Source organism: Eumetopias jubatus, unplaced genomic scaffold (genome assembly GCF_037043125.1).
Source record: "Eumetopias jubatus isolate StellerSeaLion01/CBP00866 unplaced genomic scaffold, mEumJub1_p1.0 scaffold_4, whole genome shotgun sequence".
NCBI classification, from domain to species: domain Eukaryota; kingdom Metazoa; phylum Chordata; class Mammalia; order Carnivora; family Otariidae; genus Eumetopias; species Eumetopias jubatus.
This window is the reverse complement of record NW_028274810.1, coordinates 181,393,994-181,538,172: the sequence shown is the minus strand read 5'-3', so window position 1 is coordinate 181,538,172 and position 144,179 is coordinate 181,393,994. Positions and strand designations below refer to the sequence as shown.

The 144,179-nt window shown below is 42.9% G+C and overlaps 1 protein-coding gene across 4 annotated transcripts; it reads left to right on the top strand.

Annotated features, from left to right (window-relative positions):
- The first annotated feature begins 27,677 nt into the window (after window positions 1-27,677).
- Window positions 27,678-143,049, top strand: LYN (LYN proto-oncogene, Src family tyrosine kinase). 4 transcript variants are annotated; one of them, XM_028119010.2, is made up of 13 exons: window positions 27,678-27,915; window positions 82,587-82,723; window positions 85,584-85,629; window positions 86,448-86,553; window positions 88,121-88,219; window positions 88,342-88,445; window positions 88,611-88,760; window positions 89,613-89,765; window positions 104,401-104,583; window positions 106,534-106,610; window positions 131,974-132,127; window positions 135,284-135,415; window positions 141,600-143,049. In XM_028119010.2, the coding sequence occupies exons 2-13, from the start codon at window positions 82,592-82,594 to the stop codon at window positions 141,800-141,802; spliced, it is 1,539 nt and encodes a 512-aa protein (XP_027974811.1). In that variant the 5' UTR covers window positions 27,678-27,915; window positions 82,587-82,591; the 3' UTR covers window positions 141,803-143,049. The 4 variants fall into 4 exon arrangements, with proteins under 4 accessions (XP_027974811.1, XP_027974813.1, XP_027974812.1 ...); XM_028119012.2 differs by having other exon boundaries at window positions 27,679-27,915; window positions 82,587-82,660; XM_028119011.2 differs by lacking the exon at window positions 27,678-27,915 and adding an exon at window positions 60,551-60,648.
- The last annotated feature ends 1,130 nt before the right edge of the window (window positions 143,050-144,179 follow it).

Below are 144,179 nucleotides of genomic sequence, written 5' to 3'. Positions count from 1 at the left end.
TACTTACTGCTAAACAGGTGAGAGCCCCACTTTCCTGAGACGGTCTTTGCATCTGACCGTTTCCACCTGGAAAATCACAGATCTCATGGAAAAACCTTTCCTTTGACCAATGGAGGCTGTGGCTGGCCCAGCACCAGAGAGCTGAGGAAAAGAAACACGGACTCCAATAACCAGGTATCTTGGCTCGAATCTTGTCTAGATTTCTAAAGCTTCACATTCCTCTGGTGTGTATAAAAGAGGAAATTGACTTCACGTTGTTCTGATGCTTATAAAGAGTAATCCTCTTGCCCACAGGATAAGACTTTCCGTACCTTGTAGGGGTTACAATACCTGGTAAGTGATGAAAGACAGACGGAAATAACCAGATCTTAGGATGCATCCACATGATGCTGAACACCTGGATCCTGAGAACAATCCAAATGGTCATTGTTATTATGCCAAAAAAATCTGACGAACAGATGACATGTCTTAACTTTTCACTCAAAAGTACAGGCCTGCTATAAAGACAGATTATGCTATAGATTATGAACATGGTTGAGTTATCAGAGAAGGCCGGAGGATACTAGATTTACACCAACCACTGATAATGCAGCGCAGGCCGGGGGCAGTTCCTGATTACCGACGTTTGAGGAAATGGATGGCAACGCCCACATACAGACAGCTCCTGATAACTGGCCATCTCTCTTCCCAGTGGCCAGGACTGTTATTTCAGGAGCACAGCACAGAGCAAACCCTCTGTGGAGGTTTTGAGAGAAGCTTCAGCTGGTCATACACGGGAGAGCACAGCGAATTAGGCAGAATTCCAGCACTGCCATGGGACACACCAGAGGTCCCCGAACACCCCAAGCTGATGGCAAGGGAAGGGCTCAGAGCTCCAGGGAGTCTGGGCACCTCTGAGGGATGAACCCCAGGGGCCTCTCTGGTGGCAGATGTCTGCTGGGCCTCTGCCGGGCCTCCGTTGTCCCTGTGTCTGGGAAATTGGGACACGTTGCCTTTCTGTCTATTTTCAGGACCAGAGGACTGTATCTTTTCCCAAACAACTGTTTCAAGAAATAGTCTTGTATTAATCGTATGTGAGCAGACAGGCCCAGGAATGGTGGTTCAAGACGAACTGGACAAGAATGACATTGCATGGCAAGTAACTTGAATTTTCCAAAGGCTTAAAGAAAGCGAAGCTTTCAGATCTTTTCAAACTTTTCTCCCAAGTGGGAAGTTTTTATTCTAAATGCTTGAAAGGCCAGTTATTTTTGTAAACATAAGCCGTGCCTCACTAGGTCACACCAGTGGGGGTGGTCTGACCTCCGCCGACACTGGCCATGCCACGAAGGGCTCTGGCATTCACCTCCCCTTGTCTCTGTGTCCCTCCGCACCAAAAAGTTCAGCTCACATGTCATGTGTCATGCAAAACAACCAGGAGAGATAAAAAGCCATACAATACAAATACTTGTATGCTAAGACAAAATTGCATCTTTCTAAATTTCTCTATTGTCAAATTTGGAGTAATTTTCCCCTCCCTCCCCCCTTCCTCCGTCCCTCCCTCCCTTCCTTCCTTCCTCCCTATCTTCCTTCCTTCTTGACCCTGCCCCCGCTTTGTTGGTGCCCTGTGCACCCACATAGTCTACCTATTGAATAATCCAGCTTTGGTGTCACCTTCAAAGAATCACCCACCCCAAAACTCTAACTTCCTGCATATCTCATTAGAGTTTTATCTCCCACAAATGTACCTACACTGAGAACATCATCTGTTCATATCCCTCACCTCACATAAAAGGACACTGTGTTCCTTGGTTTCTGTCATCTCTGGTATCTCCAGAAGTGGCACTATGGTCCCCTATTAGCTCTCGTCGCCTCTGACTTCCAGCTCCCAAGCCATCATCATCTTTAAACTGTACTAGACTGGGAAGTGGGGTCCCGATCCGGTGGCTCCACGACCACAGGACTTTCCTTTCGTTTCTCCGCGTCTTGGAGAGTCTCTTCCTCCTTCTCCCCCTTCCCTCTGAGCCCTCAGCCGTCCTCAGGACCAGTGCAAAGGAAAGATGGCTGGCCTGGCACCAATCACCTTCCCTTCTGCCTTCTCTCAGCCTCACAGCATCCCTGACCCTCATGTCCCTTTCTCCACAGTGACTATTCTATAACTCATGCCAGAAAATTGTCTCCATCTCATGTAAATACAATGACCAGATTTTCCAGAAAGTTCTAATTTAAAACTTTCTGTTTGCCAAGACCTAACTCCCCTTTAAGAAAATACAACCACTTGTCTAGTACAGAAAATAATGGAAGCCTGTTGGTAGCACCTGTAAGAGTAATTCTGATTTTGCCCTTTTTATGGTCTAAGTAGATGTCAAGCAGAAAAAGAAGAAGAGAGTAACAAAGTTAAGGCGCAATGACTTTATGTTTGACTTCTCATACTTGCTTGAGAATCTTGAGAAAGTGGCAGACTTTGATTTTGGAGGAAAGCACAATCTATAACATCAAACTGCCCTCCACCTAAATGGAGGGGACAGATTCTTTAATGGGAAGCATCAGAGGAGGGAACACACAAAGGGAAGCAGCAAGACCTTTTTGTTTCATTCATTAGTGCATCTACTCTTGTTGACTACCTGCCAACTGCTAGAGTGTCATGGGCGCCTTGGGAATGCAAAGTGAATAAGGCATCCCTTTTGCCCTCCAGAAGTTCACTGTAGAGAAGGTGGACACATCTGTATATCATTCTCTATATCTCTCTCTCTCTTTTTTTTAATTTCAAAGTAATCAGAAACTTCAGAAATGTTGCAGGTACCATAGGAAGACATTTTTCTTCCATCGGTTTACACTAAGTTGCTGATCTGTTATCCCATATGTAATACCATGTATCTTATTTTCTATATTCTGATGCTTTTTTTAAAGAAAGAATTATTTTTTAAAGATTTTATTTATTTATTCATAAGAGAAAGAGAGAGAGAGAGAGGCAGGCTCCTCGCTGGAGCAGGGAGCCCAATGCAGGACTCCATCCCAGGGCCCTGGGATCATGACCTGAGCCGAAGGCAGATGCTTAACCATCTGAGCCACCCATGTGTCCTATTCTGATGCTCTCTTGACAGGTGGGGTCTTGCTGACCCTGGAGGGACTAACCCTATCAAGGTAGCCCCCTTCCTAAAGATAACAAACTCCTTGCCATCGAGCATGCTTTTCAATGCAAACTAACCAAGCCAGAGTCCACACCCACAACTCCTGCCCTCTGGGCCACTAAACACCTGCCCTGCTCACCCCCAGGCAGGTAGCAGATAAGCAAGGACAGCTCCTATGCCCTGAAGCCCACTGAAATAATTCAAAATAGCCAGTCCCACACCTGTTTGCCCAGCCCTGCCTGTTCTTCCCATGGAAACTACAATGAAAGTTCTTGTTGACATTTCCCCTTTGCTCCCTCCTTACAGCCTAGGGTGCTTCCCCTGTGGGCCTGTGTGATTCCCTTCCCTCCTAGAAACGGTAACAAACTATCTTTTCAATGGCTGTCATTTCCTGATCTGTTACTGTTACCATACTTAAATAATAATAATAAAACCTATTAAACCACAATCATCTGCGAATACTTCATGTATAATTCCTATATAACTACAAAATAACTCTGTTATTTAAAAAGATTTTATTTATTTATTTGAGAGAGAGAGAGAGAGCAAGTGAGAGAGAGAGAGAGAGAGAGAGAGAGAGCGCATGCGCGTGCGCACGAGTGGGGGGAGGGGCAGAGGAAGAGGGAGAAGGAGACTCCCTGCTGAGCAGGGAGCCCGATGTGGAACTTGATCCCAGGACCTTGGGATCATGACCTGAGCCAAAGGCAGACACGTAACTGACTGAGCCACCCAGGCACCCCCCAAAACAATTCTTAAAATTTGGAATTTAACATTAGTAACCTTACTACCATCTAATCTTCAGACTCCTTTTGAGTTTTGCCAGTTATCCCAACCATGTCCTTTACAGCCAAAGGATCCAGACCAGAATCAGACATCGCATTTAGTGATCGGGCCTCTTTAGTATCATTTAGACCAGAACAGTTCCTCATCTTTCCTTGGCTTTCATGACTTTGACCTTTTAGGAGATTACAGGCTAGTTATTTTGTAGGAAGTCCTTCCATTGGACCTATCAGCTGTTTGTTCCCATGATTAGACTCAGGTTCTGCTTCTTTGGTGAATTATCACAGAAGTGATGCTGTGTCCTCAGCGTGTCCCAGCAGGTCACAACAGCATCAGCTCGCCCAGTGACTTTCGTCACTTGATGAAATTGGTGTCTGCCAGGCTTTTCCCTGAAACAGTTACCCTTCTTCCCTTTATAATTAATCAGTATTTTGTGGAGAAAAAAACTTTGATACTATGTAAATATCCTGTTCCTCATCAAACTTCCCATTTATATATCCGCATAAACTCTTGCTTTCTATTTTACTCAATAGGTTATAATCTATACCTAGAGTCCATTATAATTTATGACTCTCATTATTCATTTTATATGCAGATTAGAGGTCAAAATCTAGGCACTGGATGTGTTCATTGTTATGGGGGTGGTGGCTCCCAGGCCTTCTTGGTGAGCAGAACGAGGAAGCATTGCTATGTACCTGTATGCACATGTACATCTATGCGCAGACACACACACAGACACTATGTTTATAAATTATTTCTCTATCCATATCTCTCTAACATGCAGTCCTATCTTTGGACAAGGATATGATAGGGTGGTTGCTGCCAATTTGGTTCTATCCTGGTTTTCGTTTGTTTATTGGTTGGTTGGTATATTAATCTGTTTGGGCTATCGTAACAAAATACCACAGACTGGGTGGTTTATACAACAGCAATTTATTTTCTCACAGTTGTAGAGGCTGAAGTCTAGATCAAGGTGTCGGCAGGGTTGGTTTCTCCCAAGACCTCTCTCCGAGGCTGGAAGATGGCCACCTTCTCCTGTGTCCTCACATGGTCTTCCCTCCATGCATGTCTGTGTCTTAATCTCCTCTTATAAAGACACCAGTCATACCAGATGAGGGCCCACCCGCATGACTTCATTTTTTAACTTAAATACCTCTTTAAAGGCCCTATCTCCAAATACAGTCACATTCTGAGGTAGTAAGGGTTTGGGCTTCAACATATGAATTGGGGAGGGAGGGGATACAATTTAGCCTATAATAGTTAATTTACCAGAAAAATCAGCATGCAACTTGGCAAAGCTCTATATGTTCTAAATCTAGAGAAGTCAAGCTTAAAACAAACAGTAATGAACATTAAAAAAAATCATAATTCCCCTTCTTTAGTGGAAAGACTGTCTTAAATTGCAATGGGCCACATCTGCCCTCAGTTAATGACCTTCCCTTCTAGGACCTTCCCATAGACCTGTGGGGATTCTATTCTCCATAATATCTGTAATGCCATTATATTCAATTTTTAATTTTAATTTTACTTGTAATGTCCTGAAAAAAATATCCTTTTAGAGTTTGCTAATTTGTTAAAAAGTCATTTTTTTAAGATTGACCTTCAAGCTAAGCAAAAACAACATCAAGACATTTCTATTTCTCAAAAATTCCATTCTTTGTTTTACAGTATCATCGGTTCTACATTTAGCCAAAAGATCCACTTTTGGGGGGGTGCCTGGGTGGCTCAGTCTGTTAAGCGGCTGCCTTCAGCTCAGGACATGATCCCAGGGTCCTGGGCCTGCTCAGCAGGGAGCCTGCTTCTCCCTCTCCCTCTGCCTGCCACTCTGCCTACTTGTGCTTTCGCTCTCTCTCTGACAAATAAATAAATAAAATCTTAAAAAAAAATCCACTTTTTTTCTTAACATCTAAACTGGATTAGAACAGAAACAGATTTCTTCTCTACTTATTTCCATCTTACTTTTTTTTTACAAATTAGTATTCATTAATCTGAAATGTGCCAGCAACCTCAAAGTCAACCAGAATGTGATTTTTAGGAAAAAATAATTTCATCTTACAATGAATTTAAAACTTGATTTTCTGGTTAACCACATCGTTTGTTCCTTTTCTTTCCCAGTCTCTTTTTCCCTTCATGTGGCATGATGTTTGAAAAAGACCAGAGAATATTCCCTCCCACTTGGGTTTCAGTTTTCTAACCAGACAACATTTTGGCACAGAGGGCGTGAAATAAAGGTGGCCGAGGGGGCTGATTGTCTGGACTGGTCCCTACACCCGCTGCATTTTATGCTGTATATCACAAGTGTGTTATCTGATTTTCCTCCTACCAACAGTAATGTACGTTTGTCACGAGAGATTTTCACAAAGCTTCTCTGAGTCAGGCTCCGTTGAACAAGCTTGGGGAGGATGAGTGTGCAGTGTTAGGGCTCAGGCAGCAGAGCTGAGCTCCACCACTTTCCAGTTGAGCCATTTGGGGCAAGACCCTCAATCTTGCTGAGAGTCAGTTTCCTCTGCCGTAAAATGGGATCATCACCACTATCAGTAGGGCTCCTCACACATGGAAAATGCTCAACAATAACAATGTTGAACAAATGTGAGAATTGAAAAGAGATAATGTGTGCAAAATCCTCTGCAACAGTACTTCTTAGCCCAAGAGAAGAATCGAGAAAAAAAAGCAGTAGACAAAGAGCAATAAATGGCAAGTTTAATTATTTCTATCGGTAGATCTATAGGATGGAGGATTAAGTACTTGGTGTGGAAGAGCATAAGTGAAAAATTAGGGGAACTGCAACTCATTTTATTTAGATAAACCCTCCTGTATCTTTATATTGATTTGGTAGATTACACAAACCATCACACTTTTCTTTTATCCTATTTTGCACCCTGGATGGACATCCAGTCTTCAGACCCAGCTCTCCGTCCTGGAGATGCATTTGCAGTTCCTCCTAAATCCACTGTGAGTCACATTTCCCCTGCCACCACAGTAAGAGGTAGATTGGGGGACACACTCCCCCAGGATGGCCATCGTGCACCTTCCCCCATGAATGAAAGTGCACCGAATTCCCCCCTGGCATGGTTCTCCTACCCTTCACCAGCAACTCGTATCTGAGTTATGTTGTAAGTTTTCCTCCCTGCGGTCTGGAAGCATTCATCCCTGGACTCTGAATTAGACACAACAGAAAGAGCTTGAAAGGTCAAAAACAGAATTGTTCCTCTTTCGATACCAAAATAAAACATTCCTTGCATTTCCCTGAAATTTCTTCTTCCTTTTGTACATCTTCTCCTTCTCTGTTGAGACCATCTATTGAGAATTTCCCATGAGCCAAGCTACGCCAAATCCTTTACAAGCTGAGTCTCATTGATGTCATAGTCTTCCCATTTTAAAAGTCGGAAACTGAAGTTTAGTGAGTTCCAAGGTTTCCAAGCTTGAATTCTGGCTGAGACATAACCAAGCCCCTGGCTCCCCCATGACGTGACCACTCAGATGTTGATGATCAGTGTCCACCTTCTTTCACTCAAGCTTCCCAACCCCGCCATCAAATTCCAACCCCTCAACCCACAAGAAGCAGCAGGACTGCAGCAATTCCCAAAGTAGCTTTACGTTATCCTTCCCTGCCTTCCTAGCAATGGTCAGTGACTCTCTACTGTCCACTAAATGAAGTCACAACTCCTTGCCTTAGTATTCAAGACAGTGCAATCAGACCTCAACCACCCCATCTTCTTTATTTTCCAAACTTCTCTCAACGCCTCCCCATGGCGGAACCACATTTCAAAATTTCTTCCCCAGACACAACACTACACACACACACACACCAAGCCTGTGTCTGCATGCACACAAATATATACACATGCAATATAACACACAATAAAAACACATCCCTGCATACCCACACTCCTGCATAAACATACACAGACACCCTTACAACACACTCCTACATACATGTCCTTACTCACACACCCCTGAGCACAAACACACATCCTACACACACAAATGTCATTACACATACTCACACCCTGCACACTCATCTATGTACATGCATACCCCTACACACACATATTTCCCTGCATTCACACACCCTTAAACACATACAAATAGCATTCCCATAAACACACTCCTAAATACATACTCTATAGACACACATACTTGCACACACGTGCACATCTGACACACACACATGCACTTGCCCACTATCTGAATCCGGATGAAAGTGGAAGTAACTAGGGCTACATGTTATCATTTTACATTTCCAATGACAGGACTAAGGGAAATTTTCTCCTTTGTTAAATTTTTTTGATAGTATTATTTGGCAATTAATATATACTGAGAGGAGAAAGATCATTTCAGGTCACGTAGTGAAGAGGTTTTTGTACAGAGGAGACATTTTAGACCACCTAAGTAAGATGGTGTAAAAAACTGCATTTTAAAAAAGAAGAAGAAGATACCTTTGTGTGTCTTCATCTTGTTTTGCATTTTTAAAAGATTATGGAGTTGAATTCTTTAACTTAAAATTTTATTTTGGTGTGCCTAGGTGACGCAGTCGGTTAAGCGTCTCACTCTTGATTTCGACTCAGGTCATGATCTCAGGGTCGTGGGATCAAGCCCTGTGTCGGGCTCCAGGCTTAGCACAGAGCCTGCTTGTCTCTCTTCTTCTGCTCCTCTCCCCACTCTCTTACCCTCTCTCAAATAAATTAATAAATAAAATCTTTAAAAAATTTTAATTTTATTTTATTATTTTTTTTTAATTTAAATTCTAGTTAGTTGACATACAGTTCAGTATTGGTTTCAGGAGTAGAGGTCAGTGGTTCATCATTTACACCTAACCCCCAGCCCAGTGCTCATCATCACAGGTGCCCTTCTTAATGCCCATCCCCCATCTAGCCCATCTCCCCATCCACCTCCCCTCCAGCAACCCCCAGTTTGTTCTCTATAGTTAAGAGTCTCCCATTATTTGTTTCCCTCTCTCTCTTTCCCCCCCTCCTGAATGTTCATCCATTTTGTTTCTTAAATTCCACATATGAGTGAAATCACATGGTATTTTGTCTTTCTCTGACTGACTTATTTCACTTAGATTAATACTCTCTAGCTCCATCCACGTCATTGCCAATGACAAGATTTCATTCTTTTTGATGGCTGAGTAGTATATGGAATTTTTTCTGCTTCATTACAATGAGAAAGTGTTGCCATCCCTTATGATGTGAGGCTGCCCTTCTTCTTACTTGATTACTGGTGAGTTTTTGCAATATGTCACTTTTGTATGGTTCCAGGACCAGGAAGTTTTTTAGTAGAGCAAGTGCTATTCTAGCTTTGCAAAGCAATGAGAAACACAGAGATTCCATCAAGAGATATCTTCCTTAGACCATTTACTACCTAACCACTCACAGAGGTAGACTACGAGAGCTTTGGAGAGTTCAGATGGAAGGTTTGACTTCATGCTGTTTGTACATTCTGGGTCCGCATCAACTATATGTCTGAGGTTCAATTTCTTTCATTTGTAAAAGATTAGAGTAGATACTTCTATATTAAGACAAGTATACTTCGTTATCTTCAAATCTATGTGTTAATATTTATGAGGAGAAAAGTACTCTGTGCAATAAAACCATTTCCGATGTGTCAAGTTTTATAGTGAGTCATGGGTTTGTCTAACCAGATAAATGTAACAGGACATCCTCTAGGCACCATGCAGTTTTTCCAATGCTTCTAAGTTTTTCTTTTTTTCTTTTCTTTCCTTTTTTTTTCTGCCTCTGCATGAGACAAAAGGCAACCCAAATTTAACCAAATACTAAAACCTGTTATAATGATAGTTGCAATCGTGTACAAAAAAAAAGAATGGTAAGGATACTCTGGAAGGACTATTGTGTTTGATAACATCTCTGCAAAATAGATTTCTCTTTTAGAGCACAAATCCCCTTTATATTGGTGTTTATTAAATTGTAAATTTTCTACCCTTACTTCTACTCTTGCCATGTGCTTGGTAGCCAATAGGCTACTTTTTTTTTTCTTTTTCTTTTTTTTTTTGCTTTTACTGGGAAATAAGGGACTTCTCTGAAAGGCTAAAGGAGATATAATTTTGTTTTGGCAAACATGCTATTTTCTACAGAGTTCCCACATCTACTTTGAAATGATTTTACATTTCTTCCCAGTGGAATGGTGACAGAATCATCAGATCAAGTAGACAGTAGACCATGGGCCACCAATGAAAATGATTGAGGATTCACCAGAATAGAACAAAAGTCAGCTAATATGTATAAACAGGATGAACAATTAAGAAATTAATACATTATTATTTAGGTTTCACCTAAAGAATAAACTTTGGGGTTTCTTTAGTGAGAATGACGCTTAGTAAATATTAACAAGTTGAATTGTATTTGATTTTTACAAATGTCCTCCAATATCTTAAGCATTTTATTTCATATCAGAAAGTTATAATTATAAATCTAACCCAAAAGATAAACATGCAATTAGTTGAGCTTAATTAAACATTTAACTATAGATATTAACGTATTTACACAGAAGTACTGCATGATTGTGATAATTATTCTTTCTGCCATTTCCTGGCTGTGTGATAGTGGGCAAGTTACTTAGCTTCTCTGAGTCTTACTTTCCTCCTCTGCAACCTAGGGATTAAGAATACCAACAGCAAATCATTGTTACGAGAAGTAAATAAAACAACATCCAGCACGTGTCCTGCTTAGCACATAATGAAAACAAAGCAATCATGGGGAGATAGAATGACCAGCAAGCTCTGGAGCCAAAAAGCCTGTGTTCTGTCCCAGAACCACCAATTTACTAGTTTGATATTGGACAAGGATTTTCTCTTTTCTGCCTCTCAATTCTCTTATGGTCAGATGAACCAAAAATGAGCCTGTGAAGCCCCCTGCACACTGCTGGCCATCGGTAGGCAGCTACCGGATTCCCTTTCCTGATCGTTCCTGGCTCTCTGACTCTTTACTATAATATTCAAGGGGAAAATAGCAAAAAACTTGATAGATTTTTATCAGGGAGAGAAAATAAGTAGTGTCATCAGCATATATAAGTGATTTCAGCCTATAAGAAGAATGGCGATATTCCCTAAGACAGATCATAGTTTTATACAAACGAAGCATGTATGAAAAATAGGTGGCATCAAAGAGATGCCTGAGAGGATGTGTGTGGCAAATGCCGAACAATTACATGTAGCAAGAGTCAACAATAGTTCCGGCTTTCACGCCCACACCATCACTAATCCTATAGCTCGTCAACCTCACTTAGGTGAGCTGGGCCACTGTTCCCTGGTTAGTGCAATGCGAGGCGTGCAAGATGTATATACATTGATTGAAAAGCTGGTGAAAGGGGCGCCTGGGTGGCTCAGTTGGTTAAGCATCTGCCTTTGGGTCAGGTCATGATCTGAGAATCCTGGGATCAAACTCTGCATCAGGCTTCCTGCTCAGCAGGGAGTCTGCTTCTCCCTCTCTCTCTGTGCATGCACCCATGTTCTCACTCTCTCTCAAATAAATAAATAAAATCTTTAAAAAAAAGAAAAGAAAAGAAAGAAAGAAAAGCTGGAAACAGAATCCAGTTTTCAGCAATCTCATCACATCTTTGATTTTCCCACTTCCTGACAGAGTTGTGCCAATGAGGGTCTTGGACTTCAGACCTGCTGAATCTTCTGGCCATTTCCAAAGGAGCCTCCTCCTCCTTGATGTTGGGAGGAGGTAGGGAATGACACGTATGTCATAATACAGGCCATACACACACGTGTACATAGATACACAATTATGGTCTCTTCAACCTCATTTAATACATTGTCCTAAAATTTGACTTTTCCCCCCATCTGTCTGTTAGCTTAACGTATTTGATGGCTCTAGCTTGATTGGTTCTCAATCATTTCCTGAGCCCATTTCTTTGGAGCCCCCTTCTGTTAGGGCTGAAAGCCAGGCACTGCCGGAGGAATAAGTCAACCTTAAGCACGATGTCTTAGGGCCATTTGTGTTCTCTCAGGAATGTGCCCTAATCAACCGTGTACTTGAGCAGTGTTCTAAACTTTCAAGTTCAGATCACAAAAACATTCACATGTAAAGGAACTTTAGAAGATGCAGTCTTAGTTTTCCAGTCGCCCCATAAGGTTTTCTTTGTTTCCATTTAACAGAAGCATCTAGTTGGACAGGTTTATAAGAGTTCATAATAGTTGGTGAAGGTTTAATCTCCCTAATACAAGCAATCTTCTTACCACCTCTTTTGCATGCAGATGCCCCTCAAATGATTTTCCTTATTGAAACAAAAAGCTACTTCTGATTGGCGTAAGCAAAAATGGTGCTTTATACTGCTCACATAATTGCTCCAGGTCCCCTTGAATTATCTTCTCAGGTAAAATGCCCTGAGCAGGCAACAGAAGTCCTCCCACCATGTCAGAAGCATAGACTCTGAAACCTGAAAGTTCCTATAGATCCCACAGACCAGCCTCTAAGCTTAAGTGAAGAAACCACGGTTTCATAGCTGATGAATGGTGAAGCCAAACCTGAAACAGAGATCTTATAATTCCTATGCAATGTTCTTTCTATCAAAGAAAGATTATTTTTTTAAGATTTTTAAATTTATTTATGAGAGAGAAAGAGAGAGCGTGCAGGAGGGGTGGGTGGGGACAGAGGGAGAGAGAGAGAAGCAGACTCCCCGCTGAGCAGGGAGCCTGATGCGGGGCTAGATCCCAGGACCTCAGGATCACGACCTGAGCAGAAAGGCAGACCGGTTAATTGACTGAGCCACCCAGGTGCCCAAAGAAAGCTTATTTTGTATCACCAGCTTAAATCCAACAGAACTTAAGCTTTATTGATGCATAAAAGCATAAGATTATTTTGTTTAGAAAATAAATTTTTAATACACTGGAAAATTCACATCTAACAAATATTCACTGAGCAGCTTCACGTGTCTGGCATTGCACTAGGCACAGGGATAGAAAGTGGAAGACACTGTCCTCAACTGAAGGAAGCTCATGGTCCTCCTGGATGTACCTGTTGAACACAACTTGGGATGTTACCATGTCTATTTGTATTTGAGGCAGGGAATGGACAGGTAAGGTGGGTCATCACTGAAGACCAGTGGATCATGGAGAGCAATGGAATGTACCCTGGTTCTGGCTCAGAAGACCGGAGTTGAGTCCTAGCTTCCCATTCACAAGTTATGGGACTTGGAGCAAGTCTCTTAATTGTTCTGTGTCACACTTTCCTCATTTGTAGAATAAAGGTCAGAGTAGCCAGGGCGAATGTGAGGGCTAAATGATATAATACATACAATGTACCCTGAACTCAATAATTGTTACTTACCTTCCCCGTTGTTGAAAAGCAGAGGTAGAAATCACATCTAACCTCTGTAGCTCAAAGACTTTTTTTTTTTTAATTCAAGTTAGGTAACATATAGTGTATTATTAGTTTCAGAGGTAGAATTTAGTGATTCATCAGTTGCATATAACACTCAGTGCTCATTACATTAAGTGCCCTCCTTAATGCCCATCACCCACTTACCCTATTCCCCCACCCACCTCCGCCTCCAGCAACCCTCAGTTTGTTCCTCACAGTTAAGAGTCTTTTATGGTTTACCTCTCTTTCTGTTTTAGGTTGAATGATATAATGCATTCTAAAATAATTTGTAAAAAATATTATTATGTTTCTTTTACCCTAATATTATCATAACTATTAGCTTACTCCTTGTTTCTTTCCAGCTCAAGCATTACAACTACTTATACAAAATCTATCATCCACCTTCCAAAAACCACCAAGACCAGGATAAGGAGAGGATAATTTAAGGAAGAAGTTGTGTTTTTGTGTGCCTGACCCCATTGCTATTTGTTCAAAGTTATTTTTGCATTCACTAAGCTCCCAGAGAAGTTAGGTAGTAATTCCAGTCTTTGTATCAAGATTTTGTTTTTGTTTTTTGTTTTATCTCTGTGGAGTCTACTGAAAGACTAGTCTATATTTAAAGATATGAAGGATATTAAGATATTAAGGATTAATAAAGATATTAATACTTTTGTAGTATGTTGAACCATATAAAATTGCCAATATTCAATCATTTTTGGATCTGTAAAAATGGCAGCTTCATACGGTCAAACCCAAAATTTTATTCAAGAGCAGTGATCTTGGGCATATTAGAAAGATTCTCCCTTTTTTTGTTTTAAAGATTTTATTTATTTGACAGAGAGAGAGAGTATAAGCATGCAGAGTAGCAAGCAGAGGGAGAGGGAGAAGCAGGCTCTCCGCTGAGCAGGGATCCCAGATGCAGGACTCGATCCCAGGACCCTGGGATCGTGACCTGAGCTAAAGGCAGACGCTTAACCAACTGAGCTACCCAGGTGCACCAGACTCTCCCTTGATACACATTTAGCTATAAGATGGTTTCATAACACATACCTGAGGGCAGCCTATAGGGATGTCCCAAGCAATCCATTTGGGATGAAACTAAGCCCAGTATCTAGAGTGGAATGCTGAGTGGAATAATGGAGGTTGTACTGGTTGGGAATTAGGACATGCAGCTAGTTGAATTGATGCAGCAGAGTTGAATCCCTGAGGCATATCATGGAAGCTCTCTGAATCTCAGGGCCTCACACCCAGCAGAAGAAACCTGGAATACATGAATATGCCTATTCCTTGGAACTGGGCAAGAAGAGCCTGGCCTGATGCCCCACATGGTAGAGAACCTGCCCCTGGAATACCATGCCCCTCCAGAGAGGAGTCTGTGAGTTCATGCTTTCCTGGAGCCTGTGCCCTCTCCCAACCCATGTTCCAAGTACCACAAACCATGGAGTCCCTGTTCAGGTGTCCCTGGGCAGACCAGATGGTCAGGTCTCCTCCCCCAGAGAACAGAGCATGGTAGCATGCACCACCCTACGTGGAGAGGTGGCCAAGAGACCGCTATCTAGAGAGTTGCAGATGGCATGTGGATGTGTGGGTTAGGAGTGCCACACTCCTGCATGCAAAACTGCTCAGAGTGGGGGGCAGAGGGGAGAAGAGCAGGGGTGGGGGCAGCGCACAGGAAGGGGCTTCAGCCAACCCTGGTACTGCCACACTCTGATGCACGCCTTCTAGGGATCTGAGAATTCTAACTTCCTAAGTCTTTCTGAAGGTTGTGATGGTTAGTCTCATGTGTCAACTTGGCTAGGCCATGTACCCACATATCTGTTCAGACACCAGTGTAGATGTTGCTGTGAAGGCATTTTTAAGATGAAATGAAAATTTCAATCAGTGGACTTTGAGTAAAGCAGATTACCCTCCATGATGTGGGTGGTCCTCGTCCAAGCAGTTGAAGGCCTTATCAGCAAAGACTGTGGTCCCCTGAGAAAGGAGGAATTCTGCTCCTACACTGCCTTTGAACTTGAGCTGCAGCATCAACTCCTCCCTGGTCTCCAGCCTGCTGGCCAGCCCTGCAGATTTGGGACTTGCTATCCTCCATAACTGCATGAGCCAATTCCCTAAAATAAATTTCTCTCTCTCGTTCTCATATTATATGATATTGATTCTGTTTCTCTGAAGCATCCTAACACAAAGGTTTATTTTTCAAGGTAAAAGGATAGATCACATTTTATCTGGCACTGGATTTATACAGACTGGACATATTAGACACATATTATTTAGACTGCTCACAAATGGTCCCACAGATATTAGGGCTGAGCCTGGATGTGTCTGCAGTTCTCACATTGTGAATACAGAGGTCCTAAATATGTGTGCTTTAGCTGAGTGCGGCAAGCGCTGTATAGGTGCTCATTGCTACCAGATGGTCAAATCTTGACATTAAAGCTATAGAAGAATTTAGGAAGGAAGGAGATGGAAAGGGGCAGTAGGGTGCAGTGGGGAGGCCATAGGCTTGGCTAATTAAACCTAAAGTCAAATTTTGCTTCTATTATCCACAAGGTGCGAGTGAATGATCCACGTGATCTTGGAAAACTGCTTGTAACTCCTCTGCGACATCGTTCTCATCACATGTAAGACAGAGGAAACAGCATGGGTCTCAACATTGCTGTAAAAATAACATACGTGGTGTCTGTAGGGGACTTGCCCAGCTCCTAAAGCACAGTAGGGACCCAAGAATGAGATACTCTTGCCAGGACTGCTGTAACAAAGTCCCACGAACTAGTGGCTTAAACAACAGAAATCTGCTGTCTCACAGTTCTGGAGGCCAGAAGTCCAAGATCAAGGTGTTGGCAGGCTTGATTCCTTCTGAGGCTGTGAGGTAGACTCTGTGCGATGCCTCTCTCCTAGCTTCTGCTGGTTTCCTGGCAACGTCTGGGTGGCTTGGGTCCCTACTGTGCTTTAGGAGCTGGGCAAGTCCCCTACAGACACCACGTATGTTATTTTTACAGCAATGTTGAGACCCATGCTGTTTCCTCTGTCTTACATGTGATGAGAACGATGTCGCAGAGGAGTTACAAGCAGTTTTCCAAGATCACGTGGATCATTCACTCGCACCTTGTGGATAATAGAAGCAAAATTTGACTTTAGGTTTAATTAGCCAAGCCTATGGCCTCCCCACTGCACCCTACTGCCTCTTTCCATCTCCTTCCTTCCTAAATTCTTGGCTTCATTTTTACACGGCATTCCCTCTGTTTGCAGGCGTGGCTATCTGGGCTCACATTTCCCTTTTTGGCTAAGGACAGAGTCATATCGAATTAGGGCCCATGCTAATTACCTCTCTTAACTTGATTATCTGCAAAGATCCTGTTTCCAAGTAATGTCACACCCATGGGCATTGCAGATAAGGACTTCAACATCTTTTGGAGGACACAATTCAACCCAGAACAACTACTAGCTGGTGTTCTCTATGAACCAAACCAAAATACTGCTTCTCTGGGTTCCAACAGAGCAGTGGTAGCCTCTCCTGCCATATTAACTCTTCATTTGGCAAACTCACTCTCAGGACCTGCTGCTTCTATGCACCGTGCTTAGTGCTAAGAGTAACAGCACACAAAATCAAAACAGAAGAAACAGGCCTGGATCCTCCATCAGGAGCTCACCTTCTGGTGTAGGAGCTCCACGTAGATAAATAACAATATTAGAAGAAAGGTCTAAAGGGACAAGTGTCAACAGAGCTAGAGGTGACTTTTCATAGGATGCTAAGGGCTGAAGAGATGCAATGAATCTAAAGAAGGTTTAGTGAATTTTTGATGAGGTGGCATTTGAACTGGTCCTTGAAACATGGGTAAAAATTGGCCAGGTGAAGATGGAAGGAAAGGGAAACACATGAAAAGAAAGACATAAAGAAACTAAGCCACACAAAAATATTCTCATTATCTTGTGTACCTCAAGTATCAGTTGGGCTTCTGTTCCTCCTTCCCACCTCTTCCCCTCATACCATCACTTTATGCAGAGACTAGGAAAACTGGGTCACTCACCAGCCTTCACAGACCTGGATGAGCTAGATGTGACTCACTTTATAGATGAGCAAACAGAATCAAATTAAGTATAGTCTACCCAGTAATCACAAAGGACCTCTTCTGATATCCTTGGGTCATGTAAATGAGCAATTCAGGCTCAAAATCATACCTTTTAATTAAAACTCTCCCACTGGTGGTAAGACAAATACATATACTCTTAAATTCTAAATTAATGTGAATTTTTTTCTCTTATAACTTAGACTCTTATCTACAATCAGATCTGAAGAATCCTTAAGTAAGAACCAAATATTATATTTCATAGGACAGTGTATTTTTAGGATAGTGGTATTCTCAGAATTAACAATAGCAAATCAAAATAAACAGGACTTCGGAGGAACAGACACACATAAACTATTTAGATCAACAAAAAGACACACCCAACGTCAGAGAAACTCATAAACCCAACCTGGAATGAACTGTACTTTTAGAGGGTGGCTGAGATTTTACTGAGTGACCTGTAGGAATACTGTGCATTTTCTGGATATTTCTGAAGGTTGAGGTGAGTAACAGAAAATGACCACAGTGAGGCCATGAAGGTCCCCCCTTAGACTTCAGCTATCACCGGCTTGTTGGTCTGCACTGCTTTGTGAAGACAAGTCAATGGGGTTCATATTAAAGCACACCAACAGGGGCGTCTGGGTGGCTCAGTCAGTTAAGCATCTGCCTTCGGCTCAGGTCATGATCCTGGGATCCTGGGATTGAGCCCCACGTTGGGCTCCCTGCTCAGTGCGGAGACTGCTTCTCCCTCTCCCTCTGTGTGCTCTCTCTCAAATAAATAAATAAAATCATAAAAAAACCTCAAACAAACAAAAAAATAAAGCACACCAACACCTCTTTCCACATAGTTAGAATCTGTGGATTCCTTGAAATACTTCCCTTCTCATAGCAGTGCTAATAACCAAATCACCTTATCAGGCTGGCTCTCCAGAGAACTGAGAGAACTCAGCTGATGCCTCCTACCAGGGCAAAAATCAGAAGCAGACTTTGGAGCTAAATTCATTCAAAGGCAGCACAGACAGAGAGACAATATCCAAGGCGGTCGCCAAACTACATACATAACCTCCATAAAAATGACATAACATTAGTCAATGCAGATAAAGAATGTAACCAGAATGTAAAATTGTGATCAACTTGACACAAACATCCTCATCTGACTGTGTCTTCACACGACAGCTGTTTGGGGGGGGGGATTGTATTCAGCATGCCGTCTTCTTTCTGGTCCAAGTACTCAGTGAATAGAAACATGGGGGTACTGAAAGAGTGGGGGGGTGAATGAGAGGTGATGGCAATAGCTAGACCCCGGGGAACCGGCTCATCATGAAAGGTTCTGAGGGACAATTCTGTTGGGATGCACGCATACTCGGACCCCTTCCTAAAGACCCACAATGACATCACTGTGTTACTTGGAGCCTCTGAGGTTGGGTTCATCCAAGATCCCCCAAACAATTTAACCATGACAACTTTTTCCGTGTAACACCTATTAATATTTGATGAACAGTTTGAGAAATTCTGCTCTGTGGTAATTTATGCATAAATAATATTTTATGAAAAATTTTTGTAACCTGAAAGGGTTTTTATGATTTTTCTTTTTTCTTTATTAATTCCCTTCATTAATAAGCATTTGTGCTAAAGTCACTTTTTTTTTGCTGGTAACACAGGCTTGATTCTTTTTCTAAAGCTTACCATTTTACTCACCCATATGCATGTATACAAGAGATTCTCTTACAGATGGAGGTCCTGGGGTGAGGGGAGGCCCTGGGTGAGAGTGTTACTATTAGGACAGCCAGTTTCCAGGCGGTGGGGATGGATGACCCCACTACAAGAATAGAAGAGAACTTCTGGTATGTAGAGAAGAGACAAAGGGAGAAGGGATGGAATGGGCAGAGCCTTGTCTCCAGGAAGGAGGAAAATTCAGGTCCTGAGCCCGAAGAAGCAGGTGAGCCTGGACCAAAGCCTCCACCCATAGCTCTGGGGCCAGAATCCGGCCGACCGGGCAAGCCCTCTTCCAGCCATGCTCACATCATGGTGGTAACCCAACCGACGCAGGTAGCCTTTGCTTTCTGGATGAGGAGGAGAACTTGAAAGAAGATGGTGTAGAAACAATGGGAGAGCCTAGACGCACTGCAGCTGAGCATTGACTGCTGCACCTCATCTATATCCACGGCCCAAACCACTTGAGTTGGATGCTGCCCAGTTTCTGACAGTGGGCTTCCTGGCCTCTGCTCACCCTTTGAGACCGGCACCCCATCCACTGCCCCCTTTGGTAATGGCTTGTTTGTTACTGCGAACATTAAAGGTGATTAGTGGAGCTGCATCTTCCAGAGGAAATTAAGTTATACAACCAAGCTTTTAAGATCAGTGTCAGTACAATGAATCTCTGGACTTCCAAAGCAACAGGCCAAGTTTGCCCTGGGTCAGGGGGTGGGGGAGAACGAGTCTCTTTCTGTAGTCCTTTCCTACCCAGCACCTTCCCCAGGCTCCAGCCCTCCTTCTAGACTCTTACTTCCCTCAAAGCCCACCTCTTCCTGCATGATGTCCTGGGCACCACGTGACCCCTTACCATCATTCCTCTCACCACCACCTTCATCCAAACGGCCGGTCTTAATGCCAATAACATCCTAAGAAAGCTCTCTGATTCAACTACATCATGGGGCGCCCAGCTGGCTCAGTCCGTAGAGCATGAAACTCTTGATCTCAGGGTTGTGAGTCCGAGCCTCACACTGAGTGTAGAGCTTACTAAATAAATAAATAAATAAATAAATAAATAAATAAATAAATAAACTACATCATGAGGCTGCTCTGAAAATTAAGTGGTTTTTATGCTTTTTTTGTTTGATCCTTGCTACTTATTTTTCCAAAGCTCTCTACCTCCTTTGACTGACACAATCCAATTCCAGAAGGTTCTTTCTGTTCAAAAGCCATAAGATACATCATTTGGCAACCATCACAATAATTACTGACTCAGGCAAGAATCATCAATGGATGCTAAGCTAGGGGGTAAAAGTTTGATGAAGAATAGGAAACTTATACAGTTATCAAGGTATCTCCCTACAAGATATTGATTAATTATAATGGGGAAAATAGTGACTTTAGAGTGGGAAATCTAGACAGACACCACCTTAACTAAGTGATCAAACTCCACCAAACTGGTGAGGACAGAAATGGACCCTCTCTGCCTCCAGATAGCTGTACTGACAAGAACCCAGTAGCACTTCACTTGAGGGATGTTTCTGCCAGAAATGCATAGCCTGGATCTAATTATGAGGAAATATCGCATAAACCAAACACAAAGCATGATCTGGAATGTTCTTTTGCTATGAAGTGTATTTGCGGGACAATTGCCGAGATTTGAATGGTCTGCAGATTAATTGGTAGTGTTGTATCAATGTTAGTTTCCTGATAAGAGAATGTTTTTAGGAAATACCCACTGAAGGATTTAGGGGTAAAAGGGCATCATGTCTGTAACCTACTCTTAAACAACAATTCAGAAAAACTTATTGATTGATAGAGCACAAATCTGGTTAAATGTTAACAGTTGGAGAATCTGGCTGAAGGATGCGTGGTGATTCTTTGTGCTCATTTTAGAAATTTTCTTTAAGTCTGAAGTTATGAAAAACTAAATATATGAGTTCCTAGATACCATAAGAGCACCTAGAAAGGAAGTTGGACCTCTCTAGATTTAGAACTGGGGACATGGCAGATCCCAGAGTCAGGAGACCAGCTTGATTTGAGGGGCTAGGCACCCTTGCTGAAGATCAGAAGGTCTGGAAAAAGGGGAATGTGGCACTGGGCCTCCTCCCTCCAAGAAAAACAGAAATGAAGTCACAAGCAATTCTCCCTCTTACCTTCTGGACATTCAGCTGTAGACCCACAGACCCCCAATCTGACCACATAAGACTTTTTGTACACATAGGTTACTGTTGTGGTCTAATTACTGTGTAGCATAATCTTGTGTGTCATCGAATGACAAATAATTTTGTTTTAAATTTGATAAGATTTCAATTTCAATTAGGTTATCGGTATGCTTGCCATCATTATTTAGCTCAGTTTTTAAATAATTGCTTGTTTAGGTAGTTTGGTTATTCCTCTACAATGTCCAAGGATTGATAAGGACTGGGCCCAGATTTGGCCCCATGTGCTTTCGGGCACGTTGCATTGCTTCTGTGGTATTCCAGGCTGAGAAGTCGGGACTTTCCAGAAGGCATTGTAAGCCAAGGGTTGGAGCTTGAGCTGTGATGTCAGAAGGACAGAATGGGGTGTGAATCCAGTGTGTACCACTTCAAGGTGAAGTTGGGTGGGTCACCTTCCTCTTTTGAGGCTATCTTCTTATCCATCAAATGCAGAAAAGAAAGCCCGGTTGTTGTGAGGACTGGTAGGAGGCTTTCACATAAAACAACCTGCCCAGTTCCTCACCAGTAGTTGTGACAGAAACCCCTGGGAATCACCCTCTTCCCAGAGAATGCCGGATGAGCCAGCACTCAAGTTCGCCTCTGTAAACACCTGCTAGATCCCTCCAGCAAAGTGAACCTTCTCCTTCCTGCAACCTTTCCAACTGTTTTTAGGTCAGGTGTGCCTGATATGATAAATAGGCAGTTTAATTAAATAGAAACTTCAAAAAATGAGTAAAAATTATGTAAACTAAGCTGAATATTTGGAAAGAGTCACAGGTAAAATGGTAAAAGCAATAATTCTGCTGATTTAGGAATTATTTAGGTGGGGGTTAAGTGGCTCTGGAAGGTCAGAGACCATGGGAGAGATGGCTTTGTGAGTTTTTCCTCTGCTTCCACAAAGCTGTGACTGGAAATCAGACAGGCAGGCTCATGGGTGTGGTTCAGGTAAGAAAGATGACACAGAATGCCCAGCTGGGGGTTCACGCTTAGGGGCAATGTCTTGGCATCACCTGAGAGATCGGCAGTGAGTGAATGAATGTGAATGCAACTTTAGGTTGAATTTCAAGTCAAATATCTAAGGCACATTTATATCATTTTTTTTTATTTCCCCACTTTAAACAGCTTTTTTGATTCATTAGTCCCTGTGCGTTAGATGAAAGGCCTTCTGATGTATTTTATTAAGAACATTGGTGGTAGGTAGAAACCATTTGTTTGGCGAATACAAATACCCCATATTCTCCGAGGATTTTTCCCAGTGGTTCCCCATCTTTGCCGCTCATCGGCACCATCTGGGGAGCTCTGATGATTGAGTCCCTCTCACTCCACCCCTGGACTTTGAATTAATTATCTGGGTAGGGCCTGGGTAGGTGATTCTCATGTGCTGCCAGGCTTGGGGACCACTGATCTGTATTATTTGCTACTTGGGCCTCAGTCTGTGACCATGTTTGCAGGAGTCAGACGGAGAGTCTTGGCCTCCGCTCTTCCTCCCCCAAAGCCGACGAGGGGGCTTGTGCAGACAATCCGTAAGAGTCCCTGAGTTGTTGGGAGGAGTCTGAACCCCTGGAGGGTAGCTCCCAGAAAAGTGAAAGGGGCCTCGGGACAGTCCACACTGTGGCAATGGAATGAGAAGCAGGTCAGACGGCGAGATGGATAGGATGGCATGAAGGTGTAGGCTGAGATTGGTCATCCTCATCAGCCCTATAAGTGCCATGATCAAGCATACGAAGATGAAGATTGTGTTGGAGAAAAATTTCCTTGAAGTCAGGCATTTCATTTTCCTATCGGTGGATATCAGGATGGTCTTATGCACAGTCGATTCTCATTACTCGTGGTAATGATGGTCTATAAAGTTGCCACACACAATGAATTAGCTAATATGGAACCAGTGTTCCTGGGAGGAAGACAGGGTTCAGTTGCTGAGAGCCTCTGGCTGTCGCATGTTCATCAATTGATGGATAAATGACCTTGTTTTGTGTGCTTCTGTTTAAAGACACCTTATTTAATGTATACTGTTGACTCACTAACATAGAACTCATGGCCAACAGCACCATAACTCATGTTCGAATAAAGCTTATCTAACACATGCATCTCCTCCATAAGGCACATCCCAGATTTCTTGTGCTCAGAACACCAGATAGCATTTCAGCACTACCCTTAGGAGCCATTTTAAATAGTGAAGTGGCCAACAAAAAGCACAAAAATGCAAAAAACCTGGCACTAAAAAATCCCCAGAGGACACAGGCTTATGCTACAAGAGCTTGAACAAGAAGGCGGAGCATTGCCTTGTTTGACCTCTGCGGGGGGATGTGTGCATGAGGAGACGCAGATTCTAACTGCTGTGCTCATGTCCATGCATGGCTGTGAAAGCACTATGAGTATTGGTTTTGGGGTTACACTTACGTTTTTGTGAGTGGGTGAATTTGTAGATATGGAATTTGAAAGAACGAGGATTGCCTATACATAGCTGGTGCCGTTTCTACTACTTCTTCCTACTGTCCTGCTCAGTCCTATCCTTCACCTTCTTCAAAAGCCTACTTCCCCTGCCAAGAGGGATCTTTGCTGATTTGCAACCTGTCTCTGATCGTTTGTCTGTGCTCAATTCCCAACTGAGAATACCCTTGAGACAACTCAGTCCATCAATCACTGAACCAACCAATACTCATGAAGTATTTTAAAGCACCCAATAGAACTTTTTTTTGTTTCAAGATTTTATTTTTAAGTAATCTCTACATCTAATGTGGGGCTTGAACTCACAATCCTGAGAACAATAGTCACATGTCTGAGCCAGTCAGGTACCCCCTAAAGTACATAATAGAACTTTTGAGAAGTGTGGTGGGAGAAAGATAAATACAAGAAGCAATGGCTTCCAGGGGTGCCTGGGTGGCTCAGTTGTTAAGCATCTGCCTTCAGCTCAGGTCATGGTCTCAGGGTCCTGGGATCAAGCCCTGCATTGGGCTCCCTGCTCAGCGGGAAGTCTGCTTCTCCCTCTCCCACTCCCCCTGCTTGGGTTCCCTCTCTCACTGTCTCTCTCTCTGTCAAATGAATAAATAAATAAATAAAATCTTAAAAAAAAAAAGAAGCAATGGCTTCCAAAGAGGGGTTTGCTATTTACTAGCAGTTGAGGAGAGAAAGTTACCATGTGAAACAAAGGCAAACCATGTTGGAAAGGACCTAAGTCTAGTTTACAAAAATGTTGCACCCTGCAGGTGCTCTAGATGTCTAGAAAAGAAAGATACCAAAGAGGTCATTAAATAAAACTTTTCTGAGACATGGACCTTTCATGGGACTTAGGAAAGACAAATATGGAGAGTAGGTGGGGAAGTTTTCAGGGTATATGAATGCAGCCTGAGAAGTGGGAATGAACATCGATTTCCCCCCCCAAATAAGAATAAAGAGATGAACTTAGGCAGGATGCTTTTATGTAAGGAGTTAGAAGTGATAGAGCTGAGTGCAAGCCCAGCTCTGCCTGATGATGCTTTGTTCCTTGTTCTGTCAGATGTTTTACCAAAAAACACTGACAGGACACTCCACATGGATGAACCAGCACCAAATATTTTGTGTCCCAATCACATGTCTTCTGCCAAGATCTCAAGGACTCATTGGTAATAGTAGCTATTTTAACTTATCCCCAATATATTTGAGATGTCATCCTGAAGAAAGGTCTAGGAAATGGGCTCTCAGGTAGTGAATTACTCCATAGGATCTGTGACAGATTTCACTCACATATTCAATACCTTCCAACAGGTAACCCACCCCCTCCTCTTCAGCAGCAAACTAAGCAGCTACATACTAGTGAACATCACAGGTATAAACCATATTACTCCTTGTTGTTGCTGGAGGCAGTGTACTGCAAACCTTTGCAAGTCTGTTACCAGTAATAAACTACTGCTGTACAGGATTATGTTAAGGTGGCTACTTGACCGCTGGACCATGGCTATAGCCTCAGGGGGAGCCAGCCTCCTAAGAATGTTGTTAATAACCCACACTTACATGGTCAATTACTCTACAATAAAGAAGGTAAGAATATGCAATGGGGGAAGAAACAGTCTCTTCAATAAATTGTGCTGGGAAAAAAGAAACAGCTACATGCAAAAGAATAAAACTGGTCCACTTTCTTACATCATACACAAAAATAAACTCAATATGGATTAAAGGCCTAAATGGAAGACCTGAAACCATAAAACTCCCAGGAGAAAACACAGGCAGTAAACTCCTGGACATCAGCTAGAGCTATTTTTCTAGATATGTCTCCTGAGGCAAGGGAAACAAAAGCAAAAATATTGGGACCACACCAAAATAAAAAGCTCCTGCACAGCACAGGAAACTGTCATCAAAATGAAAAGGCAATCTCCTGAATAGGAGAAGATATTTGCAAATGATATATCAGATTCAAAATATATAAAGAACTTATACAACTCAACACCAAAAAAACCCAAATGATCTGAATAAAAAATGGGCAGAGGACCTGAACAGATATTTTTCCAAAGAAGACATACATATGGCCAGCAGACATATGAAAAGACACTCAACATCACTAATCTTCAGGGAAATACAAATTAAAACCCCAATGAGAGCCCCTCACACCTGTCAGACTGGCTAAAATCAAAAAGGCAAGAAATAACAAATGTTGGTGAGGATGTGGAGAAAAAGGAACCCTCATGCACTGTTGGTGGGAATGCAAACTGGTGCAGCCACTGGGGAAAACAGTATGGAGTTTCCTCAAAAAATTAAAACAGGTCTGTGTGCATACACACAACAGAACATTATTCAGCCATAAAAATAGGATGAGATCTTGTCATTTGTGACAACCACGGATGGATCTAGAGGGCATTGTGCTAAGTGAAATAAGTCAGACAGAGAAAGACAAATATCCTGTGATTTCACTTATATGTGTAATCTAAAAAACAAAACAAAACAAAACAAATGAACGAACAAAGCAGTGCTAAATATAGAGGACAAACTGATGGTTGCCAGAGGATATGGGGGTGAGGGATGGGCAAAAGAGGTGAAGGGGAGTGGGAACTAACAGGCTTCCAGTTATGGAGTGAATACGTCATGGGGATGAAAGGTACAGCACAGGGAATAGAGTCAATGATATTTTAATAGTGCTGTATGATAGCAGATGGTAGCTACAGTTGTGGGCATAGCATGAACATATAGACTTGTTGAATCACTATTAATGTAACATTGTGTGTCAACTATACTTTGATTTTTAATTTTTAAAAATTTTTTAAAGATTATTTACTTATAAATGAGACAGAGAGAGAGAGAGTACGCACACAAGCAGGAGGGAGGGGCAGAGAGGAGAGGGAGAAGCAGACTCCCCGCTGAGCAGGGAGCCCTATGTAGGGGCTCAATCCCAGGATCCCTGGGATCATGACCCCAGCTGAAGGCAGACCCTTAGCCCACTGAGCCACCCAGGCGCCCCTATACTTTGATTTAAAAAAAAAAAGATTTAAAAAAAGGAAGAATTACAGGAAAAAAGGAGAACATATTAATGAAAGGTAATCAACCTAAAGTGCTTAACGCAATGTCTAACACCTGATAGGCCCTATGTGTTTGCTATTATTAATACAAAGAGGAAATCGCCTACAGGGCACTGTTTATTTCCCTGTAAATTCATACTGTAGTGTAATGCTGGGATCCCAGTGAATCTTGCTTAGAACAATTGGTCATCCGCTGCGACTGGGACTAATAATCTTGGATTTATATGTGGCATTTACTGAGTTGGAACACCGGTTCGACGATGCAATCATTCTTTCAACAAACATTGATTATGCGTTTGCTGTGTGCCAAGCACTGTGCTCCATGCGGGGAGGCAGAGAGCGCAGGAATGAACGGATAACAGCTACCATTACTGTGCGCTGGGCACAGTGAGAGCCCTTTAACAGAAGGCATGTCATCCTTCCAGTGACCCCCCCATCTCCATTTTCCTGGGAGGAAATCGAAGTTTTGAGGAACTGAGTAATTTGCCAGGGCATTCAACTCCACAGCCACCCTGCGCCCCGACTCTACAGCCTGAGCATCCGCGTGTACACCCTTAAGGAGCTTACTCTGTACTGATGATTAAGAACTCAGTGAGACGCTGAACATCCACTCGGCCCATCTCATCCTCTTTCTTGAGAACGCCAGATGTAGGGGACCAGAGCGTGCCCCCTCTGCTGTCAGGGGTACCCCACTTATAGGGAGTACGATGGAAAAGAAGCAAAGGAGACGCGAGAGGTTTTGTCGCCAGGCTCCCACGTCCAGGCTCCAGAGGATCTCCCTGGAAGATCCTTCTGCCCCCGTCACAGGAGGATGTCGGGCCCCAGCGGCTCCACATTCCCGAGCGGCACACTGAGAGGCTAAGTCTCTCTGCCTTCAAAGCTCGCGCGACGGCCACACCAAAGACCCAAACCTTGGGCAGGGGCCAAACGGTCACTTCCCCGCCCTCCTGGCGCAGTATGCAAATCCAAGCACCAGGAAGTAGCTGGGACCTCTTGGCCGAGCCCAGAGACAGCCAGTTCCTCTCCCGCCGCTCCGGGCTGTCCGCCGCTCGCTCCCCTGCCGTGGCGCCTCCGGGCCCGACGCGCTGCAGCCTCCAGCCCGCGGCAGGAGGGGCGGCTGCGCCACCCCGGGCCCCGAGCCCGCAGCCTGCCCTGCGCGGGCCCCTCCGGGCCGCCCCGTCGCGCCCCCCGCTCTGAACTCGAGTCACCGTGGAGCGCCGCCGCAGCCGCCGCCGCCCCGCAACTTTCACCGGGAGCTGGTGAGTCCCAGGCGCGAGCGCGGGGCTGGGCTCGGGCGCCGGGGCGGGGCGGGCCCGGGCCGCGGCTGTGCCACTGGCCGGAGTCCCGGGTGCCCGGCCGGGCCTGGGCCGGGGTCTGGGGGTGTCCGCGGGCGCGCGCCGCCTCCTGGCCGCACGGGCGCGGGCCCCGGCGGTGAGGACACCCAGGTGCCTCCAGCCTGTGGGTGGCCGGGCCCTGGGGAGCAGGGGACCGGGCGGCGGGCAGCTCGGCAGGTGTCCTCCCCGCGGCGGCGCGCAGGGGGGCGGTGGGAGGTGTGGGCGCGGAGGCGGGCGCGCCGCGGGTCCCTCTGGCGCCGACCCGAGTGCTGGTTGCGCTTCCCGCTCGGGCCACTCTCGGTGCGCCTCGGGGAAGCCCCTCTCCGCTCAGAGCGGGCGCACGGCGGGGATCCTGGCGGGGACTCCTCGGGTTGCACAATCCGGTCTCCGCGCTGGGTCCCGGGCTCCCCGAGGTGAGGGATGGGGCTCGGCCGGGGCTGGTAGCCAGGCCCGCGGACAGCTGCGCTCCTCGGGAGCCCCGGGCGGGAGCGTGACGTCGAGGGGCTGCAGCAGAGGCTGGTGCGCACCCTCCCGCTGCGCCTGGCGCTTCCCGGCCTGCGGAGTAGCAGTCCCGTGCCTCCGCCCACGGAGAGGAAGCGAGAGTTATTTTAAGAATTCAGGGGTTGCCTTTCCTTCGCCCTGGGGGAAGGGTGTAAGCGTCAGTTCTCGCTTTCCTGCGTTATCTTGGCCGAGAGCGGCTTCTTCTCCAAGCTGTGCATTTGTAACGTTCCTACTAATAGCTGACGTGGTCGTCTGGTTGTGTTTCCGTGTGTGTGTGTGTGTGTGTGTGTGTGTGTGTGTGTGTGTGTGTGTGTGTGTGTGTGTGTGTGTGTGTGTGTGTGTTTGAATTATCCCAAACCCACCCAGCTGACGTGGTCGTCTGGTTGTGTTTCCGTGTGTGTGTGTGTGTGTGTGTGTGTGTGTGTGTGTGTGTGTGTGTGTGTGTGTGTGTTTGAATTATCCCAAACCCACCCAGCTGACGTGGTCGTCTGGTTGTGTTTCCGTGTGTGTGTGTGTGTGTGTGTGTGTGTGTGTGTGTGTGTGTGTGTTTGAATTATCCCAAACCCACCCAGCTTCTTTGCCAGAAACCCCAGTTGAATCCGGGCCTTGCAGTTTCCTAACTGCGTGTCAACTTGGGCCTATTATTGAAATTACTTTTGTGGGTTTTTTCATCTCGGAGAGAACATGTTTACCTTCTGAGCTATTTATTGCACGTAAAGCCCCAAGCGCATGCATAGGCATTCCGTAACTGGCGCTGTTATTATTTATTGCAAATAATTCTATCCATTAAAACAGGGTTCCCTGGTTCTTTGCAATTTGTTGATTTTAAACCTGAGACTACATGTCTGATTCAGCCATCTGACCTTCTTAGTAAAGCTGCTTAATAAATACACCAGAGATTTGCTGTCTGCAAAGCTAGGGTCTGGGAATCTCACTCACCTAAGCACGAGCTAATATGGATTTTTGGCTTACTTCTGATTTATTGGCTGCCCCCCACGCTGCCTGTAGGGTTTAGGAGGGCAAGCCTGTTGTCCCTGCTTAGGTAAAAGCTAAGGGAATCAGGCACCGAAGGAGTATAGGAATTTCCTAAACCCCCAGAAGCCCTTCCTAAGTAAGGTAAACTCTGTTGGAAAAGGGGGTGATTCAGTTAGTCCTGGGTTTTCCTTTGGAGGTAAGGAGATAAATGTCTTGAGGCTTGAAGAAATTTAATTTGATCCCAAGGGGCTTTTGGTGACCAGGCCTCTTTGGGTGCAGAGTGGGGTAAAACCCTCTTCCTGGGTGAAGGGGAGAGGTCAGCCCATGTAAGGAAAGAGAAAACAGGAGCTGGAAAAGGTGAGTTTGGGTCTCTCCCATCATTGACCAGAGCTGTGATATGGAATAAGTTGGGTTAATGACTTGGGCCTTTTATTCAGCCAACATTTCCTTCACAGCAGTAACCAGAGTTATATTCTGATTTGTCCGTGTGTGTCTAGTCTATATTCACCACTGCAATGAAAAGCTCTGTGAAAACAGCTCTGTCTTGTCCAAAACACTAGCCCCAATTCTTGTCACACAGTCAAGATTACTTGGAAGAGGGAATGAAGGTTGGCTCTGAGTTTGGCTCTGTGCAAGGCCAAGGAACAAGGCTGGTTCCTAAGGCATCTGAAGCCTGCTGGCTCTCTCTGTCCTGGTTTCTAAAATGGGAATTTTTGACTATCTAGTTATTCTGGGGGCAGTGTTCTAAGCGGGAATCTCTACACAGGGTAGGTTACTCTGCGGTATCCCTCGGAGCAAGGGCTTGACTTGGAGTGATGAGATGTAGCTTGCAAAGGTAGTTTGTCCCGTCAAAAAGACCCACTCTATCTAGGAGTCGTAGATGTTGCCAAGATATATAGAGACTTTGCAATATCCCTGACCCCCAAGGGCGTTTCTTTTAGCAGAAAAGTGGTCCACAGGTTTGTGAATCAATGACTCTCTAAGCCCCTTAGTTCTATTATATTTGTATTCAAAAATAAATCACCAAAACATCTGAGATGTCAGTTGGTTCAAATGAATATGCAGAGTTGTAATTTAACAACATTAAACAATAAAATCCATAAACAAACCCATAGAAATTTAAATCAGTATAAGTAAGAATACAGTGTGTACATGTCTACAGTGTGAGAAGTTGTTACATCTCGCTCACCCTGCTGATCCCAATGACCGCCATGTCCTCAGGCATGGACAGGATTAACATTGAAAGGTCACTACAATCATTAGTTGGGACACTGACCAATGACTCACTGATGACAAAGGTGGCCTCAGATCTCTTTTGGGCTCTATCTGGCAATGACTGTGCTCACACCTTTTGCTTGTCGGAAGCAATTCCTGAGAATTGCTGATTCCAGAGTCAGAAGCCTTTCTGAGCTCTGATTTCATTGAACCTCTCATGGATCCCAGGGTAGGCAGGCACAGGTTAAAAAAAAAGAGGTTTGGTGTCATGTCCAAGGTTACAGACCTGGTTACGTGGCACCACTGGGCAGAGTAGGTATGTTTTCTGGCTCTGACTTTAGAGCATTCCCCACTTTTCTGCCTTTGCGCCTGTAGTAGGTACTCAATTACATAAAAGCAAAGGCATGATCACTTAATAAACATTTTTAAACAGGGAACCACAAGGTAATTTTCTTCTATCACTTGGTAATTGTACCATCAAGCAGAGCACTCCAGGCATATTCAGGGAGGTGAGTTTCTGTGCCTTCCAGCACTGCTTCCTGCTTGGGGAGGACAACTGCCAAGGTGACACTTACAGTGGCTGTTGCCCAAGCAGCTTGAGAGACCGCCTTGGGGGCTGTCGGGCTTATTGGTTAATACAGAAGCACCCAGGTAATACTTTACCAAAGGATTGCCTCCAGGCCCTGTTGGAAGTGCCTCCCATGAACCCTACAAGCCTCCTTGTGTGGTTGTTATAACAGTGAGAGCATCATTTGAGGTGAAAATACAAAGTAGGGAGACAGGGCCCATAAGATGCTCATTAAAACATGCACTCCTTTACTGAGCACCTGCTACGAGCCAGGTGCCCTTCAAAGCCCACACATTTACAATGGACACACGCTGCCTACCATCTTTAAAGATTGGTGACAAAGAGGAAGTTTCTTTTTCTTTTTTTTTCCAGTCAGAACTATTGAAAGATTTCTTACAGCTGTCCAGTTTCCTGATACTTAAATTGTGAAATGTTGAGTTGACTCTATCATCATTTCTGAAATTTATTTTGAGTAAGTTCCCATTTAGGGGAGAAGCCCAAGTGTAGTCAATGTATGGGAATCTGCCAGTTGAGCAATTGGAGTTTTTGGAACAGCCCTGTTTCAAGACTTGGACCTTCTTTTGGGTATCTTTGGCTTAAGTTAGCTGGAAGGGCTGTCACGCGTAATTTAGCAAGTTCAAATAATGACTTGGGATGATGTGTTAAAAAGGTGCATCCATGCTGACAAGTTGCAGGGCCCGAGAATATAGCCTTTGTTCTTCATTCTTGGACTTTTTCCTCAATCTTGTTCTGTGCTTCACTTTCCCTTAGTACTTAATGAGCTGCCAACGTTCCTTATTTGCCACAAAACTATTTCTTGACAGTTTTATTTGCCATCAGGATGTCATTTTCGTTTGCATAGAACTCTTCCAAAGTTTGATTATTTGACCGTCTTTGTTAACCTTCACATATTGCTAATCTCCCTTCTCTGGCCCCTCTGGCCAGCTCTCCGCCCACCCCCTTACAAAGTCCACAAACCATGAGTCAACACGATAGTTGCTGAGCATTTATGGGAAGAGATTATTGGTTCATGTCATTGTAACTGTCCATTTCTTATGATGCTGACTTATATAAATGATGTCCCATAAAATGATATGAATGGGGATACCTTTACAGAATCCATTTGAGTGGGTGTTTCTTAATGCTCTAGGCTGTGCCCCCATTGGGTCGTAGAACACTGGGCAGAGGTCTCCATTTCCTGTAGCCCAGAGGGTCTTTTAAATCTGTCTCATCTCCTTTTGACAGTTCACACCTCAGGCAAGTCAAATAATACAGAGTCTGCCCACACTCCCACTCACTCTATTGATCCCAAGCCATGCTGATTGAAAGCTCTTTGCCAATGCGCCTGTCCCGTCCTCCTTCCTCTCTCTGTTCGTACAGCATCTGGTGGGGAACTGTCACGACTTCCTTGGGCCCACTTTTCAGCACCGGTGAGAATACACAGTGAGACTGGAGAGATGGGTCCGCATCCAATTTACCTCCAACTAAAACAATGATGTCTTCTTGGCTTTGGGGCCTTCTGGGTGCCTCTGCTCTTCCTGTAAATGTTAACCCCCACGGGGGTGAGGGGAACAGAGAAGATCATCTCAGAGAGACCCCCTGGAGAGGGAGGACCACTTCTGCTTTCCACGGGGAAGCTGTGTCACGGAGAGCAGAACTGTAGCCAGTGACCTGACAGGAGGCCCGAGGGAGGGGGCCGGCAAGGAAGTGATACTTCCTCCTGCTTCGAAGGCCCCAGACCCAGTCATTTGCCTGCAGCCCCACCTTCCCTGCCACCCAACAGGGCTTTTTCCTCAGGGTTCTTGCTACCACCTTCTGCTCTGTTCATTTTCAGTTTGCCCCTGAGAGAGGGGGAGGGAGGAAAAGAATGAATGTAGCCATCGCTGGAGAGCCTTCTCTGGCGAAGCCCATGTTGGCCATGCTTGATTTTTCAGCATCAGAAAGATGTACCTTTTGATATGCACCATCATGGAAACTATTATGAAAATCTAAGTGGGTGTTTTGAAATTTTTTAATGTTCAGGCAATATCTAGTTAGAATGGTTCAGTTCTATTTTTAAAAATTACTTAAGTTCTAGCCTCTAATTAATTTTGGGGGATAGAAGAGTGACTTTCATGCTTCTTTGACCACACCCCACATCAAAAAACAGGTTTTACCTTGGGCCTGAATGCACATCTATCTGTATGCAAAAAAGAAAAGAGAAAGAAAGAAACACAATTTGGTGAAAGAACACCTCCTTCCAGCTCATTGGGTAGTGTGACCCAGAGCAGTCCCTTTGAGACCAGCAGCATGGTGGGATCGATCAGAGTTTAAAGCCCATGGGGGAGCCCAGCAATTCCACAAGCTCCAGTCCGATAGGAGGCTTATTAATTATTAAGCAAATACAAATTAAGATACGTCCATACAGTGGAACCCTTGTAGATATCTTTAAACACAGTATTAAATTACATTACTAAAATGAAAGATGTTTTTAAAAAGTTGAATCACTATATTGTACACCAGAAACTACCCTGTATGTTAACTCTACTGGAATTAAAATTAAAAAAATAAAATAAAAATAAATTCACAAAATAAAAATAAAAGGCTTAACACAAATGTGTAGGTAACATATGATACTATTTCTGAAATAAAATATGCATTGGTGGGACACATAATCTGTAAGCTATGCATATAGTAGCTTATGCATATAGTATACAGTATATATATGTATATACTTATACTATGCATATAGTATACAGTAATTTTGATACTAAAGTTTTAATAGTGATTATTTCCAGGTTATGGGTGAATGCTGATTTTTTTTGCTTTTGTACATCTTTATTTTTTTTATTTTTTAAATTTTTAAAATTTTATTTTTTTAAAGATTTTATTTATTTATTTTAGGCAGAGAGAGAGAGAGAGAGAGACAGCACGAGTGGGGGCAGGAGCAGAGAGAGGGAGCAGGGAGCCTGATGCAGGACTCGACCCCAAGACCCCAGGATCGTGGGATTATGACCTGAGCCGAAGGCAGCCACTTAACTGACTGAGCTACCCAGGCGCCCCCCATCTTTATTTTTTTAAAAAGTGAATCACTTGTATGATTTGAAAACAGCAGTATAATGAGCAATGACATGAAGCCCGTGTGAGTTCAGGGGGAAGGGAGGAGCCATCAGAAAATATTGGGGCAAAAGTGGCCATTATGGCGCTTGTGTGGATATAATTGTAAGCAGACCTGCCCCTGGAGGAACTCATGCACTATGAATGTGGTAAATAGATGTAACATTTTCTTTTTCTTTTTTTTAAGATTTTATTTATTTATTTGAGACAGAGAATCCACAGGAGTAGTGGGGCAGAGGGAGAGGGAGAAGCAGGCTCAGCAGGGAGCCTGAGGTGGGGCTCGATCCCAAGATCCCTAGATCATAACCTGAGCTGAAGGCAGACGCCTAACCGACTGAGCCACCCAGGTGCCCCAGATATAACATTTTCTTAAAGGAACGTCCACTTCTTATGTTTAGTTATATTTAGTTATATTTAGTATGGAGCTTATTTTTTGAGTACTTTGTGCAGGAATCATTCCAAAGCCCAAGAACTTGTTCTAGTGATGTGGTGGTTAGTGTGGGGGACCATTGCACAGAATACTAAATGTTGGATTTCATTGTGTAAAAGGGAGAATCATTGGAGCCTTTTAGTGAGAAACCAGTTTTTTTTTCCATCACAATCAACTTATTGCCTAGACTCTTGGCTCCATATGGTGCTGCCAAATGATAAAGAGACAGTGAGCACTCATTAGCTGCTCTGAATTAGGTGGATGATTAACCCCGGAGCTAGCAGAGATTAATTTGGGGCTGAAATGTAACATTTGTTGTTGTTTTACATGACATCAGAAGGCTTAACCTTGTAGTCACTAGCACATAGGTACTTGATCACTGTCCTAAATGGTCATCTTGCCCAAACATTTATCTAAATATTCTTGATGATGGTAGCACTGTTGAAGAAGTAAGCAATTAATTTGGAGTTGAGGTCTTAAGTTTCTGTGGTATTTTAAAGGAGAATATGTTGTAAAGCAGCAGCTTGGTATTGGGATCATGTTATGATATATAGATTATCATATATATATGTTTTATATATATATTATATATATATAATTAGTTTATCAAAAGAATTACCATAACTAGGAATGGCAGTATTTGGTCAAAATGGCATAATTTGGCAATGATGCCAGCAGCTATCTTGAATAATCAGATATGTCGTACTGATCATCTGTTGTATTCAATGCCTTTGAGGGATTATTAATTTTAAATTTGAGGGGAGATAATATAAAATGGTAAAAAGAAAGTGGGCTTCCAAGTTAAACAGATCTGAGTTCCTGTTTTGGTTCCCTTGCTTATAACTTTAGGCAAGTTACTTAGCCTCATCATTTAGTAATACCCAAGTTTGTGGTGGTGATTGACGGAGCTAACCTATAATTTCCTAATGTTGTTTCTGGTACACAGTAGGCACAGAATAAAAGGGGACTGCATCCTTAAATAATGAGAGGCTTCATGAGAGAGTGACAGACAAATACCATAATAGACACAGTCCCTGGCTTCAAATGAAATTTTAATATGGCGTTTATGGTCATCAGTATAATCAAATGAGCACTGTAAGAGTTGGTTTTTGTCTCTAAACAAAACCCTGGTGGTTGTCTCTCTGGACGGTGGGCTACACTGACTTTTTGAATTGTTTCAAATTTAATGGATTGAAATGTATATAAAAAAGAAATTCTAACAAGTTAAATCTCATTAACTGCCTGTGTATCTTTTACTTTATGGTTTTCAGTTATTTTTAAAGTTTTAAATGAATTAATATAACCACTAAATGAGAATTGTAATTTTCCTTAAATTCGTTTACAAGTGGATACTCTTCCTAGAGTCTAGCAGAAAAAAAATTTCTGAACACTTCAGTGAATGACTCTCAAATGTTACATTGTTGCTATAGTTACAAGTCTTTAGCAAAGATAGGACTATACAATCCAATTAAACAAATGACATGGCCCATCTGGTGTCCAAGTGTCAACCCTTGGGCTCTTGACATCACATACCTGCCTTGGTAGTCGATATTTGAATCATTGAATCTTGTAGAAGGAGGAGAGTCTGGTGGTGTGTCTTAACATAACCCTTAGCAGGTAGTCACTTTCCCTTGAACGTTGGGTCTCGAATGTTAGTTTCTTCCCAGGTTATCCTAATGCAGGTGGTGGAGGCCACATGGTGGAGAAACACCAGGATAGGGTGCTCAAAGTGGCCCATTTCATTTTTGGACAGCTGTGGATATTAGAAAGCTTTTTGTATCATCCTACAATATTTCATTTCCATAATTTCTGCCTTCTGGTTCTACTTCTGCCCTCTGGCACTGTTTTGACACATTTGAAGCTGTGGCTGTCACTTTGGGATGTGGAGGGACATTATTGATTGCCTGTCCACCCAGCACCATCATTCTACCTCTCTTCCTAACAGAACCCAGATTATTTTAGGATCCATCTTCTACATGGAAGGTTCAGCAGAAGTTTTCTCCATCCCCATCGATAGGGTGGCCCTAACTGGTCAGAGGCTCCTATTCTTGACATTGAATGGTTCATAAATGGGTGTACTTTGGATTGGACAATAGTCAGTAAAGCAAAGTAATGTTCCATAGATGGTCCCAAAATATAAATAGAAAAGGAGTGGAAGGGGCAAAGAGAAGGGAAGTGAGAGATAAATGAGGAATAAAGAAACAAAAAAAAACCCTCATGTGAGAGTCAAGAAATTAGAAGAAAAATATTGTAAGTTATCTTGATTACTAATTTGTAATGTGCACAGTATGTGGTTGTCCACTCTGTATTCTTTTTTTCTCCAATCACACAGACTGGTGTGGGATTATTCGGGATTACTGGGTTTCCATAACTACAATTTCTTTTTCAAATGTATATTTATTGACTATCATGTGTTGGGCATTGTAGTGGGTGCTCTGGGGGAAACAAACATTGGACATGTGAGATTCCTATCCTGGAAGAGTTTCTTGTACTCTTTTCTCTCTGGCTGGTACACTGATCACAAGGCTGACAAATTAATATGCCAGAAGGCAGAACAGGAACCTTGCTCAGGAGTTCCCTGGGCACCTTAATCATTGCCCAGAAACCAATATCTTTGGGAAGAAAGAAGGCAGCATATGAGATGGATAGAACACAGGATGTGGAATTATCACCTTTGGGCTCAAATTCCAGTTCTGTCCTTTCCTCACTTGCTGACAAGATGCTGGCCTTGTTAGCCCCAGGGCCCCCCCGGTTGTGAGGATTCCAAGATGCAGTGGATTCAGAACCAGCTACACGTGAAGCACGTAGTTGGTGGTTGTCATGTAATCATTGCTATCAAAAGAAATTATCTAGTTGCTATCAAAACAACAAAACAACAAAAACAGAAACCAGAAGATAACAAGTGTTGGCAAGGATGTGGAAAAACTGGAACTCTTGTGCACCGCTGGTGGGAATGTGATTCAGGGTGGTGGAAAACATGGCGGAGTTCCTCAAAAAATTAAACATAGAATTACCATATGATCCAGTAATTCTGTGTTAGTCTATACCCCCCAAAATTGAAAGCAGGGTTTCAATGGATTATTTGTACACCCATGTTCATAGCAGCATTATTCACAAGAGCTGAGGGGTGGAGGCAACCCAAATGTCCATCAAGCGGACACACAAAATGTGGTATGTACAGATACTGGAAATATATTATTCAACCTTAAAAAGGAAGAACGTTTCGACACATGCTAAAAGGTGGATGAACCTTCGGAGAACAGTATGGTAAGAGAAATAAGCCAGTCACGAAAGAACACAGACAGCTATTCCCTGACTTATGTTGGAGTTCCATCCAAATAAACCCATGCATTTCATACGCCTAAACCTACTGAACATCAGAGTTTAGCCTCGCCTACCTGAAATGTGCTCAGAACACTTAGGTTGTCCGACATCATCTAACACAAAGACTATTTTATAATAAGGTGTTGAATATCTCATGTAATGTATTGAATAATGTACTGCACATTGCTAGCCTGTGAAATGATCCCAGTTCATGATTCCAAGTACGGTTTCTACTGATTGCATATCACTTTTGCCCCATCATAAAGTCAAAAAATCATAGGTCAGAGACCAACTGTACAGTATGATTTCACTTACCTGAGGTCCTCTTGGAGAAGTCAGATTCATAGAGACAGAAAGTGGAGTGGTGGTTGTCAGGGGCTGGGGGAGGAGGGACATGGGAGTACATGCTTAACAGGTGCAGAGTTTGAGTTTTGCAAGATGAAAAGAGTTCTGGAGGTGGATGGTGGTGATAGTAACACGAGAGGAATGAACTTAATGCTACTAAATTATACACTTAAAAATGGTTAAGATGTAAATGTTTTGTGTATTTTGTCACAATTTAAAAAATGACTTTTTATTCTTTTAAAGATTTTTATTTATTTATTTGAACAAGAGTGAGAGAGAGAGAGAGAGAGAGCACAAGAGGGGGGAGGGTGAGAGGGAGAAGCAGACTCCCTGCTGAGCGGGGAGCCCAACACGGGGCTTGATCCTGGGACTCCCGGATCATGGCCTGGTAGATGCTTATCCAACTAAGCCACCAGGTGCCCCTAAATAAAAAGATTTTAGAAAAGTTGCTAGGCAAACAGAAATGTAAACAAATAATGAGGGTGGTCTAGAGGATATTTCATTGAGTCTGATAGATTGTCCTTATTCTGAGTGGAGATTTGCCCACCACGATGGCCTGTGTTCACTTCTTTTGAGGGGAGAGGACAGGGTCTTCAACTCACATTTAATACAGGGCCATGTGGCTTGATGGCTGACAAGCTATGGAAGTGGCTGTGGTGTGTGTGAGAGGGTATGAGATTGGAGAATTTTATAAAGGCAGGGGCTGGATTAGAGGGTAAGGAGGAGGTTTTGAACAATCCAAAGCCTGCTGGGGACCTGGAGTGGGCCTTCTCCATCCCTCTAAGTTTGTAGGCATACGCTGAGTGATTCTCTCGCAAGACCTTATGTGTGTGTGTGTGTGTGTGTGCGCGTGTGTGTATTATATATATAAAATATATGTATATTTTAAGATTTTATTTATTTGAGAGAGGGAGCGCACAAGAGGGGGGAGGGGTAGAGGGAGAGGGAGAAGCAGGCTTCCCGCTGAGCAGGGGGCCTGATGCGAGACTCGATCCCAGGACCCTGGGAACATGACCTGAGCCGAAGGCAGACGCTTCACCGATTGAGCCACCCAGGTGCCCCCTCACAGGACCTTTTAGAACAGGTCTGACTAGATGGCTCTAAAAGATGCTTTCTGATTTGATAATGCTGTTTCCTAGCCACGTACTCACCGGTTCCAAATTGCAGGGAAGAATATTGCTGATGGAGTTTTTCCTCATAGGCTTGAGGGGGAGCTTTTTAAAAAGTTTTCCCCAGGCAGGAATGGTCCTTTTCTTTTAATTGAAGTATAACAGACATGTAGAAGAGCAGCTTGAAGCCAACCCCCATGTAACCACCCCCGCACCCCAGCTCAAAAAGCAGAACAGTGCTCAACCCAGTGTCTCCCTATGCACCCCCAAACAATACTCGCTTCCCTCAAAGGCATCTCTCATCCTGCTCCTAGCTTTAATTTAGTTTCCAGTGTCGGCTTTTTTAACAATAAGGTGTAGGGAACTGAAAAGCAGTACAAAGCCATTTGGTTTGGCAGATAAACAGATTTTCAAGCTGTGGGTTTGGCAGGCCCTGGCCTCTCCCCTGTGTGCGGAATGACTGCAGTTCAATCAGAGAGCAAGTCCTTGTCCTGTTTTAGACCCTGGCTATTCAGCTGCTAAAATTCTCACAGGGGAGTTTTATCAGAGGCTCATTTAAATACGTTTTTTATTCAACCATTAGTTAGTAAAATTAGGCAGCCCTAGCTGCATACAGCTGGCTTTTCTGCCCATCTCTGCGCAGCTAAGTCAATTTATAAATGTGAATATATAAACGTGGGTGTGATGAAGGTGGTTTCCAGGGACCCTCATGTAATCAAACATCCTGCTATGCACCACAAAGCCGCCTGTGCGCAGACTTTTGAAAGGACTAACTAGTTTTGGGAATTCAATGATGCTATTCCTCAGTAAAATAGACTCCCTTTTCCCATGTGAAGGCACACAGTACCCTTATTACTGACTGTTCTGTCTCACGTAGTTTTGACATTTATTTATTTATTTATTTATTTTGGATGGGAGAGAAAGCCATGATTTGACCTGTGGAATTTATTAATCCATGAAGTAATGCTTCATTTATTCACGGTTCTGAAAACATTTCTTGGACACTCAGCACTCGTGAATATGCATGCATACGACCTGCAGTCCCATCCATTTTGCGCTCAGTAGCAGAATTGTGCCATATTCTGAGGAAGTAAAAATATTTGAAAAAGTAGAACGAGGAGTACAAGTTTCTCGCTCATCTGAAATAGGAAGAGCACACACAGGCAGGGAGCACTGAGGTGAGGTCCTCCTGTGAGAAAGTCACAGGTTGTGGTCCGGGTCAAGGCCCAGAGGAACCACATGCCAGGAGGACAGGGGGAGCCCACGGTTGGACTGCCTGCAGCCCCCGGCCCCTGGCCACAGCGTCTGAGCGTGGCCTCTCTGTGTCCTCACCACGTACGGCTCTTGGCAGCTGTGGGTGCTACAGAAGATTGAAGAAGGACTGAAGCCTGGAAATGGAGGGAGGGCAGGGCTAAGTCCAGGAGCCTGACCACAGCAGGGCCATTTCGGGGTGAAGAAGCGTGTTCCTCAGGTGAGGATAAAAAAGAAAAAGTGGAGAAACAACTTAGCAGGATTCCTTCCTTATGCAACTGAAGAACCAGTGGAAAGTACGGTCACTTGTGAGGAATGGGGTGGCCACGGCATGCACTTTGGGGTGTCTGAGGAGCAGTGTAATGCCATGGTTTCATAGATTCAAGAATCAGAACTTGGGTTCCAGTCCACGTGTGTCATGCTCTAGGCTCAGGGCAGGAGGAGATGAAGTTCCTTTCCATTCCCAAGTCAGTAATGAATGACACGCTTGTCTCCTACTCCGGCCCATTGTTGCAAGGCTGAAATGAGGTAACATACCTGAAAGTCTTTGGCAACATCTCACTTGCCACACACTTGTGGCTGTTGTTTGGGGTTCAACTTCTGTACCCCTAACCTTTTCTTTCTTTTCAGGTAAAAGACAAAGGGAAAACATTTTCTTTTATTATTTAGGCTGTCCTTAAGCATGAGAAGTAAAGCAGTTTAAAAAATTAAAAAAACAAAAACAAAAAAAGAGCTAGTTTCATGGATAAAGAAACAGAGGGGATAAAAATCTTGCCAAATTTGGTCGAGGCCCATCCTCAGGCTCCCTCACCTCAACTTAAAAGCCCTGGTCGCAGGACCCCAGTGAAATCATGGGTGTGGGTAGCTTGGTGGAGACCCGTGCCCTGGCCAGAGAGCGGATTCCATGCAGGCTCTCCCTCCATGCAAACCCTCTGATTGACCTTGGAGCGACCTTGGCCTATTTCCTCCCGACAAAGGGATGAGGTGCAAATGTTAGTACACTGGTTTTGATTCATGTGTCTCCTATCATGCCATATAAATGAAAATCCAGAATTTAGGCTAAGGAAAGTGAAGTCCTCTCTATTGTATCTTAAAAGATACTTTTTCTCCTAATAATAGATTACATTATGCTTGACGTCTTACAAATTAAAAACACCTTGAGATCAGGAACAAGCTTCTCAGACTCAGAGCAGACCTCTAAGTTCACCTGTGGCGTTTAGGAGGGGCTTGACTGCATGGGACCCTCAGGTATAACAATAGTACAGCTGGTAATCCCCCACTCCAGCTTTCTCTTAAATTTGCCTTTTCTACCTTGGCTTTCTCCCCATCTAATAAAAAATGTATTACTTAATATGTACTCCAAGATATTTCAAAATCCCTTCAATAGAGAGATACAGTACTCAAAGCCATCAGAATAACTTTTTAAGATCAATAAACGTTTTTTTAAAAGAGTAACAAAAACTTAAATGAAAGTAGATTTGACTTTAAGAAACAGCTGGAGTTTTTTGTTAAGTTGACTTTTAAAATTTTGCTATGCAGTTCTGTGATTTTAAATAAATGTATAGATTCATTCACCCACCGTCATAATAAGGATGCGGAATGGTTCTATCACCCCCAGTGTATGGCAACTGTTAATCTGCTCTCTGTCATTACAGTTTTGCCTTTTCCAGAATGTAATGTAAATAGAATCCTACTGTATGGGACATTTTTTACAGTGTGACCTTATTGAGATGTAATTCATGTACCATATAACTTACCCATTTAAGGTATGCAATTCAGGGATTTTTAATTCATTCACAGAAGTGAGCAACCACTGCTACAATCAACTTAAGAACATTTTGATAACACCATAAAGAAATCCTGTACCCACGAGCAGTCACTGTCCATTTCCCTCAACCTCCCCCAATCCACTTGCCCTGGGTAGCCGCCACTCATCCACTTTCTCTTCGTATAGATTCCAGGCAACAGTTTTTAATGATATTTTGTGCATGGCTTCTGATGTTTCCCAGACTAAGCTGTTTCCAATGTTATTAATTTAACACTGCAGAATTTCTATGTGTAATTCATAATGCAGTTTCTATAAAGCTCAATATTGTTGGCAGGGTGGGAAACTTTATTCTGTCTTTTATCAAGAAGGATACTCAAAGTAGTTTTTCTCTTTTAGATCTTCAACCTAAAATAAATAAAGTTCCTCTCCAAGAGAAGCCTCCAAGATTGTAAAGGGCAGTATTATTAACACTGGAACATAAATCATTTGGGAGGGAATCCTGGAAGACTGAGCTTTAAATTCTGAGGTTAAACTGGGCATTTTGCCCTGCCGCATTCTGCTGCCCACCCCTCCCTGCTGCCCGAGGGTGATGGCGATGCTCCTAACTACCAGGTTTACTTTGTGGGGAGGTGGTCTCTGGAAGCCCCAGCTCCCCCACCTAGAGAAAGAACATGACAAGTCGCTTCTCACAGACTCTCAGAAGCATCAAGTGAAGTATGATCATTTGAGCCAATGCTTCTTAGTGAGAGGTAATGTCATGTAGGGACAGTGGACAGAGGACCCGGTCACATGACCTGGCTCTACATTTGTAGGTATAAATTCTCACTGTTGGAGGTATAATCTTGGGCAAGGCACTTGACTTCTGGTCATCTCCACGTGGCCATCTGTTGTGTGACGATTAATTATAGAGGGTTTTTGGAAGTTTAGCTGTGATCATTTATGTGGATATACTCAAAACATAATAGTCGTAACAAATATTTAATATTTGATTTTCCTTTGGTAAAATAATCATTTTTGACCACCAGAGTCTTCAGGGAGCTTATTCTGTGCAACTATATGTAAATCACTGAAAAGATTTTGCAAAGGCCATGGCAGTCTGAACTTAGATGCATGCTTGGACTTGAGCCAGCACTGCATTTTGAAGTGTTTGTTAAAGCTTAGAAGCACAGTGTTGCCCAAAGGGAAAGAATGTTTGGATGAAGGATGGATAAGGATGACTTAAGTTTTCCATGCATTGCTTAGTCTGTGTAGGGGGCAAAAGGAACTTTCTGGCCCTCAGGTCTTCAAATCCAGACGGTCTTACTGAACACTAGCTAATGATGAGACAGAGGATCCAATTTGCAATCTTTTTTAGACAAAAGACTGACCTATCAGGATCAGGGAGGAAAAGGAGCTGGGAATGATTGGTTTTGGTGTAGAAGGGAAAGCAACTTTCTTTCTTAATTGCAAGAATTTTATAATGATGCCAGCACAGTTATGACTTGTTTTACTTTTGTATCAAGCAATATTTACCTTTCACAGAAAATATAATAGGAAGAGCAATTTTATGGAGTATGTGTCCTCTGTTAGGTGACCGATTCCTTACAAGGTGTGTTATTGATATTCTTGTTATTGATAAGGAAACCAAGGTTCAGAGATAATAAGTTACCCTTATTAGCTCCTTTAGCTACTAAGTGAATGGAACCTGAGCCAGCCTGACTGCCAAGCTGGTGTATTTTGCAGGCATACCTCAGAGATATTACAAGTTCAGTTCCCAACCACTGCAATAAAGCACAAATTGCGATGGTTTCCCAGTGCATAAAAAAGTTATGTTTACAGTATATTATGGTCTATTAGGTGTGCAATAGCATTATGTCTAAAAAAACAATGTACATACCTTAGTGAAAGAATATTGCTAAAAAATGCTAACCATCATCAGAGCTTTCAGTGAGTCATAATCACTGATCACTGATTGCCATAACAGGTATAATCATAATGAAAAAGTTTAAAATATTGTGAGAATTACCAGAGTGTGACACAGAGGCATGAAATCAGCAAATGTTGTCAGAAAAAGCAAAGTGCAATAAAATGAGGTATGCTTGTATTTAACTTTGAAAGGTTATTTTTATTTATTTATTTTTTAAATATTTTATTTATTTATTTCAGAGAGAGAGAGAGAGAGAGAGGGCATGAGGGGGGTGCAGAGGGAGAGGGAGAAGCAGACTCCCTGCATGGTTTTTGTTTTGTTTTGTTTTTAAAGATTTTATTTATTTATTTGACAGAGAGAGACACAGACAGAGAGGTAACACAAGAAGGGGGAGTGGGAGAGGCTTCCCGCTGAGGAGGGAGCCCGATGTAGGGCTCAATCCCAGGACCCTGGGATCGTGACCTGAGTTGAAGGCAGACACTTAACTGAGCCACCTAGGCACCCCCTGAAAGATTATTTTTTTTAAAAAATCATGACTATAACATGTGGAAGGTAATGTCCACTTTAGTTTATCAAGTTGACTTTATACATTTACTTAAATGAAAACAGAGGAACATGCTTGCTCCTGAGAGATTACTAATAAAAATGACGCAGCAAACATTTTTTGAGTACACACTGTGCGTCATTAACACTTGCGAAGTTTTTATTCATTTAACCCTCATGACAATCTTTTGAAATCGGTACAGTTATCATCCCCTTTTTGCAGATGAATAAAGATTAATTAACCACAGTGTCACATGGCTCTGCCAGATGGAGCTGGAACTTGAACCCAGGAAGTCTGGCTGTCAAGCTCAACTCCGCGGCTGCATGAATCTAATGTCTAACTAACTGTTGGGTCTTGCAGAAGACAAAAGCCCAGACACTAGAAACCAGTCAGCACAAGAGAGAGTCCCAATTCTGCCAATTTGGTGTGATTGTTTTACCATGGTCACCGCTTGAAAAGACAAAGAGCAAAATAATGTGTTGAAATTGCACTGAAATTTTATAAACATCACATCAAGAGTTTAAAGCACCATCAAGATTAAGCCCGCTGAATTTATCCACATTAACTTCAGCTGGCAACTCAGTCTAATCTATTAGAGTTGTCACCGTTTGCTGGGAAAGAATCATTTCCTCTTCCGCCAAAGCAAAGTAAATACTTTGTTTTATAGCTAAGGCTGAAGCATGATTGGATTAAGCCTTTTCTTCAGTACGTAGCTCACATTTTTCTTTTGCTAATTACTTACGCCGTAGCTTGCATTTTTCTTCCCACTAAGCAGTAACTCTTCAGTATCACACACTTGGTAACTCTTACCTTGAAATGCTGCTGCAAGTCCTTGCAGTTTGAAAGGTTAAGACTGTAGTTAATAGATTACTAATGGCAATGGGTTGGATAATAGGCAAAGGACTTCCAGATGAGGGGAGTTGTATAGCTCTCTCCAGCTCATTCCCCTTCGTTTTTCTTTGTGGCATTTGTGGCAATGGGTCTAGGTGCCTGAGCGAAGCCACTTTATTCCCTGGGAGGCAGTGTCAGTGAAACGGCCAGTGCTTTTGCTCAGCACTTGGGCACATCATGATGGACTGTCTCCTGTATGGTTTATACATGGCTTGTTCCATTTCTGAATGGTGGCTCTCTGAAAAGGAGTTAAAAGAAAAATGGATAAGACTTCAACTTTTCCTTTAAAAAAGGAAAACGTATTAGAATCTCACTGCTTTCTTTCATTGCTGGGGTGTCAGATGGTTCTTTTAGAAAACCCCAGATTTCTTTTGTCTTGAGGAAGTAGGTTTAAGTGGAAGTGCTTTGACATCGACTTTAACAGAAAAGGAGCTGTTTAATCTTAATGCCAGCCCTTGTGCTCATTCTTGGGCTCGTGCAGGATCCTTTTTCGGTCCACCTTGTGGCCTAACCGGAAACACTTCTGGTGATTTCCCTGGACTAGTAGTCCCCAAATATGGCAGCCTCAGGCTTGATGTTGACCAAAGGTGCCCTGTCATGCTTGTTTTCTGTGGGGATGAAGGTGTTGCCGGGGCAGTCTTGCGTCAATATTTTTCATGCCGATTCAGAAGAAACACAGGGCATACGCTTAAATAACCTCCGTCGACTGACAATTTGGAATTGTTGCTGGACCTTCGAGAACCTTCAGGCCATAACACCACTGCGCCATCCTGAACCTGAGCTGGAGGCAGCAAGGAGGGAGCACCCAGCCGAACAGCTCATGCTAAGTCCTTACCTGGGTTCCTGGCTCAACCAAAGACGAACAGATGAGAAGAGTCAAAGCCAAAAGGGGCATGAGGACTGTGATTTGGGTTAATATACTACCCAGGGCAGTGACGGATTCATTCCCGGACAGACACAGGGGGGAATCTGGGGTTTGAAAAGCCACATGAGTCACTGATTATGTATCATCATTTAAAAAGTGTCTTGTATTGTTATGAGTGGGAAGGTGTCTTCACATTGGAGCAAATAGAAGAGTAGAGCCCTACTCTGAGTTATTTCTTTCAAGCCTTCAGAAGAACTAAGTGACCTCGTGGGGAAGAGTGAAAATGGTAAGGCTTCTGCATGCAAGACTTGTGGGACAAAGTTGAAAAAGATGAAGTAAACTTTAACAAGAGAACAATGATGCACTGAATTACGTCTGGTTTTGACTGCCAGTGGTTCAGGAAATTAACAGGTTGGAAGTTTTCTGCTGTTCTAAGTTTTTATTTTTAAGGTCAGGAGAGAATTTATTTCCTTGGAAGCTTCTTTTTATTTCTGTGTTGATAGTTTAATCTGAGGACATTGGGGTTTACTGAAACCCTCCCATTTGAAAGTGATTACCCATTTATTGTTTGTTTATGTAGAATTTAAGAGTGTTTTATCCTTTATATAGATTTTGAGGTCCTAAACATGAAGTGGATTGTTTTATCAGTCATAAAAGTGTTTGTTCTCTGAGGGTTGATTATAAACAACGAGGTAGAATGACTTTTGAAATAAAGGAAAATGATAGCAATAGTTTTATAATAGATAAATCTGAGATAAGTATAAGTGAATTCTGTTTTCCATAAAATGTACCCCAAAGCTAATACTTTGTAAATTCTACCATTTTTTTATGGCTATAGTATAACCTTATCTTTGGCTATCAGGTTTGTAGAACAGAAATAAAGTTCACAGCAGTAAAAATATGATATGAAACCTAACTCTCCTGCATACCAGCAAATACATTACAATTATGGACTCTGTTTATCAATTAGAGCTTTATTTTCTTTCCTGAGCATGTTTTCTGTTTTGAGTTCTCAGGTATGGGGTCAGACTGGCAGTGGGTAAATCCCAATTCCCATTCCTGAATAAGGGCAGGGAATTGTAATGCCATTTGGGATCGTTACTGATATAGTTAACTGGCAGGGCACCTGAAATTAAATCATCCATGGCATTTCCATTGCTATGATTTCAGTCCTGGCATGGAGTTCAGTATTTGCGAAGGTTCCTAACACAATCGGATGGTGCCTTTCTTTTTCAAAAGCAGGTGAAGTTGTAGTGTGGGGTTTTTGTAGTTAGTCTCAACCCTGGCTGCTCATGGGAATCAGTGGGGGGATATTTAAACCTTCTCATGCCAAGCTGGACCTAGACAATTAAATGGGAATAGTGGGGAACCCAAGTTCAGTCCTTTTTAGAGCTCTCATCGAGATTCTGCTTGTGTATCAAGGTTGAGAACCATTTCACTAGATCTAGCCATCATGGAATTTGGGGCTATTATAAGAAAACATTCAGATCAATGAATTAGGGTGGTGCTGTTAATACCTGGTCATTCTCCAGCTGAATGTCATATATCCTGGAGTGTGGAGACATGTGCAGAAGAGCTCCCTAGCTAGGAGTATGCCCTTCGAGGAAAGCAACTGCAGTGGGTACCGGTTAGGAGGGTGGACAGTTTCCTGGGGTCAGAGGGCTTGTTCCACTATCTCCCACACACACTTAGAAGCATCTGGAGTGGGACAGGGACACACCCCCTGCTGGGACAGTCTCATTCACCGAAACAGCTATACCTTGGCTGTGTTTTAAGTTGTGTGGGGTCCACAGAGCTTCCATCACTCAGGGACCTGACATTCAGGCACAGAGTGTCTCCCACGTGCAAGGGGCTCACTCCCTTTTCCCACAGGTCTTGACTTCTGTCAAAGGGACCCGTGAGTGAGAGGGATTATGTATAGGAAACCATGACGTAGCATAGTTCATCAGAACTCATCAATCAATAAGTTGGGATTGTTTTTCCTCTTTCCGCATGCAACAGATTGACTGATGTGCTCAGAAATGGGGAACCTGTTTAGTCAGAGGGCTGGAATGGGGAGGTCTGCCCTGTGAACCCAGGGCAAATTACCCCATCTCAGAGCTGCTCTTTTATCCGATGTTAGAATTCCTTATCAGGATTCGTTTTGTTGTTGTTATTGTTTTAAGATTTTATTTATTTATTTGAGAAAGAGAGAGAGGGTGACCACACGCAAGGGGGAGGGGGAGGGGCAAAGGGAGAAGCAGGCTCTCTGCTGAGCAGGGAGCCCAATGCTGGGACTCAGTCCCAGGACCCAGGATCATGACCTGAGCCAAAGGCAGACACTTAACTGACTGAGCCACCCAGGCGCCCCTCAGGATTCATTTTGAAAGGGTATGTGAAAGCGTTTTGTTGAAAAGTTAAGGAATGAAATAACCCCCATTTAATCTCCCACTGAGCCGGGGTAGAAACCTCCTGCCTGAGAGAAAAGGAGCAGCCCTCTGGGAAACCAGTAACCCTGTCTAAGAGATACTTTCCTCTTTCTGTAGCATTCATGGTGGTTCAGTGAGCCGTCGGAGTCCATTAAAAAAAAAGACTGACCATACCAAAATGCTGGCGAGGATGTGGGGAGATTGCAGTCAAAAATGGGACAGCTACCACCACAAGACACCCTTTGGCAGCTTCTTATAAAAATTCAACATACATCTGCCTCACAATCTAGCATTTCCACACCTAGGTAGGAGGAATGAAAACATATGTCCACAAAATGACTCGTGCAAGGATGTCTATAGCACCATTTTTCATAATGTATATATTATAAAACCCCAAAACCCTGGAAATGTCTTGAATACCCATCATCAGAAGAGGGGTTCAATACATTCGGATGGCAGACTCATAAAATGGGATAGTGCTCAGATAGTGCTCAGACCAAAAAAAGGATACTGACACAGGCAAGAGCTGGGTGAGTTTCACAAACATGTTAAAGGAAACACATCAGAAAGAAATACATACTGGATGATTTCATTTGCATGAAGCTCAAGAGCATGATTTCATTTGCATGAAGCTCAGGAGCAGTGCTCATAGGGAGGGTGTGACTTAGAAAAGGACACAGGGGACTAGTTGAGGTGATAGGAATGTTTTGTATCTTGTTTTGGAAGCTGGGTAGGTGGGTGTGGACATATATATCGATATCAATCTCATATGGCATTTAAGATCTGTGCATTTCATTATATATACATATTTGTTTTGGTGGTAATCAGAATTTATTTTTCTTGATTTTTTTCAATTGTGGTAAAATATACATAACATTTACCATCGTAACAATTTTTAAGTGTACTGTGGCATTAAGTACATTCATCCTGAGCCATCACTGCCACCCATGTCCAGAACATGATATATACATTTTGTTTCAATCAGAAAAGCAAACTGAAGATAACGTCATGTGGTAAGGTCCAGTTAAGCTCTAACTGAGGTATTAACCTGGTGCATAGGTGAAGCCAACCCTGACGCTTCTTTGGTCTGTGGCCCCGAAGCGTGTCGAACATATGTCTACTGTGGTACCTGTCATGTGTTATTGGCACTACCATTGATTTGCCTGTTTCTCCCACTGTTCCCTGAATTCCTGAGGGCGGAGAGTATCTTGCTCATCGTCTTCCATTTAAGTGAGGTTTTCATGAAAATGTGCTGAACTCCAAATTGTCCCAGTGTCAGATTTTGGCTTGCTACATTTCCATGTTCTTCTTCTTCTCTAAAGATTTTATTTATGTATTTGACACCGAGCGAGCGAGCGAGTGAAAGAGAGAGCAGAAGCAGGGGGAGTGGCAGACAGTGGGAGAGGGAGAAGAGGCTCCTTGCTGAGCAAGGAGCCCGATGTGGGACTTGATCCCAGGAGCCTCGATCTCATGACCTGAGCCTAAGGCAGCCGCTTAACTGACTGAGCGACCCAGGCACCCCTCCATGCTCTTCTTAAAGAAAATATGAACCTGTATTTTTCACAACTACCTCTGTAAAATGGTTGAAGAAACTGAGAATTTAGAATTTTGAAATGGGGAACATTTAGTATGACTTCCTGGAACTACTTGATTCTATTTAACAAGTGTGTTTTATCTCTTTTCTTCCTTCTTGCTGGAGTCCGCTTCTGGACTCCCACACCCAACACCATGACTTAGGCACTTCCCTTTCTCCTGTGCCCTGTGGTTTCCTGTCCTGCCTCCAGATCGTCTCTCTAAACAACATAAAAGAGCCCGGGCGACCACTGAAAATATTTTATTCTCCTAGCAGCTCAGAAGAGTTGAAACTAAACCTTCAGGTTTTTCTTCTTCAGAAACTCCATGATTTCCCAGTAATCAGGAGGAGTGTAAAGTCATGGGAGGGATTACCATACGCTACTGTTTAAGGACCTGGCCATGGTGCTTTCGGGCTGTCCCACAGATGGTCCACGGGCAGCCCCTTCTTCCTCTTCTGAGCCTGAAAGCCAAAAATAGGGTTAAATGTGATAAGGGCTTCCATCCCCAGACAGCTAAACAATTTGTACCGTTTCTAATTGTGTCTTCCCATTTAGACATAATTTTCACTATAGATTCAGCGTTTTGTCCTTGGTCTCCAATTTTACGCATTTTCTTCACAGTAAGGCTATCAGCTTAGGTCAAAAAAAGTGCTTTGCTTAGGTTAAAGGGTCCTTGCTTTAAGCCTGTCTTACGATTTTCATCTTGTTACTGTTGAATTGGGTTTATGGCATCTCTGCTTTTTATAACATTCATATCAACACTGGGGTCTTTTGGCTTTCTACTAAGTTTGTTTTAATTATAGGTTTAAAATATAATGACACACTCCAGTAACTGCATCCACTATCACCTTGTACTGAGTAAGACACTGCTCCTGATGACTCTGAACTTGGAGCAATGGGCAGCACCACCATGCAATCGGTGAAAAGGTGTATTTGCTGGCTGTTGGGAGAGAGTCTGCATTTGGTGCAGGAAAGGTTGTTTAGGAATGTCACCATTTTACTATAGAAGTTGAACATGTGCAAGTGAAGACCATTTGGAATTTAAGGACATTTCATTTTACAGATGGGAAACTCATTCATTTATTCATCAGCAAATACATAAAGAGAGACTGTTAAATGCCAGGTTCAGTTCTAGGTGCTCTGGAGACATTGAACAAAAGAGACAGGGCTCTGCTCTAATGGTGCCATGCATTGCCAGTCAGGACAAAAGACAATATACTAATAAATGCTTTCAGGCTGGATGAAGGGGCTCTGAGGAAAGTACGACGGGGTAATGTGACAGAGGGCATGTTGAGGGGGGCACTACGTTAGCTAGGTTGGCCGGGGGGTAGGTCTTTTTGAATTGTGATGTGAATGATATGGAAGACAAGGAGAGGAAGGAAGAGGATTTTAGACAGAGGGGACAGCAAGTGCAAAGGTCCTGAGGTGGGAATGAGCTTGAGCGTCTGCAGAGAAAAAGGACGGGGGTGAGAGAGTTTGGAGAGGCAAGCAGAGGGCTCTCTCCAAGCGCTCCCACCTTCTCCAATCAAGTGCCCTCAAGACTTTGGTAAAGAACTTAGTTTTTATTCTAAATTCTGAAGAAAGCTGTGGGAGGGTTTTAATCTGTAGATAAAGATTTGGCTGTGTGGGGAATGCAGGGGCAGCAGGGCTGGCTGTTTGAGCAAATAAAAATACAGGATGCCAGATTCAACTTAAATGTCAGGTAGACGATGAATCATTTTTTAGTATAAGTGTGTCCCATGCAAAAATGAATTACTGCATCTGTGAAATTCCAGTGTCACTAGGTGTCCTGTATTTTATCTGGCCGTTGCGGCACCCATGCGCGTGGCCCTGGTCCTGGAGCTGAGGAGGGTCAGACTGGGGAGAGCTTGTGCTTGTCGATGAAAAGACCCTGCTGCTGAGTTGGATTTGGGGAGTGAGAAAAAGAGGAATCAGGATGACTTCTCAGTTTACAACCTCAAGAGCCGAGGGCGCCCTTTACTGCGATGGAGATGGTGGGAGTGGTCATGTGTCTCTATGTGTGCAATGAGGACATGTCTTATTTAAGGGTATAGCAAACAGGAAGTGGAGACACGGAAGCCTGATTCTGACTGGGTAATGAGACCCCATCCGTCCCCATCTCTTCCTTCCAGGCTTCTCTCTTCCCTCTCCCCATCTAGTGTTATTCGGCTCAAATGGAAGGAGAGGAGTAATTCAGAACATAATGTGACTGGGACAAGCCACTTCCTGAAACCCAAAAGGGGAAAAGTCAGTGCACTTCACAGGAGCCTACAGACTATTTCTATTTCATTGTGGAGCAGATTTCTGTGTGCCTCTTTCCTAATGCACCTTTATGGATACCTTGATAAGCATAATGAAGGAAAATGATTTTTGCAATGAAGAGGTTATGTGGGTGGTGAATGACAGACAAGATAAACCAGGCTCAAAGTGTCTGAGTTACAACATTTATAAAATCCAGCATTACAACTAGACCCGACCATGGTATTTTCTTAAATTTCAGCTCAAATAAGAAATTTTCATTTTGAGTAAAAAGCAAGAGTTCATAAGCACAGCTGCAAAACTGAATTTCCTGATAAAAAATATCTTTTTTTAAAAAATGGACTATAAATATTGTAATTTCCTTTAAGGTGGCCATTGTAAAAAGTTCATTCACCCTGACTTTATTCTTATATAGTATAATGCCACTTTACCACATAAGCATTTTGATTAGAGCGTTTGGATGTAAAATGACATCATATCCAGAGAATGTTTTATTTATTTTTAATATTTATTTACTTGTTTATTTGAGAGGGGGCCAGAGTGAGAGGGAGAAGCAGACTCCCCGCTGAGCAGGGAGCCCAAAGTGGGGCTCAATCCCAGGACCCTGGGATCATGACCTGAGCCGAAGACAGATGCTTAACCAACTGAGCCACCCAGGCGCCCAGAGAATGTTTTAAATCAAAATTGGATGTATTCCATGACTTCTTCTTTTTTCTCTACCCATTCTTTTCTCTCTCTGTCTCTCTCTCTTTTTTTTTCCTACCCCTTCTATTTAAATCTTTTAGGAATTTTACCAAAAATTCACATTAAAGTACAAACAGTTAATAAAGTTTAATATGTCATTCTCTTTCCAAAGAATCTCACATTTTAGTAGGGGACAAAGTATCAACCAGGTCAACTCAATGTTAAGAATTACCTGTATTGTTTGCTCCAGATGCCCTCAACCCCCATACAGATTCTAGTTCAAGGGCCTGTTGAATGCATGGCCCAAGAATCTCTTTTTAACCGACGTCCTGGTCGTTCTTGTGAACTGGCAAGTCTGGAATACACTGGCTTGAGTGAGAGGATTAAAGGTTTCATAGTCGAATTCCAGCAAGGGTAGAGGTATGGGTGGAAGAGCCTTTGGAGAGGCTGGAGGAGAGGTAATTGCACGCAAACGATTTCATTGGTTATAGGATTCAGCCAAGTTTATCAGTGTTTCTCGTGGGCTTGGCAGAATCCTGGGTGCTGAGGACACTGGGTGGAATGAACAGTGAAGCAAGGGCTGGGCCTGAGATGGGCGGGGAGCCGGGAGGACAGAGGTGTGCTTCTGCCTGCAGGTTGGGGACAGTGTTTCCTGCAGGACATGGTGCTCGAGATGGGTGACTGGAAACAAGAAGGAGGCTGCTGGTAGAGTGTGGTATTCCAGAGAGGGGCAGGTGCCCAGGCACGGAGGAGGAGGAGGAGGGAACCCTGCGTGTGTCCCCCCAGGCAGCCCTGCTGCCTCCATAAAGCATTTTATGTATTTAACGTGAAGTATGCTGAGATGACCGCATACTTTTGGGTACAAATGTTTCCTAAAGACAAGAGTGAAAAAGCAAAGGTGAGAATGATCTGATTTCCTGATGTGAGATGCGCTCAGTTCCTTCAGAGTTCAGGGAGGGACTGACTGCGTGGGGGGATCAGGGCCCCTCAGTGGCCCCCACCGGGCCCTGGGGACACCGCTGCCCTTCCGGCCATCTGCATGCGCTCCCAGGAGCAGCCCGAGTTCTGGGACCTTTCCCTGAGGCCTCTGTTGCCAGGACCTTTGGTGACCATCCAGCCAACGGAATCACCATGGAGGTTGTGTTCCTTGTACCTCTTTCCCCCCAGCCTCAGCCTCCCCTCCCAGACATGAGGATACACTGTTTCAGAACAAAATCCAGTAGATTGACCTACTTGGTAAAATAAGAAGGATCCAGGAAGTGGCTATTCTGTTAATCCCCCCCCCCCCCCCCCGTTTCATTTTGTTTGTAACAGTGAAGCCAAGTTTCAAACAAAGCGCAGAAAAGGTGAACAATGCTAATGGATTTGTTTCCAGTGGGATCCAGGGCCAGCTAAACTTGAAAATGGGCTCTTTGCCATCTGTTTGTATGCCTGAGGTTTCACCTGCTTTGAATTAAGATAATTTAATAAAGTCCAATTAGACTGGGAGAGTACTAATGGGTTTGTTAATTAGATGAAGAAATTATATTTTATGATACTTCTACTAACTGCAAGTTGATGGCTGAGGCCATACTACGTCTTAAAGCCCTATCTATCAGCTGTTCTTCTAACTGTGTCTTATTTAATTTCTATCACCCTGTGTTGGGGCTGTCTTATCTCTGGCATTCTAGAACTGGGTTCTGCAACTCTTACTGTTCTTTGCCCAATCTTTTGTGAACTTAATGCTCTGTGATTCCAGAGCCCCATTGAGCCTCTGATATCAAGGTTTAATTATATTAACTATAGTTTGTTTCAATACATTTTATTGCATCCGGTTTCTTTGAAAATCAGTACCTCTGTGAAACGCAAACCAAACGTTTGCGTTTGAAGTATTTGAGGTTCTAGACTAAGTTCCTGAAAAATGGTTTTCTGTTTGTTCACTTTGCCGTGTCTAGGTTGCTGGACCTTGAGCATCACAGTCTGTCAGATGAGGAGGTTGGACTAGTTAGCGGTTCTGAAACTTTAAATGTTTATTTTATAATTTAGGAGTTTTGAGAGAGAGAGAGAGTGTGTGTGCTTGTACGCACAAGTGGCAAGTGGAGGGCATGAGGGGAGGGGCAGAGAGCGAGGTAGAGAGAGAATTTTTAAGGAGGGTCCCTGTTCAGAGCTCAGGACCTGCCCTAGGCAATCTCAGGATCCTGAGATCATGACCGGAGCCGAAATCAAGTCGGGACGCTTAACCGACTGAGCCACCCAGGTGCCCCAGTGGTTCTGGAACATTAGCAGGTATAAGAATCCCCCAGAGGGTTTGTGCAGACCTAGATTGTGGCTCTACCCACAGGGTCTGATTCCGAAGGTCTGGGTTTGGGCCTGAGCATTTGCATTTCTTACCCGTTCCCAGGAGGTGCTGAGCTTGCTGGTCTAGATTGACCTTTAAAAAGTCTTCTCCAGCTCAAGAATTTTGATTCTGTGTTCCTCTATAATGCATCAAGTGGGGCCTGGTAACATTTCTCAAATAAATGATGGTGTCTGCCCATTTCTGCCCTCAACTTCACAGGTGTTTTCTGTAATTACTCCTTCTTGCTCCTGCAGATTTCTTCGTCACACCCCTGGGGTCCTGTTTCTCTGCTCCCGGAGCTCACTCCAGCCACTAAAAAAACCATTATTACCTGTCAGCATCTAGAGGCCAGGTTACACCACATTCACAGTGTGCAGTCATCCTGGGGTGGACAGTGGCACCCAGTGGCCCTCACTTCTGCAGTCTGAAGTCTGGACTTGGGGGGTTTTTTGCGATACGCCCTGGAGAGCAAATGGTGCTTAACCTAACAGCACACGTCTCAACTCTGGGTCCATTGCTTAGTGTTTCGGTCATCTTGGAAGTCTCTTTACCTCTCTGAGCCGCAACTTCCTCATCTGTTAAATGGGATTAATAATAGTATCTGAAGGATTGTTCTAAGGATTGAATGAAACAATCCATGTAAAGTGCTTGACACAGTACCAGGTACATAGTAAGCGTTAAATAGATGTTAGCTTTTATCAGGTATGGTCAGCAGCAATGTTTGGATGGGAAAACAAGTTCAGCATGGATTAGAGATGATGATAATACAATTACCCTGCATGAACCAGGCACCAGGCTTTTGAAGTACTACTCATTTCACCATTAAATGGGAAAAAAAGAGAGCTTCTTCTTGCTTAATTCTATTAAAATTTACTTTAATAATAATTAAATTCTCTGTACTTAAAAAGAATGTGAAGCAACACTACCAAAAAAAAAAAAAAGACATTTAAGGATAAAACAGAACATGGATTATCATTTCTAAAATAAATGGATGTTCAGTAAGCATGTACTTACTATATTTTTACATTTTAATACCTTTGAAGTCATAGTTAAAGGCATCTTAATAATTTGAAGTGTTGACATTCTGTTTTGCTTTCTTTTTTAAGATTTTATTTATTTCGAGAGAGAGAGAGAGCACACAAGCAGAGGGAGGGGCAGAGGGAGAGAGAGAATCTCAAGCAGACTCCACAGGAAGTGTGGAGCCCGACATAGGGCTTGATCCCACAACCCTGAGATCATGACCTGAGCCGAAATCAAGTCAGATCTTAACCAACTGAGTGACTCAGGTGCCCCCGTTTTGTTTTCTTTAATGTTACATAAAATAATGATGTAAAAATCAACAGTATTTTAGATTCAGGAAAACATAACACTTTGAGTAAATTAATTTGGTAATTCTACTTTATGGTAAATTATTTCTGTGATAGTCCCATTTGTTAGCTAAGTCTTGAGAAAAAATTTCTATCAAGTTGATCATTGGCTAAAGAAGTACTGGTTTTAAAGGAACATTTTATTTTGGTTTTTGAAGGCAAAAAAGGAAAATATTGGAGAGAAATATTGGGCGCGTTAAACATTAATGTGCTTTTAATATCAATAAATTGCAACTGATGAGGTTTTGTTTCCAATGTATACTATTAAACAGTCGTATTTCCTCATTTAAAAATAATGCTTCTGAGGCTAAATCTTCTACTTCTTCTAGACTTTGTCAGATTACTTTGGGTGATTTTGAAAGATTTATGCCTATTTCCAAACATAATACCACTCTAGAAGGATGTAGGCAAAATGTAAATCACAGAGCAACGGAGACCTATATTTACATCATAGGGCAATGATGTAGATTCTTACCCTGGAACAATTGTTCTAGATGGGTATCCTGTCTTTGATGATGATTCCTGAGCACCAGATGTTAAGGAAGATATAAATCCTTCATCATGTACTGAATTTCCCAATGCCCCACCCCTGAGAGAAGAGCACAGACCCACCTCTATCTGGCTCTGTTCTAGAAATGTGGGAATAGTCACTGCTCTGGAGCCTGTGCAGAATGATTAAATGCTGCCTCAGGCAGTGTGTGTGCATGCATGAGTGTGTGTGTGTTATATCAGAGAGAAGTCTTAAAAATTATCGGAGAAAATTTAAAAATAAAAGTTTAATTTGGGGTGATGGTTGAGGTCAGGGAGAGTTTTGAAACTGCTCTTTTAAAGTTTTGATATGCTGGATACACTAATAATAACATTTTGTCACACTTGCGAAGTTGCGGGAGTGAGAAAGGAGAGGCTGGTGCTAATGAGCTGGTGATGTGAACTAAAGAAAGAAGGAAAGGAAAAGAGTTTCCTAAATACGCACACACTGGGTGATTATCCTCCATTAATATGAAGACATACTCAACTCCTTGGAGATGGGCATGTCTTACAATATTTATGCCTCCAGTGTCTCTCTTATAATGTGGTCAACAAATGAAAATGATCCCAGATGCATGGATGCATAGAACTTGAGCTGGAAGAGATGGATATTTTGTTTGACCCATGTGTTTTACAAGTGAGGAGAAGGTGTAGGTCCAGGAAAGGTTAAGGAATATATTTGGGATACTCAGTGATCGAGACGTTAACGAATTCTTCCAAATATCTTGATTTGAAGTTCCAAGTTTGTCAAAGACGATTACATAAATAAGACTGATTTAAAGTAAATAACCTCTTGTCTTAGTAGAACTTTGTTGGGTTTCCATGGAGACCTCCTTTGGCTAGCTTAAGCAGAAATGGGGAATTATTGGAAGGAAGCTGAGGCATTGCCCAAAATTGCCTGGAACTGAAGGAAATGCTGAGCAAGCAGAGTTGCGGGAAGGAACCTGGGTGGCCTCTGGACAGCCCAGCTTGTGGATCTCCTGCTGCTGCCTCAGCCCTGCTCCCTGGCCACTCTGCCTCTGACCCAGACGTGAGACTCCGCAAGGCTGGCCTCACCTTGAGCGTGGTCTGCTCACACCAGCCTCACTGACCAACTATCCCAACTATCCCTCTGCTGTGAGCTGTCTTTTCTTCACTGTGCAGACCATCACCTACCAGTCTTCCATTTACTTGTTTGCCTCTGGAGATTTTCAGATACTGATGCTCAGGCCTAACCTCCAAAGATTCTGACATAAGTCATCTGGGCACTTATTTTTTTTTTTTAAGATTTTATTTATTTATTTGACAGAGAGAGATAGCGAGAGCAGGAACACAAGCAGGGGGAGTGGGAGAGGGAGAAGCAGGCTCCCCGCTGAGCAGGGAGCCCGATGCGGGGCTTGATCCCAGGACCCTGGGATCATGACCTGAGCCGAAGGCAGCCGCTTAACCGACTGAGCCACCCAGGCGCCCCTGGGCACTTATTTTTAAAAGCCCCCACATTGTGTTTTAAGGCACACACAAGGTTAAGAATCGTGGCCTTACGCATTGATAGAACAGAGACAGAGTGTGCTGCCGTAACCAGTGCAGCTGAAAATATGCTTAAAAGAATTAAGGATGAGAAATCTAGAAAGGATTATTAAGGAATAGCAATGCATTTATTTGTAGATAACCACACATGAGTGAAATTGACAAGAGCCCTCTCCCACTGAGGGCTTGCTAGGTGCTGTGGGTATACTACTTCTGTTAGTCCTTACAGTGGCCCTACCTACAGTGGCAGTATCCTCATTTTCCAAATGAGTCGACGGAGACTGAGGGGTTAAATAACTTCCCAAGGTGGACCAGTAGCTTGGGATTTGAGCTCAGCCTATACGCACAGTTCTTGGACAAACACGGCCATTACCCTGAGACAGCAGATTCTGAGTGGCCTCTCTCCCACGTTCCCGTGTGGGACCACGCTGGGGCTTTGGTGAGGATCCTCCACCTGTCTGGAGGTTAAAACAGCCAATAGTGACATCCCTGACACAATGGCGGCTGAATGATGGGATACGTTGCCAAGGGAGAACACGTTTTTAGTAAAAATTCTAGGCAAGAAAGAGGATCTCAATTATTGCAAGAAAAGCAGAACATGCTGGGCATTTAAGGCTAATTAATGGAAATGTGAAGAATGTGAGTGAGTGAGAGCCTGAACCTAAAAGTAGTTTAGTTCAAAGAGGAGAAAGAAGTGGTGGGGGCGGGGGGGGGGGGGAATGAAATTTTGAATTTTGTTTTTTTAGGAAATTGAGATGTCGTGTAGTGTTTGGTAAGGAGAATGGGAAACATAAATATGAATGGTCTGTTGATATAGTGCTTGTCATAAAAATAACAGAATAGAAGAGACTTCACTGAAGAGCGTAGAAAGCCTCCCCTCTGCCTGGGTGATTTGGAAATGGACTGCTTTTAACACAGAGGGATGGACGACAGGCCTCTGAGGGTTCTTGAAGAAAGAATCTGTAATCCTTTTGGGTTTAACCATTAGGCAAATTTAGCTTCCTGGTTTCAGAAAGAGAAAACACACCCACAAAAAGAAAAACCCAGGCCCGTGGGAACGAGTAACTTCCTCCTCCTGGGGCTGCTTGAAAACTCTAATCTGCCTGTCATGAGTCCCTTTCCTGCTCAGCATGAGGCTGGCTGGGGAAGCATCCAAGAGGCAAAGGGGTAGTGGGGAGAGAGAGCACGCCAGCTTGGATAAGTAACTGAATACACTTTGGCTGCGAGGTAGGTTTGGTACGTGGTTCTCAAGGCAAAGAAACTGGTGAGGGGCAGCTTTCTATTTCTGTGTGCTCCTGAGGGAATGGAGGACCTGAGTGACTGTGCTGAGTGCCCCCTCTTTGCTCCTCTGCCCCTTCTGTCCTTCAATCAAACACATCTTGAAGCCGAAAAATCGAATTCTTCATTTTTTAACTCGCTTGGTGACAAAATCCGAAAAAAGCCAAGGCCAAGTGAAAAAGAAATATCCGCAAACACAGAACTCATTTTCCTGCCAAATATGTGAGTGTGTGCTGCAAATCCAGTAAAGCGATTTAGCAGATTAATTGAGGGGAGCCCTGTGCAAGTTGGGGAAAGGTCTAGAATCTGGACCACTTAGATTTTAGTAGAGCAAACAGAGGGTGAGAATTGAGGTGGAGATGAGGGGGTTCACTAGAAGTTACCTGGGATGCTGTGAAAATTGGAGTGGTTTAGCTGTGAGTGGCATCCACACTCAGGAAGACTCCTTAGCAACTTTTTTAAAAAGATTTTATTTATTTATTTGACAGACAGAGACATAGCGAGAGAGGGAACACAAGCAGGGGGAGTGGGAGAGGGAGAAGCAGGCTTCCGGCCGAGCAGGGAGCCTGATGTGGGGCTTGATCCCAAGACCCTGGGATCATGACCTGAGCTGAAGGCAGACGCTTAACAACTGAGCCACCCAGGCGCCCCCTTAACAATTTTTATTTAACAATTTTGTTTGTGCCAAAGGTTGCAGGAGCCTTTCTTCACTTAAGAATGATAATGTCACTATAATCTGGCCCTCCTTGTTTTAGGGGAGAGGGAGGGAAAACGGGAAGTAACACATTGTTCACTTGTTTTGGGAGAAGCATTTAAGAGACGCTATTTTGTTTAATCCCCACGGCAACCCTTGAAGGAGGAATATTATTTACATTTTATGGACGAGTAAAATGAAAATGAATTTTAATTGAGTAACTTGCTGATGTTCATATGGCTGTTAATAAACAGAGGAACCAGATTGGATGCAGATTTCTTTATCCCAAAGCCCTTTGCTACTTCACTTCAGAAAAATTATTTTTATAATGGAGAGATTTTCAGCCCAAATTCTTTGAATGGTCACAGATTCCCAGTTAATGCAGGCATTTTGGTTGCTTTCATGGTCTAGATATGTCTAAAACTAAAACAGATTTGGGGACTAACATTTACTGATCACCTATTAAAAACCAAAAAAATAAGGGTAGTCAGTTTTACTTATAGACTTGCTTCTGATTGGGATTTCTAAGTTCAACTTTAATTCACTAAATGGTGTTTTATTGCTGACTCAGTAACTGGGTAGTAGTTCTGCGTGAGTTTGGGTGGTGGAAGCAAGGTGGTCTACAAAAAGGTGGTTTAGACAGTTTCTGCCCTCAAGGAGTTTCTAGTCTAGGCGAGGAGAGCTACACACAAGTTCACAGACAGGCAATTTAAGAATTAGGTAACAATGTCAAATAGTAGTGTAAGAGGTGTCTTGCGGCTTGCGCCTAAGTTCCAAATTGATTATGGAGAGAAGAAATCAGAGGGAGAGAAGGATGTAACCTGAGGGGATCAGGCAAGATTGGGTGTGAGTTAGGTGTTGGAGGATACGCAGGATTTGCCTATATAGGTAAGAGCTGAGATGCCAATCAAGGCAGGCTCATGCTGTCACGTCAATACATATCTGTGTGCATCAGGGAGTCTTCCATTGGGAGTAACACAGGTGATGGTGAGGTAGACTGTCGCCAGGCTGTGAGGGGCCGAGTGGCACATTAAATATTGGAGCTTTTATCTTATTTGGCAGTGGCAGGGAGCCTGATGGCAGTATTAGAGGTGATGGTGTAACACTAATAACTATAAACACATTTCTAACATTTGTCGAGCTTTTGTACTACGGGGTGCTCTATTCAACAAATGAACATTTATAGAACGCTTCCAAGTGCCCAGCACTGTTCTCTGCTCTGGCAGTACAACCGTGTCCAGAATTAACAAAAATCCCTGCTCTCCTGAGAGGAGAGACAGACAGATGATACAATAGGTCTTTTAATCTGAATTCCTGTAATAATGCTGTAGAAAAATGGAAATAGGGAAGTGGGCATGAGGGATGAGGCATGGGATGAGAGGACATCGCCGTTGTAAAACTGAGCCCTGCGTAGATGTATTAACTCATTGAATCAGTGAATGATCGAAGGTGGTCTGAAGAACATTGAATATAGAGTGATATGAAGATAATGTAATTCTCAAAGATGAGCAAAGAGTCGGGGAAGGACAGATGCTGCCATAGGGACTAGCTAGGAGGCAACTGCAACAATCAAGAGGAGTTTTCCCTAAAATGCTGTGATGTTAGTAATTAACATCATGCATGGTTTCATAGAGAAAGAAGACTCATATAGGAAAAACCACCTGAATACACGATTTTTCTGGTCCACACCTTTTCCTAAGCTTCGAAACCAAGCACAATTATATTGCAAAAGGGACAGGGCTTGGTGGGGAGTTGTTTCTACTACATAAAGTGTGACATGGAGGTCATAAAGATGACAGAGGTTCTGAGTCTGGGTGAGTAGGATGCGGAGAAAAAGGAGATGTCATTAAGGAAAATGGAAATTCAGCAGAGCATCTGTCATGCTGTTTCCATGATTTGAAAATTTCTGAAATTAATTGGGGGCATCCTCTAGCGTATTCATAGTGAGAATCAGCGGTTTCTCCTTACAACGGGGTGGGCAAGATGAAGTTAAAGGTGGCAGGTTCCCAGTGCCAGAACACCTTGCTTCTCCTCCCCAGGTGCGCCTGGCCAGTGGCCCCACCCTCGGCTGCCTTTCTGCCTCGCCTCTCAGCCTGCCAGCACCCACCTGCTCTTTCCGAACCTGCTATCTGCTGCTGTTCACGTTTTAAAGATTATGGACCCTGAGTGTGTCAATGATTTTTACGTGGCCATCCTAGAGCAGAAGAAACACCACAGAGTTCCATTGGTTAGGTTGTTAGGTCTAAACAATGTAACATGTATTTATTATAACAACTTAGTACTATTTGAAAAAATACTACACACACACTGAAAGCAAAAATCTTATTTTTATGTTCTTAAATGAACACATTTGTGTTCACTTAAGAAGTGTATACCTGTGTCGTGCAGCCTCTCAGCTTTTGGAAATGTACCATCCTTACTTTCTGTTCCATGTGATACTTCCTTTTTATCACAGCAACCACAGAAAACCTGTTTCACACAAATATGAAATTGTTGAAAGGAATACAGTACAATCTAATGTTGAAACTGAGCTACCTGGAGCTCTTAGTTCTCATGGTGTCCAACAGATGTCATTATGTTTCCCTTGAAAATTTAAAATATCCCCAGGCACCCCTTGAGTTTGCTACGGCACCCTGGGTGCCTTGGCACACAGTTTGGGAACTACGGTACAGGCCTGTTCTCTACCATCTTTTTCTTTTCCTCACCCTTACGACACTTCCTGGCCATACCCATTTTAATTAAGAAAGTAACTTTAGACCCAGCCATGGCCTCATCTCCTCTTTTTCACTTGTAGACTCCTGGCGTGAGTTTAAAGTGACTCTCACCATTCCACTCTTGATATCGTACACCACACTCGATAAGTCGCTGCTTTGTCTTCAAGCTTAGTCCAAGGAATTGTTTCCAGTTCTCCTTCTTCCTCACCTCTTTTGTGAATAAAATCGTGGCCCTGTGACCTCTGGTCTTCTGGGTTAGAATCATTGCCTGGCTTTTAACCATCATACTTTATTGACCACAAGCTCACGTGGGTGCCAGGCCATAGGGAAGATGGGCTTCCCATGCCTTCAGCTCTCTTGAAAACATTGAGAGTCCACCACAACCCCATGGGGATGAGTACCATTACCAGTCCATTCCTGTCTGAGGAGACTGAGGCAGGCTGACATCAAGGCATTGCAGCAGGACGGAACATCATATGGGTGTTGCTTGTCTCCCAGATAATGAGAAAGTCCCAAAATGGACTCTGGGTGGAGGTAACTATGACAGCCATATTTTTATAAAAGTAAAACACTGTAGCTTTTTTCTTTTAAAGATTTTATTTGTCAGAGAGATAGAGCACAAGCCGGGGGTAGGGGGGAAGGAGAGCACAAGCTGGGGAGAGAGAGAGCATGCACACAAGCTAGGGTAGCAGCAGAGGGAGAGGGAGAAGCAGGCTCCCTGCTGAACAAGGAGTCCGATGTGGGACTCGATCCCAGGACCCTGAGGTTATGACCTGAGCCAAAGGCAGACACTTAACCGACTGAGCCACCCAGGCATCCCCACTGTAGCTGTTTTTTAGAAAGGTGTTTATTTATTTTAGAGAGAGAGCATGCACATTGGCGGGGGGCATGGGAGAGGGGCAGAGGGAAAGGGAGAGAGAGAATCCTAAGCAGACTCCCCACTGAGCATGGAGCCTGATGAGGGGCTTGATCCCACAACCCTGAGATCACGACCTGAGCAGAAATCAAGAGTCGGATACTTAATTGACTGCGCCGCCTAGGCACCCCAACACTGTACCTTTTTGTGGACATTTTGTCAATGGAGAAAGAGAAGAATAAATACTGACCAGCCATAGAAACATGAAAGTGTTTTTATTTCGATTTTAATTTGATTTTAATATTCTTTCCAAATTTTTTCTACATATGTAATCATAATGTATATAACACTGATCTTGCTTTTTTAAAAAGTTACATTATAAACATTTTTTTAAAATTTAGGTACATAGTTCTTTTAGCCATCCTTAAAAAATTCTTAATCACCATCAAGGTGATAGTCGCACATAATTTGAAAACTAAAACAGCTAAAAAGCTTTAACATAAAACAGCAGACTCCTACCCCACCTTTCTGATGCCCCCCATCCAGTTTTACTCACTAGATCCAGCCACTTTCTTGTCCTCAATTTTAGTGGCTCTGTAATAGCCCCTTAAATGGACCACATCATTTATGTACCTGCTACCCAGCCTGTTTTCACTTGTTTGGCTTTACTGAACTATCAATTGACAGTGGTGGTTCTTCAGGTTTACTAATTGCTGATAAAATCCTGTTCACTGTGCAAATATATGTGGGTAAACTCAGGGCTACATTATCAGATGTACTTTGCCTTGCCATTTTTATAGGCCTAACTCAGTTTCACCTTTCATTTATCATAAATGGCCAAAGGCATATTGTTAGGATTCACAGCTTTATTATTAAACATTACTAGAGCTCCCATCTTTTGCTAGTTATTTTCCCAAGCTAATGTTGTAGAAGTTTAGGAATTCAGCTGAGAAGATTTAAAGAAATTCTGTTGTATTTTACACCATAATGGCAGGTAACAGCCTGCCCTTGATAACTGAAAAATTTGGGGTGTTAGGAAGGAGCATAGTTTATGGATGTGTGCAAATTTTCTCAACAGAAATATTTTAAGGCAATCATCTTTTCAAAATTGAGGATCTGTTTTCTGAAATACTGACTCAAAAGTACATGGTACCCATTCTGTCACAATATACTTAACAAATTAATAGATTATTATTTTTTCGAACAGTTTTAGGCTTACAGAGTGGTTTATTGAATGGAAAGTACAGAGAGTTTCCCATATAGCACTCACCATCCCCCAGGTTCTCCAAATTATGAACATCTTGCATTCATGTGGTACGTTTGTTACATCTGATGAGCCAATATTGGTACATTATCATTAGTGAAAGTCCACACTTTATTAGGTTCACACTTTGTGTTGTACATTCTGTGGGTTTTGACCAGTATATAATGACATGTATCCATCATTGCAGCATTGTATGGAATAGTTCACTGCCCTAAAAATTCCCTGTGCGCCACCTATTTATCCCTTCCTCCCCCCAAACTCCTGGTAAGCAATGATCTTCTTGCCGTTTCCAGTAAACTGTGCTGTTTTGCCTTTTCCAGAATGTCATACAGTTGCAATCGTGCAGTATGTAGCCTTTTCAGATTGGCTTCTTTCATTTAGCAATATGTGTTTACCTTTTCTCCACGTCTTTTTGTGGTTTGATGGCCCATTTCTTTTAATTTATGAAGAAGATTTTCTGCATGGACATACCATCATTTCGTATCCATTCCCCTACTGAAGTACTTCTTGGTTGCTTGCAAGTTTTGGCAGTTATGAATAAAGTTGCTATAAACATCCATGTGCAGGTTCTTGTGTGAACTTAAGTTTTCAATTCCCAAGAGGTACAATGACCAAATCATATGTTAAGAGAAAATTTAGTTTTGTATATGGCTGTACCATCTTACATTCCGCCAGCAGTGAATGAGAGCTCCTGTCACTCCACATCTTCAACAGCATTTGGTGTTGTCAGTGTTTCGGATTTTTGCCGTTTGAATAGGTGTGTGGTGGTACATAGCATTATTGTTTTAATTTGCAATTCCTTCATGACATGCGGTGTTTAGCATCTTTTCAGATGCTTATTGACCATCTGTATATCTGCTTCAGTGGTGTCTATTCAGATCTTCAGCACGTTTTTAACTTGGATTCTTTGTTTTCTTATTATTGATTTTTAAGAGTTTTTTTATCTTTTGGCTACCAGTTCTTTATTTGCGTTTTGCAACGATTTTCTCCCAGTCTTTAGTTTGTCTTTTTATTTTCTTCAGTGTCTTTCACAGAAGATTTAAATTTTAATGGAATCCAACTTACCAATTTTTTTTCATGGATTATGCTTTTGGTGTTGTATCTAAAAGTCATCACCAAACCCAAGGTCATCTAGATTTTCTCCTGTGTTATCTTCTAGGAGTCTGATGCTTTTGCATTTTACATTTAGTTCTGTTAATTCATTTTGAGCTAATTTTTGTAAAAGATGTAAGATCTGGGTCTACGTTAATTTTTCATGCGGACGTTCAGTTGTTCAACATCATTTGTAGAAAAGACTATCATTTCTCCATTGAATTGTATATGCTCCTCTGTCAAAGATCAGTTGACCATATTTTGTAGGTCTATTTCTGGGCTCTCTATTCTGTTCACAATCAACTTTTAAATGAATTTTTGTGTTAATTTCAGTGAAAATAAAATACATTTTCATGCGAGAGGGGTAGGTAGCCTAGATCATTCTTACTGTTTCTTCTAGCTTTATCTCATGAGACTAGTTTATATTGAAATATAGAGTCAGGCCGATGATTTTCTCATAAAGTTTCTGGGTCAATTCCAACAAACTCCAGATCTGTGTGTATGTTTTCGTGAGTCTGTGTCTGTGTGTATAGGCGGAGTGACAGACATCAACTGTACAAGATTTCTGGCGATGCCCCTGAAGTTTTATAATGGGCTATTAAACCTGTCTTGCACTGTTGACCAACAAAGCATTTTGCCCTACCCCATTCTGTAACAGAAAATATACTTAAGGTCATTGCCAGTAATTAAAACATCTGATTTCCTGCCCAGGCAATTTTCATCGGGGGACATTTGGCCATGTCTGGAGACATTTTTGGTTATCACCACTCGTGAGGAGGCAGGGGAAAAGGGTGTTACTAGCTTCTTGGGTAGAGGCCAAGGATGCCATGAACTACCCTACAATGCACAGGACAGCCCCCACAACAAATAATTTTGGGGGTTTGAAATGTCAGTAGTGCTGAGGTTGAGAAATTCTGTTGTAGAGCAGCTGGTTTATTTATATCGTGTCATGTTTTCCTCTTGGCTTTAACCTCTAGAAAACCTACCTTTTTGTAGATTTACAGCTACGTCTAACAATTGTACCAAAACTTATGGTGTGCTGTAACATTCAGCTTCCTTTAGATGTCTTGGGCTTAGTTTCACTTTTTTTGTGATTTCATAGTAGTCTGCATTATGTTGCCTGCACTCATGTGAAGCTGCCCTAACTCTTAAAGTGGAATATAAATACATAATTTTATATATTTCTGAATGCATGTGACTGAATTCTTGATCACAAAAATCTGACGCTAGACACAAAGTCAATGTTTATAATACTTCTTAGTTGGTTGTACATACATAATTCAGACTTTGCTTTTCATTTCCTCTTCTGGTCCTTTAAATGAGGCATTTGATACATAAATTTCTATGATACATAAGTTTCCATGAGCTCATCTTGTTTTCAGTGTGTTCCCTTTTATTGTTAAGAGAAACAAAACCAAAAAACCCCATTGTTTCAGCAATCCCCTGTTGTCTTCCTCTGCGTGAAATTGCTCAACTAAGAGTTATGCAAATCGGGATCAGCCGTGTCAGTGAGGCTTCTTGCTGCACATCGATCAGGGGAATGTCACCCATCTCTGACGTATTTGTCATCAGCCACACACTGGTCATAAGAGGGTCAGGACCTAGGCCTTCTCTCCTATCACTCATCCCCTTGCTTGCTTCCCTCCAGCCATACCAGCTCCTTTTCTGCCCCTCACCTCATTCCAGTCACAGGACCCTTGCACGGCCTCTTTCTTCCACCTCCAGCTCCCTTCCCTGAGACCTCCCAACTTTGCTAGGAGTCGAAGAGAAGGGGACATTGCTTCTTCTGTTCACATGGGGGCCTGAGTGGCTGTCACCTCTTGAGACGCCTGACAGAGCCCTTGCTGTCTCTTCAGAGCCCGCTTAGGTGCATCTCCTGGATGTTGAGCAGCTTTCCTTATGTCTAGTAAAAAATCTTCATGATTGACAATTTATTTCTGTTTAAGTTCTTAGCAAAGACTATGACTCCAGCTGCAACCTCTCCAAATTCTTTATTCCTACAGATTATCAGAGTTTGAAAGGCCATGGGTTCAGATTCTCTTGTTTGTTCATTTGTCTATTTCTTATGCTGTACTTTTCATCCCTGTGACTTACTCACTTTATCATTGGAATTTAGTACCTTTTAATCTTCTTTACCTGTTTTGCTTGTCCCCCACCCCCCTCTCCTCTGGTAACCACCAGTTTTCTGTATTTATGAGTATGTATCTGTTTATTCATTCATTTGTTTTATTTTTTAGATTCCAGATGTAAGTGAAGTCATATGGTATTTGTCTTTCTGTCTGACTTATTTCACTTAGCCTAATACCCTCTAGGTCCATCTATGCTGTTGTGAATAGCAAGATCTCATTCTTTTTTATGGCTGAGTAATATTCCTGTGTGTGTGTGTGTGTGTGTGTGTGTGTGTGTGTGTGTGTGTGTGTACACCACTTCTTTATCCACTCATCTGCTGATGGACATTTCAGGTGTTTTCATATCTTGGCTATTGTAAATAATGAAGCAGTAAACAGAGGGGTGCATGTATCTTTTTGAGTTAGTGTTTTTATTTTCTTTGGGTAAATATACAGAAGGGGAATTGCTGCATCATATGATATTTCTATTTTTAATTTTTTGAGGAATTTCTATACTGTTTTCCACAGTGGCTGCACAAATTTACATTCCACCAACAGTGCACCAGCATTCCTTTTTCTCAACATCCTCACCAACACTTGTTATTTCTTGTCTTTGATTTTAGCCATTCTGACTGGTGTAAGGTGATATCTCATTGGGGTTTTGATTTGCATTTCCCTGATTTGATGAGTAATGTTGAGCATCTTTTTATGCCTGTTGGTGATCTGGATGTGTTCTTTGGAAAAATGTCTATTCAGATCCCCTGCCCATTTTTTAACCAACTGAGCCACCCAGGCGCCCTCCCCTGCCCATTTTTTAATCAGATTGTTTCTTTTGTTGGTGTTGAGTTGTGGGAGTTCTTTATATATTTTGGATATTAACCCCTCATTGGATATATCATTTGCAAATACTTCTCCCATTCAGTAGGTTGCCTTTTCATTTTGTTGATGATTTCTTTCACTGTGCAAAAACTTTTTAGTTTTATGTAGTCCCAATTGTTTATTTTTGCTTTTGTTTCACTTCCTTGGGAAGACAGAAAAATATTGTTAATGCTGATGTCCAAGAGTTTACTGCCTATGTTTTCTCTTAGAAGTTTTGTAAGGTTTCAAGTCTTACATTTAGGTCTTTAATTCATTTTGAGTTTATTTTTGTGCAGAGTATAAGAAAGGGTCCAGTTTCATTCTTCTGCATGTAGCTGTCCAGTTTTCCCAACAGCATTTGTTGAAGAGACTGTATTTTCTTCGTTGTATATTCTTGCCTTCTTGGTCACAGGTAAATTGACCATATAAGCATGGGTTTATTTCTGGGTTCTCTATTCTGTTGCACTGACCTGGGTGTATTTTGTTTTAAATTTCTAAAAAATGTTTTCCATTTTTGTACAAGTTTATATATATGTACGTATACTACATGTTATATATGTATAAGAAAAATACAAAAATAAAAATACATATATATGTATAATAAAAATACATTGTATATATACATATATATATAATTTATACAAAATAGAAACAGCTTTAAAAATTTTAGAATAAGGGTAACTGAATACATGACCTAAGGTCCTTCAAACTCATATATATGTATATATATTAGGAAAATCATATTTTACATATATATGGAAAATTTAAAACTTGAAAAGGCAAAACCAAAGATACTTGCAATCCCATCATTGGGAACATTGTGATATTTTAGGATATTTCTTCCTAGACTTTTTTCTACTCATTTTCCCCCAACAAAATGCTATCATGATGTATGTACTCTGAATATCTTTTTTTTAATTAATTAATTTATTTATTTGAGAGAGAGAGAAAGAGCGTGTACAGAGGGGAATAGGGGGAGAGGAAGAGGGAGAGAGAGTCTTAAGCAGACTCCAAGCTGAGCTTAGAATCCACGGTGAGACTGGATCTCAGGACCCTGAGATCACAACCTGAGCCAGAACCAAGAGTCGGACACTTAACCAACTGTACCACCCAGGTGCCACTGTAGTGTGAATATCTTTTTATGTGTCTCTCCCTCCCTCTGCCTACACACACACACACACACACACACACACACACACACTATTTTGATAACTACATAGTATTCTTTTATGTTGATGTATCATCTTCTAGGTCAACTTTCCAAAAATCAGTTGCCTAAAGGCCAGTCTGATATATTTATCAAATTTTCCAATTTACCAGAAGAGTTGTTTCTTTTAACTACTTGAATATTATGCCTATTTATTTATTTATTTTTTTAAAAAAGATTTATTTATTTATTTATTTGAAAGAGACTGAGAGATAGAGAGCACGAGAGGGAAGAGGGTCAGAGGGAGAAGCAGACTCCCTGCCGAGCAGGGAGCCCGATGTGGGACTCGATCCCGGGACTCCAGGATCATGACCTGAGCCGAAGGCAGTCGCCCAACCAACTGAGCCACCCAGGCGCCCCTATGCCTATTTTTTTTTAAAGTATATTCATTTTTTTACTGTTTCTGATGACATATCAACCTTGTTGTTTCTGTAATTAAAATAATAAAATTTTAATTTAAGCTTAAGTTTAAATTTGGAAGCATTAGAAAGAAATTACAAGTGACCCAAACATTCGCAACACATAAGACATGCTAATGTTTAGCTTCTAAGGAGAAATTAGGATGTGTTGACCCAGCAACTGTTTGCAAAACCATTTGACACAGAGGGATAAAACCATCCTGAGATGTGGAAGGGAAGTGAGGATGTGTAGAGGAATTTCTAGAAAGAAGCAGGAGATTTGCACCTCAGATGTAACAAAAATGTTTCACCAGGATTAATGAATTTTTAGAAATTAGTTTAAAATCCTAAAAATGTAAGGGTGAATAAAGTAAGGAATGAACTAGGAAACTACAGAAACAACCATATCTCAGAGTACACTTAAGCTACTTGTTACAATTTTAAAAATTATATCTATAAATTTTAATTTTAATCTCTAAAAGGTAAAGACTCATGTTTTAAATATAAATTTAATACCATTATTATTAAACATAAAAATGATGATAACCCCTTATCAGATATCCAGTAAATGATCCAATTTCTCCGGTTATCTTATAGTTCTTAATAATTAAGCTGCTTATTACCATCAGCTAATGTTAATATAATCCTAAGAAGATTCAACAATCCTGTTTTTAAGAAGAACATTTTGGGGTGCCTGGGTGGCTCAGTTGGTTAAGCATCCGACTCTTGATTTCGGCTCAGGTCATGATTTCAGGGTTGTGAGATTGAGCCGGAGTCAGGCTCTGCGCTGGGCATGGAGCCTGCTGAACATTCTCTTTCCCTCTCCTCCTGCCCCTCCCTCCCCCTAAAAAAAAAAAGAACATTTCTTAAAAGGCATCATAGAAATTTTCAAAAGCTTTTAAAACAATTACATTTGATAAGAATTGTTATACCCTTAACCTAGTAAAACCACTTCACAGTAAAACCAATACACAGTTGTAAACTTAAGCTGTCCCACAACAAACAGTCCCACAATAAATATCCTTTTCTACAGAGCTTTGTGTAACTGACCAGTTATTTTCATAGAAACAATGTATTGCTAGAAGTGGAATGTTAAGAAGTGCACACATTTTAAAGGACTTTAATATGTATTGTCAAGTTAAAAATAGTATCATTTACTCCCTCTGCCAAGCCCAGCCACTTCATTTTATGGTGAGGAAACTAGAGCCGAGACAAGAAAGTGGGTTTGTCCATAATTACTGGACCTAGCCGCCCTGCTTCCCAATTCCTAATTTGCTGCACCTGTCATTATCCACTGCCTTCCTCCAGACAGGAGTCAAATTACCCTTCAGCTTCTCTGCTCTAGATTCCAAATGGTAAGGTATTTGAACCCTCACGTACCTCTTTAATGGCCTTTTTCGGACTCACTGTAATAAATACTGTGACTAAAACTGTACTGGTTTATTAGGGTGCTGATAAATGCAGTCAATTTGCTCTTTTTATGCATCATTTCCGAATATCTCAGTATTGGCTTAACATTAGTTATGCTACACATTCCTTTTATAGCTAACTACATAATACCTGGGTCTTCCTGCTGCTATGCATATGTCCTACAGCATATAATAATAAAAAAATGCTTTCAAATCAGGTAAAGACATTGGCAAGCATAAGGTAAATTAAAATGTATTGGATCCATCTGATCAGATCAGACCACAAAAACATAAAGAAAATGTGATGAGGAGGAAGCCAGCTGTACTGCACTACATCTCTCTTGGTGGGTGGGGGAAGCATATTTTTGAATTAATTTTTTATTGATACATGCCACAAATTCGTCCTTTCAAAGTGTACGATTCGGTGGGTTTTAGTATATTCACAAGGTTGTAACACCATCACCACTCTCAAATTCCAGAATCCTCTGTGTCTCCTGTGTAGCGTCCTTGCAGAGTGTACACACTGCAATCCAGCTGTGCAAAAACAAAGGAAAAAAAAGCTTTCACATTCTTTAACTATTTCTCTTCATCTCTCTGAATAGCAGCAGGTGGGAAAACAGCCTTAAGTTTGCCAACAGAGTTTGATACAGTTTAATCTTTTTACCATCATGCCCCTGCTTCTTTAACCTAGGAGCTTTGTCCTTCATGTTTCTTCTCCAGTTCCCTTCGAAGATGGTACCTAAGTAGATAAAGGGTGTCTGTTGTGCTGTTTGGGGAGAAAAAAAGCCACAGATTCTCTCTTTGTATGTTCTCTCTTTGTATGTCTGCTGACATATGACTGGGCACTGCTGATTGTTGCGAGTGTTACCCTAACAGCGCCCCCAGAGCGAATGCATCACATTGGGACACTCCGAAAGTTCCAGAGCCCCTTATACCTTCAGCAGGCTGAGTGAGGGGAGCCTCTAGACAGTGTTCCCGTGTGCTTTACCCCGTGTGAGGTGGGAAGCAAAGGGAGAGGCAGCCACTCTTTCAGATCTACAGCTTCCTCCAGGCTTGGTCTAGGTATGCGGACCTAAAACTACTAGATCTTCAAGTCACTTTCCACCACACCACCCTGCCCTTTTCCAATTGGCCCTTCCTAGTAAAAATGGTTGGGGGGTGGCCACCTTGGACACACTTTCTATCCCATTCTTACTCTTTCTAATGCTCCTTCAGGCTCCTCTTTGTCACAGTTTATAACTCAAGAAGTACTTCTGGTAAAGTACACATCCTTCCCTTCTAGGGGGAATGCAGTCTTCCTCCCAGACTGGAGATGATATCCACACCATAGAGCAGCCCCGGGATCTGAGTTGTCAAGGATTTGCTCTTAATAAGAAACCCAGAGGAACACCAGGAGCTGGGATTACCAGATACCAAAACGACATGGACTTAATTGCCCCAAGACACTGTTCCTGTTACATATGGTATTTAAACCTTAGGGATCTCATATTAGAGGCGGGTCAAAGCCAGGTTCTGGACCCAGGCGGACCTGGGTTACCAGCTTACTAACTGTGTCAACAATGGTTTTCTGGGAGATTTCACGGAAGTAAAATACCTAGAACATTTGAAAATTATTACCATGACATACAAAGGAGAGAAATCTTAGTTGTCTAAGTAAAGAGAGTCTGGCTATACCTTTTTTCCAATTCTATCTTTTTCAAAAGGAATTTTGGAAAATGGGCAAAAGAAAAGAAAGCTACTTAAGGTAGGAACCGGATGGCGTTGATTGTGGAGTTTAGTTCTGGAGCTTTCTCCGCCTCTGCTGTCCTGAGGCTACTTCTGAGGCTTCTCTGACCCCTCTTCTATCTGATAGATTGTATGAAGAAAACATTGCAACTCTTCCATATATAGATTTTCCTTCTCTGAGAACATCTCTGAAGTCTCATTCTTGAAAGTAAAGTAAGAAGGAAAACAGTCAAAGGGTGTCGAAAGGCTTCTATTTGGGCAGGCAAAGTAAGGCTCTTAAATTAACGAACTCGTCCTGGAATGCAAGCACAAGGCGCAGACATTGTTTTAGGGATACATTCCTCTGAATGACCCTTGAACCAAACCCAGCCTACTTTGGAAGCTCAAGATCACTTTTGTTTGGGGTTGTTACCACCCATCTCTAAGTCCTTGGGACTTCCTTTCTCTTGCTCCCATTTTTCTAAGCTCACTAATTCGTAGAGAGAAAACTCACTCCACAGAGAGGCTGCAAAGCTTTGGGTGGGTAAAGAAGTGCAGCTTTGGGGACACTTGGGTGGCTCAGTAAGTTAAGCGTCTGCCTTCGGCTCAGGTCATGATCCCAGGGTCCTGGGATCGAGCAACCCATCGGGCTCCTTGCTCAGCGGGGAGTCTCCCTCTCCCTCTGCCTGCCGCTCCCGCTGCTTGTGCTCTCTCTCTCTGACAAGTAAATAAAATCTTTAAAAAAAAAAAGTGCAGCTTTGAAGCAGATGGACCAAGTTCCACTTTTATCTAAGACCTTTGATAACTTGGCACAGGTTTACATCAGGGCTTTGCTTTCCTATCTGGGCAGTGCCAGGCACAAAGTAGGTAATTACACATTCTTCTCTTTTTTTCCCTACCCGCATAGATATTTCTAGTGACTCCAGAATGACCACTTGATATTGCAAGGTCAGGCAAAAGGTAGCTAACAGGAGAAAGATTTCACAGCTCCCGATGAGTCTTTGGATGAGTAATTGGCTTGTTGCTGGGAAAACTCAATGCAAATTGAAGCAGTCAGTTTGGGAAGGGGTGGTGAAGTTCAATGCCAAAAAAAAGTTTTTAGTTGCTTTTTGGTGGCTGCTGGAATAAAGAGAGAAAATTTACAAGTCATAAGAAAAACAAAATGTGATACCAACACAGTTTCTTTGTAGCATTTTGTAAAGGCTAAAAATTGAGGTTCTGGGAGGTTAAATTCTAGTAACTTCGTTTTTAAGTTTTAAGGTCTAGGATTGTGTGGAATTGTTAAAACATGGGTTCAGCTTTCATAGGGGGAAGTGGCATCCAGTGGGATGTAATACCTTTCAAGCTTAGGAAATCTATGACAAACAAAATATTACCCAAAACATGTAATATGCAAACTCAGGAACCTCTCTCACTTCACAAGCTTCCCTCCCCCCTCTTTAATTACTGAGTAATGTGTACATTCACATTCAGATCATCCTGCAATAACCAAAGTATACAGCAGAGTTGGTGTAGCATGCAAGGTGCCTGCCCAAAAGTGGGAAGGGAAGTGGGGGGCAGAAGAAAACATCCATTTAGATGGTCCAAGTGGCCTGGGTTCCACCCTGTAGGTGGGATGGGAGATGTGCTCCTACTATTCCCTCTTTGGGGTGAGGTGGGGTTGTGCACTAGTATTTAGACCTCATTTATTTATGTGTTTAACAAACATGTTTATAGCTCTTACTGTGTGCTGTTTTAAGCATACTTCTAAGCACTTTACAAAGAGCAGCTAATTTAATTCATTTAATCATCGTAACAATGCAAAAAGCCAGATAAAGTCATCTCCATTTTTCAGAAGGATACTGAGGGACAGAAAAGTTTGGCAACTTGCCCAAGATCATACAGTTAATGATTGATGGACCCAGGATTCGAGGTCAGGGAGCCAACTCTACAGTCCTTACTCCAAAATATCTTGTAAATCGTAGTGTCTTCCTTAGGAATTTTTAAGAGAAAATTTCTGTATAGGATCTTGCACCTTATAAGTGGACTTTAGAACCTAACCACCAGGCTGGTGGGTATCTTTTCTTTCTTGGTGGATATGTGGATTTGCTTTCGTATGGATATGTGTGTGTAACTATGTATATGTGCATTTTTTCAGTCAATAATGATTGATGGTCAAGAATGCCCAAATTATACAAATCTCTCTTTTTAATTCACCCTAGTCTCAGAATATGTCAGTTTGACCCAATTTAATGAACTCTCCCCCATTGATGGACATCTAGATTGTCTCTCTGTATAATACAAATAAAATTCATGTGAACGGCCTTGTGCCCTATTCAGGTGTATCTCAAGAACAAAACCTCTAAAACTCCTTACCATAAAACAAATAAACTAAACCTGACAACCATGTGAAGTGATGGATGTGTTAACTAACTTTATTGTGGTCATTTCACAATACACAGTATATGAAATCATTACGTTGTGTACCTATGCTTACACAAAGTCATGTGTCAGTTATATCTCTATAAAGCTGGAGGGGGAAAAAAAAGAACAAATCCATCCCCAGAAGTAGAATTCCAAGTGGACAGTTGCTTCTTTGTTGAGCACATGGATAATTGTAAGGCATTATTGGATCTGACCACAGGCAGCAGGAGTGATGAAGACTCATACTTAGTCTTTTCTCCAAAATCTTTTTTTCTTTTTTTTTAAGGATTTTGGTATTCTAAGGCCCTTACATGAAGATAAGCCACCCAGTGGATATTTGTTGCAGTGACCAACAGACATTTTTGGAAAGAAAACTTACCCACCTTCCGTTTCCTGGATGTGTGGGTGGATGTCCCTTTGTGAGCAAATGGTTGCCCAGCTGTTTGTGCCTCTTCAGACCATGTAGTTGAGCTCATGTAATGAATATCCCAGGGCTGTATTTGCATGTCAAACCCCTGGTTGTTATCATAATTAAATGAGAATCACCACATATGAAATGTGCCTTCATTTACTGCTTAAAAAAAAAAAAAATGGAATATATTGCCATTGGACTTGAATGTCCGTGGGTCTTGATGTCAAGTCCGCCATAAGCATTTGTGCCGGGGCCTTGCTCTCCTGTGACGAGCTCGGTTACTTCCTCTTCCCTTCGTGAAAGCACTGTCACCTGCCCTGCCCTCTTGCTCTTCCTGCCAGGAAACCTGCTCTAACAAATCTGATGCCCACCATGTTACCCCACTTCCATTCTCCTCTTGTTCTGGGCTCAGCTTTTCTGCTTTCATTTGTTTAAACTCATTATTGTCTTTTTTTGGTGAAAGCATTTCAAGTCCTTTTGAGAAAGAAGCAGGCCACAGAAATAATCCCTTCATTCAGCATCGTTAGTTCGTAGATAAAGCGCAAGTTTCAAAATACCATCGTATGGCAAAATGGTGGAGTTCGGACTTTCAGCTAAAGCCGTGTGTGAGGCCCAGCGCCGCCATTCCCCACTGCTGTGGCTTGGGAACTGGTCACACGACTTCTCTAGGCCTCAGTGTACTCCTCTGTAGAGTGGGGTTAGTAATACCTATGTCATAGGGTTTCTTCAAGCAGTAAACAAGATGCTTAGAAAATGATAAATGTTTAATTAAAAAATACTAAGGTGCGAGTCATTGTACAGTGTAGCTCATATCTTTTGCAAACATGTAACCACTTTCTCAGTTTTTGTGGGGGGTACATTGTATCTTCCACCTTTCTGATACCTTCCCACATAAGAAGGCATTTGCAAGACCTGGTCTGAGTTCATCCCGGTGTCACAACAAGGAGCTCTCTGAGCTTTCTTGCTGGACTGTGAGGAACTGTAGGGCCCCAACCCAGGGCTCCCTGCTGGGTGGGCAGTCAGCAGAGGCTGGCTCAGCCTGAGCGACCAAGGACAGTATCTCTACGTGGAGCAGTGTTGTAATTGTTTCCAGCTATGGCCCATGCATTGGTTCTCGGTGATCAATGGTGATGGGGGAGGGGAAAATATGAAATAAGCATAAAGAAATGATAATCCATGGACTGTCATCACCCCTCACACATCCACCTGCTTTCTATTTCCATCCTTTGTCTTCCTTCCCAGGGCCACTGCCCATGGCCAGTCGCCATTGTCTCTTTGTCCAGACCTCTCAGAGGTCTGGGTCCAAGATGTCCCCGACCAGCTCTCGTCTGCCCTCTTGCTCCTACAGAGTTCTCTCTTGGAAGCGGTCGTCTCATATCGTTTCCCTGGGTAAAAAACTTTCCGCTGCTTCCTGCTGAAATAAAGTCTGCCCTCCTTGGTACGATACAGAAATAACACCCCTCAAAGTACTTTTCTAACCTCATCCCCTGTGCACATGCACACACACACTGTTTCTAACATTTTGAACAACTTTATGAAAGAAAGTAGTATAATATAAATATCCCCTTATTTTCTCCCCACTCCGACTCTTTATTTTGAAAATAACAAAGCCACAGGAAACAAAAATGAAAGAACATCCTCACCTGGATTCACTGATTTTTTAATGTTATGCCACATTTGTCTCCCACTCCCTTCTCTTTTTCATCTTGCCCAAAGTGTAACTCGCAGACACCATGAGACTCCATCCGTGCACACGTGTGTATGCATCTCCTAAGATAGACATTCTTCTGCATAACCACGGTGCTATCATCATATCACCTGTGAAGCCCAGCACTTCCCTAATACCATGTTCAAATATATTCAGATTTCCCCAATTATCCCAATCTCTGTCCTCCTCTACCCCCACCCCCCTCCATCCCGGATTCATTCAAAGTTCACCCATTGTGTTTCTTTCGTTTCTTAATATGGAATAGTTCTGTCCTCACCTCCCTACCCCCTATACTTTTCAAAGTATCCAGATTGGTTACACATTATGGATTTGTCTGATCATTTAGTTCCTCTAACCTCTGTGTTTCCTATAAACTAGAAGTTAGTTCTAGAGGTTTCTGTGTCTTTTAAAACAACTGAAGTGGCTTTCACCTCCTTTCCTTTTTCTTGTCCACCTTTTGCAAGGGGGGTCAGGATGAGCATGTGGGAAGGTGGAGTGCAGCAACCGGAGCTGGTCCATCCATTCATTCTTGCAGTGCATATGCCCTGAGCACCTGCTCTGCACACGCCCTGTGTAGCTGCTGGGAACACTGCCCTGAAGAAACAGGCTGGGGGCCTCCCTGTCTGCCTCAGTTCTGCTGGGGGCTGACCACGAATTCAGCAATATGTAATGGGATGTTGGTCACAATTAGAAAAAGAAGAGTGTAAAGCCTGAGGAATGGGCAGGGGGGCTATCTTTTCAGTAGGCTCGTTAGTGAAGACCAGTCTGGGCAGGTAACATTGTGTTTAGGTCTGGAGAGGGTGGGAGGGAGAGACAGACAGGGACACAGAGAGAGACAGACAGGCAGGAAGAGACAGACAGAGAGACAGAGACAGAGAGATAGAGAGTGTGCGCTGGAGTGGGGCAGCTTGGCCAGGCTGCGGGCGTGCAGACAGCCCCGAGGCTAGGTGGGGGTGAGGTCAGTGCGAGGGGAAAGCAGGGTGTTGTGAAGGGCAAAGGGCAGCGGTGGTCAGGGTGAGCCCTCCGGGGCCTCCTCTTGGAGCTGCCTGTCTGCTCAGTGGTGGGCTCCACCTTCCCTTCTTGAACAGCACCATAATGGATGATCAGTGAGACACAGCTTTTTTGGGAGGGAGTGGGGGTTGAGACTGGTGAGAAAAGAGCTTGACTGTTTACTTACAGATCAACTTTTAAAACCCATCTCGCTTATTTACAGATCAACTTAAAAACCCTTCTCCATTGCAGAAACTTTAGCATATTTAAAAACAAAAGAAAAGGGCTGTTTTGAATCAAAGAAGTACTTGCTTCCTCTTTATTTTGGGAACTGCTGCTCGCTAGTTTCGGAAAGAGGTGTGACTGTCCTTTAGAGGCTTCCGATCTCCATGATGAGATGATAAACGAGTTGAAGGTTGCAGGCCCCCTGGAATCCTGCAGGACAAGGTGCAGAGATGAGCTGGCCTGTGGATGACAGTTTGACAGTTTGGAGATCTTGAGGTTTCTTAGGACAGTTCCCCCCCCCCCGCCCCCGGCCCCCGCAGGAGTTATTTCCTGTTTCCCACCACCTCCTCCCCAGACTCCGAATCCTCTCTCCCTCCTCTAAAGATCTAGGCAGTGGTCTTCCAATGGCAGTGCTTCTGAGTTCCACAGATTACCGCCCCCCCCCCCCACCGGGGGGCGGGAGAGGGGTGGACGCCCTGCCTCCACTGGGCCCCAGGGATTTTCCTGGAATGCACCCAGGGAATCTGTTCTGTTGTGTTTATTGATCCTGGTGTCCCTTCAGCTTTGGGAGCCACTGCCCTATGGGACCTTCTAACGGAGCTCATAACAGATTTATTGTTTTCAGTGTATGGATTTAACTTTGAGGCTCTGCTGTAAGGCAAGATTCATATCTGATTTCAGTTTTTAAATTCAATTCTTTAGTCCCCAGAGTGCTTGGTGCGGTGCTCTATACATCCTACTATCAACCGGAGAAATTAATAAAGGAGTTTAGCATTCAGAAGCATGGTTGTGTCGTTCTGCACTGGTCAGGCTCTAGCCCCTTCTGTCCATGGCTCTTCCTCCGAAGTATTATGCACAGTCACGGCGTGCTGATGCCTTCATTGGTGCCCCTAGCTCCACCATCTCTCCTGCTTTCCACACTCACGTACCTTCCTGGGAAGCCCACCAGAGCTGATCATCTGGCTGTTCCTCCAGGCATCGTCTCTCCTGTTGGCGTCTCCTCCTTTATTTCTGGTCTTGGTGAAGGGCCACCACCATTTTCCCAGGCCCTAAGCCACATCCAGTTGGAGCCAGGTTCTGCACCATCTAGCTCTTAATCATGCTTGCCTTTGAAGCCTCAAGCCCCCTCACTTGACCTTGCCCCTCGTGTCCTTGTGAAATGACAAAGTAAGAAAAACAGCTCCCCAACATGGCACCCACGGTGCACCTCTGTTTCCATCCCAACTCCTGGCCTTCCCTACCTGCTCCTTGGCTAAAGGGTTTCTCATCATAGAACTAGTTCCCTGAAGGGATCAGTTTGAATCTGTTCCCTGAAGGAGTGAGATGAACCAGTTCCCCAAAGGGATGTGACGAACTAGTTCCCTGAAGGGGCCGTGTTATCTTGGGATCAGTATTTTGCATAAGAAGTTCCTTCTTCCTGGAATCCCTTTACTGACTCTGCCACATGACTAACATCCCTCCCATTTTGACTCAGAGCATTTCCTTTGGGACGTTTCCACTTGCCTGAGTTAGGTGCCCTTTCCTGGGTCCTGTGCATCCTCTGTCATTGACTCGTCACACTGTACTGTAGTTTTAATTAACAAATCTCTGCCACAAGAATAGGAGCATCTTTAGGGCAAGAATGATGTCTTCTGACATAAAATTGGTGCTCAATAAATAGTTGTTGAATGAATGAATGAACAAGCAAACGGGTATGTGAATAGTATTCACATTTGAGTTTGTTAAGCTATCTATAATAAAAAATAAAAATGTATTCTTTTTATTCTTTGTGAATGGAGATATTTTGGTAGCTTGAAGCCAGTTCTAAAATGGTAAAACAATGTCATTGCTTTTGTATTCCTGCAGGAAATATGGGATGTATAAAATCAAAAAGGAAAGACAATCTGAATGACGATGGAATAGATTTGAAGACTCAACCAGTACGTAATACTGACCGAACTATTTATGTGAGAGATCCAACGTCCAATAAACAGCAAAGGCCAGTAAGTAGATAGTCTCAGGAGAGAATTCCCACAGCAGGATCAAAGCATGGCTGCGTAATTTAAACGCCAAATCTGCAATATGTGCATGCAAAAAATCACATCCATTACTTGGGCCTCAAATAAGTTTTGATTTCCTTTATAACTTAATCCTTTAAAGAAAGAGTTTGTAAACATTTTAGAGATAAACAGACCACTTATTGTACAATAAAGGGCCTTTGATCACCTCACGTGTAAAGAAAATCATCTTTCATATCACTGGTGCAAAGACCCATCCTTTATACATAAAGATCAAGCTATCTGTCTATCTGAACTTGGGTGACTTAGGATAGGTAGTGAGATTAGCACAGTGGTCTGGAGGCAAAAAAGAAATTCTGGATTCAAGTCAGAAGCTAAAATAAGTGCTAATATGCCCTTTGGCGTATCATATTTTGTCATTCTTCAATTAACTCCAGACAGTACAGATTCTGAAGTTGTCATGACTTACTATAGAGAATTAAATGATTAAAAAAATACACAGCTAATTCTGCCCCCTAACCTTGGACAGATATCTGTACCAGAAATTTTACATAAGTGCTGTGCTATTCGATGCAGTTGGGAAATGCTTGGCAAAGGAAGACCTAATACTCTATCCAGTTTCATGGAGAAGAGGACCAGAGCTTTGGATAGTTGCTACGTTAAATGCACTTTACTTCAGATCTTTCATCCTTTCCATCTATTTTATTATATACATATATATATATATTCAAATGAGTATATATATTAGTATATGTATAGTATATATATAGTATATTATCAAATTATATATATATAATAGTATATTATCAAATTAGCCCCAGTGCCTTTATTAAGAATTTTCATAGTGTCTCTAGTCTGACATGTTTTAAATATAAGGCCTTGGCTTATGGAGTGTGTTCTTGTTACCAAGCCTTCCTCCAGCTCTTTCCCCACCGCTCCCCATTATCCTGTAGGTTTGACGGGTGTCAAAGTCTCATGCCATTGCTGAAATTGAGAAGTTACTGTTGGCCTTCTTAAAAAGTGGAGATAAAGAGTGACTATATTATTGCTGTTAATTATTGGACATGATGTTTCTAGATAGATAAATTAATGTTACAATTATATAGAGAGAAACTCAAAATGTGTAAGACCATATAGCTTTCATAATTTAGTGATAATACATATAAATATAATATTTAAAAACATTACATAAAACAGTATAAGTAAAGAAATATATTACATACACATGATTAATAGGAAAGAAAATGATTGAAAGAATTGGAGTCACAGATAGTTGCCTCCTTATAGACTTTAAGAGATCTCATAAAACGAATCTGGCTTTTCCTGATATCATGTGCTATAGACATTTTACATGCTTTGAACCCAAGTTTTCTTTTGAAATGATGAACAAAGATGCCCTTGATTCAGAAAAACAAAGGCAAATCATATAAACGTACCGTTTTTCCTCCTTCTAAGATTGAAAGAGGTTAACCATGGGGTTGGAAAGCAGAAGTAGTAAACAGGTTTGCAATATAGCAGCTCCCTCCTGGATTCTGTCTCTTAGTCTGTGCCTTCTCTGGCCACAGCTGCCCTTGTTTCCTGAGCCCGCTAGCATGGTCTTATCCCATGGCCATAGATAACACTCCCAGCTGTGGCCAGATGTGCCAAAAATGCATGCCCTGGCTCCATGACAGGAGTTCCGAGAAGCCAGTGAGGTGAAATTGATGGAATTCAGCAACACTCCGAAGAAAAGACATTTTAAGGAAGGAGTTATGGCAGATGAGTTGCCTATATGTGTTTTGGTCTTCTAGAAAGTCTGTTAAAACATTTGTAAATTAAGGACTCTTTGGTATTTGAAATCAGCTTGCTGCTTTCAAAGTGATTTAACTAGTTTCTCCTCTTCTAATTATTTCCTCTAAATCATTTATAATTAATCATGCATCCTAATTATGCAAATCCCCATGATTAAAAAAATCAGTCTAGAACTTCTTAAAGTAAGTATTCAAGGATAGCATGGACCCCTGATTTTCTGATACCAGGACGTAGAGTAATGCCCCCTCCCCCACTGCCCCGACCTCATAATTGGGGATTTTATGGGCTAACTTTCATCATCAGAAATTTAAATTAAAAAAAAAAAGAAATTTAAAATTTCAGTGCAAACTGTTTCGCACCCATCCCATTAAGTCACTGAATCAAAGGGAAAAAGTTACATGATTTGTGGATATAGGCCTTGGATAGTACTTTCCTGAAAAGGGGCCCACGAGGTCTTATCATCCTCCCCATGGTCACTGAGAGAAAAAGGAATTTGATTTAAAAGGTCATTGAGGTGACCTTCTGTCCCACAGACCCTTCCTGCCATTCACCTCCCAACTGAAGTAACCGGGGATGCCATCTGTCCCCATGACAGGAGCAGGGTCAGCCTTAGGAAGCCTGGATCCGTTAGGACCTGTTCTCAGCCTCTAGTGACAGAGCCCTGACTGCTAAACAAGTCTGGGAAACACGGAGATCAGCAGTCCTGGCCGAAGTGGCAATCCCACCAAGCCAGCAGGGGCCCAGGCCATTTCCGTCTTCTGCTCTGCAGTCCCTGGTGTCTGGTTTCCATGCTGAGACTCCAGCCTTCACCTGTTCACTTCCTGCCACCACCGGCAAATGACTGCTCTTAGAAGGGAGAACCGTTCCGCCGAGCTGTGTAGGATGGGACCCAGCTCTGCAAAATTTTTTCTCTGTTCTCTTCTTTCTGGCTTCCTGAATGAGCCATTCTAAACCTCATTTGCTGCCGTGAGAAAAATGACATAACATACAACATGCATGTGAGTAAGAAAAACTAAACATAAAAATCCTTTTCCTAACCAATATTCTCTCCTAGGTTCCAGAATCTCAGCTTTTACCAGGACAGAGGTTTCAAACTAAAGGTATGTTTCCATAGCAACGTGGTGGTTTTCCTTTCTTTACTGTTAGAGATGCATTAAGGGAGTCAGCTTGGGTGTTTTTATTTATACTTTCATTGTCGAGAAAATACATGGAATATAAAATTTATCATTGTAACCATTTTTATGTGTCTAGCCGAGTAGCTTTAAGTACATTCACATTATCGGGCAGCCAGCACCACCATCCATCTCCAGAACTTCTTCATCTCCCCAAACTGAAACTCAGTCCAAGTTTAACACAAACTCCCCATTCCCCCACTCCCCTCAGCCCCTGCCAGCCACCATTCCACTTTCTGTCTCAATGAATTTGGCCACTCTAGGTACCTCAAATAAGCGGACTCGTAAAGTGTTTGTCCTTTCGTGTCTGGCTTATTTCACTCCTCGTAATGTCTTCAAGGTTCATCCATGTTGTAGCGCGTGTCAGAAATGTTCTTCCATTTTAAGGCTGAATAGTATCACGTTGTAGGTACACACCACATTTTGTTTATCCATTCATTTGTCACCGAACATTTGGACTGTTCCCTCCTTTTAGCTCTTGCGAATAATGCTGCTCTGAACATGGCTGTATCCTTTCTGAAGTCTAGGGCTGGAATTAATTATAGCTGTAGGTCTCTATGACTGGGGATAACATCAGCTGTATCCAGTGTGGATAATACATTGCTTACTGCAGACCATGTAGGCTCTGAGCCCCACTAGGCAGGAAACACAAGTCATTATCCATCTTTTGTGCCTGAATAAAGACTGGTTAAAATGTTTACATTGATGGATTCTTGAAGGTCTCCCCTTTTGTCCCTCATTTTTAGATCCGGAGGAGCAAGGAGACATCGTGGTAGCCTTGTACCCCTATGATGGCATCCACCCGGACGACTTGTCTTTCAAGAAAGGAGAGAAGATGAAAGTCCTGGAGGAGTAAGTATGCCCATGCCCCCTTGACTCGGGCCAGAGTCCTGGCCCCTTTGTTCTGCTCCCAGCAGCACAGCAATGAGCAGCCTCCCAGCCTGCTTGCTGCTAGCAGGGCTTTGGGAGTGCAGGGAGTGAAGCCAAAGGAATCTTCCTCTTATGTTCTCCAGGTTTCCCTTTGAGTGCAGACACCGGCTTCTTTCTTTATCCATCTGTGCCGCCTTAAGAAGCTTGTGTCTGTGTGGAGTTTGCATGTTATTTTAATGCCCGTGTGTACTTAGTTATATTGCTCAAATTCATACTGGGTGTAGGGGTCCGACTTGGTTTGATTTTTAAGGGCACTGTGCAGAAGCAGCCGTCATTCTGGAAAAGCCCCTAGTCAGCCGTTGCCGTCCTTCTGTGAAGACACTTAGCCATCGTCGTGTCCTTGACCCACCCGCCCAGCGCCCCCATGCTGACTCACAGACCCGTGGCTCAGACCACAGGGGTTCGGTACTGAGAATAAGGATTTCCCAAGCATTTGCCCCTAATCTTGCACATGTTGTCATGCTGGCCGGCCTACCAGGGTTGGAGGAGGGAGACCCCTTAGTAAGCACAAGGTGCTAAGTGGTTAAGAGCAGTTCTCGCTTACTGGGTGAGTGTGAACTCAGGCCTAATCCTGGCCCTGCCTCTTGATAGCTGTGTAAACTTGACAAGTCACTTCAGCTCTATGCCTTCGTTTCTTCACCTAGGAAATGGGAGCAGCATATGATGGGAGTGACAGTGGCTCCGTCCCGGGGTTGATGTGAGAATGTCGTGCATAGACGTACCGCAGATAGCAGCTTCATGTCCCCTGTGGCTGTCCTTCATGGTTTGCAAACAAGGAGCCCGAGTGGGCGTGGGAATTTGAACATCGTAGTTGAGGCTCATGGGGACCCTTCCATTCCTGCCTCCTTCCTCGACCCCAGCCTCCTTCCTTGGCTCCATGCTGAGGGCAAGAACGGGGGGAATGAGCCTACCTGTTTGGGATTACTCGATGGTTTTCCGTTTCTTCTCTCCACAGCACCTCTCTATGGAAAGTAGATGTTTTAACAAAGGAGTTTATAACATGAGAGCGATGGTTCATTGTTCCCTTGACTCCCGTTTCTATAAGGATCCTACAGCATTTCTTAGAGATCCTGGGGGAAATTACAAATGTGTTGCTTCTGCAAGAGAGGAACCATTTTCACCAACTCTTGTGTGTGCAGCGTTGAGCACAGTGATCCAGTTGTGAGGCTGTTTTCCTTTGCCTTAAGTCTCTAAACATAGTTTTATTTCAGCAAAAGGAGTGAATTTTCCCGCTGGATTCTAGGGTTCCAGGGATCTTCCCACCCTCCCTCACCCCCCAAAACAAACACCTTCAGACAATTGCTATTGCAGTTCTTGACTCATTGGATACACTTATTTTTTTAAAGATTTTATTTTTTTAAACGTAATCTCTGTACACAATGTGGGACCTAAACCCACCAGCCCAAGGTCAGGAGTCCCATGCTGTACCAACAGAGCGAGCCAGGCGCCCCCAGACGCAAACCCTTTTTGATGTCCGTTTCTCCTCCAGGCATGGAGAATGGTGGAAAGCTAAATCCCTTTCAACAAAGAGAGAAGGGTTCATCCCCAGCAACTACGTCGCCAAAGTCAACACCTTGGAAACGGAAGAGTGAGTCCTTACCAGTTGCCATCTTGGATGGTTTTGCTTGCTGCCTTGGCTTTCTCATGCATTCCTTACCTTTTTCCTTCCCTGGAGCATAACATCCATGAAGTGTGACAATGTCTTCTCAGGTGGTTTTTCAAGGATATAACCAGAAAAGATGCAGAAAGACAGCTGCTGGCGCCAGGGAACAGTGCTGGAGCTTTTCTTATCAGAGAAAGTGAAACCTTGAAAGGTAAGAAGTGGTTTAAGTCCCCTTCTAAATCACTATTTAGGAAATCATTCTTAGAAACTAGTCTAGAATTCTTTTTTTAAAAAAAGATGTGTCCTGGTCATGAAAGTTTTATGGTTTGATAACAAACTTGTGTTTTTCTTCTCTGTTTGTGTTTTTCCCCCACAGGAAGCTATTCTCTTTCTGTCAGAGATTATGACCCTGTGCACGGTGATGTTATTAAGCACTACAAAATTAGAAGTCTGGACAATGGGGGTTATTACATCTCTCCACGAATCACTTTTCCTTGTATCAGTGACATGATTAAACATTACCAAAGTAAGTAAAAAATGAAGGTCGGACAAGACAAAACAGATTTATTACGAAATGTAGGGTGTCAGACACTTCTTTATATTGAAATTCTTCTACCTCATATTTCTTTTGGATGAAGTTGGAGGATCCGTATTCTGTAATTGATTCTAAATTAATCTGTAATTACATATGCGTTTAAAGTCAGATCGGATCTTAGTGAATAATTATCCCAGTTCTTCCCACCACATCCACGCTGTTTGACAGTTAATGTTCCAAAACTGTGAAGAGAGAAATGAATATTCTTTTCATGTAGTGCGTATTTTTACAACACATCTTTAAATATTTGGAATCAGAATGCAGATTTGCAGGTCTGTGTCTTTATATATATATATATTTATAAATTGTGTGTGTGTGTGTGTGTGTGTGTGTGTGTGTGTGTGTGTGTGTAAAAGTAATCCATAGTCTGGGTAAAAGAAAACAGAAATAACAACAACAAGAAAATATTTAGAAGAGGCAAGTCAGTGGTCCTCAGTCTTCAGTGCCACTTTTCAGCCCTGAGAAGCCAAACCCATGGGCGACCTTAGGTTCATTCTCTGTGTGATTGAAGTCGGTTATAGTCGGTAGCTGCTGGTACTATTTACCTCTGCAACCCCCTCTGAGGGGATACACATTGTAGGTTTGCAAACAGTACTCATGGACAAAATGTCCTTCAGGCAAGAATTTCCAAAGTCACAATTAGACAAAAGATACCCCCATAGCATTTTAGGTGCGTAGACTACGTTGAGCTGGAAATGATCCCACTAGTAGTCGAAATTTCTTCAGAGATACTAAATTACAAAGTAGGGCATTTCTTAACTTTTTTTTCCTCCTTCCCATCAGAGCAGTCAGATGGCTTGTGCAGAAGGTTGGAGAAGGCTTGTATTAGCCCCAAACCACAAAAGCCGTGGGACAAAGATGCCTGGGAGATCCCACGGGATTCCATCAAGTTGGTGAAAAGACTTGGTGCCGGGCAGTTCGGGGAAGTCTGGATGGGTGAGTGTGTGGCTCTGGAGGAGGTGACCAGAGAAATAAGGGTTCAAGCAGTGTCCATCCATTCTCTCAGCCAAACATTAAACCATGTCAGAAACATCATTTCTTTTGTTTTGCTCTACCCACCTGGCACAAGAACTGGCCTGCAAATTGGTTTGATTGGACTCTCTTCCTTGTTACTCTCTCTCTTAAGTTTTTAGTTGAATTATACTTGACACACAACATTATATTTGTTTCAGGTGTACAACATAGTGATTCAACAGTTCTGTATGTTTTGTTCTGCTTACCATGAGAAGTATAGTCGCCGTCTGTCACCATACGACATTGTTAAGATATTATTAACTCTTATCTTCCACGCTTGACTTTTCATCCCTGTGACTTAACTGTCCTATAATTGGATGTTCGTACCTCTTACTCCCCTTCACCTATTTCACTTCTCCTCCTGCCCCCCGTAGTAGCTCTTTTTTTAGAATGAATGTTTATAAGGAAGAAGACGGTGGGTTTTTATCCTGATTGTTCTGTCTATACTCGTTCATGATTCTCTCATCACCAGATTCTCTGGACACATATTTTAAAGGCCGGAAGTTGGTTTCCATCTCAGGGAAAGTGATATTCGGGGTGAGGATCGTCCTTATTAGTGGGCATAATAGGAATCATCACATTTATTGCACTTTCTCACCAAGAAAGTTTCTAAAGGTGCTCAAAGTGCTGCCATTCATGAATTATTCCTTACCGTCAAGTCCTGCCTTCTCAGGCGGACCAGAGCTAATGACGAAATTAGAGCAGTGACTTCCCCAGGGGATTTTTTTCCCCATGTCTTTTCTAAAGTTTTTGTAGTGAACTTGAATTTTCCTTTTCTTTTGTGATAGAATTTGTAGAGCCCTTTTAAAAAAAGTCATGTTCTCTTCGAGGTTCTAACTGAAAATGCCATTGCTCTTGTTAAGGATAACATGTGTGGTCATGCAGCCTCAGTGGATCACTTTTTCTGAGCCAGCTTTGTGTGAGTGAAAAGCAACTGTGATTTCTAGAGAGACGAAGGGGTAGCAGCTTTTAATCCTGTGTAGTCCCAGCTGAGCAGAAACTAGAGACTCAGCCTGCTGCGACCATGTAGGCAGCTCGCTTGCCCATCCAGGGGTCTGTGAGGGAGAGGTTTCTCCTCTGACATGTTGGCCCCTGGGAGCAGAGTATCGCCTCCTTTCTCCTGTTGCTGTTGCTTTAGTTGAAGCATCTTTTAAATATGGTGGATACTGACCCCGCATAGAATGAGTTCTCGCTGCACTGTAAGTCTGTGAACTTGTTATGGAATCCAGGTAAATGATAATTACACAAGCTGACAGTCTTCATTTTGGTTAGCATATTCCAGAACGAGTCAGTAGTGCCCGTCACGCACACCATTTCCATCCCAGTCAGCAGATTCGTGGGTGTGAGTGTGCGCTCCCGGACACGGCGGCCTCTTCTCATTCACACTCTGTGACCCAGGTCATAGAATCCAACTCCCCATTTGCCTGTCTGCCCTTTTCCTTTTGATTGAGGTAAAATCTGTGTCACATAAAATCAGTCACTTTAAAGTAAACAATTCAGTGACATTTACTATATTCACATTGTTGTATAACCATCACCTCCATCTAGTTCCAGAAAGGAAGCAGGGTACCCATGAAGCAATCATTCCCCATTTTCCCTTTCCCCCCGCCCCGGACCCTGGCAACCACCATTCTGCTCTCTGTCTCAATGAACTTGACTAGTCTAGGTACCTCATGTAAGTGGATTCCTACTGCATTTGCCTTTTTGTGACTGGCTTATGTCACTTAACATAATGTCCTCAAGGCTCATCCATTTTGTAGCATGTGTCAGAATTTCATCCTTTTTTTAATGGCTGAATAATGTACTACTGTATGGATACACCACACTTTGTTTATCCACTTACCTGCCAATGGATATTTGGGTTGTTTCTACCTTTTGGCTATTGTGAATAGTGCTGCTACAAACATTCATGTACAAATTGTGTAAACAAATGGTTTCATTTCTTTTGGGTATATATGTTCTTTTAGCAGTGAAATTGCTGAGTCATATGGTAATTCTATCATTAGCTTTTTGAGGGATCATCAAGCTGTTACCTGCTCATTAAAAAAAAAAAAAAGCTACCTTCTTTATTCCTCTGAGGGGTTTATATTTATTTCTTAATATGTTTTTTTGCAAATCCACAGAATAAGGGCTGGAATTGTGTAATGAACATTGCAAACCCTTCACCTGAATTCACCAGTTAGTAGTTTGCTATATTCGCTTTTTCTCTTTTCTACATACACACACATACACAGTGAGTTGCAGAGGTGATGACTTTTTACCCCTAAATACGGAAATATGTGTCTCCTGAGAGCAGGACCATTATGTTACACGATACATTGGCCACGTTTAGGAGATCTAACATCAATACATACTATTATCTAATACAAAGTCTAGAATTCCTTTAGTTGCCCCAGTAATGCCTTTGAGCTCCCTAGGATCATGTATCTGCATTGAGTTGACATGTCCTCTAATCTGGAACAGTCCCTCGGCCCTTCTTCATCTTCTGTGACACTGACATTTTGTAGAACATGGGTCAGTTGTTCTGTAGAATGTTCCTCATTTGGATTTTCCCATGATTTGGCTCAGGCAATGCCTTTGTGCATGAATAGTATCTAAGCAGTAAGTGATGCTGTGTCCTCAGGGCATCTCCCAGGAGGCACAAAATATTAGTTGGTTCCATTATTGCTCATGGTCTGTTTGATTTTAAGGAGGTCTACCAGATTTCTCCATTGTAAATACTACTTTTTAGTTCCTTTTCATAATTAATTGACAATCTGTGGGGAGAGCATTTAAGATCATGTAAATATCCTCTGCTCCAAAAGAACTTTCCTCAAATGGTTTCAGCATTATCTGCTCATGTTGAGGTCTCTTCCCTCTTAGAAGCCATCACCTCTCTAAAGAGGAGCTGCCCCTGTCTTCTTCCACGCTCCCTCCCAACATGTCTTCTCCAACCCCGCGGCCTCACTGAGGGAACCAGGTTCCTCCCTGTATTTACCATGACTTTGACTGGGGAGGAGGTGATAAAGTGGGGGACGAGGAAGAGGGAGGACAGGAGGTAGGACTATCCAAGCCGTACAGTGTGCACTGTCCCCCTTCTAGGCACATATTCTTCAGTTATCTCTCATAGTCATCGCAATATGCCTGTGAGATAGGAATTATTGTCAGCATTTGATAAACAAGGACACTGGACTCAGACAAGTGACTTGCCCAGAGTCATTCAAGGCAGTGAAGACACCAGCCGCATTGGTATCACAGAGATCTGGACTCGCTTGCTTTGCTAACAAGCTATTTACAAGTTAGTTTGACCTCATCGGTTTCCTCATCAGTAAAATGGGCAGACAACCATCTTCTCAGTTGCTGAAATGACAATGAAATTCAATACCTGGCGTGTTTCCTATACAATATAGTTCTGTGCACTCTAGTTTCATTTTCTTTATTTTTACCATATTTGACTGGAAGCTATATTTCAGTGGATTTTCCCCAACTTCAATCATGAGTTCGAACTATAAATAATCCACAAATATTTGCCAGCAAAGGAATTGCATACCTGTCATGAACAGAAAAGTAGAGGGAGCTTAACGGGGTGTACTCACCTGCTCTAAAACAGTAACCCTGCATACGAAATGATGGTTTGGAGTTCTGTTCCAACCTCCTCATGTTCAGCTGTGAAGCTGGGATGAAGGCATCAAACTACATGCTGTTTGCACTGGAGAGAGAAAGGATAAGATCTGCTAGTCTGGGAAGTTATTGCTTTGAGGGGAAGAGATTATGCTAGTCCTCTTGTGTTTTCTTAAAATTTTCTTTTTTTTAATATTAAAGATTATTTATTTATTTACCAGAGAGAGAGAGAGCACAAGCAGGGGGAGCAGCAGGAGAGGGAGAAGCAGCTCCCTGCTGAGCAAGGAGCCCGATGTGGGGCTCGATCCCAGGACCCGGGATCATGACCTGAGCCAAAGGCAGATGCCTAACCGACTGAGCCACCCAGGCATCCCTTCTTAAAATTTTCTTGAGAGCTACTAGCAAGTAGAATGGTAATCTCTTTGCCAGCTTTGCCATGGTGGTGGTCACAGGTGCCATATGCCAGCCCGACTTGGCCAGAGAAACTGAGAGGGGGGTGAGCTAGCGTAGCAGCGGGGGTCACACGCCTGAGTCGACTGGCTCACAGTACATTTCTGTCCTGAGTGACCCAAGCCTGTGCTGAAATTGTCACTTGCAGATCAAGCTCATTGGTCCTTCTGAGATTAGGAAAACCTCTGCTTCCAATTCCAGATATACTAGATCCCCCTGCCTGTTTCTTGCCTTTTCCTGTTCATGCGCTTCCACAGGCCACCTGCTAAATCTTCATACTGACTTTAGAGAACGTTTTTTAGCATGTGCCGAGGTCATGGGAGAAACTGAGTTTTAGAAGAGAGGAGAAATGTGGCAGTGGAAAATATTTAACTGGTCTATCCAGAGTGTTACTTGGATTTAAACTGTTTGAAAGAGGGTAAAAATCTGGTGAAAATTCAGCATTTGAATAGATTTGCTAATAATTTTGTGTGCATGGTAAAATGCATATAACCTAAAATTTACCATCTTAACCATTTTTAAGTGTACAGTTCGATACTGTCATAGACATTCTGATTAGACAGCCAGTTTCCAAAGCTCTTTTTATCTTGCAAAACTGGGCTTCTGTACTCTTTAAACAATTACCAGGTTCTGTCCACTACCATTCTACTTTCTGTCTTTATAAATAAGCAGAATCATAAAGTATGTACTTTTTTGTGTGACTGGCTTATTTCACTTAGCACGTCCTCCAGGTTCATCCATGTTGTAGCTTGTGACGGAATTTCTTTCCATTCTAAAGCTGACTTAAATGCCATTGTATGCATATACCGTATTTTGTTGATCCATTCATCCACTGATAGACACTTGCATTGATTCCACCTTTTGGCTATTGTGAATAATGCTGCTATGTCCATGCATGCACAAATTTCTCTTTGAGACCCTGCTTCCAATTCTTTGGGGTACATACCAGGAGTGGGATTGCTGGATCACAGGGAAATTCTATATTTAATTTTTTGAGGAACTGCCATACTGTTTTCCATAGTGGCTACACTTTATATTCCTATCAACAGTGCACAAGGGTTCCAATTTCTCCACATCCTCACCAACACTTACTCTTTACTTCTCTATCTTTCCCTTCCTTCCTTCCTTCCTTCCTTCCTTCCTTCCTAAGGTAGCCATCCTAATGGATGTTGGGTTGTATCTCATTGTGGTTTTGATTTGTATTTCCCTAGTGATTAGTTATGTTGAGTATATGTGTTTATCTTTTCATGTGTTTACTGGCCATTTATATGTTTTCTTTGGAGAAATATCTATTCAAGTCCTTTGCTCAGATTTTAATTGGTTTGTTTGATTTGCTAATAATGTTTTATAAGAGAGAGGCAGCAGAAGTTTATCTGAAAGATTATAATAGAACCTAGCTTTTGTAGGCATGGCGTGAGGATTAAATGAGATGATTCAGGTGAGCACGTAGTCGACAGCACTCAGAGAACCGTTGTTATTATTAAATACTGAATTTTCTTATAAAGAAAGTATGGTAATATTAGTGGAAAGACCGAAATAGGAGAGATTACCCAGGATTTCCTCACTCAACAAAGTTGTTCCTTGGGTTTTTTTTTTTTAAGATTTATTTATTTATTTGAGAGAGAGCACTCGAGCATGTGCGCACACATGCATGTTCATGCATGCACAGGGGTGGGGAGGGGCAGAGGGAGAGGGAGAGAATCTTCAAGTAGACTCCCTGCTGAGCATGGACCCTGACCCAGGGCTCAGTCCCATGACCCATGAGATCATGACCTGAGCCAAAACTAAGAGTTGGACATTTAACAAACCGAGCCACCCAGGCACCCCTGTTTCTTGGGGTTTTTTAAATTAAACTTCTTATTTTGAGATAATTATAGATTTATATGTAATTGTAAGAAATAATACAGAAATGCAAACATGTCCATGCAAACACTTTTACATGAATATTTGGAAGAACATTATTCATAATAGCTAAATAGTGTAAACAACCCACACGTCCATCAACTGAATGGATAGACAAATGTGGTATATCCATACCATGGAATATTAGTCAGCAAGAAAAAGAAATAAAGTACTGACACATGCTATAGTGTGGATGACCATTGAAAACACTGTGTTGAATGATAAAAGCCAGACAGACACAGAGGACCACATGTTATGTGATTCCATTTATATGAAATATTGTGAATAGGCAAATCTATAAAGACAAAGGAAATGAGTGGTTGCTTCAGGTGGAAGGATGGGGATGTGACTGTCAAGGGATATAGGGTTTCTTTTGGGGGTGATGGAAATGTTTCAATAATTGTGCTGATGGGCTCACAACTCTGAATATATAAAAATCAATGAATTATATACTTTAAATAGGCAAATGGTATGGTATATGGATTATATTTCAACAAAGCTTTATATACATATATATTGTATTACATATTACATATATATATATATATATATATATATATATATATAATGCAAAGAGATCCCCTGTAACCTTTACCCAGTTTCCCCCATTGCTAACATCTTGCAAAATTGCAGTATGATATCATTGCCAGGATATTGACATTGATGGTTGTTTTTTTAATCGGGCTTTTCTCTTTTTAGTCTTGTATTAAAGAAAGGAAGGAAGAGGAGGTAGGAACAGGGTGGGGAAGGAAGGAAAGAAGGAAGAAATTTAAAAAAGAAAGGGAAAAGAACAAAATAAAAATTTTGATCTGCAATCTTTGGCAGTTATCGTTCTGTGAATTTGGCTATCAGGGAGCTCTTCCTTAGCTATTGAAATAAGGTCAATATGTTGAGTGCATTTAGCAGAGGAATATTGGGAATAAAACCAAAAGATTAATGATTGGTGACATTATGTTATGCATCAGAGGTCAAAGGTTGCCCCCTCTCCTACGTGTGTCTGTATGTCTCATTCCGACTCTCTTGAGGGTTGGTGTAATAGCAAGGTCTGCCATTTAGAGCTGCCTGAATTTTGTTTTTTATTTCTCTTTTTTATTTCTCTATTTTATTTCTCAAGAGATGAGCAGGCTAGTTTTTCTCATTGATAGAAAAAGAAGAACAAGTTAAAAATGATATCACTGTTAACCAAGTAAATTGATATTTTTGTGAAGCTTGAGGAGTGGTTCATAGACCACCAGTCACATTTTATAGTCTGGATTTTTTTGGTCTGAAATGCGGTGAACAAATACGAGGAAGTGACCTGTTCTGGGGAGGAGGGGTGGGGATAAAAGAAAGCAGTTTCTCCCTCAAGCTGTTTCCTGTCCTTCGTGTGATCCTCTTGACATCTGGCTTGGTGACACGTTTTTCCCCCATGGATTATTGGATTCTGAGGGAACTGACTAGTCAGTGAAGCCAAGGATGATGTTTCCTGTTACCACTTGGTCTACGAAGAGACTTTGTAGAAGAAAGGGAACTTGTTTTGAATTGAATTTTGCTTTTTTTTTTTTTTTTTAGATTTTATTTATTTAGAGACAGAGCATGAACGGAGGGAGGAGCAAAGAGAGAGGGACAAGCAGACTCTGCACCGAGCGCAGAACCAGATGTGGGCTCGATCTCACAACCCTGAGATCATGACCTGAGCTGAAATCAAGAGTCCCATGCTTAATGGCCTGAGCCACTCAGGTTTTGCTTGATATATTTTCATTTAAGCAGACTGCATTGAAATTAATCACCAGCCAACTTGCAAAATCAACCCCATGCATCTTTTTTTACCAGCTTCCATTTTGTGGTACTTAGGTGCTCTTTAGCAAATTAGGCACACCTGAAAATAGAGCTTTCTCAGATTGTCACCCCAACTGTCTTTAACTGTGCCAAAGTGGCACTCTTCAAGACATTCTTTACTTTCAAATGAATTTTTTAAAAAAATCATTTGCATCTGTAATGCCAACCCAAAACTCCATTAGTAGGTTAATTGAATACTGAATAATATCTTGGTAAAGTACAATTTGATCGGTAGCACCAAATAAAAACCATGCCTTTAGTGCAAGTTGGCAACCTGCCCTGTTGCTTAAATACCACAACCCCAAGGCACCAGTAAGTGGGAGTTACTGCCATTCTTGAGCTGTGCTCTTGACACAGCTGTTTTAGTGACTGTTCATCTCAGACTCCCTATCAGCATTTTTAATATCTTTAGCAGCTGTGCTATTATTTCCTGATAACTTTTCCCCTTGGGGAAAAGTAACTTGGAAAGCATTTTTTTCTTCATCCTTTAGCCATAATTTTATATGATGTAAAAGTCTCAGTGAGTTCCATTGTTCGACAGAGAGGGAATAGTTTTTTCTTTCACTTTTATTGCTGTGTCATATAACAAGCAGACTGGAAAGTATGTACAGCACAAATAGTCAAGATCACAAACAATTACAAAAGGAAAACTGATGTGGTAGATCCTGACTGAGATCACACGCTGGAAACTTGCCAGCACCCAGAAGCCCCCACTCATCCCTTCCCAACACCAACCTCGCCGTCCCCCAAAAGACCGTCCCCCAAAGGCAACTGTCATTTGGACTTTTGTGATAATTTCCTTTTCTTTACACTTCTTTTACTTTTGTATATGGCGGTGTGCATCCTCAAACAATATAGTTTAGTTTTGCCTGTTTTAAAACTTTATATAATTGAATCATACCAAATGTACTCTTGTATTATGTCTCGCCTCTTCTGTTCAGCATTTTCATTGTGAGATGCATCCGTGTTTTTGGGGTGTAGCTACAGTTCATTTACTTTCATTGCTATGTAGTGTTGCATTATATAAGTACTCAAGTGGTAAGAAGCCTTATCCATTGATTTCACTATTTATTGATGGAACTGGACATGTTCCCAGTTTTAAGCCACTATGAACAATTCTGCCAGGAACATTTTTGTACTGGTGCAAAGATATGTGACTTTCTCAAGGGTGGCCAGGAGTCTGTTTGCTGGATCATGGGAGTATGAATCTTCAACTCTCCTAAATACTGCCGACTCTGTTTCCAAAGTGCTTGTCCCAGCAAAATGTACAAGAGATTTCAGTGTGCCATTTCTGATCAACAGAATTGTATCTAGAAGGAGGTAGGCCGCAGGTCAGCACAGCCCTTGTGTGTGTGTTTGGGGGAGGGGGCACTCAAGGTAATTGCACTTGAAAGAAGGCTGCTCTGTCAGCATCCGCCATGGGCCCCTGGGAATGTTGGTAAAGATCGAAGCTTCACAGCTGAATTTTACTGATGCTCAGAAAAGAGCACAGAAGAAGGCCTTGGGGAGCTGCCCCAGTTTCCTTGGGGAGCTGCCCCAGTTTCCCCACTAGGGTTGTATGCTCACCAGCACTCACATTGTCAGGCTTTGTCATTTTTGTTGAGCTGGGTGGTGGTGTCTTCCTATAGCTTTATTTGCACTTCTCTGATTACTAATAAGATTGAGTTCTTTTTACATGTTTCCTAGCCATTTGGACTTTTTTTAAAATTTAAATTCAATTAATTAACATACAATATATTATTAGTTTCAGAGGTAGAGGTCAGTGATTCATCAGTCCTATATAATACCCAGTGCTCATTACATCACATGCCCATCTTAATGTCCATCACCCAGTGGACTTCTTCTTTTTGAAATGTCTATTCAAGCCTTTGCCTATTTTTCTATTTTTCTTATTGATTTATAGGGATTCTTTACATATTCTGGACACTAGTCCTTTGTCAGTTACATGTATCAAAGAGATTGTATTTTCTCGCTGTTTGCCACTGATACACTCATGTCACTGAGGATCTATGTATAAACTTTCTTTTGCATTTTATATAATTTATTTTTTGTATTTATTGTGAGAGGATAGTTGGCACACAATGTTATATTACTTTCAGATGCACAAAATAGTGATTTGACAATTCTATAAATTACTCACTGCTCACCCTGGTAAGTGCAGTTACCATCTGTCACCACATAACATAATTGCAATATTATTGACTATATTCCCTATGCTCTACTTTTCATCTCCATGACTTATTTATTTTATCACTGGACGTTTGTACCTCTTCATTCCCTACACCTATTTTGCCCTTCCCCACACCCCTTTCCCCTCTGGCAACCACCAGTTTGTTCTCTGTTGAGTCTGTTTCTGTTTTTTGTTTGTTAATTTGTTTTGTTTTTTTAGGTTCCACATCTAAGTGAAATCATGTGGTATTTGTCTTTCTCTGTCTGACGTATTTCACTTAGCGTAATGCCGTCTAGGTCCATTCATGCTGTTGCCAATAGCAAGATCTCATCTTTTTTATGGCCGAGTAAATTCTAGTGTGTGTGTGTGTGTGTGTGTGTACCACTTCCTTATCCATTCATCTACTGATGGACACTTAGGTTGCTTCCATATCTTGGCAATTGTAAATAATACTATAATAAACATAAGGGTGTAATAAACATAGAACTAATGTTTTCATTTTCTCTGGGTAAATACCCAAAAGTGGAATTGCTGGATCATATGGTATTTCTATTTTTAATTTTTTGAGGAACCTCCATACTATTTTCCACAGTGGCTGCACAAAGGGTTCCTTTTTCTCCATATCCTCACCAACACTTGTTATTTCTTATCTTTTTGATACTAGCCATTCTGACGGGTGTGAGGTGAGATCTCACTGTGGTTTTGATTTGCATTTCTCTGATAATTAGTGATGTTGAGCATCTTTTCATATGTCTGTTGGCCATCTGTAAGTCTTCTTTGGAAAAATGTCTGTTCAGGTCCCCTACCCATTTTAATCAGATTATTTGGTTTTTCTGGTGTTGAATTATAGAAGTTCCTTATATATTTGGATATTAACCCCTTATTGGATGTATCACTTGCAAATATCTTCTCCCACTCAGTACGTTGTCTTTTCATTTTGTTGATGGTTTTCTTTGCTGTGCAAAAGCTGTTAATTTTGGTGTAGTCCCCGTAGATTAGTTTTGCTTTTGTTTTCCTTGCCTGAGGAAACATATTTATGAATATGTTTCAAAGGCTGATGTCCAAGTGTTTACTGCCTATGCTTTCTTTTAGGAGTTTTATAGTCCTAGGTCTTATATTTAAGTCTTGAATCCATTTTGAATTTATTTTTGTGTATGGTGTAAGAAAGTGGTCCAGTTTCATTCTTTTGCATGTAGCTGTCCAATTCTCTTAACACCATTTATTATAAAAACTATCTTCCCCCCATAGTATATTCTTGCCTTATTTTTCACAGATTAATTGACCATAAAAGTATGAGTTTATTTCTGGGATCTCTATTCTGTTCTATTGATGTATGTGTCTATTTTTGTGCCAGTACCATACTGTTTTGATTACTGTAACTTTGTACTATATCTTGAAACCTGGGATTGTGACACCTCCAGCTTTGTTCTTCTTTCTCAAGATTGCTTTGACTATTCAGGGTCTTTTGTGGTTCCATACAAATTTTCAGATTATTTGTTCTAGTTCTGTAAAAAATACTGTTGGTGTTTCGATTGAGATTACACTGAATCTGTAGATTGCTTTGCATAGTAAGTTCATTTTAACAATATTAATTCTTCTAATCCATGAGCATGGTATATCTTTCTATTGGTTTGTGTCATCTTTAATTTCTTTCATCAGCGTTTTATAGTTTTCAGAGTACAGATCTTTTACCTCCTTGGTTAAATTTATTCCTAGATATTTTATTCTTTTTGGTACAATTATAAATGGGATTGTTTTCTTAATTACTCTTTATGCTACTTCATTATTAGTATATAGAGATACAACAGATTTCTGCTTAATTTTGTATCCTGTAACTTTCTAAATTCATTTATTAGATTTATTCCTGTAACTGAATACCTATGTATAAACCTTTAGACAAATTTATAATGAATCTTTTTTGTTTTAATTTTTTTTAATTTTTAATTTTTTTTATGATGAAGTGTACTCTTAATCCCCATCACCTATTTCACCCATCCCACCAACCCCCTCCCCTCTGGTAATCATCAGTTTGTTTTCTACAGTTAAGAGTCTGTTTTCTTGGTTTCTCTCTCTCTCTCTCTTTTTTTTCCTTTGCTTGTTTTGTTTCTTAAATTCCACATATGAGTGAAATCATATGCTATTTGTCTTTCTCTGACTTATTTCACTTAGCATTATACTCTCTAGCTCCATCCATGTTGTTGCAAATGGCAAGATTTCATTCTTTCTTATGACTGAATAGTATTCCATTGGATGTGTGTGTGTGTGTGTGTGTGTGTATATATATATCTCACATCTTCTTTATCCATTCATCTATTGATGGACACTTGGCTGCTTCCATAGTTTGGCTATTGTAAATAATGCTGCTATAAACATAGGGGTGCACATATCCCTTTGAATTAGTGTTTTTGTGTTTTGGGGGTAAATACCCAGTCATGAGATTCCTGGATCATGGGGTAGTTTTATTTTAAATTTCTTTGAGGAACCCCCATACCGTTCTCCACAGTGGTTGCACCAGTTTGCATTCCACCAACAATGCAATAGGGTTCCTTTTTCTCCACATCCTTGCCAATCCTTGATGTTTTTTGTCTTTTTAATTTTAGCTGTTCTGATAGGTGTGAGGTGATAGCTCATTGTAGTTTTGAGATAATGAATCTTCTTGGTTCAAATGCAATGTTAAAGGACTTTTGTTGGTGGAATTTACTTTTAATTTACTCTTAAGGGCTATAAGAAAGATCATATTGTGTGTAATTATGCATTTAAATGGAAAATCAATTTAATAGATTTATGATTCCGTTATTTTGTGTAGGTTGTGGCTTTTGAAAATAACCTAGTACAGTATTTTGTCAGCTTTCTGTTACTGGCTTATCCATACATTCTAACACTTACTTTGTACATTGCATTTTTCATTTTTCTGTACAACACTGCAAGCTACTACTATGTACAAATCAAAGTGAAATATAAAAGGAAAAGTTTTAACAGAGTAATAAGTGTTAATGATCAGAAGAAAAGTTAGTAAGTATGGTCGACTGTTAGCTGTAACTAATACTTTTTCTGGCCCATTTGAAAGTGTAGAAATAGAGATATAATTTCCTTTAAAAAATAATCCCTTTTGTAAAGAAAGATACATATTCATTCACAAAATGAAACAAAATGGAAAAGAACAAAAGAAAGTAAAAGTCACTCCAAATTCTACCACCCAGGGATCATCATTGTTGATGTTTTATTGAGCATGCTTCCAGTCATTTCTGTATTCTGTACAGACACAGGTGATTATGTGATCTAACAAAGAGACCAGACGCTAGATATCACCATTTCGCTGGGCAGGTAAAAAAAAAAAAAAAAGGAAAAAAGCTGTAATACACCAGGTTGAGCAACCCGCAGGGAACCTGCTGCTACTCCTTCCTCACCTTTTCCTTGCACTTCCAAGAGACGTGCGGAAAGAGAGGAGAGGAAAGGGGAACGTGATTATCTCTATTTCTGCTTTGCCAAACCACTGAGAAAAGGCTTAGAATTAAGCACGCCATTGGGGCAGGTTCCAGAAAAAGGGACCTTGGGGACACTATAGGAAGGAGTTAGTATTTCCCAAAGTGCATTTCACAGGGTATGAAAAGGTACATGACAGTGTTTTCCTGTAGTCAAGAAGGTGTGGGAAGTGCTGGCGTTATCCAAGTCTGACAAGTTTTTTCACTGCGGGACTCTGCTTCTGCTGTATCTCTTAGGTGGGGGAGGGGGAAGCAGGCGGTGGTTCCCAGACATTTCCGTACAGAAGCCTTTGCTCATGGAGAGTCACCCAAGTCCAGTTCTCTTGGAAAACTTGGGGAAACGCTTATTTGACTCTGGTATATTATACTTCAAATTAGTATATATAATTTTTTTTAAATGCAAACCTTTTCGGGGCACCTGGGTGGCTCAGTCGTTAAGCGTCTGCCTTTGGCTCAGGTCATGGTCCCGGGGTCCTGGGATCGAGTCCCACATCGGGTCCCTGCTCGGCAGGAAGCCTGTTTCTCCCTCTCCCACTCCCCCTGCTTGTGTTCCCTCTCTCGCTGTGTCTCTCTCTGTCAAATAAATGAATAAAATCTTTTAAAAATTTTTAAAAAATGCAAACTTTTTTCCTGATTACAAAAAGGATACATATCCATTGTAGAAAATTTGGTAGTTAAAGGTATTGTGAACACAAATGAAATCACTCTAATTGCACCATTGGAGATGGCCAGCATTTGGCATATTTTAGTGTGTTTTCTTCCAGACCTGTATGCGTGTGTGTGTGTGCGTGTGGGGTGTGTAAGAGTATACCGAGCCCTATGCACTTTTTTTTGTTCTTGGATAAAGAACATTTTATTCATTAGAGGAAAATCTTTTCTCCATGATGGAGTGCATTTGGAGGTTTTTCCAAAAATATTGCTTTATGATACCTTGTTGATTTTGGAATAATTTTAGATTTTTTTTGTAAAGATGGTACAGAGAATTCTCAGACACCCTTGACTTGGCCTCGCCTAATGTTAACACTGTCTAGAGTTTTGTGTCAGTTTTTTCTATCTATAAATTTTCTTCTAACTCTGCATGAAGTTTTTGGTTTTCAGTTGGATAAAACATGCCCTCTCTTCTGCTGTTTTTTAGGTTACTATAACAATAGTACCAAAGTGGCTGTGAAAACCCTAAAACCAGGCACTATGTCTGTGCAAGCTTTCCTGGAGGAAGCCAACCTCATGAAGACCCTTCAACACGACAAGCTGGTGAGGCTCTATGCCGTGGTCACCAGAGAGGAGCCTATCTACATCATCACTGAGTACATGGCCAAGGGTGAGTGTGCCCCCAAACACAGGGCTTTTGAAAGGCTTCAAGCTCCAAAAGTAAAACGTTTATTTTTTAAAAGGATTTTTATTTATTTATTTGAGGGAGGGAGAGAGAGAGAGAGATCATGAACAGGGGAGGGGTAGAGGGAGCAGCAGACTCCCTACTATGCAGGGAGCCCAGTGGAGCTCAATCCCAGAACCCTGGGATCCTGACCTGAGCCAAAGGCAGACACTTAACCGACTGTACCACCCAGGCGCCCCAAAGTAAAGCATTTAAATGTTCACAGAATGTTCCAATGGTTTTAATTCCAAAACAGCATGCTCACTACTGAAAAATCAGAACACATGGGGAAACAGAACGTTTTCGTAAACCACCTCACCAGAAATATTACGCGTATTATCTGTATTATAAAAATAATGTATAATCTTTCTATTTTCTCTGCATTTGTCTTCATATTCATATTAGCCGTATGAATCCCATGCAGTACATAGAAGGTCCCTAATAAATATTTGTCCAAAAAATACATATTTCAAAGAAGAGAATTTTTTTATATCTTTAAAACGGGAGTTCTCAAAATCCTAAAATGCTTTCATTTTCCTCTCTAGCATTATCTAAGTGTTCAGGGTGTCACTTTAAAATGTGTACATTTTTAAAACTGTTGGAGGTTACGTTCCTCTGTCATCAGAATCACTGAGGAAGAGGTATCCAGCAAACATGTTTTCTCCAGCCGATATTACCTTCAGATAACAGGGTTTGAATTACTACCCTTCTTCCTCCAGGTCAGTTAGAGATACTAACAAACTGCCAAATGGTTCTTTAAAAATCTTTAGAAGGAATGAAGGAAGAAAAGAAAGAAACATAAACAGTAATAGCGAATTAAGAATCATGCATCATGGAGCTCATAGTGTGATGTCACAACTGAGTAGATTAGAAAGATGAATATTACATTTTCTTGTTTAATATATGTAAATATTTCAGAATAGCAGTCACTCAGGTCCTTTCAAAAAAAGGATGTTGTTTAAAAACAAAAACAAAAAAACTAGCCCCTATGGCTTAGGTTGCTATAACCCAGAAACCAGGCTCAGGATCAGACACTTTGTAGTTCAGTAAATCCTTGTTGAATCAAGCAGCTAGTCATATTTGGATCATAAATGGAAATATGAGTTTCTCCTCATAACAATACTTAGCCTTTATTGAGTACTTAGTGTATACCAGATTGTTCTTGATGCTTTCCCTGCGTGATCTCCCTTAATCTTCTTAGCAATCTGAGGGCTAAGTACCATTGTTCTGTGTTGAGGATGAAGTAGCAGAACATTTATTGAGCACTACTGCTCACCACGCACCGTGGCACGTGCTTTAAATCTGTCCTCACGAGGCCTCTGATAATAGCTAGTAGGACATGCCCTCTTTACAGGGACTAAGACATTACGGGTAGGCAACTTGCCTAAGGGTGACACTTTAAGTTCTAGGAGAAAAAGCAGGTCTTGTTTTAGAGATGAAGCCTTAGGGAGTAGGAGGGTTTATCAACACACTTTCTCATTGAGCACCTACAGCTTGCACTGACTTCGGAGAGCGGCGAGCCTAGCCCAGTGCCTGCTCCAGGCAGGCCTGCTATGAGGACCTGCTGGTTTCTGTCTCTGAGCAGCTCTGAAGATCAGGCGGCTGCAGTAAGTGGATTGTGGCGGCAGGTGCAAAGTGCTCTGAAACAAATAGCTAGAAAAACAGTGTTCCCGTCATCTGTTCTTACCTGGCCCACACGCCACATCTCACATCAGGTCAAAGGTAACAGCTTAGAGGGGACTGCATTTGACCAGAAAAAGGCACTCTGGCCATACAGAATTGTAAAGGCAATCATTCTATGTGTTCCCTTGCTAATAGTAAGGATCGTTTGACTTTTGTTTGGATTTTGGTCTTGTGTGTTTGAACTACACTCACTGGTTCCTCCTCTGTCAACAGGCAGTTTGCTGGATTTCCTGAAGAGCGATGAAGGGGGAAAAGTGCTGCTTCCAAAGCTAATTGATTTTTCTGCCCAGGTGAAGTATTAAAAATCCAGGGTGCATGTAAGTTCTTGAAGACCTCCCTGCTTCAGTGTCATGATGTTCCAGGGAGAAAGCATTTGTGTTTTATGTTTCCCAGCAGTGGTTCTGAGAAAAAGGCCTTCCAAAGTGCACTTCCTTGGAGACAGTGATGGGTGTTTCACACTGAAGGAGTGTGTGCGTATGTTCAGGTCTGACTTGGATGTCATCTTCCCTAAAACAAGGCAGCCTCTTATACTTATGTTCACGTCTGCACCAGCTAGAGAGACAATGAGGCGGAAGGGGTCACTCTGTGCTCCATTTTGGAGGCTCAATCCCGAGTGTTCTGAGCACAGCACATTCTAAATGATGCGCATGTGGTATTTAAGTTACTAACCTAAGGTACAGGTGCTTTTAAGTCCTTAGTATTCTTGAAAACAGAGGAACTATATTCTTTTCCTTATTTACCCCCTTCCAATCCTTTTCGTTAGATACGTCTTTAGGGTTCTAAGAAATATTCATTTATAATATTTCTAGTACTAGCCTAGAAGTTGCAAGTTTGTTTAGTTTGTAATCACACATTTCCTGAAGTGCGTTTAAGGGCAGAAGAAACCCAGCAGTGTACCTGGTGTGTCAAGGAAATGCACGTTTGAATGATGCCAGCTACTGACTATTAATAGCCTAATTGTATCTGTTAGTCATTTTCAGTAATTTGCTTGTTTTGTTTCTCGATACTGGCCATGGTAATTCATGTTGGGAAGGCCATGTGCCATAAAGCCTAAAGTAGCCCAAGGGACTTCCAGAGGTTCCAAGAAAGGGTTGCCTTTATGATCTTCATTTCTTACTCCCATTTCTTCCCTCAGACCCTCTTTAAGATGGGAAATTGATAAGGCCTTCTTGGGAAGATGAGATCAAAGGAATGAATTAGTATGAAGGTAAAGTCCTTCAAGAGAGGATCAGAACACATATTCAACAGTAGAGTATCGTGGGCAGAGTTGGGGTTCAACATCCGAAGACTGGCGTGTGTCGTGGCTTGTGGCTCTGACTCGAGAGCCATAACCACTCAGGAAGTCTTGCCTCTTTGGGTTAGTTTATTCACCCATCAAATGGGAATGGTAATTCCAGTTTTCAGGAGATGTTGTTGGGGGTCTAATCTAATCACAGACTGGCATGGACACAAGAACTTCAGAGCCTCTTGGTGGAAACTGAGGGAATCTTGGGGATGACAGTCCCCATCATTCTGGTAAAGGTGTGTGATGAAGTCACCCAGCTCAGCCCCCATCTCATCCACCCAAACTTGGCAAGCTTTAGTAGATTCCTTATCTGAGTAAGAAATTCAAAGGTGATCTGGAACCCCACCATCTAACATGGAATGAAGCAAGATTACTGTGGTAGCCCTGGCGGAAGGGAAAGAGTCCAATGGCCCTGACTTTACTCAAACTCTCTACACTGGCCCCTGCAAGGATCTATGGACTCCAAGGGTTCCAGGACCATAGTTTGAAAACCACTGCTCTGCAGCAAGAAGAATGATTACTTGGAGGATGCAGCTCTAGATCCTATGTAGATAAGGAGTCAGAAAATGGAGAAAGCAGATGTTGATAAACTTGTCACACTTGACATTGATAAAGAAGACCCTTGATTGGGGCGGTGAGTTAGGCATCCCCTATGGATGAGACACTTGGGGAGTGTAGTGAAGGTTTGTTGCACCCAGGGGTGAGAAGGGAAGGGGGCTGACAGGGAAAAGGGGGCCATGCGCCTGGAGACCTGAGTGGTCATAGTTCAAGTGCAGCTGAGGTCTGATCTATGTGTGCCTACAGTTCTATAGGGTTATACAGGGTCTACAGTTATATGGAAATTATGCACATCAGGATGTGTACCATACCTGGAGAAGGACTTTAATTTGTCACATGGTATTTTTTATTTGATTTTGCATGGCTGACCTTATAAAGCCTTATCTCGACATAGTCAAAGTTTTTAAGGTCCAACTCGGGATCTCTGTATCCATTCTTTAACTTTCTACCTTACTACTATTGCTAAAAAAGGTAACTTTTTCTAACTTACGAATGAGTCGGGGAAAAAAGTTGCTTTCTAAAACTTTGTAATTTGCAAGGGAAATTATCCCAGAGCCTGAAATTGACCATGACTTTCAAATTGTAGGTTCCAGGTGGCTTCAGTTGACTCCCCTGTCAATTGTGGTGGGGCTGAGCACACGCCCCCCCATGACAGGAGGGGCTCAGGAGAATCAAGGCCACCACCAAACCAGTGTTCCAAATCCACCTCCTGCCGGATAAGCTCTTGTTTTCCTGCCAGGGTCTCTTTCCCAGCAGTGGCCACTGGGTAGAACAAGGGGGGACATCCAGTCTAAGTGCATGGAGGGTGAAGTGACAGTGGGAGAGTCAGCAGGTCAGCACCACCCAGGATGTCAATAAGCATGTGATTCTTCACAAAATTCATTTTTTTTTCAACCAAATAGGATCTCCTTTTGAGTCCATCTTTATTCCTGGTGCAAACCTCACCCAGACTCTTCCCCAATCCTTCCCTCAAGGTGGACCTCCTGAGACCCCATGTTGCCCCACCTTTGATTACCATCTGCTTCATGTGCTTGTGACTTTTCTTGTTATGATATTGATAACACGAGAAGAGGGCCTGGACCTTGACAAGAAGGAGTGGGGCCTGCACGCCTGAAATCATGTCCCTTACACATCGGCTTTCTGTTGACCACACCTGATGCACATTCCCACCGCAATATTGTCATTTCCCTCCGCAATATTGTCAATTCCCTCTGTGACCGGTGCTACCAACACTCCTCCGAAATTATCTCTCTATACAGAAAGTCATCTCTACGTTTTTTCCCCTTTTTCTCTCCATCATGTGCCACCAGTTAACTCCATCACTTCTCCCTAACGGATAAGATGAGAATAATAAATACTAATAATGCTGGCCCAGGGTGATAGAGGATACCTGGTGCCCACATACCGGAATAATCCATCCTCTCTATACCTTCATCCACTTGACTCTTTAGAGTGGACATAGGGTAAAGCAGAAGATTCGTATAAGTCCATATTTGAACTCTAAACTAAACAACAAAGTACTAATTTGTACTTTCTTCTGTTAGCATTGTCAGTAACATCAAAGAGCACAAGAGGATATAATTAAACTCAGCTGTTTTTCACAATGAGGGGTAGAGAGTAGAAAGAAACCAGCTTACTTAATCTCAGCCCCAGAAGGATGAGGGAACTGGGGCGGGGGGCAGGTGAGGGACAGCACTGGGACTTTTCCCACAGCCTCTCATCAGCCTCTTCTTACCTCTCCCCACGACCTACTTCCCACCATCCTCCCCTTACACCAGTCGGGACAGGAAGTGGGTGAGTGCACATGACAACCTCTCGGTTCATGTGAGAGCTGATTGCATCACTTCCTGTCTCGGGATGAGTCCTCAAAAGCTCTTCTGAACCCAAGTGCAATTCACTCCGTGCAGCCTGTCTCTTGGCTCACTCGCCTCCCTCGGCATTTAATGGAGAGGGAGAAATCCCAGCTAAAGTAGATCTACCAGTGTTTTCCCTCTGGTGTGAAATGAAGTGATGTTGTGCTCTTTGTGCTAAAATCAGAAAATTAGCCCTTTGCGGAGAAAGTTTGATACTTTCAGAGCAGAGAGACCTTTGCCTCCTGCAAGAGAAGAAAAATGAACTTGAAAAGGCAGGGGGTTAAAATCTGTGGGAATTCCCTTCAAGGGAAGTAGAAGTGGAATCGTAGACTTGTACAACTGAGGGGACAGAAGTGGGAAATTCACAACTGCAAGATGGCGGTCAGAGAAATCATCTTGTCATTCAGGCCAAGTGAACCAAAGCATTTCTTGCTCTTTGGTGGCAACATCACTGAAGGGCAAAAATTACCAAAAATGAAATGGACAATTGTGTGTGAGTAAAACTGCAACAGAAACAGAAAAGTCAGTTTTTGTTACAGTCGTGACAACAAGTACCCTTTCTCTAACTCCTTCCAGTTGATAAAACACTTCTACGTCCATTATCTAATTTGAGCCCAACTACCTTGACAGCATTTATATCTTTATTTACTACATTTTCCAAATGAAGAGGTGACCTTGGGTTTATCTAAGCTTACAGAGCTAGTGGCTGGAATTGCTGGACTCGGTCCTGGGTCTTCTGACTTTAGATAACTTGTTCTTTCCTCTGCACTGTCTCACACTTGCATTCCAAGGTCAGAGTTGCTCCTAAGATCATTTTGTACCTGATACCGCACTGATAATGCATTTTTACCCCTCAGTGGGTTTTGCTTATCAGAATTAGAGATATATAGCTTCCCCCCCAAAAAAAATCTCTATTCACAAACATAGATCTTTCTTTCACATAGTGATTATGCTCAACTGTATTTTGCCCCCTACATTACATTTAAGACACATAATTTAAGTTGGAATTTGGTAAACTGAGGAAGCCCAGAAATCTCCGTCTGTGTAATTCTCAACCTTTTTGAGTAGGAAGGCCACTTGCCATCAGAGATTTTAAAGTAGCCCCTCATTATAGTATCTGCTGACTGAGAAAACAAGACATAGGCTGGGAATCCCTTGCAATAACTCTAGGTTGAAACCCACCAGTCTGTTGGTGGTAAATGAGTGTCTGGAGGGAATTTGCTGCAGAAGTTTGTAGAATATTTGCCAATACCAGCAGGTAATATGTCTGCTCATTCTACCTCTTTGTAAAGAACCTAAAAGGTAAGTTAGGTTCTCATTCTGCAGCTCATGGCTACCCTTCCTCCCTGCTTCCCCCACCATAATATAATGAAGCAACTACTTTATTTTCCAAACCTTTGTTAATCAACCCCTGATTGATAGTGTAGGCCCATTCAATTTACTTAAACTGGAGGAAGAATTGTGTGGAGATAATGAATCAGATCCAGTGGTAAGGGAAAGCCTCGGGTCGCAGACTTGGCTCACCCCTCATCCAGGAGGCCAGATCTCCTTTCCACTCCATATTTGGTCTCACTTCTTCACCCCGGAATTCTCATGCATGACTCTACATTGAGGCCCCACGTTGCCAATTCTTCTTTCAAGCACAGAAGCCTCCTCAGAGGAGGAAAAGGCCAACACGGAAGAGATAACTAATTAATTCTACAAAATAATCTGAGTGGCACGCTGAACTGGCTGAGGGGGCATGGTCGTTACCCAGGAGGCATTACTAAGGAGCCATGGCTTAGAATGTAAATCCCAATATAAAATATAGAGATGGTGGCTAGCTCTTTGTACAGAATATGAGAAACATCACTCTCATTTTGCAAATGGAGCTATGGATGATGTGAATAGAGGGGAAGGCATTGAGCCGAGGGTTGGGGACAGTCATTTCATAGGCCCTGTCCTCATCTGTAAAATGAGAGGCACAGGTTAGGTCTCCCACAGCCTGATACTCCAACTCTGGAATTCCATGACTAAGAAATCTACTGAGAATATCTATGTGAATCATCACCCAGAAGTGAAATGAATGATTTTGGGTGTGTTCAGATGACGCTAATGTAAGATTTTGACATTGCTGTATATAAAGAACGATGAATGTATCACAGGGATGGAGTACTCTGGAGCCTGTAAATGCTACTTTATCTGTTTTGCATACTGAGCTTTATGTCTGAGACTTAAACTTTGTGAAAACTTATAAAGGGGCACCTGTGTGGCTCAGTCATTAAGCATGTGCCTTCGGCTCAGGTCATGATCCCAGGGTCCTGAGATTGAGTCCCACATCGGGCTCCCTGCTCACCTGGAAGCCTGTTCTCCCTCTCCCTCTGCCTGCCGCTCCCCCTGTTTGTGCTCTCTCTCTGTCGATCTCTCTGTGTCAAATGAATATATAAAAATCTTTAAAAAAGAAAGAAAGAAAAGAAAACTTGCAAAATGGGCAAATGAAACTAGGGGTCCTGTCAGAATTGCAAAACTGGATCATATGCAGTTTTCTTCTGAAAAAGTTGAAAGAATGGGAAACTGTCATTTAAAAATAGTTGAAAATGAGAACTCTCTTTTTCCCCACTTTGCTAGGTGGGAGTGGGGATGTTTAGCGGGTTTACATGGAGGAAACATGACTGGCTGTTTAAAATAGCAACGAAGGCAGGGGTGCCTGGGTGGCTCAGTTGTTAAGCGTCTGCTTTCGGCTCAGGTCATGATCCCAGACTCCTGGGATCGAGCCCCGCATTGGGCTCCCTGCTCCACGGGAAGCCTGCTTCTTCCTCTCCCACTCCCCATGCTTGTGTTCCTGCTCTTGCGCTCTCTCTCTCGCTCTCTGTCTCTGAGTAATAAATAAATAAAATCTTTAAAAAAATAAATAAAAAAATAAAATAGCAACGAAGGCATACGATGTTACTGTTGTTTCAATTTTGATTGGAAGACTTTCTAGCAGCAGTGAGAAGTGTTAAGCTAATGTAAAGGGGAGGACGTGGTACTTCTGGTCTGCATTCCAGATCTTCCTCTTAGCTCAATATTATTTTGTCCAATGGTGGCAATTTCTGGTCAGTGCTACTATAAGTCACAAAATAATTTCCTCCTTAGGGTCTCATCGTGGAAGCCCGCAAGGCCAGAATTAAAATGAAGTAGTTTAGGAGCGGACAGAGTTGATTACCAGATGCTCACAATTTAAAAATGGAGACGGGAGCATTTTGAAAGGAGTAGCAGAGTGTGAATTCCGATTGATCTTTGAAGCCCTTGGCTTGCTTTCCCCATGTTCTTCTCACCCTCTTGGGACATTCCCCCCGCCCCCTTCACCCACGAGCATGTAGAAAGAACAGCCTGGCAGATCAGTAACAGCAGTGGATGGTGCACAAGGAGTCGGGCAGGGCCTTTCTGGGACGGGGGCTGCAGGCTGCTTTCAGAGCACATGCAGCTGGATGGACCCCGGGGGCAGGTAGGCTTCCTGGAGGAGGTGACCCTCAGAGCCAGGGTTGGCCCTGCTAGCCTGGGAGGTGTTGGATGTAGGGAGGAGTCTTTGAGGGAACTTCGTGCATAAGGACACAGAAAAGGGGCAGAAGGGGTGCAAACGGGGCGTGTGGAAAGAATGGGGGGGACAGAGCTAAGAGAGACTGGAAGTATTGTGCTCTCTTGACTTACATAGGAGGCACAGTTAACTGTTTTCTAGGTGACTCTAAGATGTATTTGTGCCTCCACCCCCACCCCTCACATGCCCTCAGGGTGCTTGCTGTAGACAGGAGCTGGAGGATGGACAGGAAGCCTGGCCCTTCAGACCGTCCTTTTAATGGGGATCTCATGACTGCCCAGGGAGAATGGGTGAAGGGAGCAGAGCCCCAGGGAAAGGACGGAGGCCGGCCTGGGGACAGCAGGAGCATCGTCCTGGGAGACAGCCCTGTAAGGGGGAGGTAGGAACTTCCCATTGGGTTTTTGCAACCAGGAAGGCCTTGAAGAACTTGGAACTTGGCTACCCCTGTGAGTGTAGCAGTTTAGGTGGAAGCCCCACCCCTGGCCTCATGGCCCTTCCCTCTTCCTAGCTCTCCTCCCCTGCTCCCAGTTCTTGGAATCCTTTCTTTTGTCTGTACGGCTTCCTCTCTAAACCTGGTTGGCTTCTCCTCACCCTCCTGCCCTTCCCTCTCAGTTCTCCCCCACCATTCCCCAGCCACACTCTCGAAACAACTGATTTCTGTCATTACTTCAATGCAATTGGATAGTCTTTATTTTCAAAAGTAAGTTCATACCGATTATTTTCTATGAAGGAAAAAAAATGAAATAAAATTACTTAAAGAGAGATTTTTAAATGATGGATCTTTAAAAAATGTTTTTGTAGTGTGCTGTAGGGAAAAAAAAATCTTTCTTCCCCTGTCCTTGGAATGTGGGCCTTAACACTGTTACATTGCTCGTGGGTTTCATAAAATATAAAAATTGTTTTAAATTGAGTCACCAGAAGTCGCCCCCACACCCCCCGATCCCCACTTTAAGAACGGTTTGTTGTCTTCAGAGTTTATTGTGAGGTCAATTTGGCACCTGGAATGCATTTCCCTGGTGGCTTCACAGCCTCTGGCCAGCAGAGCAGAAGCCTTATTTGCTGTCCCTCACCAGGGAAATTGCATTTCTGATCTCCCTGGCACAGCTCAGCAGCCAGACTGAGGTTCTGCCCCAGGAATCGAGGGGCCAGGGATGCCGCAGCAAATGAGGGGCCGCCAGAGGGCAGCTGAGCCACAGGTGCCACCACGTGACCTCCCTCCCTCCTCACGAGGACACCCCTTTCTAGGAAACCCCTTGCTGGCCCCCTCCTGCAACCCCCAGAGCTCCTGCCCTTGGCAGCAGCCAGAGCCAGGGAGGTTGCAGTCCCCAGGAAGTGGGCCTGCAGGGGTGTCCCAGCCTGACTTCCTCCTACCAACACCCCCCACACCCTACTCCAGGGTCAGCTCCTGGAGCCTCTCTTCTTTCCACCCCCTGCCCTGATAGACAGCTGGTAAACAAACTCTCTCGTTCCTTCTTCTGAAATATATCTCCCTCCCTTCCCCCAGTATCAAATCTCATCTGAACGATGGTGGTTGCCTATTAACTGTGTTGCTAGACTGAGCGAGTAGAAATTCATGGCCTCCCAGTGACATGTGACTTTCAGGTAAACAAGGAACAATGTTTGAGTAGCAGTGTTCTCTTTGTATTTTACCTGGCAACCTCTTCTTAAGGTCTCTTTGGCTTCCTCCTCCAAGCCGCCCGGAGTAGGCAGGGCCAATTAGATAAATGTATATGTGCATTTTGTAGTGCGGTCAAATATACATAACATAAAATTTTACCATTTTAACCATTTTTAAGTGTACTGTTCAGTGGCATGAAGTGCATCCACATTGTTATGCAACCGTTCCCCATATCCATCCCCAGAACTTTTTCATCTTCCCAAACTGGAAGTCCCCACCTGTTGAACACTGACTCCCCATTGCCTTCTCTCCCTGGCCCCTGGCAACCACCGCTTTCGTTTCTGTCCCTGTGAAGTAGACTGCTTGAGGGGTCTCACCAATAGGATGATTTTGCATCCCTGCTTAGCACCTTCAGTGGATTCCCATCACATTTGTAAAATATCCTGATGGCCTATGATGATGGCCAACTCCCCAAGCATCCTGCCTTATTCCCATCGGGAGCCCACCAGGCTCTGTCCTATCTTAGCGCCTCTCCCAAGCCCCCTTCCGGAATCCACCCCTTCTGCTCCACCTCCTGTTCAAGGACACCTTCCCCAACCATCCCTCCTAAAATAATTCCATCCCAAGCCCCCGCTCAGCCCATTCTTCTCTATCTTGGCCTCCTGTTTGTTTCTTTCAGAACGCTTATGGCAATTTGAATGTTTTGGTAAGTTCTTGTTTACCTTTGGTATCCCCAGCACTTATTGCCATGTAAATAGTAGTTGCTCAATCATATTTGTTGAACGACTCTATTGACCAAAGTGGGGACTGCCTATATTCAGTTTAAGACAATAAATTCTTTATTCTCTGCTTCATAAGCTCTGGGTCACTATTCAGGTGTATTTAACCGTAAAATATTTTCCTGATACATTCATTCTTCCTCTTCCTCCAAGTGTGTTTACTTTCCTGCACAAAACTTGCCTTGTTGGTCTAAACAGAAGTGAGAAAAGAAGAAGGAAGTAGAATACAAGTATCTGGGCCTTGATGTGAAGACAAAGAGCTGCTTGTTTCTCCTTGTCGGTGGAATAGAGAATGCCGGGAGGAATGAAAAATTATAAGCGAAACATTTAACACTGAAGCCAGTAGTGGATGCATTTAACTTGGGGAGGGGGGGAGTACCGAGCAAGGTTTTCATCCCACTGTGTCCTTCGGATCCTTTGGCGGCCTTTCCCTGGGGCTGGGGGAGCCCTGTGTCTGTGCCTGCAGCCACCTGCAGAGGCGAAGATGCTGGAATTCGAGTGGCGATGGGCTGGCTGATTCTTCTTCCAGTATCAGGATTTCCAGCTCCTGTTACATGTTCTCTCCACATCTCCTCCCGTGTCTAGAACGTAACTGGCTGGGCGACGCCTTGTGTTACAGAGCCGGCTGCTTGCACATTTCCTAATGAAGATCATTTTTGTACTTTCTCCCTATGGAAGATCCAGACCTTCTCTCTCTCTACCCACCCCCTTCCCCCGCCAGGACCCCCAGCTTTGAGGTCCACCCCCCCTCCTCTTTGTAGCTGTCCCCGGATCCCTGGACACTTGTCACTGCCATGTTTCAGCGCTTCCTCCCTCCAGCGCCTGGAGACCCTGCCGTTGTTTGTAGGGATCCAAGCAGGTAGGCCTTCAGACTCAGGCCTCTCGGTTTCTTGACTTTCTCTCCTCCACTGCTGCACGCAGCCCACTCTATGCTGATGACCAATAGCTGCACCCCACACAAGTCCTAGCCGGTCCACCGGCCCCCATCTGTCTGGCTCCCCCCACCCCCACCCCCCTGCCTCCACCTCCAACAATCGCTTCCCAGCACTCCCGACCCATCAAACCTTCCAACTGTCCCCATGTCTCCACTACCTTCGTTGTTTCTCTTCTGTCCTGACCTGGCTTCTGCAGACCCACTTGGGCCTCCCCAGACCCACTTGGGCCTCCCCCTTTGTCACACGTGCCTTAAGTCCTACGCTTTACCTGTTTGGGCCCCGTACCTCACAGCTGCTGCCAGCGCCGATGTGACATGCTGCCTTTTCGCACTTCTAAATCAAGGCCCGTGATGGGGCTGCCTCCTCACACTTCTAGACAACTGTTTTTCACCTTCTCCTTCTCCTCCGCACCTAAGCCTTACCTCCTCCCCCTGCCCTCCCTCAGTGGATTTCCAAAACCGCCCCCCCACCCCCTCATTCCTGGTGTGACAGCACCCTGCCTCAGGCAGCAGGTCCCACCCCCTCTTGCCATTTCAAGACATTGTTCTAGAAATTCCTCATTAGCGTTTCCCCCTCGTTTCTGTGCCATTCTCAAAAGAATTACAAGTTCTCCCTTTCCTCCATCTCTCTCTCCAGCTACCTCCACCTCCATTTTTCTCCTCCCTTCTTGTAGGGTCAAAAGCCCTGGAAGAACTATCCTCATTTTTCCCAATTCCTTTCCTGTGCCCTACTCTTGAACTGGGCACCATTCACCAAAACAGGTCCTGGCAAGTTGTAGGTGATTCCACCACATGAGTTCAAGGGCATTCCTCTGCCTCTTCTCTGGTGGACTTCTGGCTATGGTTGGTGCAGCTGGTCCCTCCCTCTTCCCAGACATGCTCTCTTCATTTGGCTTCTGAGACGCCATTCCCACTGGCCATTTCCTCCTCATCTCCCAACATTTAACCATGGGAGGGTCCCAGAGCTCAGCCCTAGGACCTTCTCTTTCCCCACATTGACCTCCTAAGTGATCCCATTGAAAGTGTTGGGTTGCTTTTCTAGAGCCGCCATAACAAATCCCCACCACCTGGGTGGCCTAAAACATCAGGGATTTATTCTCTCACAGTTCTGGGCACCACAAGTCCTAAATAAAGAGTCGGCTCAGATGTGCTCCCTCTGAAGGCTCTAGGGGAGGAGCCTTCCTTGCCTCTTCACCTCCTGGCTCCTGGTGTTCCCTGGCTTGTGGCAATAGTACTTCACTCTGTCTCTTTCCTCACAGCCCTGGTCCTCTGCATCCGTGTCTCAAAGCCCCCTCTGCCATTCTCTTATAAGACACTGGCCTTGGACACCGGTCATTGGATTTAGGATCCGCCCTAAACCCAGGATGGGACTCCATGGTGAGATCCTTAACTAATTCAATCTGCAAAGACTTTATTTCTAAATAAGTCACGTTCCGAGGGTCCAGGTAATCATGAATTTGAGGGGGGACTCTCTCTGGCCCAGCACAGTTGTCTATACTCTGAGCATTCTGAAGTGTCTCTCTCTAGCTCGATCTGCTCCCCCAAGCTGAGTGCTTATTCAGCATCTCCGCATGCATGTGTCTCAGGCATGTCAGACTCAACACTGCCCGAACAGAGCACCTGTCCTCCCCACTGCAGAACCTGCCCAACCAGAGCTTTCTCCCCATCTGGTGGCGGCAACTCCATCTTTCTAGTCATCGGGCCCCAACCTTGAAGTCATTGTTGACCCTCTTTCTCCTACGTCCAATCCTTCATCAAATCAGGTGATTCTACTTCTACAACAGATTCACATTCCTAACTCCTCCACCACTGTCACTCTGGCCCAAGTCCCACGCTGTCTCTCAAAACAAATTACTGAGGAGCTGCCTGATTCGTCTTGTGCTTCGGCTCTTGCTTCCTCCAGAGCCCATGTGAGACGCGGCAGCCAGAGTGCTGCTCCCAAAACCTAAATCAGATCAACATCCTCCTCTTCTCAGCCTCCAGTTGCTCTGTGCCTCACTCAGAAGACGAGCTGAAGGCCCCGCAGAGGCTATCTGCCTGTGGTGGCGGTCTTGCCATAGACTATCTTTCAGAAGTTCCATCTTCTCACAAATGTTTTATTCTTTTATTTGTGTGGAAGTCTGTATCACAGGGTTTCATGGACTTGCCTTATCATAAGACTCCCCTTGGGCCCTTGTTTAAACTCTGTAGGTTTCTGGGTCCTTCTCTTTGGTATCAGTAATTAAGAAGCAGGGCCCAGGACAAGCTGCAGGTTGTCTTGGGGGCTTGGATGAGTCTGGAAAGCACTGTCCTTAAGAATTTGCTGAACTAAGTGAGTGACCGTTTTTCTAGGTCATACATCTTGAAAAGTACAGTTGACCCTTGGACAGCACAGGTTTTAGGGGCACTGACCCCCCCTAAGCAGCTGAAAATCTGTGTATAACTTTTGACTCCCCCCGGACATAACTACTAGATCAAAGTCTTACTGATAACATGAAGTCGATTAACACAGATTGTGTATGTTACACGTATTACATACTGTATTATGATAAAGTAAGCTAAAGAGAAAAAAATGTTATTAAGAAAATCATAAGGAAAGTAAAAAAAAAAATCATAAGGAAGGGGTGCCTGGGTGGCTCAGTTGGTTAAGCATCTGCCTTCTGCTCAGGTCATGATTCCAGGGTCCTGGGATTGAGTCCCTCATCGGGCTCCCTGCTCAGCAGGGAGTCTGCTTCTCCCTCTGCCTCTCCCTCTGTGTGCTCACTTTCTCTCAAATAAATAAATAAATCTTTTTTAAAAAGAGGAGAAAAAGAAAATCATACGGAGGATGCATTTATAGTACTGTACTGTATTTATCCACAAAAATCCACAAATAACGCCGCATAGTATGAACCTGTGTTGTTCAAGGGTTGAGTCTACTGCTTCTTTTCCCATAGCCATTAGGGAGGATTGTATTTCTCATCCTCCTTTGAGATCGTGAAGACCAGTAACTGTTTCCTCCAGTCATTAGGCACAGAGGAATTCTGCCTGGTGAACAAAATACTTGACAGTGCTTTTTCCTTGGGTTCAGCCATTTCAGCTCCCCCTCCTGCTCCCAGACACTGAGGAAAGGGAAGATGGCATGAGAGGCAACCTTCATGGGCTCCATTCATAAACACATGTTATCTTGGAAACTTATTTCAAGAGGGTTGAAATATGAATAAAGATTATAGCAAAGCTGTCTCAGGTATATTTGGAATTTATCAGATCTCATGGTGTAGGCTTCATTAAATGGGTCACAGGAAAAATAAGTCAGGGGTGAATTTCAGAGCTAGAACTCAGGCTTTGCCCAGGGGTTCTTTTCACCCAACAAAACACAAGTTCTTTAAAGTATTTTGTTGGAGTTGAAATAAGGCACCCGTGCCTATATATTTTCTTTGGTTCTTGGCTGTCTGACTTAGGGTATGTCTGTTGGCCTCTCTGGGAAGTAAACTTTGCAAAGTAGGGACTATGTTTAGTTGCCCACGGCACCCAGAACAGGACTAGGCTCCTGGCGGGCAAGCTGGACAGGGTACAAATAAATGGAAAATGGTCCTCAGGCTAATGGAAGACCCTGCCTCAGAACGACAGTGATCTTCAGTGTTTTAACATGCTAAGAGTGTCCTCCAGGTGTGGCATCCTGTGAAGCCACAAGTCACTAGACACTCAGTTACACCCCTAGCTGCTTTATGTGAACTTGTGGCATCTACATGTATGATATGATCATATAAATGTGAATACGTACTTAGTGAATAATCCTGAAGGTCTTTCAAGGTTCCTATAGCACAAAACACGTATTTATGCTCTGGGATATTCTGGGAAACTGTGATCCGTATCAGATTTCTTTTTTTTTTCTTACATAGAGGTTTTTTTTTTCCTCATTAGAAGTCAATGTAAGGGCACCTGGGTGGCTCAGTCCATTAAGCGTCTGCCTTCGGCTCAGGTCATGATCTCAGGGTCCTGGGATCGAGTTCCACATTGAGCAATCTGCTCAGCGGCGAGTCTGCTTCTCCCTCTCCCTCTGTGATCTCTCTTGCTTTCCCTTTCTCTCAAATAAATAAAATCTTAAAAAAAAGGTCAATGCATACTTACGATAGAATTATTGAAAAAAATGAAAAAATAGTATTCAGATCCTATTATTCTCTTATAAGCATTTTTGTTTGTTCTTATGCTATATTTCAGTTTTATCTTATTTGTTTAATGATTTTTTAAGCATTATATCAATAATGGGTTAAAAAAGAAAGGTCTAACTATACTATAGCTTAGAAACTAAAAACCCCCATTCCTTGGTCCCAATTTTAGCAACTCTAATGCATCTTTCCAGGTACCAGCATAGATTATGGCCATTCTTCCCCAGCCCCCATGGAAATGCACGATATGTATCATGCTACAATTCTATAGCTTAACATATCTGGGCTATGTTTTTTTTTCTTTTTTGTATCAGTATAGAACGATCCCCCTCATTCTTTTAAAGCACTTATCACTGCTTCTGTATAGATGTCCTGTGATTTATTTAACCATTGCCTTATTGATGGACATTTATGTTATTTTCTGGGTTTTTCTGTTTGTTTTGTTTTTACTGTAAGAAACAGTATATGGTGAAGAGCCTTTGCTACATTTTTGTATACTTGCACAAGTGTGTTTGAATGATAAATTGTAGGTTGTAGATCTACCAAAAGTGTGTATACATTTTAAATTTTGGTAATTATTCCTGAAAGTCTTTCCAAAAAAATGAGAGTACCTTTTGCTTCATCCCTTTGCCCAAACTGGGTATTATTAGCATTCTCTAATCCAATCCAATAAGTCAAATTTAGCATTCATTATTGCAATTTATGTTTATTTAACATAGATGAAGTCAAACACCTTTTTTTATATTCTTTGAAGTTTATTTTTCTGGGAACTCTTTCTTTAAACTTTTGCTCATTTTTTCAATCAGCTCGTCACCATCCATTTTAATTATTTCTAATCACACATTAGGTTTGTACCATATGTGTTGTTTCATATGTATTGGACTGAATATTATAGTTTTTCATTTTATGAAAAATCTTTCACAAACATGTATGTATCTTTACAGTACAATATTCTACTCATATGATTCTATCACGATTTCTTTAACATTCCCTTATAGATTAACATAAGAAGAATCTCCAGTTCTTCGCTAATACAAATAACAATACAAAACATTTCTGTGGACAAACCTTTACTTATTTTATTTCCTTACTTTAGAAGCCCCCCCCCGCCCTTCCCCTGCCCCCAGTAGCCAGATAACCAGATCAGAACATGAATGTTTGTAAGTCTTTTGACATTCCCAGCTTGTTTTCACTGAGCAAAATTTGACATTTGAGGAGAGTGAATTGTTTCTCAGTTTGAGGTGCTTTGGGGGAATATCTTGGTTGGTTCACATTCCACCTCGGAGGCAATCCGTATTCAAGCTCAGAAGTAAGAGCCATTATTTTTTTCTCTTTTCCTCCCTCAGTGGGAGAAGTCATGAACCATTTGCTTCCTTCTCTTTTCAAAGTGATAAGCAGGAGCATGGCTCATTAGCCACAGATCAAGGAGTAGTTCACTTAGATCGTCGTAGTAGCAGCAAAATTGATGTAGCAGAGGGAACAGTAAGCAAAGGCGATCTCTAATCCCCGAGTGCCATTTATCCACTCTACCGAAGTGGCCAGTCACTTTCACGACGGGGAGGGCAGGGGACTCTTTGGCAGATCATCCCTTTACCTTCGCAGGCAGTCGGTAGAAGGGAGCTAGCTAGTCACGCGGAGTCCGGAAGTCAGCTTCTGCCAAGGTTGGTGGCAGCCTCTCAGCCAAAGGGGGCCGGCAGGCAGGGGGGCTGCCAGCTGGCGTGCCCGGGACTACACTTGAATACGGTGCCGGCAGCTTCCCGCCACTTGCCCCTTGGCTCTCCAAGATCAGCTCTACAGTTTGTCATTTGACATTATGAGCCAAATCTGGATTTGGGTCTTTCTGTGGTTAAGATTAGTAGCAGTGATAGTCATGAGAGTGATAATCTAGCATCAAGCATTTTTCCATTCTCCCTGTCAATCTCATCTGGGCTTTACCAGGTTGCTACTATTATTATCACCATTTTGCAGAGTGGAAAGTTTGAGGCTTCGAGAAGAAACTCACCCCCGTTTTATATAAACCCAAGCTGAGTCATTCTAAAGTTTCGGAACCCTCACAACAGTCCGACTCTGTCCTGAGCCATCAATGGTAATTCCTCTGCTTCCTGCCCATCCCAAGTTATGTATGCACATCTTGGCCAGGTTTAGCCAAGGCTGGATTGAGGAGCTGCCAAAGGGGAAGGAGGGACGTGGGAGGAGCTGTGGCTGCTTCCCACTTTGGTCTGGTCCCGCCCGGGCATGCATGGGTGCTCCCATCTGGTGTGCCATGGCAAGCTGCCACGTCTTGTCCTTGATGGGAAGCTGCATTGCACAGGTGGGTGGGTGATGAGTCCTCTGCTGGCCACTCTCCCTACAGCAAGAGCCTCTGCTGGGCGCTCACCCTGCTTTCCTACAGTGGGAGGCTTCCAGGACAGTTTTACGTGTGTGTGTTTGGGTGTGTAAAATATGCAGAACATGAAGTTCACCATTTTAATAATTTTTAGGTGCACAGTTCAATAGCAATAAGTACATTCATGTTGTTGTGCAATCATCACCACTGTCCATCTCCAGAACTTTTTTCATTTTGCAAAAATAAAACTCTAGACCCACTAAACACCTCCCCATTCTCCCTCCCACCGGCCTTTGACAACCACCTTTCTCCTTTCTGTCTCTATGAATTTGACTGCTCAAAGTACATAATATGAGTGGGATCGTACAGTATTTGCCCTTTTGTGACTGACTTATTTCACTTAACATAATGTCCTCAATTTTCATCCATGCATGTGTCAGAATTTCATTCCTTTTTTTAAGGCTAAATAATATTCCATTGTGTGTATAGATCACATTTTGTTTATCCATTCATTCATCAGTGGACACTTAGGTTTCTTCTACCTCTTGGCTTTTGTGAAAAATGCTACTATGAACAGAGGTATACAAATATCTGTTACATATTGTACAAACACTTGCTTTTAATTTTAGGGGGATATACCCAGAAGTGGAATTGATGGATCACAGGGTAATTCCATGTTTGTATGGTAATTTTTTTAAGAACACCCATTCTGTCTTCCACAGTGGCTGCACCATTTTATATTCCCACCGGCAGAGCATGAGGATTCCAATTTTTCCACATACTCACCAACACTTGTTATTTTCTGCTTTTTTGTTTGTTTGTTTTTTGCTTGTTTGTCTTTGTAATAGCCATCCTCATGGGTGTGAAGTACTCCAACAAGTTTTCATAAGAGAACATCTATGGGAATTGTTGAAAAATGTATCTTCCTTTTTTGCTAAAGAAGGTGAATCTCCTTCATGGAAACTTACTGATTTGAATATGATATTCAGTGACATTGTGGGTGTCTCCCTGAGACATTCTTGCATACCGTTGGATGGATTAAATGTTGACCAGTCACCAGAACCTCACCAGCCCAACGTTTGCATATAGCAAACTGCCCTCATCTTTGAGCTTTGAAGGTAGTCTGACAGACTGCAAACTTTAACTTGGCCACTTTATAAATTATCTTGTTTTTTTATTTCTCTTTTCCCTCCTTGTAACTTTCTGTGAGCCTTCCGCTATCTGTACCTCTTTGTAAAGGAAGAAGCCAGTCTGGATGAATGGTTAAGAGCACAGGTGGTGGGACCAGCCAAACTGGGATTCAAATCCAAGTTTATCCAGGAAAAAAATTACCTTCTCCAAGACTCAGCTTCCTAATGATTTTTTTTAAGATTTTATTTATTTATTTGAGAGAGAGAGAATGAGAAACAGAGAGCATGAGAGGGAGGAGGGTCAGAGGGAGAAGCAGACTCCTCGCCAAGCAGGGAGCCCGATGCGGGACTCGATCCCGGGACTCCAGGATCGTGACCTGAGCCGAAGGCAGTCGCTTAACCAACTGAGCCACCCAGGCGCCCCAAGATTCAACTTCCTTATCTTTGCTATGAAGATTGCCTGCCTCATAGGCTTCTTTTAAGGTTGATAAATGCCTGGCCAGGTGCCTGGGCAGAGTAAGCCGCCAGTGCATGGCAGCTATAATCATCACTATCACCACCATCATCAAAGTAATACACTTCACTACTTCTTAGCAGTTTCACTTGAAAGAGAAAAATAAAGAAAAACATAATAACCAAATAAAACTAAAACAATATTTCTAAGAAATTTTCACCCCAAAACACAGCAAGGAATAAGCTCTCTGTTCCATCCCTTCCTCTACCAAATTACAGATTGAAGAGTGTAGGACTCCAGTATGGAAAGATCAATGAATATTAATAGAAAAATGTTTCTATAAAAACTATCAAGGGCTATAAAACAAATGCTGTCATATTTGGAGTACAGAGGAGATGTGTTCTTAATTAAGCTTTCTTTTTGAAAGCTCCCTGTTGTCTTACATTCTATTTTTCTGCGGTCATTAAATGCTCTGTAGCTCAGATTGACCCTAGGGGATCCCTATTACAAAGGATCCTTCACATAGACTGTAGGTTTTACCCAATTGCTTTTCATTGGTTCCATTCCAACTTATTAATATTATCATTATCATTATTTCACACGCTTCCTAGGACTTTTGAAAGTGATCGATTATTTGAATTCTATTTTTCCCAAGTGTAGGAAGGAAATACATCATCTAAAGAATAAAGTTATCGATGCCTATTAGGACAGGTAAAGCAATAAAACCAGATTTTTATTCTTTCCTGCCTTTTGGCACTTTTCTTGTTTAATTTCTCTCATTGCTTGTCTAGATGATAAATGTTTTCCAACCAGCCAATTCTAAGACAGGTTTTATTTTCAGTTCCAGATTCTCATTTAGGCTGGAATTTCCTGGGGCAGATTTTAGCTTTGCTTGAGAGATCACATTGAGTCCCTCAATTAGGTTCCTTTCATTCCTTTATTCCCTCCGTCATCTGACTCAAATGTGGGCTTCTTCTCATTAAAATAAAAAATAACTCACTAAGCAAGATAGCTTGTTATTTGCCAATTTCTCAGAAAAGTGATAGTAATTAGGATGAATACAAGAACACCAGAGCAAGACTTCCAGAGCAAGGCAGTCCACACAAACATTTTGTTATGTGTCCAAAGCGTCACTCAGATTCTCTGGGGAAAGCAGCCCAGTGTGTGTGCCAGGCAAGCCATCCAAGAGCACAGGCTTGGGACAGGCTACTGAAGGCTCAGAGCCTGAGCATCTGAATGGGAGAGAAACTGCTGGAAGCTGGGGCGTACGTACTATGTGGGATGCTGGGTGGACACGCTTCTGATTGGACCTCTAAGAAAAACAGGAAAAGATGAGTGACCTCTGTGGTCATTGCTAACGAGGAAGGTCACTTACGAGGAGGATTATTTGAGCTCTGCTTTGGTATGTAAAAACATAATTGAGATTTTTTTTTCCCCCTCTAGAGTTGTATTCCACATAAAATAAGCCCACTGGACATTTCCCCAGCGGCTGGAGTCCTTAGGTATTTCCTGCCCCAAGCAGAACTGTCCTGAGACCCCCAGTTGGCCATTGTCAACTTGCTCCTCAGTAAATGTATTTGATGATGGAAGCTGTGCATCACTCGGAGAGTGGGAGCCTTGTTGCCTTCCTCAGAGCAGCCCGGGCAGGGGTGTGTGAAGAGGGTCTGCTGAGCTGCCCGCCATATTTACTCCCCATTTTGGGAAGAGGAACGTGGACTTTCTATCTGAACGCTAATGTTGGAGAAGGAATTTAAATGAGTTAGCTCAGCTCACATACTTCTGAAAACTCTGGTCTGATTTCTGACCTTGTACCCTGGGGGGAAAAATGTATTTGCAAAGTAAACAGAACTCTAGATTTAGTGTTCTGTGCCCACTTTGCGATCATAAGTGTGCACACGGGCGTGTATGGGTGTGTATGTGTTTGTGCGTAGTCGAAAGTAATGAGCAGAGGCTGTAGTGCTTTACAGAATGTTGGCGTTCTGAAAACTGGCCATAGGCTTGTGTGTATTTGTGTGTGTGTAAAATCACATCTGTAGATATGAATACACCAGAAAATAGACACACGCTGGTGATACCACCATGTAGAGTATGCCCGTAAGGCCCCTCTGAGGTGCTGAGGAGGGTCTGAAATCCACCCCGATCCAGCTCCCCCACCAGCTAAGACACCTGGCTCACCTCCCCCTGGAGGACGGTGCCTTCGACCTTGTTATAGGCCACGGAGGGTACATCTGTTGGGAGGGATGATACTTTCTATTTCACACCAGCAGCAGAAGAGACAGGCCAGCGTATTTGGGGTCAGAGCATTTGATAATACCTTTTTTCCCTGGTTGCACATGTGTTTTTAGCCCGTTCATTTCCCCCATGCAGACACCAGATGAGCAATTTCTTTTCTTCTCACACTGCATCCAAAAGGCCTTTCGGAAAAACTTGCATTGCATGGGACTAGAAGTCTGCTCCTCGAGTACCTGACAAGATAAGACTGCCCTTTACCTTGGGGACAGCATTTTTAATATGGCCCCTGTGCCTAGAACTTGCACCAGGTACTAGATGCCTGGAACTTCACCAGAGCCCATGTGGGTTACTGGCTCAGGGTCACTATCTTAATAATTCCTCTTGGCCCTCCCAGGATGGCAGAACACCACACACACACACACACACACACACACACACACACACACACACACACACATACACACACCCCAAAGGGAGAAATGTCATCATCATATATTTCCACTGAAGGGACAAAAAGAGGAACTTAAAAAATGTACATTTGCCATGCTCTGTGAGCTGAAGAACATGAGAAATGCAAAGCACACCTAAACGTAAATCAGCTAGCTTTAAACCCAGAGTAGGAAAACATCCCTAACATTGTCTTCTTACATGATTGGTCTCATCTTAGGTAATGGGGACACGTTTTATATCAACTTTCCAGTAGCTTCACACCCAGACTCTCTCATAGAGTTAGGAATGAGTACGTGAACATGAGAGACATGTTTCATTCCTTCGTTAGCCTCAGCAGGGAGTTTACAGAAATTGAGGTCTTCTCGAGTTTGTATATCACCAGACCTGGTGTTGTGAGGCCGCTGTGGTCCAGAATGAAGACAATCTCTTCCTAAGATTTAAAACACAAGGATAAAATCATTCCCATGTCCTCTGAATAATGGCCCAGCCCCAGAACATGATATAGAGAGACGGAGGCCACGGTCCCCTGTCCCCAGGCTGTGAGGCTGGAGGAGTCTCTCTCCCTGAGTGATAGGAAATACAGAGGCTCAAGACACATATGCAGAGCTGTTGATGGACTAGGTCTTCAGCCAAGGCATTGCCAGCACCTCTGTCATCAGGCCCTGAACCTTAGCCTCCTTCCTGCTGGCCCAGGCTCCTTACTGCTGGGTGCACACCTTGCTCCTTCTGTGGCTTAAGCTGAGCTGTACGGGAGCTTCCTTTCCCAAGCATTATGAGGACAGCAATCCACTTGGCAAGGTTGTAGGTAATGTGTTGAGACCAAGAGTTCCTTCCAATCTATGTAGAACGTTGAGTTTTTTAAAATTTTTTTTTTTCAAAGATTTTAAAAGAGAGAGGGAGAGAGAGCACAAGCAGGGGAGAGGGAGAAGTAGGCTCCCAACTGAGCAGGGAGCCCCATGCGGGACTCCATCCAAGGACCGCCAGGACTCCGGGATCCTGACCTGAGCCGAAGGCAGACGCTTTACTGACCAAGTCACCCAGGCGCCCCCTGTAGAACTTTGAATCCTAAAATAGCTTAAGTTTAAAAGTGTATGATCTAGTGTGGTGCTTCTGAAACCTTAATGTGCATGCATATCACCCACAAATCTTGTTAAAATTCAGATTTTGAATGAATACATCTGGGTCTGAGTTGAAAATGCTACACTTCTGCCAAGTTCCCACTTGATGTTAAGGCTGCTCCTGACCTGAGGGCCACACTTTGTGTCACAAGGGTCTAGAGTGGTTCTCCACCTGGACTGCCCCACTCCCATAGATTCAGGTTTAATTGGGTGAGGGTGAGGTGTAGGTGGTGGTAGTATGTAAAGATCCCCAGGGACACAGCTGGCTGTGTTAAGAAATACTAGCATAGGGTTACGACTTAACTGCTAAATGCACAGAAGGGAAATTCAGTTGACTTCCAAACCATTGCACTAACCTGTGGTGTGACACTAGGAAAGAAATTTCCTTCCAGCTTCATCAAAGTTCTAAGAGGAGTGACAGTTACTGCTTTTTTTTTTCATAACATTTTTTTTCAATAACATTTAGATCATTAAAATCCACCAGCAAGAATAAGAGAGACGTGGGCGCCTGGGTGGCTCAGATGGTTAAGCGTCTGCCTTCGGCTCAGGTCATGATCCCGGGGTCCTGGGATCGAGTCCCGCATCGGGCTCCCTGCTCCTTGGGAGCCTGCTTCTCCCTCTGCCTCTCTATCTCTCTCTCTCTCTCTGTGTCTCTCATGAATAAATAAATAAAATCTTTAAAAAAAAAAAAAAAAAAAAGAATAAGAGAGACGTGGGTAGTTTGTGCCGTGGCCTAGAGGCTCTGTCCATGCCACCAGCACACATCTGTGTGGGTCAGTCTGTGTCCCTAGAGGGGGGCACAGCGGAGGTTCTCAGGGCCAAGGCCAAGTGCAAGTGCAGATTCAGCTTGAGATGGCGGCTGACTTCAGCTCTTTGGGGTTCTTGTCCCCATTTGTATATAGCTATTGGAATGTGACCTAAGGGCCCAAGGATAGGAATGTACACACCCTACACCTGCCCTGAGGGATTTACATTCCTGCTGCAATCATAGGTAAACAGAGAAGGAGTTGGGGCCCTGAGACCACGCACATTAGCAGAGGAGAGTCTGGTAAGGCTCCTTAGAGGAAGTGACATCTCCACTAAGGCCTTCAGAATGAGTTGGCTGGGCCCAAGGGCCAAGAGTGAACATTCCAAGCAGAGACAGCTGTGGAACCGGGATACAGGACAGGAGCTGGTGAACGGGGAGGAAGCAGGAGGGTTGAGCAGGCGCCGGGTCACACAGCAGCAGTGATAAGGAGGTCGGACACTGGGACACCTGGGTGGCTCAGTGGGTTAAGCCCCTGCTTTTTGCTCAGGTCATGATCCCAGGGTCCTGGGATCGAGCCCCGCATCGGGCTCCCTGCTCAGCGGGGAGCCTGCTTCTCCCTCTCCCTCTGCCTGCTGCTCCCCCTGCTTGTGCACTTGCTCTCTCTCTCTCTCTCTCTCTCTCTCTCTCTCTGACAAATAAATAAATGAAATCTTAAAAAAAAGTTCAGACCTTGTCTTGAAGCTAGTTTTAAGCAGGGAATGACCTGGTCAGACTTGCACAGAGGATTAAAGTATTCCTGTGGAGGGATGCGGTGGCCCAGACCATCACGGAAGTGAGGGCAGGGACCTGACTCCAGCGACACCTGCTCGGGGTCATGCAGCCCGGGTCTTCTGCACTTGACCAGCACTGCTCCAGGGCCACGCACTCTGGTATTGCTTGGAAAAGCTGTACGTTATTAAATTGTCACTTCTACAAAAGCAAAAGATCAGACCTCTGTTGTTCTTTCCGATGTATGATTTTCTCTGTTCAAAACGGTGTTCCTCGGTGTCAGTCAGATGCCAACTGCTGGGCTGATGGGACGCTGAGACCTGCCCTTGTGTGTGCTGATTATTACCCACCAGACTTTTGTGGCCGCGAAAATCCCATCTGCCCAATTCCTGCAGCAGTGTGCTGGCAACATAGTATTCTGGTAGTACTGAAAACCCAGCACGTTTCCTAAAGAACTTTCTGAGAAGAGGCTTGGCGACAAGCTTGAGGGTTCCAAGAGATACACAGGAAGGCAGACAAGGTACAAGGTGTGGCTTCTGCCCTGGAGGTGTCTCCTGTCTGGCAGGATGACAACAATAGGCACACAAAACAGGGTGAAAATAAAGACAGAGCTCTGATCAGTAGGTGCAGATGGTTTTTGTACAAACTGACCATTGAGGGTGGGCAGAGAGTGAAGAGAAACCATCCAAGAAGAGTTCAGGGAAGGCCCTCTGGGCAGAAGGTAAATGTAGGGTTTGGCCGAGGGGAGGGAGGCAAGGTGGTCCGGGGGAGGGTCCAGGAGAAGCACAGCCAGTAAGCTGAGCTCCATGCAAAGCAGCCCGGCCTCGCTGAAGGGGGGCTTGAACTGAGTGCAGGAGTGGGGAAAGTCAGGTCCTCCGTCCGACCTGAGACTGCGGGAATTCAAGATAGAATCCAGAAGAATACTTTCATTCCTATGTGACAGAATCCTAATTAGACCTGTCCTTCTCACTGCGCACCAGATCCAGCGACATACTTTGTTCCTTCCGTGTATCTATCCTTGATTCCTTCGTTCCTTCCTGATCCTTATCTTTATAATTTGGTAACATGTTCCCTTAACATCTCATTTTGATTCCCTTAAAAACCCAGTTCTCTAGCAAGCAATGAAGTAGTTTCACCTCCCCTATTTTATGGTTCTGTTTAGGTCTTTGGATTCTTTCCTGCTGTCGTGCTTTGTGGTCAGGGTGAATCTCTCTGTTCCTCTTGGAACTGTGGGGGGGGGGCGGGGAGGGCGCTCAGAGAACCGGTTCTGCAGGCTGTTGATTAATCCGACAGCAAGGCTGCTGACCAAGGACATCCTATTTTGATACCCTAAGCATTTATTCATATTGGCATGTCACTTTCTCCAGCTCCGTTTTCTCATCTGAAACACTGGGATCGTGATGTCTGTGGATCTTCATGCAAGAATTTAGTAGGGTCTTAAAAAGATTCCCCACACATTAGAAAATGTCAAGACATGCAGCTATGTTAAAAATCACATTGAGACGTGACCCCTATATTGGAGATTTGGAGTGGGGGCAGCTATTTTAGAAAGGACTCAAAATACTAGTTGTATTTTACTCACTGTGTTTAAAACTTGAATGGCCAGAATAATATCCATGAAAGGATTTCAGGAACTTATAAGTGTTTTGGTTTTCCTTGATGGTCCTCTGTGATAGCCTCCCCTAAATTGAAAATGAGAGCCTCTTTTTGGTTTCAGATTGCAGAAGGAATGGCATACATCGAGAGGAAGAACTACATTCACCGAGACCTACGAGCAGCAAATGTTCTGGTCTCTGAGTCACTCATGTGCAAAATTGCAGATTTTGGCCTTGCTCGAGTAATCGAAGATAATGAGTACACAGCAAGGGAAGGTATGTTGTCCTCACCATCTTTATGATCTTTACATGTTTTGTTATTTAGTTTTGTTTTTGTCTGTTTTTTTTTTTTTTTACAAAGCAATTACAATAGTCATCCTTAAAAAAAAGAACTCATTTTGTAAAATGTTCACAATGTACCATAGCTGTTGTTTGTGGGTTTGTTCTAATAGTTGTTTTTAAAAATTACTCTCCTGATTAACTCCACATACTGTTTATAAAGTTTACAGATGTTGTCATTTGTATTTCAGTTAAGCAAAAGAAAACAAAAAGAGACTTGGCAAGTTCAGAATTCTTTGTTTATATTGTATGTTCAAGCTTTTTACCCAAACAATGAAGTACACTGTTCCTAACTGTAGAGAAGACATTTGCAACAATAATTCTGTATCCTGTATTCTGGTATTTTCATTGCAAATTAAAACTTGGAAATTACCACACACAGAGAAGTAAATGTAATGCACTCCTTTATTTAACCACTTTCCATATTCTACACATATTAAAACACACAGAGAGGGTGCCTGAGTGGCTCAGTCAGTTGGGCATCTGCTTTCAGCTCAGGTCATGATCCCGGGGTCCTGGGATCGAGCCCCGCATCAGGCGCTCTGCTCAGTGGGGAGTCTGCTTCTCCCTCTGCCCCTCCCCCTGCTTGTGCTCTCTCTCTTGCTCTCTGACAAATAAGTGAATAAAATCTTGAAAGAAAGAAAGAAAGAAAGAAAGAAAAGAAAGAAAGAAAGAAAGAAAGAGAAAGAAAAGAAAGAAAGAGGAAAGATGGCAGCTTGAGAACATTGTTTTGATTTGTTTAGCATCTCTTTTTTTTTAAAGATTTTTTAAAATTTATTTATCTGACAGAGAGAGAGACAGCGAGAGAGGGAACACAAGCAGGGGGAGTGGGAGAGGGAGAAGCAGGCTTCCCGCTGAGCAAGGAGCCTGATGCGGGGCTTGATCCCAGGACCCTGGGATCATGACCTGAACCGAAGGCAGCGCTTTAACGACTGAGCCACCCAGGCGCCCCGATTTATTTAGCATCTCTTGTGCCCATCATGCTTCAGGCGGTTCTCCTCCTGCCTCAGGATTGTGTTCTCCTAGGTGGGTGTTCTCAGCAAAAAGGCAGGTGAAGGAAAACAGTTTGAGGAAAGGGAGTAAAAAATAACTAAAATCTTGTGAGTAGTTGCAGTATGGCGGGCACTATTCTAAGTGCTTTTCTTTCTTTTTCTTTCTTTTTAAAGATTTATTTATTTATTTTAAAGAGAGAGGGAGAGCGCACGAGGCAGGGAGAGGCAGAGGCAGAGGGAGAGAGAGAATCTCAAGCAGATTCCCCACTAAGCGTGGAGCCCGACACGGGGCTCAATCCCAGGACCCTGAGATCAGGACCTGAGCCAAAACCAAGAACTGGATGCTTAACTGGCTGAGCCACCCAGGCGCCCCTCTAAGTGCTTTTCATGTTATCTCTTTATGTTTATAATAACCCTATGTAATAAGCCCTATTGGTGTTATTATTATCACTCCCGCCTTATAGGTGAGGCCACAGAGAGGTTCAGCAGCTTCTAAGTTCCCGTAGTAAGTGGGAGAGCCAACAACCAAACCCAGGAGATGTAGTCTCAAAGTTCACCATCTAGAACATATTCCACTGGCTCTGTTGAATTGGACAAGACTGGTGGTGCCTCAAAAAATAACTATTCTTGTGTGAGACAGGTGGCTTAGTTCAGAGAGCCTGGGTCCTAGAATTAAATAGTAGCCATTTCAGGGCCACCATAATAATTACCTTTTGTCTGTATTTACCCTGTGCCGAGCATGCAGATCAACCCAGTTAACTCTGGCACCAACCTTGGGGAGGTTCTGTCTCCTCATCTTATAGGTGAAGGTGCCGAGAAAGCCCAGAGACAGGAAGTGGCTTGCCAGGGTCACACCACGTTGGAAACAGCAGAACCAGGATTCAAACCAAGATGCGCTGTGTGGGACTGACTCCACCCCCCCACATACACCAGGGCCCCTCCTGGAGCAACGTGCCCCAACCCCCTCCCTGGCCCCTGCCACTGCCCAGCTATGCAGGGTCAGTCCCCAGAACGTGCAATAGTGAGTGCCCTGCACACCGTACCTAGCTGTTCCATGAGGCTTTCTGCTGTCCTTATTGATCTCGTTCAGATTTCCAATTTGGGTCTGACACCACAAGAAATTCCAAAGCGAAATCCTAATAAAGGCAAACATGTTTAAAATCTTTAAAAACAGTTGGTGGAAACCCCTAGCCTTTCCAGGATATAAGGATGACATTCTGTGCCTGAGTCCCTACTTTCTTCAAGATGTCCCTGCAAGTTAGCCCCGAGCCAGGTTTGTCCCTTAGCCTCACCAGCTCCCTGTGAGAATCCTAGTGTCATTACTATCTCTCTCTGGGCAGATCATGATGCTACCCAGTTCCCAAAAGTTTAAAGTTTGGGCTGAGCAAGTGAAATCAGGAGACTTTAACATTTGGAGTAGTATCTGAAATTCCTATTGGTATGAGCTTACAGAGATTGGTCTGCAAGAATGTACACATCAGGAGTTATTTATATTCCATATAAACATAGTATGGGTTCATTGAAGAACATGTGAACACTGAAGATACATGCTTTAGAGGCTGCTGTTAAGGGACAAATATACAAGCTGAGAACAAATTTCTTTACGTTGTGTCATGTTCTTTGGTTTAAAGTGGGCTCATTATGATGTCTCTGGCAGGATACGCAAGAAACTTTGCTTCTCAGGGCGCCTGGCTGGCTCAGTCGGTCAAGGGTCTGCCTTCAGCTCAGGTCATGATCCCAAGGTCCTCGGATCGAGCCCCACATCGGGCTCCCTGCTCAGCGGGGGAGTCTGCTTCTCCCTCTCCCACCCCCCGCTTGTGTTCCCTCTCTCGCTGTGTCTCTGTCAAATAAATAAATAAAATCTTAAAAAAAAAAAAAAGGAAACTTTGCTTCTCACAAGGGGAATGCCCAAAAGGGAAACAGGGGAGGGAGGCAACTATTTTCAGTATGTACCATCTCTGTCGTGTGCTATGTGTATGCATTACCTATTCAAAAGAAATAGTTAAAATTTTCCCCAAAAGAAGGAAAGTATGAAGGTGACATGCCCATGACTTTTTTGTTTCAGTTCAGAGGCCCAAGTAAGACATGTCTTCTCCCTTAGGTGCCAAATTCCCCATTAAGTGGACAGCTCCAGAAGCAATCAACTTCGGATGTTTCACGATTAAGTCTGATGTGTGGTCCTTTGGAATTCTCCTGTATGAAATCGTCACCTATGGGAAAATTCCCTACCCAGGTACCGTTTCCTTACCTATTTCCATTCAAGGGGTCTATATGAGGAAAAAAAGCCAAATGGCAGGACGCATAAAAACATAAATCCATATCCAAAAGCTAAGAATAAGCCCTTTGTTCCAAATGACTATCTTGAGTGGAAAGTGTTCTAAAAATGCTTAGACGCTTCTCTGCCTTCTTATTTGATTGAGTGCATCTTCTTTTTTTTTTTTTTTTTTTATCCCCTAACGAATTCCTGGCACCTCTTAGTGCCTGGAAGGTGCCTGGCACCGTCATGGGTGTCACAGATAGGAGGACAGAGTAGAAGGTTAGACACGGTGCTCTCCTAAGCAGTGCACCTGATGGAGGAGGAAACAGACACAGAAATGAGGAATCGCAATGCTTTGGGTTAGTTTTGAAACAGAGATTCGTATAAAGTACGTCGGAGCCTCTGTCTCTTCGGGAAATAACCACCTCTGTTTATCAGTGAAAGATCTTTCTGATCTGTAACTTACCGAATGTGAGGACATCCATTCAATGTCTCTCGGTTCCTAACACCGAAAGCCTTTGGAGCCAGATTGCACCAGTCTTCCCTTTAACCGGGATCTGTGCCTGAATATGCAAGGAGGATCTCTGCCAAAGCCTTCACATTAATGTTAGGCTTTTTACAAAATCGATGGATATGATGAATTTAAAATTAAATCTTTAATGGTTAAATCATTCCCTCATTTGAAAAATATCTGAGGGTGCCGGGCACCCCTGAGGGACCCCGATGCAGCAGTCACAGCTCCTGCCTTTGAGAACTGATATTCTGGTAGGAAGAGACTGGTAACAGTCAGGCAACAGTCTGTCAGATGGCACAGTGCCTTATGGAATGGGTTAAAGATTAGCGAGGAGGAGGAAGGTTGCTGGTTTTACACTCTGATCCTGGGAGCAGCAGGTAGGAGGGAGCCACAGGGCCATCTGGGGGGCTGAGCGTCCCATAGAGAAAACAGCCACTGTATGGGATCCCGAGGCCCCACGGTTTGGGTCTCGGTGAGAATTTGCTGGATGAATGAATGGACGTGCTCAAGCCATTTAACATCTAGATAGACACCATGCTGTGGATGAGAAAAACTTGTGGACAGAGCCACAGTGTGGGCTTCATGCTCCTGATCGCCCTCAGTGCTGTTTGGGGGAGGAGTCATAGGAAAGTCAGGGACCAGGGCCAGCGGGGAGAGGGGAGAGCTTTCAGATGGCGCCTACACAGTAGACTGACTGTGCCTTGAAATCCCCCTTGTGCCAACACTTCATATCTGACTGCCACTCTGCTCTAGATGCTGAAGTGAACGAGAACATTACGGGAAAATAGGGAAAAAGAAATATTTTCTTGATCAGTCCTGGTATCTGACATTATGTATCTATATCTATCTACAGAGAAAGATTGTCTATTCAGATTACATATGTAATCTGCTATCTGATCAAATAAACATTTAAGGGCACCTGGGTGGCTCAGTCATTAAGCGTCTGCCTTCAGCTCAGGTCATGATCCCAGTGTCCTGGGATCGAGTTCCGCATCGGGCTCCGGGCTCAGCGGGAGTCTGCTTCTCCCTCTCCCGCTCCCCCTGCTGGTGCGCTCTCTCTCTCTCTCTCTCTCTCTCTCTCTCTCAAATAAATAAATAAATAAATAAATATTTAACTTCATCAAATGATCTGTGATACGTCTGACGTGCTCCAGAATGACATACAGACAATTCCCATGAGGCTCAGAGAAGGCAACTCTTGCCCAGAACTGAATCACTAGCTCCTGGCAGGGCTGCTTCTGAACCCCAGGCCCGTGTTCTCATCCATATGCTCAATGTTCAGGATTTAAAAATGTTTAGGGTAAAAAAATTGTTAAAAAAAAAAGCAGTAGAAAAATGGTAAAAAAAAAAATAAAATAAAATTTAAAAAGTACAGTAGGACCAACCAGAAAGCACTGACCGATCTACTCCCAGGGGAGCTTGTCCCCTGTAAGGACCAGGGGTGTGAGAGATACCACCAGGAGCTCTGGATTAATGATATATTCGGGTCATGAGGAGAGCATTTAGCATTAGGAGATGTGAACAGAATGGAACAATCCTATTTACATAAATCTCAGAGGACTTGATTCACAGGTAGCACAGAAATTGGTGAACGTTGCCAACAGTTCCCATCACTGTTATAAAACTGCTCATGGGAGAGACCCCCCTGATAATTGAGTTATCTGGGCATATCTTCTTTACCCGGAAGAGTGCTGGATATGTTAAGTTTGGGGTTTTTTTAAGTGGTTTAGAAACCATATGCCTAGCTTTGCAAAATAATGGGAATAAGAGAAAGGAGGGGACAAAACAGAGGAAATAAGGAAGTCAAATATAAAGTGAACACATTTTTTAAAAGAAATAAAAGACTAAAAGATGAAATACACCAAAATGTTACTATCTTTGGGCATTGAAATGATAGGCTATATTAATTTTCTTTTTGATAAGCTTCTGAAGTTTCCAATTTTTATTTTTTCTAATTTTTTAAAAAGTATGTCTTTATTAAGTATTTCCATTCTTGTTTAAGTAATATAGTGCATCAAAAAATCAGGTAGTATGAAAAGACTTCTAATGAAAAATTGCCTCCCTGGCTTCATGCTCCTCAAAAGCATTTACTTTCAGGAATTTTAGTTATTTATTCTAATATTTGTTGCTCAGAATTCAAAATATTATATTCATACTATTATCTCTTAAGTAAAAAATTTTCCCCGTTTTACTTATTGTTAAGAGTATGATCCCATGATTCTAAATTCAAGGGATACAAAGAAGTATGTGGTAGAAGTGGTGTGCCTTTCATTCCTCATCTCCAGACAACCCTCCCTCACCCTTGCCCCCATCGGAACCATTAATATCAATTTCGGTGAATTGAACAGAGACCCTCTAGAAATATCCATGGAGATACAATTAGAGGTGTAGCAAATACACATGTTGGCTGGGTGCCAAAACTGATATCACCAACAGAGAGCAAACTTCTGGGAATAAGAGAGTAAAATACATAATTTTGTCAGTAAAAGTTACCTATCAAAATTGTAGTAGTCAAATACTAAATTTTCTATCCTCTGCTGTACTGCATTTTTCTCCTCCCTGTGCCCCTTCCCCAACTTCTAGTCTCTGCTACCCACTCCAGGTTTCATTTCCTGCTTCCCACCCACCCACTCCAGGTTTCATTTCCTGCTTCCCACCCACCTCCCTCTCCTGAAGGTATCTCCTCCAATGGGCTGTGAACCATTTGTGGACAAGACTTGGTCTTAATCATCTTTGTATCTCTCGGAGCCTAGTGTTAGATTGTGTCCCATTGTAAGCACTCAGGAAATGCTTGTGGAGAGAACGGAGGATGGAATATGAAACGGCTTGCTTTTATGAGCACCGGCCAATGGGTGTCTGCTTTCTTTAACCTAGCAACAGAGCAATAACCAAGTATCAGGTTTAATCTTAGGGTCTGGTTGAGGTCTCCCTCCCCATCCTTCTTTCTTCTGTAAGACTTGTCACTTAATAGCCTTATTTTGCTCATTGATTTACTCGTGCGTTCAGATTTCTTTCTTGCCAGTCCTCTTACCAAGTCAGATTCCCCCAGGCAGGATGGGCCTTTATCTGCATCACGGAGAGTCCTGCAGAGTCAGGAAAACATATGAGAACGGGGAAGGAAAAATCTGCAGTGGGGCAAGGTTGGGGGGGCGGGGGCTAGAAAAATCTTTTCTTCTGTGGGCACGTTCTGACCTTTCATTCAGCTGGGGGTTCTCCAGGCAGAAAGTGAAAGAGATATTCCTAAGACGTTGGCCGTCCAGCTGCCATTTTCTATCACCCTGAATGTTAGTCCTCCTCCCAGGATCTCAGAGCTTCCTCCAATGCCCATGTAGAAGCAAATAAAGGGATTTCATCTGAGATTTATCTAAGTGAGCAGGGTGAGTGACAAGAGCCAGAGCAATGCTGAAACCACATAATTTCTGGAGACTGGAACCCCACATGAAGAAAGGGCTGCAAATCAGTCTCTTGGCTTCAAGCAACGAGAATAAATTGAAGTCTTTCCATTAGAACATTCCAGTTACACAAATATCTGAAGATCGTGTTTCAGAGGACTTGAGCAAAATTAATTCACCATGTAAACAACTTTCAAGAGATCTTAGTGTTTATAAAGTTTGCTTGGAAATTTCCATTTCAAAAAAGAAAGTACTCTTCCAAAACAGAAGTAATCATGTCTTCTTTCAAGGGTTTAAATCCATGCAGGGCCTTCAGTCACTGTGTTCTTAGAAACAGAAAGGTTAGTTAAGGGCAGAGGAGTTCAAAGTTCACTGCTGATGACCCATGGTAAGAAAGAAACAGAAATCCCACTCCACAGATAGAACAAAAGTTTCACAAAATCGCACTAACTTTTACTACGTGCGGTGTGTTCTGATCTTCGCTATTTCATTCTGTTGTGATTTATTTTATTAAAAGTAGTGGTAGTTCCCTAAAAAAAAAATCAATTTGTCGATCTCAAATGAGTAGTGACCCACAATTTGAGAAACACCAATTAGAGGATAAATTCAAAAGAAGGCTCTGTTTCAAATCTAGTAAAAGACATTTCACTTCTAGCTATCTTTTAGAATCTTCCCAGTGACCACCAGTGGGAAAAATCTATCGCTGTGGAAAGGAAATTGGTTGTGATAAGTGGAATCCCTCATGTGCCGGGCATCACACATATTCTACCTGAAAATACGCTGCATGAAATACCTTTTTCCCTACAGAATGAGGTATTCACAAAACAGGCAAAACATGCAGATGTGGATAGGTCCTGCTACACCGCTAAATGAACATATTCCTCTGTCCCATTTTAATCATGGAGGAAAATGTTCTTTTAACCCCTTAAACCTGTTCTTGGTATCAAAGATTGACATTTCAGCTTCAGAACTACCCTGCGTCATTTGACCATATTACAAGCCACCCTTCATTACCAGTCCTCTTGTAGCCCAGTAGGAATAATGAACACCCCACTTCCCTTACTGGGTGTTGAGAACACACACATTGCAGAGTCAGTGTGAGTTTTGACTCTGGCCTGGACTGAAGACTTTGTAGGGGACAGTTTAATGATTGGGACATAATCCACTGGACTAGAGGATTTAAGGATTTTGACTTCTTCCAGTAAACTTATAGGGAAAAGCGGATTTTTAAAAATATATATATAGGGAAGAGATAATGTACGTGAAGATGATTTTTTGGTGTATGTATTACAGGTAGAAGCTGGAAACAATACTGTAAAAGAAATTGAGATTGAGGGTTAGGATTGGGTTTGAGTAGTTCATTGAAGGGCCAGCCAAGTCCATTAACCTTCTGCCATTAAATGCTTGCTCTGTTTTCTACTTCCCACGTTGGCCTGTTTTCACTCAGGCAAACTGAATACTGTCTTGATCCCCTTCGTACTAAAATTTACATTATTTAGTTGCTCACAGAAATCTCCTTTGCATCCCTATCCATTTGCGAAGGTTGCCGTAACAAAATACCACAGACTGAATGGGGCAAATTAATTTTCTCAGTTTTGGAGACCAGGCATCTGCGACAAGGTGTGAGCAGGTTTGGCTTTTCCTGAAGCACCTCATTGGCCTATAGATGGCCACCTTCTTGTTGTGTCTTCACACGGGCATTTCCTCGGTGCCCACACAATGCCCACATATCCCGGGGTCTCTGTATCCTAATCTCCTCTTCTTCTAAGGACATCGGTCAGATTGGGTTAGGGCCCACCCTAACTTGATTACCTTTTTAAAAACCCTGTCTCTGCAGGCAGTCACGTTCTGAGGCTGGGGACTGAGGAGTTCAGGAGTTCTGAGGACTAACATATGAATGTATTGCGGGGCTTGGCGGGGGGGCACAATTCAGCCCATAACTACCTCTAAAGCTTGCTTCAAGATTGGATGCAGGATGGGGCGCCTGGTGGCTCGGTCAGTTAAACGTCTGCCTTCAACTCTAGCCCTTATCTCAGGGTCCTGGGATCGAGCGCCGCGTCAGGGAGTCTGCTTCTCCCTCTCACTCTCCCTCTGTGCTCGCTCTCCCTCACCCTCTCTCTCTCTCTCTCAAATAAATAAAAATAAAATAAAATAAAAACAGAAAAGAATGGGTGCGGGATGTGGGGATCAGAAAGCCCACTTCAAAGCTCAACCCTGGGTCAGGTTTCTCAATGGTCCGTTTCTTTTGCTTTAGGGAGAACTAATGCCGACGTGATGACCGCCCTGTCCCAGGGCTACCGGATGCCCCGCATGGAGAACTGCCCAGACGAGCTCTATGACATCATGAAAATGTGCTGGAAGGAAAAGGCCGAAGAGAGGCCAACGTTTGATTACTTGCAGAGCGTCCTGGATGATTTCTACACGGCCACAGAAGGGCAGTATCAGCAGCAGCCTTAATGCGCAGGAAGGCTCGTGGCCATTGGCTGGGACGGCTGCCTCCTGCCAAAGGAAAACAGGACAATCACCGGTTGCGCTAGGATCTCGTGCACTAGGTCATCACTGCCCCTGCTTCCTGAAAGTGAGGCCAGGCTACTCAGGAAGAACACTCTCGACGTGGAAAAAAAGCATTCTCGTTCTCGTTGGCTGATGCCTGCTGGTGGCCGCTTGGGCTGCTCCCAGCTGGGACCCTTGCTTTGCTAGACCAGCATCTGCAGCCAGCCTTCTGGGAAGAAAACACCTGTTCTGTCCAAGATGCACCCACTCTGGCCTCTTGTTTACAGCTTAATGTGTGTGACTCCAGGATTCAGAGGCCATTGCAGTGAATCTCAAATAGTAACAGACTGAAACTCATTTATAAAAGTAAAGTAACCGGATGCATATCGTGACCCTTCTTTGCATTTTCTCTGTGCTTTGGCTTATCTGTTAAAAAACTTACTAATCCAATCTGTTACAGTTTGCAGGTGAAGTCCGAAGTTAAAATGGTCTCTCCCAGATTTCAGTGAGGTCCCCTCCCCCTCAAATCTGAGACTGGTAAACATTTTCCTTCCGTGGAAGACTGCTCAGAAACCCCTAGACATGAAGCAGAGCAACCGCAATCTTCTGGTCTGGCCCTGTAGAAATGTCTCTGGTGAGCATCAGAGCTGCTGTGTGTCCCAGCGGGGACTCTGCTGACGGCCAGGCCTGGCCCAGACCTCTCAGGACAGGGACAAGGGCCGCAGGAACTGCTCTACCCTAAGAAGGAATATTTCTAACAGTCCAGCTTTTCAATTCCACAATTTCCTATATAGAGACTTTTTTTTTGACAATGTACTTTGGGAGAGAAATAAGATTCTAATCTCTGAATTTTCTTTATTGCTTCCAATGATTTGAACGTTATTTTAATGATGAAATGTTAATTTTAGTTGTACTTGAAAAGAGTAAAGACGCCATCTTTGGGTCTATTTTTGTGATTCAGCAATCTTTTCTAAATTGTGTAAGGCGTGTGTGAGACTATTTATACAAGGATATGAAAGCAGAATAAGTGACTGAGGAGGCTCAAAAGAGCCCCCATAGCATGGGATACGAGAGGTTTTGTTTACTAAATTTTTCTACTGTAAGCTTTGAATAGAAAATGCTGTATCACCTCATGTTTCACTTATGCTCTTATGTATATACCTAATATTTCTATTTTTTGATTTTATTTTAATACACTTGGCCCAATAACATCTCGAGCTTTTTCCTTGTGTTCACCATTTCCAGTGATCATCAGTGTAAAAATGAGTACCGTTTGGGGGGAAATGAGAGGGAATTCCATATAGTTACATCGTTTAAAGAACTTGTACAAGTTCTACCTCCATCCTTTGAGCAAAAAAAAAAGGAAAAAAATTGAAAACCAGGAGTTGACAGCCTGGATGTCCCTTAATAGGACCAAATAAGATTTGTTTTCAAATAGGCTTAGCAGGCATCACTAGAATTTCATTTTATGTGTGTTGCCTAGGTGTTGGGTACCTAGGGGAAGGGATAAATATTCTACTGTTCCCTAAGTTTTAACCTATTTTCCTCTGCATTTTTTTAAATGTCCTTCCTAAAACATTCTAAAGTTCTTGATTCACAAATGCCACCCTCACGAAAATGGAGTATTATCCCCATATAATGTCTGCACAAGCTGATGACTTGATTCACAACGGTCAGTCTTCTGCACACGTCCACCTGTTCACATTTCATTTCAGAATCACACATATGGCCCGGCATGTTATGCAGAGAGAAAATGTAAAGAATCCCTAAGGCAAAAAGAAGTCTCTAGAAAATTAGTAAGTTTATCTTCACCTTGTTTTTCTTCTCTTGATTGTGCTTCCTTTTGCCTCTTGACATGCAACTTTCCCTCTCAGTCAAGTCTGTGAGCCTTTCCTCCATCACCTTGGGCTTGTCACTCCCTTTCAGGATGTGCTCCAGCCACGTGATGCTCAAGGGACAGCAAGCTCAGTCTCTTCCCTTGACGGGAGGATTCCAGCTTCCTCATGACTGCCAGGCAGAATGAGGGGCTGGGTAGGTGTTTATGTCATGATAGGGTCTCTGGTGGAGTGCAGAATGCCTGATATCATCACACCCCCGATCATCATGGAGGACTTGAAAGGTAGAATGGCTATTCCTCTACCCCCTCAGACCTTGCCTTTGTGGTTCTGTGGTGAGGGATCTGTGTCACTACTCGAAAAGCTTCCCCGGCGGATATACTGTGCCCAGGCTTGAAAGTCACTCCCTCGCTTTGACCCAATATTGCAAAGTTAACTGCTCAAAGCAAGGCCAGCCCTCTCTTTCCCTCAGACAGTCTGGTTGCCCCCGGAGGAGGGAGGATTAC

Excerpts from the sequence above, each read along its gene's own strand:
- LYN (XM_028119010.2), top strand. The coding sequence starts at position 82,592 with ATGGGATGTATAAAATCAAAAAGGAAAGACAATCTGAATGACGATGGA. Across the intron at positions 88,761-89,612 it reads CATGATTAAACATTACCAAA|AGCAGTCAGATGGCTTGTGC; the intron begins GTAAGTAAAAAA and ends CCTTCCCATCAG. Across the intron at positions 135,416-141,599 it reads TGGGAAAATTCCCTACCCAG|GGAGAACTAATGCCGACGTG; the intron begins GTACCGTTTCCT and ends CTTTTGCTTTAG.